At 38.0% G+C, this 144,179-nt stretch overlaps 1 protein-coding gene across 2 annotated transcripts; it reads right to left on the reverse strand.

The window, feature by feature from the left end:
• Positions 1-17,477: 17,477 nt before the first annotated feature.
• On the reverse strand, positions 17,478-88,500 carry lgr4 (leucine-rich repeat containing G protein-coupled receptor 4). Of its 2 annotated transcripts, XM_067399474.1 has the most exons (19): positions 83,734-83,965; positions 83,250-83,534; positions 59,724-59,795; positions 44,024-44,095; positions 42,994-43,065; positions 34,330-34,545; positions 32,458-32,529; positions 31,146-31,214; positions 30,578-30,649; positions 30,400-30,471; positions 29,090-29,158; positions 28,790-28,861; positions 28,014-28,079; positions 27,819-27,890; positions 24,492-24,563; positions 24,100-24,225; positions 23,734-23,831; positions 23,521-23,577; positions 17,478-23,141 (listed from the first exon to the last, which is right to left on the reverse strand). In XM_067399474.1, the coding sequence occupies exons 2-19, from the start codon at positions 83,441-83,443 to the stop codon at positions 21,769-21,771; spliced, it is 2,916 nt and encodes a 971-aa protein (XP_067255575.1). In that variant the 5' UTR covers positions 83,444-83,534; positions 83,734-83,965; the 3' UTR covers positions 17,478-21,768. The 2 variants fall into 2 exon arrangements, with proteins under 2 accessions (XP_067255575.1, XP_067255576.1); XM_067399475.1 differs by lacking the exons at positions 83,250-83,534; positions 83,734-83,965 and adding an exon at positions 88,416-88,500.
• Positions 88,501-144,179: the final 55,679 nt, after the last annotated feature.

The raw sequence follows: 144,179 nt of genomic DNA on the forward strand, positions 1-144,179 counted from the left end.
CTGTAAAGAGCCACTGAGTCACTTCAGCTGAACACCAACTCTTCAGCAAGCATACAAACGCACACATGACTCATCATTACCCAGCCAATATGTGGCATGACATCACAGTTGTCATACAGCCCTCCAAAGTGTGCTGAATAAATGTATCCACAGTTGTTTAGCTGAGAATAAACAACTCTTTGGGAGATCCATTTAAAATCATGGATTGATAACGATATTGTTTTAATTTTCATTAGCAGAGCTGTTGTGTTTCTGTTGATTATTGGAGTTTTCTCCTGTAGCTCAAACAGTAAAGCAAGGAACAATAGCAAATCCTGCATTTGATTCCAGGGAATGCGTGATAAAATGCTTGTTGTTTTGAATAAAAGCATCTACAAAATGCATCTTAAGGTGCTTTTAACACTACAATAGTATGCAATCGTGTCCACTGAAAGTGTAGAAAAACAATTGTGCACCATTAAAGGTGCCTGAATTAACAATTGAAGAGCAACTAAACTTGTACTCATTTTGAGTATGATACAATGTGTAAGACACTGTGAGGCAGATTGTATTTTCAGATGATTGACAATAATGATTTGAAGCTGACTGACTATATTCTTATCTGTTTATTTTCAGTTCAAAGGTTTGTGGATTTTAATGCAGGCTGCATTTTTTGAAATTGTTTTGAAAGTACAAATTAAAATAATTTGAATGTCATTTATATAAAAGTGAAATTTATTCCTGTGATGGCAAAGCTTAATTTTCAGTATCATTGCTCCAGTCTTCAATGTCACATGATTCTTCAGAAATCATTCTTATATGATGATTTATGGCTAGAGAAACATTTCTTATTATCAGTGCTGTCATTGGTGATGCTGTTTAATAGTTTTGTGGAATTTGATATTCTCTGTTGAACAGAAAGTTCAAAAGAACTGAAATAGCAATCTTTCGTAGCTTCGTCTTTTGTAACTGTCACTTAGAAAAATTGAATGCATCCTTGCTGAAAAAAATTATGAATTTATAAGTATTAATACAAAAAATCCTACTGAACCCAAACTATTTTTGTATGGTATTGTACATGTACCATATTTTCATTAAAGAGCACTAAAACTAATACAACCAGAGCAGTCTAAGATTAAGTCTGTTCATAGTAACACAATAAATTGCAGATCTTTATATATAATGATACAGACATACTCAGTATTTTTTCCTTTTTAAAAATATATAAAATAATGAAGAGTAGAATTGTAAATGAAAAAAATGATACAAATGAATTGTAGAAAAATATGTTTAAGGGGTACATAACACACACAGTTTCTGCCAATCTCATGTTAATCTTGAGTACCTATAGAGTAGCAGTGCATCCTTCATACCTCTGAAGAGTCTTTCATTTTATCTTTCTTTTATAAATCTGTTACGCTGTACCGAGTCTTTCCAGCTTTTGTGTAGCGATCGTCTGCAAGCTATCAATGGTCAGCTAAACAAATGTATTTAAACACACACAATACACCATCGCATTATCCATGGATAACTTTTGAATCAATATATAATGAATATAGCTTATATAGTGAATGATGAATAATGAATGCTATACTTATGAATTCACTATGTTCGTATTGTTTACATTATATGCACTTACAGATATTTGAAGCAGTTTTACTCACCACCTGCGGGTCTGACTCATGACCGGGATCATTATCGCTGTGACCGCTCCATCTTTCAGTTTCAAACAGTCTGTAAATCCAGCGTAGAACTGGGCCTTGTTTATGAAACCATTAGCACCGATCCTGAGGGCTCGAGCAGCCACGGAAAAACAAGAGATATTCTCCATTCATTTGAACCCATTGCAACTATCAGACACAACTTTATCCTTATTTTGATAGTTAATTTAAGGCAGTTTCTATGTTTATTTTAATGACAAATATTGAGAGCGCATCAATGTAATGCGTGAGCACAAATCTCTCAGCTCCACTTAACACTGGGTTCTTTGGGAAGCAAGGTTATCTTTCCCTCACAACCAAAAACACACTTCTTTGGTGACATTGTTGATTTCGTAGTCTAAAAACAAAGTGACAAATCTTTCTCGAGCAAGTCCTGCGCAGGGCTGCCGATGACTTCCATAAAGTCAAACGAAGCGCGTTGATGGGCGTACTCTTGCTCTCGCTCTAGTTAATGTGTGCCATGTGTTCCGGGAGAAGTGCCCGTACAAGGAATTCCGCCCTTTGTTACATAATAAAAAGCCATGCTCGAAAAAATACTGTCCAAAATCTGTGAGAAATCTGAAGAGTATTTTTGGCACAGAAATACTCTGTCATACATTCAACTCGTTTTTTGAAACTTTGGCCATGTTTAGCATGAAAATGCAGCTCTTTAACAGTGTAAATTAGTCAGAATGCATGAAAAAGCATTAGATCCCCCCCTTTAAAAAAAGCATACAGTAAAAGGTCAAAAGTACAATGTGGACATGGCAGATGTAGTTAATTTCTTTCGTATTCAAGAGGGGTCAAACGTGTCAGACAGACAGCTCTTACTGTGTAAGCAGATAAAAAGCTGCAATGTGGATTAGTTTTTTTGCCAAAGATCTGGCTAGACAAGACTATCCCACGTGTAACCTTACAATGACGCAAGTAAATATTTTTTGTATTAATACCTCTCTGTGGTGCTGAATAATTAGTTTGGCTCAGACTCATTTTTCTTCGGTTCCAATAAGGACCAGATGTGTTCTGCTTTTCCTTTGTAAATGTGTGGTGATGACTGAGGATCATGCTCGATTTCTAGGATTTAGTAAGGTGCAGAAACTCTGTAAATGTTTCCTGGCAGTTGGTTAGGCCCTGGCTAGTTTCCTAACTGCCATATCCTTTCTGGTTTCACCCAGCTTGTTTGTGTACAGTAAATGCCAAGAAATAAGGCCTGCATTCACAGAAAATTATGGGAAAATTACAATCTCTCTTTAGAGCAAAAGTCTCTTAGTCACATCCCAATAAATAGTATAAGACATTTGGCTAGTGTATGAAGTTTTGTATAATTGATGACAGTAATAATAAAACATTTTATTTATAAAAAAATAAATGGTGATGTATGATTTGATGTTTAGCTTCATAAATCAGCTTTGTTTTATTTTAAAATTATTTAAAAATATGATATAACAACTATACTTTTTTTTTTAAATATAAAATACGTCAGGCTGTCATTTTTAGTTGAGGTCAAAAAGTAGAGCTGCCAAGAACAACCTTCAAAGCTTTTGTAGACATCTAGACTTATTTTCAGGCTCACTTTCACTTGACTGAAGAAAGTAATCCTTGACTTAGAGAGATTTTAATGAATTTAGTCAATTATCAGCATTAATTCCAGTGATACATTCTGCTGATAAAAGGTTTAGAGCTGAAACTCTGTTGATTGAATCTCAGGTTGAATCTCGCTGCGGGTTCACTGACCGATCTAAGCTCATCATAATGGATGGAGTCTCTCTCGCATTCTATCATCCTTAATTCTTTCATTTCTGAAGTTTGGCTCTCTGGACCGCGTTGTCTCCCTCAACTACTTCACATGGCATAAGAGAGGCCCATTATGGGTTCTTGAAAGTCATGGAAATAATAGCATCAGGCTTTCCAAATCCAAAAGTTGTGTTTGAAAACAGCAGCCTGTTGTTTAGTTCACATAGTGGGCCCTTATGTCACCTGGCTGTAGGCCGGGAGGATACTGTGTGAGTTTTGACTCTTTGGTACGCTGTGGTAGTCTGTCATGTGTTGCCAAAAATAGATATAGCTTCCCTCAGTGGACTTAAAAAAAAAAAAAAAAAAAAAAAAATTAAGGCCTGGTGCAAATCCCTGAAGAGCTAGTGTTTTCTAGGAGAGGATAAAAGAGTCAGGGCAACCAGGGGCTCGACTCCATTCAGCAGAAGGGTTTCCCTCATAGATACATCACAAATGTGTTCTTCTGTGGGTATGCATCTAATATTAATATTCGTAATAATATAATATACATAATTTTGCAGTCAAACTGTTTTGAGACTGCTATGAAATTATGTGACATCAATGACAAGAAGAAAATGTTAAGAATGCATTTGGGCTGGTCTAATTGAAATGTCAATACTCTTTTTGGTCCTTAAGCACATTCTATCTTCTCATGCTGAACATTGTAAGACAGGGAATTCTGCATTTTTGTCATAGAATGTTAATTTGTCTGTATGAACAATATATAAACCTGTATCACTGCATCATAGAAAACTGGTATAGATTTGTAAATTGACCACCAGTTTTGGCTGAAAAAAATAAAAATATTGAATGTAATGTGGTATATTTTGTATTTCATGAATATAAAATATATGTTATTTTTATTATTACAATTTTGTAGCTATTCATTTCAAAGTCTATCTACACACATGGTATGAGGGATAGAAAAAGCATCTTTTTTTTTTCTTTTTTTTTTGAATGACCCATCAAATTTCAGTCTGTTTTTGTACATTTTATCTTTATTGTAAAAAAATGTAGTGGGTGTATATATATATATATATATATATATATATATATATATATATATATATATATATATATATATATAAATAATCTTTCTAAACAAGAACACCTGATTATCTGCAACAGGCAGTTTTGCTGTGCAGATGGAAACAGTTTAAAAATATCTTTTTCTTTCTTGTAGAAAAATGTGTACATTGTTCATCATTTAAATAGCCCAATCAGAATTTTCCCACACCCTTACAAGTGCTTCTGTTCTCCTTTCAAAGACTGACACACCCCCGGCCGAAACCGAGCAAATAATTTGTAAAAGAACTGAGTCATCAGAACAAGCTGTCAAGGGTGTGGAGGAAATAAAGAGAACAAGAGAATGGCTAGAGAAAGAGAGGAACAAATAAAAAGAAAGCTAAAAATACAAAAAAGATCCAAAACAAGAAACAAACAAACTCCTGCTCTGCGTCCATGCGTAAATCTCTGCATGATTATCTCAAAGTGACTCATTTTCCATACTCTGCATGCAGATGATGTCATTGGTATATTTAGGGGGACAAACAGAGACCGTAAGTGTGTTTGACATAATGGGGTCTGACAGAGTTGGTCACAAACCAGTCTGCCCTCATCTTCATCTGAATAGTGACAGCCACAATCTGCTGTAACACAAGAGAAAGGAAGGAATACTATGTCTTTTTCACCCACTGGTCACTACAGTGACGCTTCACAAACTATATTGGTCTTGACAAGTTATTGAAGATGCTTGAGCAAGACCTGGCCACGACTTCACCAACACTAAAATCGTACAAGCTTTGGCTTAAAAGCAAACTGAAAAAAGGATGTCCAAGCACTCCACGTTTTTATTAAATCCACTTTCTTCACTTCCATTTGCTTTTTCTTGAAAGTGAGATTCTGTGGCCTTTGACGTTAGTAGCATTTAAATTGGAATCCTTTGAAATGAAAAGAAGGCCTGGCAATCAACCAACAAGAAATCAGGCACATAAAGTACAGAAATTGGTTTAAACGAGAGCTGGAGACTCATTCTCATCCATTCCTTTCACTGATACTTCCAACACATCTCACTGTCACTGACTGTCAACCAGCTATAAGAAAATGATAAAAAAAAGTATGGAACTCTTCACAATTGCTTTTTTTTTTTTTTTTGCTGTAGATCTGGATATCATCAGAGTCCATGAACATTTAAGAAGTAATGATTATGAGTGATCTATGGCCCTGTTAGAACTGGGAGGAACAATCACGTGGAGACGTTTCAGTCCGAGAGAATCCGTTTGCTGTGAGATGTCCTGGAGGTAGATGATGCAACAGTGCAGGGAGAAGGATAGAGCTAGTCACGCGTTTGCTAGTCCACTCACTGTTTTCATCGGACGGGCTCTCCTGCAACAGGACAACAGTGTGTGTCACCACCACTGTCATAGCAGAACACTCAATCAGCAAGAGCTAACACTCAAAACCATGCACAAACACAAATATGTGCAGGCAATTACACACACAGTTGGTCGCGCAATATTCTCATATACAAAGACAAACATACAGAGTTTTACTCAAACAGTGGAAAAAGTCTGATATATTAGCAAATCTGATATATTACCAGACATATTAGCAAATTAGCCTTTTAAATGAGCACCAGTTACGCTCTGCGCTTAGGAGGGGCTTCACGGATGTCTGACAGACACTGCCATGATGCAAACCCTTGCAAGTCGGCAAATCACCCTCCGTCTGCAACCAAAGATATCGTAATGAGAGTTACTGAGCAGAGATACGGCAGACAAAAAAATTATGCTGGCTATTACATACACAACTGTGAGAAATGTCTTAAAACGGACATTGTGTAAGGCTGGAGGAATTATTGCACACATTTAGTTGTTTTATGTCAGCACATACTAAATCCCAGTGGCATGTTGTGGAATTCAGTGTATATTGCATTATATACAACAGTTTGGGATTTTTTAGTGTTTTTGAAAGAAATATCAATTAAAAATACAGTAAAAAATTAATTAATTAAATAAATAATAATTAATTAATACATTAATTAAAATAAATTAATTTTAAAATGTATTTTTTTCCCTGTGATGGCAAAACTGAAATTACAGCATCATTACTCCAGTCTTCAAGCGTCAAATGATTCTTCAGAAATCATTCTAATATGCTAATTTGGTGCTCAAGAAACATTTCTTATTCTTATCAAAGTTTAAAACAGTTGTGCTGCTTCATATTTTTGTGGAAAATTTTGATCAGTTCAATATGCATATTTTTGCTATATTATAATTGATAGTCATCTTTTCTATTTTATAAATCATCGTAATGAAGAGAATTTGGCAGGCTGTCTTTATCTCATTGATAACAATCCACTGATCACACTTTAAACACTCAAATCGTGCTTTAAACACGATTTGAGCTTATATTTTGTAATATTCATAACACTTATTTACTGTCATTTATTTTCTCTTTTTTTTTTAAGAGCTCCTGCCTCCCTTATCATCTACTGTATCCCTCCCTTATCCAATTAATTGGTTTGAGTAGGGTAAACTTAAATTAAACAAATTAGTTCAATCAAATTAACTTTTATGAGTATTAGGCACTTTCTTTTTCCTTCAAGTTCACAGAACTGATATATTTTAAGTAAATTGAACTGTTTCATTGTTTTAAGTTTTATGAACTCATTTCTTTTCATTTAGACAAACTTAAGTTTAACTTAAACTAGGCTGGGATTTCTGTTTCCCAGAATGCTTTGACCATGGCACTCGAAAGGGAGAGTAAATGTTAAAATTAATTGTGATATGTTTTTTTTTTTGTGCAAGATTAATTTTAAGTGAGAGATTTAGTAGTGATTAATGATTTGTTATGCTAATTTAGAAGGGTTTCTGTTAATGTGGGTTTTTCATGGTAGTCTCAGCCTCAGACGTCACGCCCACAGACCATTGGCTGAATGTCTGATGCATATGGCACACTTATCTGGAATCACTTCAGGAGTTTCAAAGTCTGGTTGGTTGAATTATACAGGATGTCCGGGAGACGTGTATGTTGTGTTCTTTAACGGTCCTCTTCGAAACAAATGCTAATACGCCAAACCCCCTCGTGAAAGAGGAACGCCGTCATGTTTACAACTGTGACAATGAGCACTGCCAGGATCAACTAAATGCTGGATTTTCAAAAGTTCGCAGCTCAATTTTTGCAGGAAACTTGCACAACATTCTTAAATGAGTAATTTATTAGATGCATGTCTGTTTGTTATTGTAGGGACGTCGACTTTGTATTTCATGCCCCTAAACATGACGTGGAACAAAATGAACTGTGACTGGTTGTGTTACATGTCAGTCAAACGTCCTCTTGAGCGGTCTTTGTTCAATGAAAGCTACGATACATTCCAGACCTTCTGCTGTTAATCTGAAGCTCTGGCTACATGAGACTACCATCATGGTGACAAGTGGTGCATGCAGCTTGGTTTGTTAAATATTATATTCAATGTTTTAAGTGTTATACCACCCTAACACTCAAAACAATTAATTGGTTTGAGTAGGGTAAACTTAAATTAAACAAATTAGTTCAATCAAATTAACTTTTATGAGTATTAGGCACTTTCTTTTTCCTTCAAGTTCACAGAACTGATATATTTTAAGTAAATTGAACTGTTTCATTGTTTTGAGTTTTATGAACTCATTTCTTTTCATTTAGACAAACTTAAGTTTAACTTAAACTAGGCTGGGTTTTCTATTTCCCAGAATGCTTTGACCATGGCACTCGAAAGGGAGAGTAAATGTTCAAATTAATTGTGATATAATGTTTTTTTTTTGTGCAAGATTAATTTTAAGTGAGAGATTTAGTAGCGATTAATGATTTGTTATGCTAATTTAGAAGGGTTTCTGTTAATGTGGGTTTTTGGAGAGTTACCATCATGGTAGTCTCAGCCTCAGACGTCACGCCCACAGACCATTGGCTGAATGACTGATGCATATGGCACACTTATCTGGAATCAAAACAAACTTTGATTGCGTTACATGTCAGTCAAATGTCCTCTTGAGCGGTCCTTGGTCAATGAAAGCTATGAAACATTCCAGGCCTTCTGCTCTTGGTTTGTTAAATATTATATTAAATGTTTTAAGTGTTATACCATATTGCTAACATGCTAGCAAATTAACTAAGTTAGCATTTTCTGAATTAGCTTGTTATTATATGTTATTAGCTGAATGACCTAAGTTTCCACTAATAAAAATGTTTATGTTGAGATCATGTGATCATTTTAAGTTAAATGTGTGAATTCGCTTACTCAAATATTTCAGTTTAATAACAATTAAAATGTATGAGCACAAAATAAAAATCTACCAGTTCTGCTTACTTAAACTTTGAATTTCTTAACTTAAACATTTTGATGTAACCAAATCAATTTTTTTTTTAATTTTGACAACTTATTCGGGTATATAGTGTCCTTTAAGTTTATGTAGAAGCTTGACTGTTTATAGATAACATTATGGTACTCGAGACAGATGCATTCATAAAATTTCATTGCTTTTGTTAAAAAAAAAAAAGACCTCAAATGGCTGTGAAAGGGCGCTGTGTGTTTGTTAGTGCCTGTATGAGAGAGCATGAGTGGAGCAACTGAACCTCTGATTGTGGTACCACTGTGCATCTGGCCTCCACATTACATCAGATATGTGTGACAGCTCCTTGAAGCCTTCAGGCTCTGAGATCCCCCCGCCTTAGTGCATCAGACCAAGTAAGATTGAGTGCCATGATTTAAAAAAGCCATGTATCTGTGCAATATTAGGCTAGTCATTCATGTGAGTCAAAGGTCAGCGGGAATCGTTTTTATATTTGTACAGGTTAGATAATGGCAAACAAATCTTAAAACACCATTGATAAAATCATGACAAAAAAATAAAAACATTCCATTTTCTACCCGGCATCCCTCAGCACGAAGCTAAAAAAACAGGAGCAACTCCCCTCGCTCTCTTTCTATCCGTCATACACACTTATATAACTCTAATAAAAGACACAGCTTGCGATGAGGATTTGATTTAGTGTGTCTTTGGAGTATTCAGAGCCATGTTGCAGCCCGTGGCCCAAGAGGAGAGGGAAGGAGAGGGAAGGGGGGTTGAGGACTGGAGACTGGACACACTCATGTGGAAAGGAGGATCTGGCCTGGAGGGGCTCAGCCGACCCTCACAGCCCCGTCTCGATGTGGTTATCGCACGAGCTTGGGTATGTGTGTGTGTGGCCACGTCAAGGAGGGGCAATGAGATTCAGAATGCAAAATATGTGGGTGAAGTTAGCCATGCATAACCATGTATAAACGTGTGGCTGAGCAAAATGTCATATTTCTACGCCTAGCTAGACATGCATGTCGTGTAAACATGGATGGGTTTGAATGCGTTTATTTAAGCGCTCATGTGATGTAGACATAATTACGTGTTCGTGACATGTTTACGTGCACGCCTCCCTTCCAGAATGCCGAGGATAGACACGGATCCATCCCAGGGTGACAAACACATGCCGATGTAAAAGTGTTTCAACACACACACCTTGCATGACAGTTCTTCGTCATGACAAATGGAAGCAGACGTGTTCTGCCCTGCCGGCCCTCTTGTCTCATCCCCCTGCAATGACACACAGCAGAGAGGGAGACAGCTCGGATTTATTCAAATAAAATAATATAAAAAGAAACAAACAACACATACTTAGCATTCATAATCTAAAAGACGTCAGCAGAGAACAAATATACACCGCAGCACTTTAATCTACCTCATATATCTGTTGTAAACAGTTGTATTCACTTGAGTCGGGGAGCTGTGAAAGTGCCCTGATGATCAGGTGATTGGGAATAAGGGACCGGCCAGTCAGTATATTTGGCTGGGTATCTCCTCTGCAGTGCACCTTTACTTTGACTTTGGAGCTTCTGTCTCAGTTGCATCATTACATTTTTTTTTTTTTTTTTTTTTTTTTTGTGGCTACTTGATATATGTTGTCCTTTCCATGAGCATTTGTCCATGAATAATCAATCAGGTATTCGGTTTATAGCCAGTAAAGTGTCTCTACATGTACTTGAGAAGCTGCAAAGAGGAAAACAAAATAAATGCTTTTCCTAAAAAAAAAAAAAAAAAGCCTCAAGTGATACCATGAAGGCAATGGATTCTCATGCTTGCAAAACTCTGCTTGTTAATGTAGCCAGACTTGAGTTGAATCAGCGGCCGGTGCCTGTTCTAGTGAAACTCTCCATCAAGTCATGTTTGATAATCCATGACCAATCTCATTTCTTTACAGATCTATTACTGTGCCCGAATTAATCCATGCAAGCACAATGTTTGAAGATTAATGTAAAATGTAGTTACATCATTTACTTACATAATGAGACAAAGTTAAGACAGTATTTCATGACACCTTTGATAACTTTGAAAAATGGTAGCACTTTAAAATAAGGTCCTCATAATTAACATGAACTAAAATGGTAACACTTGAGTTTAAGGTCCAATTCTTATTAACTAGTTGCTTATTAGCATGCATTTTACCAGGATATTGGCTGCTTATTAGTACTTATAAACTATAAGTACTAAGTTAAATTATGAATTTGTTCTCATAATTTAACACATTTCTTCTCATAATTTAACAAATTTGTTCTCATAATCTAACAACTTTTTTCTCATAATTTAATTACTTTATTCTCATAATTTAACGAACTTGTTCTCATAATCTAATGATTTTTTTCTCGTAATTTAACAACTTAATTCTCAACATTTTATGTCAACTATTTCTCGAAATTTAATGACTTTTTTTCTCATAATTAAAGGAATTTGTTCTCAAATGCTGCGTTCACATCACCTCGTATTTACCGGAATCTTGAGATATCAACACGTGACGTTATATTCGGAGCTGTTCACGTCCTTTTGGTCCTTGGACTGGGAATTATGCGTTTCCATGGCACCACTATCAACGCCTAAATGAATCTACAGCTGTCAGGTGGTACAGCGGCCACGTGGTACATGTGGTAGCTTTCAGAAACCTCCCAGCTTACAAGCTGTAATTACGAGCCCTACGAGGACGTGAACGCTTTTTACAAGCTAGAATCTCGTAACTACAGGAATTACGAGGCCGCGTGAACGCACCTATAATCGAACGACTTTTTTCTCGTAATTTAATGACTTTATTCTCAACATTTTAACAAGTTTTTTCTCGTAATTTAACGAGTTTATTCTCAACATTTTATCTCAACTTTTTTCTTGAAATTGAACGAGTTTTTTCTCGTAATTTAGTGAGTTTATTCTCAACATTTTATTTTGACTTTTTTCTCGAAATTTAACACGTTTTTTTCTCAAAATTTAACAACTTTAATCTCGAGATGGTTTTATTTTTTTATTATTGCTTGGCCCTAATCCTCTTCCGTAGTTTGGTTACAAACATTCTTCCAAATATCTTCCTTTATGTAAATCAGAACAAAGAAATGTATACAGGTTTGGAACAGGTTTGGTGAGTAAATGATGACAGAATTTTTATTTTGGGGTGAATTAGTTTATCTAAAAAAAAATAAATAAATAAATAAAATTGTTAGAAGAAAAGATATTGTTGAATAAAGTCTTTTTTTGTTTTGTTTGTGTGTGTGCACCAAAAGTATTCCAGTCGCTTCATAAAATTAAGGTTGAATCACTGCAGTCATGTCGACTGTTTTAACAATGTCTTTAGTACCTTTCTGGACCTTGAAAGTGTTGATTATATTGCTGTCTATGGAGGAGTCACATACCTCTAGGATTTCATCAAAAATATCCTAATTTGTGTTCCGAAGATGAACGAAGGTCTTACAGGTGTGGAACAATATGTGGGTAATTAATGACAGAAATGTCATTTGTGGGTGAAGTAACCCTTTAACTAATGTTAACAAAAGGAACCTTATTGTAAAGTTACCAAAATATCCAATAATAATAATAATAGTTATAAGACGTATTGCATCAGACAATGGAAGATCCTAGATAATAACACTGACACTCTCTAGAGCAACAATGAATATCATGTTTTTCCCCCTCCAGAGTCAAGAAGCGTGAAGCTAGTCTCCCTTCATTCCACTTCCTTCCTTCCTTCCCTCGTTCATATTCAACATCTCATTTATTTCCAGCCTCAGTTTGTTTCCAGCAGGGACAGCGGCTCGACAGCCTAAGATGGTGTAGCATTTGAAAACACACTACACGTTAGTAGAACATAAAGTACCATCAGGCTTAGACTTGTTCAATTATGATACACTGCAGCATTCAAACTATTGTTCTGCCTATCACAGCGGATGAATACTAAACACTGAGCCAGACGATAAAAGTGTGTCTAGAACAAGAGTTTAGAGTCATCAATGTTTCAGTAAGGCTGCGGTGTAATGTGTTTTACATCCTATTGCAACAGATGCCTAAATCAGTGGCAGGGAGAAGCAGTTGTTGAGAGATACAGCTGGAATGAAGAGGAAAAAGTGGCACTAAGGCCCAGCTAACCTTAAAACAACCACCTACTGCGAGGAACTCCACAGTGTCAGAGTGAATTAGAGTGGCCCTGTGGGATGGCATGGCTGATATGTGTGAATGGCAGAGTGAGGGGCTGTAATGGATTATCTGACACTCATTCTATGACATAACGACAAACCCACCTGCTCGCTCCATTATGAGATCATGGTGTGACTTTCCACTGGACCTAGAAAGACCATGACAAGTGTTGATTCATGCACTCTCATTTTATATATCATACAATTTACATACTAAGCAGCTGACTTTACATTATCCGATTTATTACACAGAGGTTAAATGTATGCTATAGCATGCTGAACAGTTAAAGAACAAGAAATATTTAATTTCACAATTTATAGTCTTGTATATTTACAATTATAAGTCATAAACAAATGTAAGATGACAAAACATATCCCAAGTGTGTGTGTTTCATAATCAGGCACTCAACAGAGCAAACATTAAAAGGCTTTTCAGACAATAGAATCTTTAGGTACCAGTTAACAAAAATATGTTCTAAGAATGTATTGCTGATGTTTTTAAGTTATAAAAATGTTCTTTCTGAATGTTCTCTGAATGTACAAAACCTTTTGTTTTGTGGTTATGCAATCGTTAAGGAAACATTCTATTTTCTCATTCTGCAAACATTTTGGGAATGTTACTTTTTAATGTTCTCTGAATATTCTGAATCAATTTATAACATTAAAAAATGTCCAACTAAATAATTTCAGGAAGGAAAAAAAAAGCATATTAATGATGCAGAAATAAGGTTTTGGCCAAATCTTTTGAGAAAATTAATAAAGACCAGAAAACTCAGAACAAAATGTTCTATTGATGTTACTGGAAGAGTGTGTGTTCATAACTTTGACAGAACCTTTTTCAGAATGTTTTGAGAACATTCCGTTACCTGGGGTGGACCAGTTGTTCACAACACTGGTTTTCAGTTACCGGTCTGATATACAGCTTTGCTGTGGCCAAGAGTGAATATTAAGAAACATCTGATTACTGGATGTTGGCGTCAACCAATCAGAATCAAGTATTCCAGTTGCGAGTTGCGTAATGAGCTCCCAATAGTTGTACATTTCTATGGGTAATATATCCACAAATATTACTCATGACAACTTCTAATGCACATTATCTAGTGAAATGATATGCATAACTTAACTTGAATTGGGAAAACACTACATCCCATCATTTAAAATAAGCTTTCCTCATCAACACAGGGGCTTAAAAATCAGCCTTGCCACAGTGCATCTGTGTGAGATGTTTGACAGCGAGAGATAAGCTTGCATAAGCAGGATGTGGCTAAGCTGAAGCTGTTTCCCAATGAGGCGGTGATCACCTTCAGCCGCTGAGAGAGGAAAGCCAGGGGGAGATGAAAACGGGCAACTCAGTGTGATTAGGTATGTGCTTTCTGTACAAACAATCAAGATGGCAGATGTGCCACTGTGAATTACCTTGTAATGTTAGCAAACGTTAATCCCTCAGCACATTCGTGCCCTTTGCTCCCTTTATCAAATAATGTCTACTGATATGAGCAGAGTGTGTTGTCAGAGATACCACAGACAAGGCCATGGGGAGAGGAACTGTGCTATTAGCAGCCTCTTGAGTGGATAGAAATCATGCTAACTTTTTATTGTTATAGGGGTGACATTAAAAATCAACTGGAACTAACTTGCCGTTTACATGCTGTCTGACTGTATTTATTCTAAACCAAGTAAATACACTTGGCTCCATTGAGCAAACAATCATAGTCTAATATGTTCTATTGGTGTGGTTACGTATTGACCTTGTTGGTGGAGACTGTCCTTTAAACTAATTCCAGCTCTGAATTATTTTAAGCATGTCAACATCCACTAGACTTTATTTGTGTAACTGCTTAAATTCTATGCAGCATATTTGACTAGTCGTTAAGTAAATGGTTATTTAAAAAAAAAATAATAATAATATAGACAAACAGATTGGAACATGGCATAGTTTGAAAATTAGAATTTGAGAAATTACACATTTAGAATGTTTAATTGGCTTTAATGTGTTTGTTTTAGACTAAGATGATGATACAATGACTAATTATGGATTATATGGATTATACTCAGTGTTGTTATCGTTAACTAAAAGTAAAACTAAAAGGATTAAAGATGTAAACAGAAATAAGATAAAGCAAATGTAAAAAACTTCACTGAAAATTAGAACTGAAATAAAATAAGTAGGACCTACTAAAATTACAAAACTAAAACAGAAATATAAATGTATTAAATCTAATAAAACACATGACAAAAGCACATGCAATTACTAAAACTAAAATGAAAACTGAAAATATAAAAATAAAAGCTAATTCACAATATTAAAATACTAAAATAGCATATATACAATACTAAAATAACACTGATTATTATATTACATTTGTATAGTGTTGGTGGGTTAAAGGTGGAACTATATTTGGCGTGTGAGATTTTCTACTGTGTACCACAGCTGACTGAATTTGTAGCCGACAGACTGATGGGGGTTATTTTTAACAGCTTAAGTTTCTTGACAAACTCAGCCTATGTTGTCTCTTCCGGGTCCAGATGGACAGCTCTACTGATACCCTTGCTTATTCATTTCATGCCAAAAAGAAATCGACATTCTGAATGCCATTAGGTTTTAGTTTTCTTCTTTTAGCTTATTTCTCTTTTATATGGTTCCGGTCCAGCGTCCTCCCTCCCAGTTTGTCCTTTATCCTGAAACTGCACTAGGAGAGATTTGTGGCTCAGCTGTTCCATTGGTACTGTGCTCTGAATGACTTTTATGTGCTAATGACTCCGTTTAATGAAACCTAGTAAAATTCTGCACATGGTGAAGGAAGCAGATTTCTAGCTCACTAAATTGCAGCACTGACGGCTCTGCTCTCCTTTCTCCATACTTAATGATTCAAGCTTTCCAGTGTGCGTGACAAGTAGGGATGGACATTTTTAGAAAAATAATAACAAAATAACACTGCTAGATTATCACTATTACATAATAACCAAACACATCCTATATGATATTAATCAGATAGCCTGCCCTAACATAAAAGTAATACTACAACTTACATTTGCGCAAAAGGACACAAATGCGCACATGAACTTGAATATGATGCTCTCTTCCCTTAACAACAACACTGAAACACCAGCAATTAAAGTACAAAGAATTTACAACATTCTATTCCAGTAGTGTTCTCATAATAATGTTATACATATGGCAGATTGGAACTGCACATCTTGCACTTGTATTTTCATGACCAAAGTGATTCCAGGCATCACGGCGCACTTTTAAAGGATTAGTTCACTTTCAAATGAAAATTACCCCAAGCTTTACTCACCCTCAAGCCATCCTAGGTGTATATGACTTTCTTCTTTAAAGAACACAATTGGAGATATATTAATAAATATCCTGATGCATCTGAGCTTTATAATGGCAGTGATAAGCTGAAGAATAAGCTCCATCCACATCCATCCATCATAAGCATATTCCACACGGCTCCGGGGGTTAATAAAGGCCTTCTCAAGCGAAGCGATGCGTTTGTGTAAAAAAAAATAAAAAATCCATATTTAAGTTATAAAGTAAAATATCTAGCTTCTGCCAGACCGCCGTCCCTATTCAACTTACGGAAAAAATTTAAAGGGTTAGTTCACCCAAAATGAAAATTCTGTAATTTATTACTTACCCTCATTCCATTCAACACCCGTAAGACCTTCGTTAATCTTCAGAACACAAATTAAGATATTTTTGTTGAAATCCGGATGGCTCAGTGAGGCCTCTATAGCCAGCAATGTAATTTCCTCTCTCAAGATCCATTAATGTACTAAAAACATATTTAAATCAGTTCATGTGAGTACAGTGGTTCAATAATAATATTATAAAGTGACGAGAATATTTTTGGTGTGCCAAAAAAACAAAATAACGACTTATATAGTGCTGGCGATTTCAAAACACTTAGCGTTATGATTCTTCTATATCGAATCATGATTCGGATTGCATGTCAAACCGCCAAAATGCTGAAATCACGCTCCGAACAGATGATTCGATACGCTGATTCATCTGTGCTCCGAAGCTTCCTGAAGCAGTGTTTTGAAATCGGCCATCACTAAATAAGTAGTTTTTTTTTTTTTTTTTTTTGGCACACCAAAAATATTCTCGTTGCTTTATAATATTAATATTGAACCACTGTACTCACATGAACTGATTTAAATATGTTTTTAGTACATTAATGGATCTTGAGAGAGGAAGTGTCATTGCTCCCTATGCAAGCCTCATGGAGCCATCGGATTTCAACAAAAATATCTTAATTTGCGTTCCGAAGATTAACGAAGGTCTTACGGGTGTGGAACGACATGAGGGTGAGTAATAATGAAGGGTCTCATTCTCGTGACCACTGTTCAATGCCATTATAAATCTAGGATGCGTCAGGATATTTATTAATATTTCTCCATTCTCCGACTGCGTTCATCAGAAAGAAGAAAGTCATATACACCTAAGGATGAGTAAAGCTTGGGGTATTTTTTATTTGAAAGTGAACTAATCCTTTAAATCCATAGTTTCACTTTATTTTACCGGTCTAGACGGCAGGCTATCCTAACCAATCAAACCTCAGGTAAAGTCAGTGATCATCGTTCTCATCGCTGTCATGTCCTAGTACTCAAGTAATAGTGCACATCCCTAATGGCAAGACAGATAGGCTATATCTGCTAAACAGATTATTTGCAAAACATTTAAAAATCCTCTATGGAAATATCTCAACTGAGATACCTATTTTGCATTTAATCTCACTCAAAATGAGTACGAACACTGAATCATTAAGTACAGTAAGTATAGCCTACTGTAATTTTTAAAGATGTCAACTGAAAATGGATCCAGGAAAACAGGCAAAGCTTAGCTTCTCCTATATTAGCTTGCTCATAGTTTTATCATAGCGACCCTCTTAATAAAATGGCAATATCATACATCTTTATATGGTAGATTGACTGCAGCAGTAGCCTACCAGATATCGAAAATAGTAAAATAATGGAGACGACAAAAATACACAAAAGGCCATACATCTGGATCATTCCATGACTCTTGAAGTTAGAGTCAGGCATACGCAGAGATGTAAGACATTCTGAGTTTTTAAATGTATAATTTTTGGGAAAACACTGAACAACATCAGCCTAACGTTAATAATAGTAGGCGCTTTATTTATTATCCTACCAGTCTAGCAGATAGTTTCTCTGCTAGTGTAGTGCTAAGCAGGCCCATATGAAGTGTACACTTACATATGAAGGTTACAGGAGGACATTTGGAAAAATCAGATGCTCTCAGCAGCTGGGGAAAATCTCCTGTTCAATGTAAAGCTGAAGTAACACGGAAAATGAGAAAGCGTCACTCAGTAAACCGGCTGAACAGCACTGCCATCTAGAGGCGCTCACAAGCCACAGCCGCCTGCTGGTGAGAATCGAAGCATGAGGCCTCCCTCTTGTCAGAATCACTAATTACATGTTGAATTGCCTGTCACAAGCCGTATATTTAGTACTGACGGTGATATTAGTCTTAGTAATGAGTCTTTTTCTCAGCCTGGATGGTTTTAGTCTATCACCAGGAACATTAAGGTAATAACAAATCCTGGCAGGCTACTTCTTCTCACCCCAGCCTAATCAAAGCTATTCATTCAACACATGCAGTGAGGTCTGCAAAGAAAACCATAGATCTCCTCAAACACCAAACCACAGCCCGTAAGCCAGGAAAAATCAGAATATTCAATCATGGACGTTTAGTGTGCAAAGATCTGTACTGAAAGTAGGCTATGTAGGTTTTGAGAAAGATGGCAGTTTATCAAGTGTTAACCAGCGTGACTGTAATAAGGTTTATTGCAGAAAGCTTTCACACTTAAGTGGTTGGTACAATTACAAGCACCTTAGGAAATATTCCCACTGAGATGTTTTAGCAACTCGACGATGAGCTCCAGGGGGTCTACTTCAGATTTTCTTATTCCGCCCCTCCAGTTAAGCATCGGGAGTCTGATAAGAGGAAAATTAGAAGGAGAAAAAAGAAGAAGAATCGGCTGCTCTTTATTAAGAATCCCTCCCTATCCCTTCTGGCAGTGTCTGGTGGTTCCACACTCCCCAACCCGGGCTGTTTGATTGGCGGAGCCATTTTCCACAGCACCGGCTGTGATGTTTTTTCCTTTATAGGGAACAGACAATTCCCATGGGCTTAACAGATTATTGTTTTGTAGACACTCTCCTCTCTTTATAAAAACGTAGTAATACTCCATTAATTGAATAACTAATCTTGTCAGGTATTTAAATGGCATGACAGGTTAAAGGATAATTAATACATTAAGCACATCAAACATTTTAATGTTGAGGATGGCTGCTGTTTTTGAAAGAAAAGTCTTGAAGAGCTAATGTTCATTGTTTTCTGACATGTAGGTGAAATTTTAGGAGCTGCAGTTTGTGGTAATATAAAAAGCCCATTTAGGATGACAGCCATAATATTGCAAGGTTAAAACTTTAGATATATCAATGAGTCTAATGCTACTACTTTGCTCACTACTTTGATTTTAGCACCATTGAAATAAAAAGAGCACGACACAACACGTGTAACTCATCAACTAAAAGAGGACTAAACTATCAAGAGGGAAACTTAATAACAAAGGACAAGCACTCTCGTCTTTAAAGCCAATCAGTTTATATAGTTTGGTTTACAAAAATGTCTGTATACAGTATGTCATTTTCTCCCAGTACAAACTAACGCATGACTCATTCAGTGAGAACATACAACTAGATGTATTTACAGCGCAAGCAATCATACCAACAAAATGCATGTGAAACGTAACCACATGTACTACTCACTACTGGCAGCCTCTACGGTTGAAGAGGTAGCTTCCACAGTTAGACAATGCATCCCATTTTTGATTAGATGTGTCCTACAAAAATAATTTACATCATTCTGACATCTCTAAATATCTCTCTCTCACACACACACACACACACACATTCAGACCTCACACACATGCATAGACACGTGATTTGGAATTCTGTCAGTTCTAGTAGCTACGACCTGCAAGAAGCCAGAATGCCAGAGCTTATATGACTGGCAAAATGGCATCCACTTTGCAAACATATTAGAAGACCAAAGGAAGGTGTTGACATTCTGTATCTAAGGCAAACAAACACACATTTCCTTTCACTTGAATTCCTGAACATACATGGACAAAGGTGTACAAGTAGAATCATGATGATGAAATGTTCTATATTCCTGAACACAAAGACACACATTGGTCCTATTGTCCATCTCACCTGACATAGCTTAATGGCAACTTCAACATCAATATATTATACAGCTGATCAACACGAATGCTACTGTACGGATGTAAGGTGTAGAATAACAAAGGGTTTTCATATATTAAAGACCTTGGTAGCTTTTGTTTAGGGATGCACAATATTCAGATCAAGATATTTTAATGTATACGATTTTTTCATTTACTGGGATTTAACAATATTGAATGTTTAATTTTGCCTGCTCATTTTTCATATTTTTTACACTTAGATTATGTTTGCAGTCATTTTAAATTAAAGTTAATCTTTAAAAACTAATAATTAAATAACTGTTGAATGTAATCCTTAGAAAATCTCAAACTGTTGTAATTTTTCATGTTATATTATAATGTTCTGATGCTCAAATTCAGTTGTAGAATGTAAAAAAAAAAAGATTTATTTTTAATTTATTTAGAGCTAATAGTATAATTATTAATATATTTATATTTAAATCAACCATAACATGACTCTAACATGAAACCCATTTTTTTCACTACCAGTGTACAAAATACATAAATCACAATGATCTAGTGACTTAATAGCAGAATAATAATAAAAAAAGTGTAGTTTGCCATTCATTCATCAAAGCATTTCCATGTCTTAAAATAAATTAAAAACGTACTAGTGATTAAGGAAGCGCTCTGGTCAAGACATCCAAATGTCATTGTATAACATATATTAAAGATGATTTCTTTTCATAAACAGTTAATAGAGTACTGGCATGACTGGATCACTCTGTTAGCTGGAGAGGACTGTGATTTTAGGATCACTTTCAGAATAAACAAGCAAGAAATGAATGCTTTTCAACATAATGGCCAACATGAACCTACTTGAGAGGGAAATGAGAGGGAACAAGACAGCATGAACATTACATTCTCATCGGCAAACTGGAACTCCAGTATTAGGAGAAACTTTGCTACATAGAACGGGATCCCCCGCCACAGTCAGGCTTTATGATGACAACAAAGAATAAAAGAAAAAGACAAATAGACAATAGCACATATTATCCCTGCTTTAAATCAAAAAGACAAACGTTTAAAAGGATAAAATGGAAAATATATTTTTCTTTTCTAAAAAATGCCCCAAGAAAATAAACAGACAAGTTCTACTCTCTTGCAAACTGAAAGGCAGGCACTGGGAGATAAGATCACTGTGTCCATCAACTGTCAATCGGCCCTGGGTACCAATGCAACTGAATTTGGCTGAGGGGGACAGGAAACAGAAAACAAGACATGTTGTTTGCTGACAACATTTGGCTCAGAGAGTCTCTCTATATTGTCAGATTCCCTTTTCATGGATTTGGTCTATATTCACTCAAACACACACACACACACGCGCGCACACACACACACACACACACACACACAGTGTGAAAAGAGAGAAAAGTGCTTCAGGTCTGTTTGTGTCTCCATTGGCTCTGTAGCCATGTGTCCAGCCCCTCCCTGTTCTCTGTCCTTGCGGAGCAGGGACACTCCACACCATGGAGGACTCTGTGAGGAATTGAGTGTGTGAGTGCTCGGGGATGTGAGCTCAGTCTGTCATGCGGGGGATGTTATAAGAGTAATGTACTAAAGGGAGGCCACGGCTCTGACAGAAACAAGCTCGGCCGCAAGCCTGAACCTGCTCCGAACTGTCCGACACAAACGAATCGCCCTCATCTCCATATTCCGACTGGGCGGAAAGCGTCCCGGTGTCGGGCCAGTACCCCTCTGAGCTCAGGCACTGAGGTGCGTTTGCCATCAGGGCAGGGCAGCTGTGGGACTTCACTAAATGTCTGCAGGCTGAGGAAGAGGAGGAAGCGGACGAGGAAGATGTCCTGATGTGGAGGGCGCCGTCACAGTGTTTGCACATTCCCCGAGTGTCACCGTGCAGCTTTGTGTACATTCCGCAGTCGCTAGACAAGCCTTCGCCATCGTCAGATACCGCCGAACCTCCTGCTACTGTCCCTTTAGTAGCTGCTTTTCCGGCCAGCCCGCCGCAACCTCCGGCCCTCCCCCGTCCTCTAAGCCGAAGCCAGTCATATCTGAAGGAAGGACTGAAGCAGACGTACAGCACGGGGTTCAAGCAGGCAGAGAGGGGAAAGAATATGAGCGTCACGGATTTGGCCATCTCCGGTCCGCCCACTGCATTATTGGTCCCGGCCAGCAGGGGAGCGAAAGAAAAAGCCGCCACCGGGCAGAAGAAGATGCAGTTGGTGAAGATGAGCCAGGCGATGTGCCTCACAGACCCGGCCTGCTCAGGGTCAGCCAACTGGGCACGACCCAGCCTGCAGTATAACCGCGTATAGACAACCGCGCTCAGCAGGTACGCTAGTGTGTTCAATAGCACCAGGGCCACTGTGAACCCCAGACCTGGTCCAGGACCTCCAGAGAAGGGCAGGCAGAGAGGAGAGCCCATGGCTGATTCGTGATACAGACTGAGGCAAGCCGCCGCGACAGATACCAATCCCAACAGGAGTGCGGCGATACCGAACCTCCTTCGTCTTTCCCTCCTTTCGCTACTGGACCTCAGAGCTCCTGCCTTCCCCATCAGAGCCCTCACAGCAAAGCAACGCTCCACAGCAGCTAACGCCAGCAGCAGGACAGCCCACTCGGAGGAAAACACAGCGAGGAAGCCCACCACCTGACATCCGGCACCCGTTTCCCACCACACGCCATACTCGGCAAATGAGCCCCAGGTGACAGAGTCCAGGATTGTCAGTGCCGCCACGTAGACCCCTGTCAGCAGGTTAGCGGAGGCTAGGAGAGCCACCAGGAGGCGAGCCGGGGAGAGAGGAGAGGTGCGCGGGGAGAACGTGGCTGCAAGGACCAGGCAGTTGAAGAGAAGCGCCACCAGGCAGATGAACCACACGGTCAACCGGATCATCCAGCTTCCCAACAAGTGTTCACAAGGTTTAAATGCCCCTGAAAGATGGAAAGAGGTGTTTAAGAGGCTAATTCAATATTTCATGTTAAAATAGATAAACTGAGAAAAAATGATTGTGGAAAAGGAGTAAAAAACCCAAACAACTTGCACTACCATTTACAAGTTAATTAATTTATTTCAAATACAACTTTACTTAAACCTTTGAATGGTAGTGTACATAATAGGGATATACAGATGTAAAAATAGTAAAAATTATTATACTAATAATAATATATCAATATTATATTAAAAATAATTTAATATATTATATTAAAAATAAAACAAAATGGCCAATATGGTGAATATCTTGTAACATTACATCACCCAGAGTTCTCTGGCTGTAGCAAAAGGAGAGAAAAGAGAATTTTTTGTATTTACCCGGTGAGGGTGAGCAGTGCATGACTAGAGGAATCCTTTCCATCTCCTCCTCACCACCTAGCAAATATATTTATATGCATGTCAACTATGAGAAACATAATATCACACACAAACACGGCCAGACCACCTCATTCAATCACATGTGGCCACATACACCAGAAGCAGCAAGCTCCTGAGCTTAACAGCATTATACTGTATAACAAAAAGACATACCAAATGCATTTCTCCGCTCGTCTTCCTCAGCTGGGTTAACTGCACTGTCACAAGCCACAAAAGCACAACACTGGTAGGCATAGGGAACCGTAATGGACCTGTGGGGACAAAAACAGAGACGGAGTAAGCGAGCGAGAGAGACAAATTGTTTAGGAAGACCTGAAGAGTTACTTAATTATCTGGGTTTTGATCAAAGAAAGGCTCAAGGTCTCTGATTTCTTGAGTACACTGTGAGTGTGATTACAGAGTACGGGTGAAGGTGGGGACATCACATCATTATTCATACAAACTAAACTGGGACACAGGAGCAACCTTAATGAACTGTAATCAGTCACAGCTCTTGAGTAAGGCTGTGAAGAGCTCTACCTGAGTTTGGGCAGACTTTTAGACATTAGGCCATTCCTCAGTTCCACATTTCCAGTCAGTTTAAGCTGGTTCAGTGCACTCAGTCCTGCGGTAGGAACACTGGCTAGGGAGTTCAGACTGAGATCCCTAATGGCATGATGGAAAAACGGCAATTATATTCATGTACACACAGAGAAACACACACACAAAAAAGCCCTTTATGGCTTTGTTGTTTAATCAGAGGCACTCTGGTTGAGAAACTGCATAAAAGTACTTTATCTTAAAGCAATTAAAGAGCAATGTATGATAAAATAAATAATGACAATTATATGTACAATTCCCCAGCAGTTTTTCCAATGAAATACAATGAATGTGAATAATTATGAGAGCAGACTCCTTGACTAAACACTCACAGGTTGGTGAGAGCGCTGAGAGAAAGGAAAGCATCTCTGTGGATGAACTTGATCCGGTTTCTGCTTAGGTCTCTGTAGAGCAGTAAGAAAACAAACAGATACACAGGCTAAACAAATACAGATGGCTCTGGGTAAAGATTCAGATTTCAAGACGAGCCTTGTGTGAGTTCATTGTGAGGAGAACAGTCAGAGTGTGATTAGTGAACTGCTATTCATCTGATTGAAATAAGTTGTTATAAGTCATAAACTGGTCATTTTACACTCATGGTTTTTCCATGGTTGAGGGGTGTTACTAGGTGTGCCTTGAAGCTCTCTTAGTCTTAACCAAAAATGAATGTAATTTATGGGCTCTTTGGGCTCTAAGTTTGGGGTTAATAAGGGTTTTTTTCTCTACTTTTTTAAATACTTGAGCAAGGTTGCATGAACTTTATCAAACGTGACAAAGAGATATTTGCCCCCGGTTTCACAGACAAGGCTTAAGCTAGTCCTAGACTAAAATGCATGTTTGAGTTGTTTTAACTGAAAGAAACTTGTACTGAAACATCCTAAAATAAGTCCGTGCCATTGTTTTGTCACAAGATGCACACCAGTAATGTTTTTTTTTTTCTAGGGCACGTTCATAAAAGCTACTTAATGGTGCCCTTGAATGAAAAATTGAATTTATCTTGGCATAGTCAAATAACAAGAGTTCAGTACATGGAAATGAAATACAGTGAGTCTCAAACTCCATTGTTTCCTCCTTCTTATATAAATCTCATTTGTTTAAAAGACCTCCGAAGAACAGGCGAATCTCAACATAACACAGACTGTTACATAACAGTCAGGATCATTAATATGTACGCCCCCAATATTTGCATATGCCAGCCCATGTTCCCAACATTATGAAAGGCATTAGACAAGGGCAGCCAGTAACATCTGGATCTGTGCACAGCTGAATCATCAGACTAGGTAATCAAGCAAGGACAACAGCGAAAAATGGCAGATGGAGCAATAATAACTGACACGATCCATGATATCATGATATTTTTAGTGATATTTGTAAATTGTCTTTCTAAATGTTTCGTTAGCATGTTGCTAATGTACTGTTGAATGTGGTTAAAGTTACCATAATTTCTTACTGTATTCACTGAGATAAGACGTTGTTATTTTCATTTTTTAAACACTTGCAGTCTGTATAATGCATAAACACAACTTCATTCTTTATAAATCTCTCCAACAGTGTAGCATTAGCCATTAGCCACGGAGAACAGCCTCAAATTAACTCAGAATCAAATGTCAACAATATAACAGTATACAGCACTCGCATAATCTGACGCATGCATGCCGCATGCATGACGAACACTTTGTAAAGATCCATTTGAGGGTTATATTAGCTGTGTAAACTTTGTTTATGCACTGTTCAAGGCAAGCGCGAGCTCCATGGGCGTGGAGCACGAGAATTAAAGGGCCAGTAGCCCTGAATCGGCTCATTTATAATGATGCCCCAAAAATGAAAAAAAAAAAAGAATAAAAAAAAAAATCTATGGGGTATTTTGAGCTGAGACTTCACAGACACATTCAGGGGACACCTTAGATTTATATTACATCTTTTTAAAAAAAAGTTCTAGGGCACCTTTAAATGTCCTAATTGAACTAAGGCCTAATCCTGGCTTAATCTAAGCCTTGTCTGTGAAACCGGGACATAATGTTACAAAAGATTTTGATTTTTAAAATAAAATCTTTCTATTCAATGAATTAAGGTCCTCCTGTATTCAATAATTTTATCCCTTTGAATTAATCTTTGATCACTAAAATGACATATTTCTTTATGCCTTAAAATAGATTGAATGTAACGGTACACCCTTGCTGTGAATTGAGTGAATTATACAGGCTCGTCTACAAGCTGATGTATCAAAATGGTAATGAGTTTTATGTATCGCTCTTTATAACATTGGAAATTAATATGATTAGCCTTTTGCTTGACTATGTTATCAAATGGCTAATAATGTGTTGCTAATGTTACACAAACCATGTTCCTGTTCGCCATCTCAGTCTGCCTTCTAAATATCAGTATATTTCCTTAGAAACGCTATGAACAACTTTGAACGTCAATGGAGAAAGGCATATAGTTCATCATAATATTGTAATATACATCATAAACATAATTCACCCACTATATTGCTTCATGTATCCGATTTTTCATATCAAAAGAAAAATATACCAGGATAACCTGGCTTCTCCTAAGACCCCCCTGCTTCGCAGAATAGTTAATGATATGCTAAAGCCCACCCGCATGCTGACGGGATTGGTTACAACATATATGTGACAAAGAGAACAAGAGTGATTTCAAACCGCATTTTTGAGACTGCCTTTGGTTTACGGCAGTTTTAAGAAGAAAATACTCAGCAATGGTGTTGACTGATGAATTTGCACATGGTTTGTTTTAACTTGATTTCCACCACAGCAACACAACTGTTTTCTACATTGATAATAATAATGTTTCTTGAGCACTAAATCTGCATATTAGAATGATTTCTAAAGGATCATGTGACAGACTGGAGACTGGAGTAATGATGCTGAAAATTCAGCTTTTACCATCACAGGAATAAATGACTTATATATTACAAAAAACAAAACAAAAAAAAAAAAAATTGATAATTTAAATTGTAATTATATTTCACAATATTTTATTGTATTTTTGATCAAATGCCTTGGTGAGCATAAGATACTTTCAAAAATAAATAAATAAATAAATAAAATAATATTTAAAAAATCTTACTGACCCATCAATATTATCAATATTGAATTTAATACATTTAGGATGTGATTATTAGTATTGTTTGTTATACAATATATTTATAATAATAATAATGATAATAATAATTATTATTATTATCTTTGTCATCAAAATATACAATACATCAAGTAATAACGTTTATTAGACTCCATACAGAACCCATTAATAAGACTCTATTGAACACTATTCTAACTGGTTAATTTCGGTAATCTATGGCCATCTGTTTTTATATAATGAGCGTTTAATTGCATAATTGACAAACTGCAAATAATTTCCTATACAACTGTGCTACTTTCAGGTCTCTCTGTTGTATCACACTCTTTCTCTTTCTTCTCACATAATGAAATCTTTCAGTGAATTCAAATCAATATTTCATGTCCATTTATTTATTTATGTGGTAAGTAGCTGTATAATACATGGAATAATGTAGGATCATCTAATACAAAACTGGTCACCCTATCTGGGATTGTTTTGTGATAATGACCTACTAATTATACATTATCATTTGCATATACACACATTTATGGATCACAGTAACCGTTATTACTTACAGCACTCTTAGGCTAGTCATGCCCTGGAAAGTTCCTCTGTCTATCCGCTGGATTTGGTTATGCTGTAGACTTCTGTTGAACACATAATAAAAAAAATAATAAAAAAAAGTCAATGCCTATTCATAAACCTAACTCAAATGTCAGTACTTAACAAGTCTAAGCAGTAGAAAAATGTAGCACGATCACAAAACTTACATGTCCTGCAGTCTAACACAGCCCTGAAAGGACGGCAGGTCTTCAATCTCATTATAGGAAAGATCTCTGTCAGAATATACACACAAATGTTGAGACACTGAGCTTGTGAGGAATGGAAATGTTTTGATGATTTTAGACAGGAACTAAAGGATGTGTGATGTGTTACAGCAGTCAGGCTGGGAGCAGGCCTGCTTCTGGCTCGCTCTCCTCCGGGAGGTCATTAGACATCACTTTAAAACGTCCCCCTGCAGCTGTGCCTCTGACAGGCCACTGCGCACAGGCCTGTGAGGTGGATGATGCTTGACTGACGCACACTGCGCTTGTTTGCGATGGAGTGTGTCTGTGTGTGTTTGAAGCTGAAGCGGAAAGGGGAGTGTACTGTTATGACTGACATGCCAAGCATATGTTAGTATCTTGAATGACAGCACCGGCTTGAAGGCTTTTCCATGACTGTGTGTGAGTGTTTTGAGTGACAGCTAACCTTTGTGTGTTAAGGGGCCTGTGACTGATGATTAATTACTGAGCGCTTATGGCTGTAACTGGCACATCACTGGGCGCTTATGGACATCTGACTGACATGTGTTACGAACTGTTTATGAGGGGTATGTCACTGCTTAAAAACATGCTTATGTGTGTGGTGGCATATTAGTTTATGGATACAAAGTGGCATTTAGTGCTAATATCCTTGTGTGTGTCTCTGATGTGTTATGCTGTTGTGTCAGCAGTATGAGTGGAACTGAATTATGACCCCTGTTTATGCATCAAGTATGACTTACAGTGTTCGGAGCACAGTCAGATCCTCACACAGGTCTGCTGGGATGTTTTTGATTTTAGTTCCTGTTAAAGTCCTGGACAGCACAAGAGACACTAAATGTGAATTGTGTTTTTGTTTAATTTATACTGCAGTTTAAACTTTATTAAATGACTAGCCTTTAACCTTTGTAATTAATAGTCACTTCAGGCTGTGCTGTATGACATTTCCATATTAGGAAATCTTACATAAATGGTTTGCTGTTGATTTTATTGTAACTGACACTGTTCTTTGTGTATGTTTATGCCGTTTAAAATAAACTCACAGGCTTTCTAGATTTATTGTTCCAGTCAAGCTGGGGAAATCCTGCATCATACTGGCACCACGCAGCATTCTGAAATACATCATTTTAAGAAATTAAAACTCTGTGATCATCAGATAGTTAGAAAAGCTATATTCTATTAAAGCTCCAAATTTGAAGAAATAAAAAAAAATATGTTTCACAATAAAAGTATCACATATACACTACCGTTCAGAAGTTTGGGATCGGTAAGATATGAGTAATATTGTAATAATATAAGTAATAATGTAATAATATAAGTAATCGGTAAGATATAAGTAATATCACAAGTAATATTGTGAAATATTATTACAGTTTAAAATAGCCGTTTTCTATTTGAATATATTTTACAAAGTAATTTATTCCTGTGATGTAAAGCTGAACTTTCAGCACCATTAGTCCATTCTTCAGTGTCACATGATCCTTCAGAAATCATTCTAATATGATGATTTGAAACATTTCTTAGTATTATCAATGTTGAAAACAGTTGTATACTTTTTTTCAGGATTCTTTGATGAATTCTTAGGATTCTTATTTTTTCATTTTTAAGAAATTAAAGAAATGAATACTTTTATTCAGCAAGAATGCATTAAATCGATCAAAAGTTACAGTTAAGACATTTATAATGTTACAAAAGATTATATGTCAAATAAACACTGTTCTTTTGAACTTTCTATTCATCAAAGAATCCTGAAAAAAAAATATTGTACACAAATATTTTGTACAATAAATGTTTCTTGAGCAGCAAATCAGCATATTAGAATGATTTCTGAAGGGTCATATCATATGACACTGAAGACTGGAGTAATGATGCTGAAAATTCAGCTTTGCCATCACAGGAATAAATCACAATTTACAATATTTTCAAATAGAAAACAGTTATTTTAAATTGTAATAATATTTCACAATATTACTGTTTTTACTGTATTTTTTAATTAAATAAATGCAGCCTTGGTGAGCATAAAAAACTTCTTTTAAAAACATCAAAAATCTTACCGATCCCAAACTTTTGAACAGTAGTGTATGACATTATATAGAAAAGTGCATTACGGAAAACAGCAACTCCTAAACATCATCTTTTGTGTTTCATGGAAGATAGACAGTACTATACTGGTTTGGAACAACATTTTCATTTTTGGGGTGAATAATTCCTATAAAGTTGAATAAATAAAAAACATAAAAGCAAGTAAACACTGTAGTATGGTCAGTCATTCAAACGCCTGCATGCTCATATGTTAATTGTGAGTGTCATTAATTTAGTTCCAGAACAATGATTGAATAATGATTCTGCTTACAGAGAGTGCAGGTCTGACAGGTTCTGGAAAGCAGTGGTTCCCACGAAGGAAAGAGGGTTGTCAAACAGATGGCTGAAGACATAATGGATGTTTATAGCCAAATAAATAAATAAATCACAACAATATTTCAGTTAGACTGTGTGTGTGCTCCATGACAGTGGGATCAGCATTTGCTTACATTGTGCGTAGCAGGGGATTCCTACAGAAGGCTCCCTCGGGGATGGATGCGATGTTATTGCTATGAAATCCTCTGGCAAACAGGGAAAAATTAAAATCATTATGAAATCATTAAGCTAAAAATGTTTAAGAAGCTCTGTGAGATGAGCACTCAGAGACATTCTCCCTCAGGATTCGTAACTGCTACATCATTGATCACAGCTCAATATTATGAAGCATTTCTAATTCTCAACACTAGATGGCAGCTTGACACAAGCAACGTTTTTAAAGCTCTCTGGATTTCAAAACACAATGGTGATGAGGTTAACAGACAGACACCTGTTTGGGACCCATGATTTAAAGTGCATTTTTAAACGATTCTAATATTCCTTGCTTTTAAAAGAACTCCCAAGGTGTTTCTTTTTATAACAATATAAAAATGCTGAAAGCAGCACCTGGAACTTCACAACAATTTGATTCTTTTTCCTCTCTGACAAAGATTTTCAGAAATCCCCATTTTCTAACAACAATGTTATAACACCAACCATGACTGTAAATGAGTTTGAATGTGTGTGTTTGGAGATACGCACAGTTCTTTCAGCTTGGGCAGTGTCTGAATGGCCTCTGGGAAGGTCTTCAGATTGTTGAAGTTTAGATCCCTAAAAGGAGACAGGGCAGATTAAAGTTATTCATATTAGAAAAAAACCTCCCTTGTGTGAATGGAACACTTGAGCAAAACTATTACCTCCACTAATATAGGAAACTCTTTTTGCTCTTTATATTATTGCTGTACATTTAATAAAGCAGTATAATAGGGATTTCTTCTCTGTTTTTCCATCTCTGTTTTAAAGACAGCCATAACTGAAGATCATTTTGGGCCAAACAACAGAAAAGGAGCAATCCGAAAGAAGGAGAAAACAAAAAATCTGTTGAGAGAAATCAACTCTGCTGTTTACAGAGGCCAGTCAGGACAACCGGTCTGCTGATTTCTTCAGTGTGTTATTGTTTGTCTCAGCTGCCACACGATACAACCTGGCATGATACTTCCTCTCTACCCCCTAATGCCCCCTGTCCGGTGTCCCACTCTCCTCCCCAGGGGCACAGGACGTTGGCGTGTCCTCATCCTGTCCTAATTATGGTCAGAATAAGTAAATAAAGCAGAGTCAGTGATGGCTATCTGCCTTCCCCTTCCCCTCGCCTCTTCCTCCCTGACGCGGTGGATGCTTGCTAAACGAACTGTGGTAAGTGGAGAGAGGCAATAAGGTAAAGCCGAAGGTCCTAAAAGACTCCTTTGTCCTTTATCGGTATACTGTAAATCCTGAATAACTCTATTCAGGTGCAGAAGACAGCAGACTTTCTGCATCAGCATCTTTTTAAAGTGAACTATTGAATTTTAATCTCTAAAAACTTTCAGAATAACAACTGGCACATTTTAAGGGACTGTGCTCCTCTAAAGCCATAAACCTCTGCAAATACAAATTTTATTTAGACACTTGTCATATATAACATGCTTTTTATTCAAAGTGAAAAACATTACGCAACATTTCAGGTTTAAGGTTCAATGGATTACTCAACCTTTGTCTCTGCTCACATACCGATGAAGTACCAGTCTAGTGTGTTCTTTACTACACTGCAAACCTGTATTAAAATAAATGTCAGCTCAGGCATCCTTACAGAGAGCTCCCAATGTTCTCTGCAACCCTCAGTCTAGCAGAAGAGGGCGCTAGAGTAGCAGATATATATCATGCCAAAGACAGCACGGAGTAACTATACTTGTACCCACATACAATCTCTTGTAAAAATATGTAGTATGATGCTATTGATGACAGACCCACTCCAGCAGATTACAATCTCTTTAATGACAGGAAGTGTGATTACATGTCTAAGTGAAGGGGAACTCACAATGTCTCCAGGTTGTCCAGCCCATTAAAGCAGTTTTTTCCAATCTCCTGAATCCGATTATTGTGTAGATGCCTGAACGACACGGACAAACAAGATTTTAGAAGCAATATTTATTTAGAAACATTAATTTACACACAATCATTTTAAGTTGGGATTCTAGCTGAACCAATAGGATTATAATTTTTTTTTAATTTATAAAGTTCAATAAAGTTATGTCGAATTTTGCCTAAATAAAAGAAAACTAAATTATTTTAAATGCCAAAAGTGAATTTAGGTATAATAATGTAGAGTATGAAAAATGGATATTCCCTTTGACTGTTGCTAATTATTACATTTAACAGCATGAATGTTTTTAAAGATTAACTTTGTGAAAAATATATGACCGCAAAGGTGATCTAAATATAAAAATAAGGGATATGAGTACATACTATTAAATATCCAATACCAACCAATATAATACATTAAAAAAATTTCTAATATCATTGATATTAAAGAAGGTACCCAATATAACACAAATCACTAATTTTAAGATGTACATTTTCTAGTGCACTTTTTTGATACTCCATTTAAAAATGAATATCATGCATTTATAATTTTAAAATTTACTTCAACACTGTGCTTTATTAGTTATATACAGAGTTCTGTGTGAAAACAAATACAGAAGGTGCTTAAAGGGTTAGTTCACCCAAAATTGCAAATTCTGTCATTTATTACTCAGATGAATCAGTGTGTCGAATCATGATTCAGATCGCGTGTCAAACTGCCAACGGCCGAAATCACGTGGCATTGCCGCTCCGAACAGCAGATTCGATACACTGATTCATCTGTGCTCCGATGCTTCATGAAGCAGTATTTTGAAATCGGCCATCACTAGTCGCTCTAAAAATATTCTCATCACTTTATAATATTAATATTGAACCACTGTACTCACATGAACCGATTTAAATATGTTTTTAGTACATTAATGGATCTTGAGAGAGAGAGTGTCATTGCTCCCGATGGAGGCCTCACGGAGCTATCGGATTTCAACTAAAATATCTTAATTTGTGTTCTGAAGATTAATGAAGGTCTTACGGGTGTGGAACGGCATGAGGGTGAGTAATAAATGACAGAATTTTCATTTATGGGTGAACTAACCCTTTAAAAGGGCCAGGATGCAATACAATGATAGATTATAGATGAATATAACCTGAGAGGTAAAAGAATACATCTTATGTAATCTATGCAGAATTAATGGATCCATTTATAAATGTTCACATGACTACGGATGACTAAGGGATGTCTATTTTGCTTGAATTTTCCAGTCATTAAAAAGATGCACTTCTCAGCAGAACATTAACATAAACATTTTCTCTGAACGGATAACTCCTCAGTCGTTTTGCTTAGCACTTCACCACACAGGTCTGTGTGTTTGTTCAGTCTACTTAACGGATTAATTGGCCTCCACTCCTAAGACAAATATTTTCCAGCAGCTGGAATGTAATTGGAAAATCAGACCCACAGAGAAGCTTCCAGAAGTGAGGCACAGAGAGAGAGAGAGAGAGAGAGAGTGAGAGTGAGAGAGAGAGAGAAGGGGGGGGGGGGGTCTATAGCATCTGTTTGACTTTGCAAGACACAAGGGTCCATTTTGCTTTCCTGTTTTCTCTCTCTAAATTCGCCCATCCACACTGCTGTTTACCTGCCTGTGTACTTAACCATGTGCAAGTGTTTTTGTATGAGTGTTTTATGAGCCGCCTAGGACTACAGTTAGTGTAGCGCATTGATGGATTTAACTGACGTGTGGTAAAAGGCAACAGGGGAAGGTAAATTTATCAGTGTTAAAAGCAGGATGAATTCCTCTAGTGTATACGGCCGAAAGTGCACAGTACTCACAATACAACCAGGCTGGAGAGGTTGGCGAAGGCATTGTCTGGGATGTGTGTGATCCGGTTGAGGGCCAACGTCAGGGCCTGCAGGTTACTCTGGTGCTGTAGGGGGCCAACAGGAACCTCAGTCAGGCTGTTGTCATCCAACCAGAGGTGCCTGAGCTGCTGCAGTCCCTCAAAACTGTCCTCAGGCACTGAAATGATGTGGTTAGCATCCAACCGCCTGCACAGAAATAGGAAAAGATTCAAAAAACCTGATGTGGATAGAGCATAAAAGAGCTGAAAACGCTTTTACATATCGAAACAGCCACTTCTACAAATACACCACTGGGAGAGCGTGCATACTGGGAATAACAGTGTGCTGTCACATAGGTGCTAAAACATCAGTTAGCACTCAGTTTTGCACACTGTGCTGTTAAAGAAACACAAGACGTTTCCATGATCTCACTACACTGGCCTTCCTTTTCACACAGCCCAGGTGGGAGCCCTGGCCCCACTCAGGGGCCCCTTCAATGGCTTTATGAGAAAAAGGAACCACACCTTTCAGGCCTCAGGGCTTGTGACCGAAATAAACAGTACTGTGGCAAATACTGTAGATGCTTAAAAGATCTGACTCAGTATGTATATACTTAAGAAGTGTGTGTTGCGTATGACTTCAGGAGACTATGAATATAGCGCAGAAGTCATGTAGAGAATTTTCTATTTCTATTTTCTAAGTTAGGGCACTGAGAAAAGGAATGGGAGCCAATCACTAGGAGGAAGGGGTTGATGGGTAATAACGGTGGGGTGGTGACTTCCTGTTTATATATGGCTGACACTGACTAAGCTATACTCTCCCTGCCCTGTGATTATACAATTACAACACAAAAGACTAGGGTATGCGTAGGTGGAGATCTTAGTTAGAACAAGAAAAAAGCCTTATTACCTTGCCACTGAAACAGGACAAAGCACAAAAACTAAGTGGAAACGCACACTCACTCACAAACGCTCTCTTACCAGACCTTGCTGAACTGCCTACCTAGACATCCTAACTCAAATAGAACCTCATAAATGACGAAACTGACCTCACAACAGCGATTACTTAACCGTGCCCACTGCTTTTTAAAGGTGCCATCGAACGTTTTTTTACAAAATGTAATATAAGTCTAAGGTGTCCCCTGAATGTGTCTGTGAAGTTTCAGCTCAAAATACCCCATAGATTTTTTTTAATTCATTTTTTTACTGCCTATTTTGGGGCATCATTAGAAATGCACCGATTCAGGTTGCGGCCCCTTTAAATGCTCACGCTCCCCGCCCACAAAGCTTGTGCTTTCCTTAAACAGTGCATAAACAAAGTTTACACTGCTTGTTACGACCCCTGAAAAGGTCTAGGGGGTACAGGGGCATAACATATAAAATTGACATTAAAAAGCACATTAAAAAAACACATATAAGCAATGTATGGGACAAAGAACCACAAAGCCGTAAGAACAATGCAATTATTTATTAAGTGTGAACACAAGGTGTAAAGGTGTGTTGGTAAGTGTAAATAGACAAGAGTATTGGAATATATATATATATATAGATATATACAGTATTTAGAGGAACAAATAACATACAAGAGACAGGGAGGAAGGGAAGAAAATAACAAAACCAAAACAGTCTAGCTTATAAATATCCCCAAGACTAACTAACAAAGAAAAATGTGGAAAAGAAAAGTCTTTAGCGTCCGAGACGCCCTAACTATTCTACGCTGCCTAGTCAAAAACCAAAAGTACATGGGGTGGCAATCGCCCCTAACCTAATGTACTATACAAAAAGCTTGTATGTGTTGCAATGTATGTCACGTGACGTCCTTACCTATAATCCTCAAAATGGATCTTTACAAAGTGTTCGTCATGCATACTGCATGCATGCGTCGGATTATGTGAGTATTGTATTTATTTGGATGTTTACATTTGATTCTGAATGAATTTGAGGCTGTGATCTGTGGCTAACGGCTAATGCTACACTGTTGGAGAGATTTATAAAGAATGAAGTTGTGTTTATGAATTATACAGACTGCAAGTGTTTAATAATGAAAATAGTGACGGGTCTTGTCTCTGTGAATACAATAAGAAACAATGGTAACTTTAACCACATTTAACAGTACATTAGCAACATGCTAACAAAACATTTAGAAAGACAGTTTACAAATATCACTAAAAATATCATGTTATCATGGATCATGTCAGTATTGCCATTTTTCGCTATTGTTCTTGCTTGCTTACCTAGTCTGATGATTCAGCTGTGCACATCCAGACGTCCTGCCCTTGTCTAATGCTTGAACATGAGCTGGCATATGCAAATATTGGGGGTGTGCATATTAATGATCCCTACAGTTACATAACAGTCGGTGTTATGTTGAGATTCGCCTGTTCTTTGGAGGTCTTTTAAACAAATGAGATTTATATAAGAAGGAGGAAACAATGGAGTTTGAGACTCACTGTATGTCATTTCCATGTACTGAACTCTTGTTATTCAACTATGCCAAGATAAACTCAATTTTTAATTCTAGGGCACCTTTAAAGGCGGTACCAAACAATATGATGTCAAGTTGGATCGCTTGCTGATCTGCCTGATAATTTTGGAATAAATTACTTCAAATTTATCATGCAAAAAACAGCACATGCATTTTTATGAGGCTGTTATGTTGAAACACTAAATATAACAGTAGAAGATGAGAAAACACCCAAATATTGAGTAAAAAAAAAAAAAAGTCTATTCTTAATTAGACTGAGCTATTTCTTTTGGCACTTTTCAGTCTTAAAGGGTTAGTTCACCCAAAAATGAAAATTATGTCATTAATGACTCACCCTCATGTCGTTCCAAACCCGTAAGACCTCCGTTCATCTTCGGAACACAGTTTAAGATATTTTAGATTTAGTCCGAGAGCTTCTTCATTGAAAATGTATGTACGGTATACTGTCCATGTCCAGGAAGGTAATAAAAACATCATCAAACTATAAAATATATAAAATCTAAAATATCTTAAACTGTGTTCCGAAGATGAACGGAGGTCTTACGGGTTTGGAACGACATGAGGGTGAGTCATTAATGACATAATTTTCATTTTTGGGTGTACTAACCCTTTAAGTCATTATTATATTTATATTGCTGTGTCTGCCATCTTGGATAGACTTTTTTTTATTTCTTTTCACTGCGCTTGTCTCAGTTGCATTCTATGCAAAAGATACAGTTCACAACATGAAGGTGCATAAGATGCCTTAAAATTCTGCATAGTCAGCTCTTTATTTGGGAACAGAAACACACAGTTAGACAAATGGTGTGGAGCTCTCTGTGTAATGGAAATATATTACAGAGGTCCTGTGGATTTACCAAATGAAAATATAAACAGCTCATAATTGTTCACAATAGTCCTGCCTGGAATAGTGTGTGTATAGTGTACTGTAAGCGTAGTCTCGCTTGTTAAATAAAATTTTTTGTGTTCTCTCAGGCCATTCTGGGAAAGGAGGACTAAAGATCGCACATGTTCTACTAATGAACCAATAGCAAGTGAAACCAGTTTTCTTGCATATACTTTTCCCCTTTTTTAATCTAAGTGCAATGCTTTAGAAAAATTTTCAGGACTTCGAGGCATTTGTGAACTAGAGTGACAGATCTTCAAAACTGACGTGTGCTTTGGATATGAACTCTGGCTCACTTTCGGCTTTGGCACGTTTAAGAATGTTTAGTTCTCTGCTCTACACAGACATGAAACTCACACAATGGGCATAATGTGGGGCTGGTGAGTGATAAGTAAACTGAAATCACTTCATGAATGACACAATTATACAGTCCCTAAAACGGATGGTTAATTTGCGAATTAAACCGAATCAATATTCAGGAGTCGAGAGATGGATCTTATCTATGGAGATACGGATCTGTCAGCTGCAGCTGAAGTCTGTGCATGCTGCTTGTTTTGAACGTGCAGATCTGGGCATGTCCACATCAGCCACTGCCAAAGCCGAGCGTGCACACACTGACAAACACATGTAGTACGAGATTCACAGCGAGTCAAAAGGGTTGGGTGGCATAGATGACAGAGAGGGTATTATTCAAGATGTATATCTACAAGGTAACATTTGGCCACAAGAACTGTTGTAATGTAACACATTAGCAGCTCAGCTTTTGTTAAGATTTATTACTTTATAAGCTATTTCTAAAACACACCAGGTCGTAGCTTTAACACTCAAGGAGACTGAAGGATAATTATTTGTGATAATGAATTGCTCTCTGGTCTGTTAACTGGCAAACCACAGAATTGACTTTTGAGGTTAGAAGGCAGCGACCTTTACCAGATCACTGCAAACTGTGGCATAGACGGCCACTTGAAATTATAGATGGATGTAAGATTATAATTGTGGTTTTGGAAACTGTTTGAGTGAGGAGAGGCAGTCGTATTTCTAGAGTATATCCATAAAGTCAACTGCTATAACAAGGGATGCAAAGAAATTTTACCCACCTGAAATGTTTTATTGTTCTATTTTAGAGAAAAAATGAAATGGAAACAGTTACTTTAACATTAAATAACAGAATCACTGGCATGAACAAAAAAAGCAGTGTAAACTTGAAATTATCCAGATTGAATGAGATTTAATGTAAACACATGGCTGTTAATAGGTGATGTATTGAGAGAAAAGAGGTTGTGTTTTATAGCGGAGACGTTTTTTTTTTTTCTTCAAGAAATTAATACTTTTCTTCAGCAGGATGCATTAAATTGGTCAAAAGTGACAGTAAAAGCATTTATGTAACAAAATAATTATATTTTAAATTAATGCTTTTTCTTTTGAACTTTCTTTTGATCAAAGAATTCTGAAAAAAATTATCATGGCAGCAAAATTAGAATGATCTCTGGAGGATCATGTGAAGACTTTATTGTATTTTTGATCAAATCATTGAAGCCTTAGTAAGCAGACTTTTCAAAAAAAAATAAAAAATAAAAAATTTAAATGGAAGTGTATAAGTGCAATCATTCGACATAAACCCATTGTAATACATGTAACATCCACACCACCTGCCTTTAATATCAGGGCTCAACTCTAAAGATTTTTTCCTGGCCCAGGCAGGCCGGTTCAGATTTTTACCTGCCCTGCTAAAATGTACAAAAAAGTAATTGTCTTATTTTATTTTATTATTATTATTATTATTATTTTTGCTTTAAGATTTTCAGGTAGACCTAACAGGTAAATATATAGAAATGGAATAATTTCTTAAATAATTTCTGTATCTGTAGAGTTATTAAACACTGCAGTCTTCACCACATAAATTACAAAGTGACTATAGATTAATCCTTATTAAAGATACAAAAGTGATTCAGTCAAGAAAAGTGAGTGATTTTCTCTTTCTCTTTTGTTCTTTGATTAACATTAATGACAGACAGCAGCCGGTTTATTAAGTTGCTGTCACTTTAAGACCAGCACACATCCTATTTTCACAACTCACAACTCTAATTCGTTCATTTAACAGTTTTCGCCCTGTCTGTGAAACCAGGCCTTTAACTCTTTTAAGACTGCTTATGAGGATACTCACCAATAATGGGCATTTCGACATCATTTTGTGTGTTTCGTTCAACTGCAAAAGAGAACTCAACGCGGGGCTGGCACGCTGTCTGAAGCAGCATTGTGCACGTGTTTGTTCACAGAGAGCCACATCAAAGACAGCATGCCAGTATAATTTACTCACCCTCAAGTTGTCCCAAACCTGTTTGAATTCCTTTCCTCTTCTGAATACAAAAAAAGATATTTTGAAGAATGTCGGTAACCAAATAGTTGATAAGCCCCATTGACTTCCAAAGTGTAATATATATATATATATATATATATATATATATATATATATATATATATATATATATTTTTTTTTTTCTTCTTCTTTTTCTTCTTCTTCTTACCCCATACTGTGGAAGTCAATGGGGCCCATCAACTGTTTGGTTACCCATATTCTTTAAAATATCTTCTTTTGTGTTCTGAAGAATAAAGAAATTCATACAGATTTGGAACAGATTTGAGGGTGACAATGATGACAATTTCCATTTTTGTGTATAAAATTAATAAAGAGCACATTTATTTTAAACAAAGGCTATTTTAAAATGAGGATTTCCAGTTTTTGGTATAAGCTTTCAGCCAGAATATTTAGTATAGGCAAAGAATTTTCAGTGCATCACTAGCTACAACCAAAAAATTTATTCACCAAAAGGCTATCAAACAATTGTAATAAAGCAGAATTGGTAAAACAAATGGTTTTTCCCTGGTGTTTTCTACAGGCTTTGTCTCTGCCTTGCTTCCCACAGCAATGTCACTGTAATTAGGAAGTGTTTTTGGTAGCCTGATTAGCGCAGCTGAAGAACCTGTGCAGAGAAAGCCTGCAGGGTGAACATAATCCCAAAGGACTGCACCCTTCCCTCTCTCTCATGTGTCCCTGATCTTTGGCCTCTGCACTGACTACAACCTACTCTTTCCCTCATCAACCCTGCTGAGGGGCAGAAGGCACGTTGATTGGCAGGTCATTCTCCTTATCCAAAAGCAGGTGGACTGTGCCAAAACACATTACTTTAGCACCACAGGGAAAAAGAGAGGAAAAACACACAACATGAGGGGGTGAGATAGAGAGAGAAAGAGAGATCTGGAGAGTTGATAATGGTTAAAACCTGATTTTTTAAACATACATTGTCCCACAGCAGAAACAGCAGTTGGACTATAACTCACTGTGACAAAGTTAGAGGACAGACACAAAAACAAAACAACGCATAGTTACAGGAACTCTAATGCATCTAAGACATTGCCATGAAAACATTGCTTGATGAACCCCTAAGCATTACTTCCATTAGAATTAAATTAATTACATTTTATTTATTGAAACATTATACAGGCAACTGAGAAAATGAACAGGACACAAACTATTTTTAAACAATGTGCAAATCATATGTATCAGCCAATAAATTTGATCATCTCGATAATCCATCCATCCATCCATCCATCCATCCATCCATCCATCCATCCATCCATCCATCCATCCATCCATCCATCCATCCATCCATCCATCCATCCATCCATCCAACCAACCAACCAACCAACCAACCAACCAACCAACAAATAAATACACACATATACAGCAATGCAAAAACATCAAACTTAATATTAAATATGGTGCTCTTTGTTTTAGTGTTAGAATTGGAACCTTTATGAGCGCAGGAAGATAGTACAGTATGAGTAGACAAGATAATATTTCTTAATTATCTAGATATCAACCAGTCTTTAATTTCATATTAAGAACTTGTTTATAAAGAATACAGTTTCATTCAATGTTGGTTAATTGTTAGTGTTTTAAAACAAGGACTAAGAAAAAAACGTACTAAACCATCTGTATTGACACGCTGTTCTAAGTTACCTTTTGGAATTTTCATTAATATATAAGGGAAAATATACATTTTAGGTAACTGGTCACAAAAAAAAAAAAAAAAAAAAAAAAAAAAAGTTCACCTTTGTAATCACCCTTTTGCCGTCACAAGTAAACTACTTCTCAAAAGTTTGTGGTCGGTAAGATATTTTAATGTTTTTGAAAGAAGTCTCTTATGCTCACCAAGGCTGCCTTTATTTGATCAAATATTTGAAAATGTAATGTCTTCCTGTGATGGCAAAGCTGAATTTTTACCAGGCATACTGAAAATTTTCTAATATGCTGACTTGGCGCTCAAAAAAATAAATAAATAAATAAAATAAACAAATAAAAAAAATAAAAATAAATAATAATAATAATAATAATTGGGGGGTGGGGGGTAACTTTGCATTTATTACTTGGCCCACTTTAACTACTCTGATACCACAGCAGAAACTACTTGCCTAACTAATACATCATTAAAGGTGCCCTAGAACGTTCTTTCACAATATGTAATATAAGTCTAAGGTGTCCCCTGAATGTGTCTGTGAAGTTTCAGCTCAAAATACCCCATTTTTTTAATTAATTTTTTTAACTGTCTATTTCGGGGCATCATTAACTATGCACCGATTCAGGCTGTGGCCCCTTTAAATTGTGCGCTCCCTGCTTTAACTTTAAGAGTAAGACCCCATACACGCACACATTTGATAGATACACATCCAAATGTGTCAGGGAAAAAAAAGGGTTTGGTTTCATTTAAGTTTTATTTATTTTTTTCTTTCTGCGACTAACCAACTAACAATTTTTGGTCAACTAAGCCTCTTCTAGTCGATTAACGATTAGTCAACTATTAAAGGTACTACAGAGGATCTTTTCGTCGACTGAGAAACTAAAGACTGTTAGTGAGTTTTTGAAATGAGCGCATGCGTAAGAACAACCCCCCTCCTTCACAGCTCATTATGAGGGAACTCCTCCCAGAACTCGTGCACGAGTATTGGAACACGAGTGTTTACCACCGGCATTCGCTGTGTCGTATTAGTGGATTCATTAAAAAAAATATATATATATATTTGATTAACAGGAAAATAATTTATTTGAAATATATATTTTTTAACAGTGTAACAAGTAACATGTTTTTACTGTCACTTTTGATCAATGCATCCTTAAAAGTGCACATTTAAAAAAAAAAAATTGTATATATCGTTTGAACAGTAGTGTAAATTGAAATATATTTGTTCTAGAAGGAGAGAGAAAGAAAGCAGATGGAGATGCTTACAAAGACTGCAGGGCATGGAGATTCTTGAGAGCTGCACTGGGGACAGTCTTCAACTGATTGTTCTGAAGCATCCTGAAAAATACACAACACTATAATTATTTACTGTATTCACCTCTATGACACATCTGTCTGATATCACAGCACAACACAATACATATACACTTCTCTACAACATTTCTTCACTCATGAGCCCAGATAACCACAATATGAGCACTAGTGCTGATGTAGTATGTTTTTATGTGTGTGTGTGTCTTGTTCTGAGCTAATCACAGTGCATATCTTGCTTCCTCTCCACTATCAGCTCTCTGGCGTCACTCAAATGGCATAGGCCACGAGGACAGCTTTTCCCATTTAGTGCCAGGCCACAGCACACACACACAACTACACACTAACACACATATATTGTCACATATACACACAGCCAAGCCAAGGGGCATTCATAAACGCATGACCACAGTAAATAAAAACTGGTCCCAAATCATCTCCAACATCTACAGCTCCAAAGCCCTTGGCTTTTGGTCCACTATCAGTTTCCCTAACTCATTCCCAATTTCCCACAACAATGTCTGGATGAGCCTGTAACAGCACTGTGGGGCAGGAAGAGGAAAAATGAGCTTTATGTAAAGCATGGCTGAGGGGACCAGGCAGCTGATAAGGTGCATTTGAATTGGCTCACAAACACCTGAAGGACAAAATATGAGTTAGAGCAAAGAGAAAGAGAGGAAGAATGCATCACGATGAAAGGTACTCCATCAGACACTGACAGACTTGCTGATCCAGTAGCAATGAAATTCCTGTTAGTTACACAACACCATTTAACAACTCAACAAAACACACAGCAGGATCTACTTCTCTCTCACTGCGCTGTACAAGATCGTCTCTCTGGGTGAATGAGTAAGCCTGAATCAAATAGAGGTGTGTGAGTGTGTGTGTGTGTGTGAGTGTGTGTGTGTGTGTGTGTGTGTGTGTGTGTGTGTGTGTGTGTGTGTGTGTGTGTGTGTGTGTGTGTGTGTGTGTGTGAAATACTTACAGGACTTTAAGCTGATGGAGGCCAGACAGAGCCTCTGGGTGGATTAAAGCAAGGTCATTACCAGCCAAACGTCTACGGAGAGAGAAAGATACTTTATTTCAGCTAGACTGTAATAAATGTCATTCTGATGGAAAGCTGGAGAAAGGGTGTCAAAGGGAGTGAATGCAAGGTTGTGAATGGGAAGGAGCACAGAAAAAAGCGATAAAAAAAAAGAAAAGCTACAACTCTAAACTAGGCTGGATGAGCTATTGTAAAATGCTGTTAAACTCACACTTGCAATACATTTTGCATTCATTTTTTAGTTGACCCTTCCCCTAAGCCCCGCCTTAAATTAAACTGACCAATCCTATAGCTTGGTAACAAGCTTTTGCTTTTTTCTAATGTAAGCCTATGAGAGTTAGTTTAATTGGTAGCTAATAGTTTTAATAAAATTAAATAGGTTTAAGAAAACGTTCCCCACAATTCAGAACAACGTTGTTGCTTTGTCACTCATAATTAATAAATTGTTTCTTGAGCACCAAATCAGCATATTGATTTCAAGTATCATGCGACACTTAAACCTGGAGTAATGGCTGCTGAAAATTCAGCTTTGCCATGGCAGGAATAAATTACATTGTAAAATATATGATTTTATTTTATTTACAGGGCTCCAGACTGTGTCTAAAACGGTCGCATTTGCGACTAAAAATATTAATTTGCCAGTCATGTTTTTGCTGAGGTTGCCATTGGCGATCATACAAATTCACACATTATGACCGTAAAATTTGCATGTTTTACAGATGGCGCTGTTGCACGTTCTTCAGGCTCTCGCTACAGCGCTTCAGATCAGCTCGCAATCAATGATTAGCGCACATTAGTCAACCGTTTGCTTAAGAACTAATGCTGATCAATAATGACAATATATTATTCATATTGTATTGTGTTATAAAGGGGGTCGCACACCGGACGCTAAGCTCGGTGCCGCGCCGCGTCTCAGGTATCTCACACCGGACGCGCACATTCTATACGCGCGAGCTCAATTTTGAATCGGCTTCTGACAGAAGAGCTGCACGATGAAAGCTTACTTTATTTATTTTTTATTTGTATTGAATAATAGCTGACTTTTGAAGGTTCATTAATGAAAATCACATTATGTCTGTTATTGTTTTGTTGTATCGGTTGTCTAGGCAACTATGTTACATTGTAGCAATATTATTTAACTAACGTTAACTAGCTAGTCCAAGTAAAAACGTTAGCAAAACAAGTTATTTCGGTAACACTTTACAATAAAGTTTCATTTGTTATCATAGTTAATGTATTAGGTTAACTAACATGAACTATGAGCATTTGTTACAGTATTTATTAAGCTTTGTTAACTTAATGTTAGTTAAAAAACAGTTGTTCTTTGTCCATGTTAGTTCAGTGTAACTAATGTTAAATACAACTTTGATTTTAATAATGTATTAGTAAATGTTGTAATTAACTTAAACAAAGATTGATAAAGGATGTATAAGTGCAGTTCATTATTAGTTCATGATAACTAATGTATAATAATATATAATATATTTAATATTTCGTATTTTGTGGGGATTTCACAGTATTAATGAATATTAACTTCTAAATTATGCAGTATTCAACAGATATAGTCTACATTGGATAAATATATAATATAATGTAATTATGAAGGTTTTTGAATGCCCTGTTTTTATGTCCTCCTCAAAAAGATCAATATTGACGAACAAAAAAAAAAAAAAAAAAAAAAAAAAAAAACTGCTGCACTGCTACTTTTACGTCGAAGACTGAAAAATAGAGGCAATCGAATTTGCCTGTGCTTTGTTATTTCGCATCACTGAGGTTAGTGTATGGAAAAATAATATATTACAAAGGGCTACGTTTATTATACATTTTTCCCCAAATATGTTTAGACCTTACTCAAGCTGTTGAACTCAGAATGTAAAACAAGTGTATCTTGTAGCACAGGGTGAAATCAGTATGTACATTGACGATTTTAGGGAAATATAATATAAATTTAATATAAAACCTTGAAATGGCGCTCTGTGGCGCGGCAGGATTTTGAACAACTTCCCGAGTCGTAGCTGGGCGCCGCGGACAGGCGCCGAATGTCGCCGCCGGTGTGCGTACTCTCATTCGAATTTTAAAGACGTGTCGCTACGCGTCCGCTGTGCGACCCCCTTAACGCTTGTAACAACGTAGTTTTTTTTTAATCTCTCATCTGAACTTGAATGAGCAGCAAAAGCAAAGCACAAGCATTTCAAAATAAGAGTCCCGCTGTATTTTGGCCTGTTCATTAATCAAAGTCGTATGTATCAATTTCCTTTGTTTGTTATTTGGTTACACAAACCAAATTTAATATATTTATATATTTTTTCCATTTATTTATATTTATTTTCATTTGATTCAAAGTAAACTGTTGTAGCTTCAGGAAGGAAAGACTAACAACATTATTTGACATATTATCCAATATAAAGATTACTGTTAACTAAAACCATTAAAAACATTTTTTCATTGCTTGAAATAAATGTTAACACTGAAATAAAAAATGTATAAAAACTAAACAGTCATGTTTAAAAAACAACCAAAAATAAAACTAAAAAAAAAAAAAAAAAAAAATATATATATATATATATATATATATATATATATATATATATATATATATATATATATATATATATATATATATATATTAAAACTTAAACGAAAAATGAAAGCAGAAAATATAAAAATCTAAATCGGATTCAAAATATTAACAAAAACTATAGTAATATTAAGTGAAAATAGTGACATTCATTTCCCAGAAAAATCACAAGATAAAAATGCTGAAACTAAAGGGGAGATGATTTTTTTTAAACCATTTTTAATTGTAATAATGTTTAACAATATTTACGTTTATACATTCAAATAAATGCAGCATAAGAGACCTCACACATATACATTAGTATCACGTTATTGCAAAATTTAACAATGTTACTAATAATAGGAATTATACCAAAACAAATATCACTTTCTGAGCACATTTTACTGAAAATAATGCAGTTTACAGAAATCTCCAGTTTACCTATGAGATATTCTGTAAAGCTTGTCTAGATAAGCTACAGTAACTAAGCGGGGTATGCTTAGCAATGGGTCAACTGCTATGTCACTTGGCAACCATAAACAGGCTACAACAGGCTTAGTGCGGGAGTACAATATATACAGCAGCTGATATCTGTAGTGCTGAAAGTAGTGTGTGTGATAAGCGTTGCTCTCTCCTGAAGTGCTAACTTGTTCTCTGTTGGCAAAAACCTCTACAGACTTTCTGTCTGATTGGGCAGCACAAATACCTAAGACGTGTCAGAATGTGATGGTTGGAATGAATGTGATGTGAAGCTGATGACTTCTGACTGTACAGATGTGTTTTGGGCTGGACAACACACACTCTGACACATTGGATGTCTTGGATATCTAACAAGTGGATATCTTGAGTCTGAATTTCAGATGGTGTGTGGAAGCATGTAAACAGGATAAGCTGTACAACACACAGTATATATGGGTTTGTCAATGCTGCATGTGCCATTACTGGTGTGTGAGAGTGCTTGTGTGTGGTAAGGCAGGCAGAGGGTCCACATAACTTCACCAAATCAGGCCCGAGAGATTAACACCAGATTTATCACCCACTGAAACTGGAGTCAGAAAACTCTCTCACACTCTTCTAACTCTCTTATCATCTCTCTCTCTCTCTGTGTGTGTCTCAGGAGCAGAAATAGGCCACAGTGTTTCAGAAAGAACAGAAAGCCTTCCATTTGCCCCTCTCATTACAGGAAGTGCTGGACTGCACACATTAATCTAGATGTTTACAGCATCAGGATGTGTTAACTGCCCCTTGGTGGCCCTTAGATGCATGTCTGAAATAAATCACATCTAAAATAGGGCTGCACAATATTGGCATTGTGATATTTTGTTCTTCTGCAATATATATATTTATATATTGTTTTCACCAGATTACTTGAACATCTCTATTTGGAATGAATTAATCATTCTAGAATGATTCAGCACAGAAATTAATAAACAGTCAGCACTGATAGCCTCGTGCAACTGACATATAGTGCAACTGCTAAAACTAGTGGTTTAAAAAAAATATATACTATGGAAGTCAATGGAGCCCATCAACTGTTTGGTTATCCACATTCTTCAAAATATCTTATTTTGTGTTCAGCAGAAGAAATAAATCCATACAGGATTTGAAACAACTTGAAGGTGAGTAAATGATGACAGAATTTTTATTTTTGGGTGAGCTATCCATTTAAGGGTGCAGTAAGTGCTTTTTGCATTTTCCTGCAAAGAATAGTTCCAACCTCAATCAAACACACTTGAACAAGCTAATTAAGGTCTTCAGGACTACGAGAAAACTACAAGAAGGTGAGTTTGATCAGGATTGAAGCTAAACTCTGCAGGAAAGTGGATCTTTAGGGCCAGAGTTATCCATCCCTGATCAAAAGCATCTTTCTCCATTGACAAATTTAAAAACTTCAACATTTTGCAAGCAAAACATACAGTAGGGATGTAACGATGCATCCAAAACCGGTTGAAAATCGATTAAAACGTAAAAGTCGGTTGAGATGCTTAATACATTGTGATACATTTTGGGGCGGGGGTTTATATGAATTTATATTTAAGGAGAGCTGACTGGGTTCAGAAAAGTTTAGATGGTATTTTCTTTTCATCTTACTTCCGTACAATGCATTTTAAAGTACTTTTAGCACACAATTTACTGCTGTCAAGACAGTGTATTTGCATGCTCATGCAGCCCATCTGCTGTTATGAAGTTCCCATTCAGTCGGTCACGTTCGACGTACGTCGGACAGACCGACGAATAGGAATCTCGCTAGAGAGGCCAATCTACTTCGAGTGTAACTAAAACGAGCCAATGCACATTGGCATGCAATCATATGCATCAGCTGCTCGCAGCGCGGGTATATAATGAGCAGCAGGTGCGTTGCATCTTCAGCTTTTCGCTTCGGAGCCGAACGGTGTTTGTTCCTGTTCTCTGAAAGCGAGTATCTGCTAGAAGACGACTCAAGCTTTTTGGTTGAACTTCTCTTTTTTTCCGAGTGCGGGCGAACAGCACAGCGGTCGAAGTCCTCTCTTTTTCTGTTTTTGTTTCGTTTGCCATTTTTGAGCAAATAGCTGTTTGACAGCATCAGAAGGCTGTTCTCACGGCCGGTACGGTGCGCTTTTGTGCGCTGAAAAGCCATTTTTACGGCTGGTAAAAGTGAGCGCTTTTAAAGAGAGAGAGAGAGAGAGAGAGAGAGCACACGACAGGCTGCACACAATCCCTGTCTGTGTTGCGGCGGACGTTCCCCTGCGTGCTTCAGCACTTTTAAAAGAGTAAAGTCCCTGAAAGAGCTTACACAAGTAGATTCGCATCTTTTTAAAGATGACATCCTACTTGCGTTTCTGGATGCAGTCGTTCCTGTCCTCACTGACGGCCAAGATCACTGTTTCACATGTCTGGGCGTGTGCTGAAACAATGTTCGTGGGTGTTTCATGTTTTCATATGAGAACATGATCACGTCGACACGCCGGTCGTGACTCTTCTTTCTCCGGGAAGCTTGAGTCCTCTCTGTTGATGGCCAGCTGCCGCTTGTGTGTAAAAAGCACAGCCGCGGGTCTGCCCGACACTCTGGGAGACCATGGAGATCAACGAGAGCAAACCTCTCGCTCCTCTGCGTGTCGTGTGCCGTCGAGCTGCAGCGCAGGTTGTCACGGCAACCCAGCGCTCGCTCTGCGCTCTAGATGCGCGGTTCCCTTGCATAATCTCCATTGTAGCGCCCTCTCTGGTGCACCAGAAGAGGTCTACTTTGCTGATATGGCTTGGGTGACATGAGGTTGAGGGGTTCCTTCGGGGAACCAACCCCCTAGGGCCCCTCCCTCTCTAGCGCATTGCAAGCTGTGCAGTTTCTGGATTGGATTGCTGGTCCTTCTCATAGGGGAACCTAGCATTTCATTCAGAGCTCCAGCTGAGGGACAGACATCGATTGCAGAATCGGAGAGAGTGCTGTTATGCTCTGAAAATGAGGGTGACGCTGCCCACTGTAATGGTGTGTGCTTATGCTGACTCAGATTCTGAGTTTACAGCCATGCTTTCCTGGGTCTTCCAGATGTGCATGGAAAACTTGGCAGTATGGGGGTATATTGGTGTCATAAATATGGAATGCCAAAAGTGCCAAAATCTGCAAAAGTTTTTCCTCTCTCACTACCCTCTTGGATGGGGTGGCTGTACACAGAACACACCCACCCTGCATGTGAGGCCAAGGCACTCTTTTTGCATGAGGGTAGTTCTGTGCTGGGGTTGAGCTGCGGTTGTTGACTAACCGTGATCAAAGTCACGGCGCAGGCCCTCAGCCAGACAATGTCCACCTCAGTGGTCCAGAAGTGCCCCCTGGCTTACCTTGTGAGGTGCGAGAGGTTGTCAAGCTAAATGCTTTCTCAATGCTCCCATCTTACGAGGTGGCCTTTTCGGTGACACTGTTGAGGACTGAGCCCAGCGGTTCTCCTCAGTTAGTAGCGGATCGGGGAGCTTCCCATGACAAACCATTGAGTTCCTCTTGGGCCACCCCTCAGTCTGCTCGTCGCCAAGGGTGTCATCCCCTGCAAGAAACTCCGGCCCAGCAGGCTCTGCTGTGTCCATTGCAGGGAGATGACGCCTCCCGTCTCTGCAGCTGTTTAAGTGGTTGGTGAGAATCACCCCTGAGACGGGCGACCCAGAGATGGGTGGGGCTGCTCTTCCACCCCTGGAGGAGGGCCGGGTGTTTTTTTTTTCTGTTTTTCAAAATGCTCACGCAGAAACGCATTTTCGAGTGCATCCGTCCCCGAGATTGGTTTGCAGCGATCGACCTGAAGGAACTGCCTGAATACGTTCAATGGCAGGACAGCGGTCCCACTGAAATTCTTTCAGAGGCTCCTGGGGCATATGGCGGCCGCGGCGGCAGTAACCCCACTCGGTCTGCTTCATATGAAACTGCTTCAACACTGGCTTAACGGCCGAGTCCCGAGATGGGCGTGGGAACGCGGCACGTTCCGGGTGCCAATCACTCAGGAGTGCCGCCAAGCCTTCAGTCCGTGGTCAGACCCTTTGTTTCTCTGGGCAGGAGTGCCCCTAGAACAAGTGTCCCGGCATGCGGTGGTATTCACAGATGCTTCTGCCACCGGCTGGGGTGCCACGTACAACGGGCATGCAGTGTCAGGGGTTTGGACGGGACCCCATCTGCATTGGCACATCAATTGCCTCGAGTTGCTAGCAGTACGTCTTGCACTGAGCCGCCTCAAAGGGCCGCTACGGGGCAAGCATGTACTGGTCCGTACGGACAACACTGCGACCGTTGAGTACATCAACCGTCAAGGTGGTCTACGCTCCCGTCGCATGTCGCAACTCACCCGCCATCTCCTCCTCTGGAGTCAGAAGTGTCTGAGGTCGCTTTGTGCCATTCTTGTCCCTGGTGTGCTCAGCCATGTGGCCGACGAGTTATCACGAGCTGAGCTGCCAGGAGAGTGGGACTCCACCCCCAGGTGGTCCAGCTTATCTGGAGAGAGTTCGGAGAGGCTCAGGTAGACCTGTTTGCCTCACCGGAAACCTCCCACTGCCAGTTGTTTTACCCCCTGTCCGAGGGAACACTCGGGACAGACGCACTGGCACTCAGCTGGCCCCGGGGTCTTCGCAAATATGCGTTTCCCCCAGTGAGCGTACTTGCACAGACCCTGTGCAAAGTCAGGGAGGACGAAGAGCAGGTCCTCTTAGTTGCGCCCTATTGGTCCAACCAGACCTGGTTCCCAGAACTTTCACTCCTTGCGACAGCCCTCCCTGGCCCATTCCTCTGAGGAAGGAACTTCTTCTCAGAGACGGGGCACTCTTTGGCGCCTCAAAGTGGAACCTGTTCGTCGAGTGGTGCTCTTCTCGCCAAGAAGACCCCCGAAGATGCTCGATCGGAGTCGTGCTTTCCTTCTTGCAGCAAGGGTTGGAACATAGGCTGTCCCCCTCCACCCTCAAAGTCCATACTGCTGCTATCTCCGCTTACCACGACCACATAGATGGCAAATCTGTTGGTCAGCACGACCTTGTCGTCAGGTTCCTTAGGGGGGCGAGATGGTTAAATCCTCCTCGTCCCCCCTCCATACCCTCTTCGGACCTCGTTGGTGCTAAGAGCACTTCAGATTGCTTTGAGCCTTAGCAATCGGCAGACTTAAAGATTCTGTCTATGAAGACTTTGCTGCTGGTTGCATTGGCCTCCATCAAGAGGGTAGGGGACCTGCAGTCATTTTCGGTCTGTGAATCGTGCCTGGAGTTCGGGCCGGGTGATAGCCACGTGGTATTAAGTCCCCGGCCTGGCTATGTGCCCAAGGTTCCTACCACTCCCTTCAGGGACCAGGTGGTGAGCCTGCAAGCACTGCCCTCGGAGGAGGCAGACCCAGCCCTGGCTTTACTCTGTCCAGTTCGCGCTTTGCGACTGTACATAGACAGAACCCAAAGCCTCAGGACCTCAGACCAGCTCTTTGTCTGTTATGGAGGCCAGCAGAAGGGAAAGGCTGTCTCCAAGCAGAGGATGGCCCACTGGATAGTGGATGCCATCGCCCTGGCTTACCAAGCTCAGGGCGTGCCCTGCCCGCTCAGGTTTCATGCTCACTACACGAGAGGTGTCGCATCCTCCTGGGCGCTGGCTCGTGGCGCCTCGCTGACAGACATTTGTAGAGCTGCGGGCTGGGCGACACCTAACACGTTCGCTAGATACTATAGCCTTCGTGTCGAGCCGGTCTCCTCCCGTGTTCTCGCCACAGGTCAGAGGCACGGAGAGGCCCCGGTTTAGTGTTGGCTTGCTGCGCTACATGCGCTTATTTTCTCCAGAGTCCCTACAAGGCAGACCCTGTCGAGTCCTCTGATATCCCTTCGGCAGCCGACATGGCGGAGCGTCTGCCGCCAGGCCTATACTCCGTTGTATCCTTGAGAACCGGTTTAGGCTGGGTTCCATATGTGTGACCCTACGGGGATCCCATATGGTTGGTTCCACGGTTGCTCCTAAACGAAGCCCGTGTCTTTCCCTCTGGGAGAACCTACCCTTCATCGGGTTGGAGTCACCCCAGCTCTTCCATATGTAGCACAGCCCTACAGGGTTAGTCCATATGTACTTCTCCACATAACTGCTTCGGGGAAGGATGTGGCTTCCGCAGCGTTCCTTTCCCAGCGAAAGGGTACGCTTTCCCAGCGTTATCCAATAGTCTCACTGAATGGGTTTTGGGGAACAGCAGTGATCGACTCTCTCTGTGTTAGCCCTGTCCCACCATCCTCAGGCAAGGGGGTTCAGGTGGCTTACAACAGAGCGCTGGAAGGGGGCAGCTCCTGTGGCGCTTTGGTAGGGATTCCTATTCGTCGGTCTGTCTGACGTACGTCGAACGTGACCGACTGAATGGGAACGACTAGGTTACAAAGATAACCCTCGTTTCCTGAAGGAGGGAATGGAGACGTACGTCCCGTCGCCACAGTCGCTGTACCCCGCTGATGCTGCCGCCTATCCCGTTCGGCTCCTCAGCGAAAACCTGAAGATGCAACGCACCTGCTGCTCATTATATACCCGCGCTGCGAGGCGAGCAGCTGATGCATATGACTGCATGCCAATGTGCTTTGGCTTGTTTTAGTTACACTCGAAGTAGATTGGCCTCTCTAGCGAGATTCCTATTCTTCGGTCTGTCCGACGTACGTCTCCGTTCCCTCCTTCAGGGAACGAGGGTTACCTTTGTAACCGAGACGTTTTATGTAGCTAAAGTTTGAACTTTCTGTTTTTGCTTCAAATGTTAAAAAGTATGCAAGCTAATTTAAATTAAAAACTGCTCATGCTGCATGTATGCAGCATCTTTGTTGGGATCGTGATTAAAATGCAGTGGTTACCTCTAATTTTAAATGGCTACAGATAGTTCAGCCTATAACAGAGCAAATAAACATCTTGTTCATGTACTCATATGAAGATATTTCTTTTATTTGTATTATTTGATTTGATTTATTTGATCTGTTTTAAAAAGATATTTAAATTTTACAAAGAAATGTGCAGCATTTTGTCTGAAAAATAATAAAAAAATAAACTTTCTCATTTTGTAAAAAAAAAAAAAAAAAAATTGTGAGAAAATCATGAGAAAATCAATTTGTGAAACCAGTATCGTAAATCGCATCGAATCGTGAGTTGAGTGAATCGTTACATCCCTAACGTACAGTAAATTGTAGTAAATTGCTCTGTCAGTGGCCATTTTTGGCGGACTTAATAGCATGAAATGTTATATTCATTCCTGCTTTCTGGACACAAAACAAAAACAAAACCAAAACCTGTATGTGAACATGAGCACTGGCTAATTTTTAAATCATGTAATTCCATGAGGTCATTTGCCAGCTGAACAACTGCCACTGAGATGAATGAAGGTCTTTGTGGAAAAGGTGATGATGCACCTTTTAAGGTAAAAATCTCCCTCTTTTTACCGTCATCCTTTTCTCTGCCACACCCTTACATTCTCCATAATACCAAAGTATATATGTAACCGTGTGGGTAATTATCATAAAGCACAGTGTCTCCATTATTCACCTGCAGACCTGGAGACAGGGAGACAGAAAGAGGAAAAGGGAGAGGAAAAACAACAAGAGACACTGGATAATACATCTGCAATTATGACGGCGAGGACATGACTGGAGTGGCTTATCAGTCCGCATGGATCATAGGGGTTCGGCTTCTAAGTGTTGAAACATTACCACACACAAAGAAATGAAAGGAGAGAGAAACTGACTGCTGGGATACCAAAACGTTAAAATGATGAACCATCATGCAGCAATTGACAGAATATCTGTTTATCTCCAACCACGACACAAACCCCAAATTAAACAATCAAATGCAGTCCAACTGCGTTTTTGTTTATATCAACACATTTGTTGTGGCACACCAATGTGGTTGGGTTAGCCTGCGGGACTGCGGGGAAAAAAGAGACGTTCTCTCCCTCCATGTCTTTCTTTCTACATCGTTCTGGTTTGGCAGTCTCTCAAAGCCACCAGCTCTGGCCAGGCTTCCATGGGTGGATTCTTATACACACACTCAGTGTCACTAGTCAGCAGTCTGATGCATCGAGCGGGGAGATGTCACCCCTGGTCTTTATTTGTCTGGAACTAATCTAAGTCTCATTCTGTGGTCAGTGTATTGCCAGAGCTGTGTAGCGCTACTCTGGAGTGTTGCTTTAGTAACCACTTCAGTGAGCACGGCAAATGTCATGTGACCTTGTGATGGGTTCAGCCAGCATTTCCAAAACAGAAGTACCTATATAAAACAAATTACAAATTAATTAATAAGGCAGTGCAATGCCATATGGGATATATTGCAAAGTCAAATTTTCCTACGGTGTTGTTACGGACACGTCCAGTGAGGCTAGATTCAGACTGCTCTAAATGACATCATTTGGAAACCACAGATTCTGAATGGTAGATTTTTTCCCTGGTCAAGAGCTTTAATGATTCACTTTTATATACATTTAAAGACACTTAGTCTTTGTTCAAACTATTGTAGTCTTTGCACTTCATTTCTCCCCTCTAGATACTCACTGTGCTGGACTCTAATGAAAAAGGCCAGTGGGCTTCCAAAGCCCTATAAGGCTGTGCACCCTGAGACGGCCAACGAAACCTGAACAACAAATCTCTTGGAACTAAGCACTAACTGAGCCCTATGGCTACTACTTTTAGTTAGACCAAATATTAGCGTAACAAAACACATTCTCCAATTTTCCTGGCCAAAGTGCCCTAGTTACAATAATGTAGAATAAGAGGTCTGCCACTAGCAACCATTATACAGTGCTGCAATCTTGTAATGTCTGAGCTATAGCTAAACATGAGAAACTTAAGTATAGAAACACAGTACAAAACCGAATTAATATTGCACTTGACTATATGACTTAATACTAACACCTAGTGACATGAATGCAGCAACACCAAAAAGTTTTGTTACCAATGACATTGGAGTAATGCCTTATTCAGAGTCAGCCATATTTTTTTTAAATTCCATTAGCAAAAGTGACCAATAACAGGGGGGATATTGAGATAAAGAGAGTAGTACTTATCATATGATCTCATATGTCATCAAAAAACCAACTTCATGAATTTGTGTAAAATCATTGTAATTAAAAAAACAACAAAAAAAAAACAATCATACACAATCTCTGCCATACTCACACGTACAATACTTAACAAGCTAGAGACACAAATCTAGAGAGGATTAATATTTGACAGCTCTATATCGGTTAGTGGGGGTGGATATGTTTGAAGAGAGAGAGAGGTGAGAGTGTGTGTGGTTATGACAGAAGACTGCATGACTCTGAGGCAGAGAATGTTCCTCTTGGCTTTCAGCAGTGCTGCCTAACAGCACCCGCAGGTCAAACACACACACAGAAGCACATCACTGCTGCTGCACTGCAAGAGTAAGTGCATTCTGTAAATAGGTGTGCTGCTCATGGTAATCTTTTATGCCTTCACCTGTACTAGAGAGCTATCACTACTTTTGAAAGGCAACATTTGCCACTTTAATCAACTAGCTTTTTTATATATTCTGGACACCCACACTTCAGTTTTACAGAGCATGTTCTTTAAGGAAAGAATACCTTAACGGAATGCAGATTATATTATATATATATATATATATATATATATATATATATATATATATATATATATATATATATATATATATATAAATAAATTATATATATATATATATATATATATATATATATATATATATATATATATATATATATATATATATTATATATATATATATATATATATCAACATTCCTGTCTAAAAAAAAAAAAAAAAACTGGCCTAACCCAATCCCTACCCCTATCCCTAAACCTACCTATAACTTATCCCTAAAATCAGAGGGAGATGATGTACAAAGATGTACAATGATGAACAATACAGCAAGAGTGTTTTTTTGTTTTTTTTTTCTCGTCATATTGTTTTAACAGTAGGCCTGTGTTTTAATTAAAATCGTTTGTCGCCATGGCTTGGAAAACAAGCAGGGATGTCTAGAATCACTTGATGAAGTTGATGAAAATAAGTTAAAGTTCAGTGCAAGATGTGCAGCACCAATCTGCCACACATGTGCACACTCAAGAATGTTGTGAACCTTTTGTGCTTCAGTTGCCCATGTTCCAGTGCGTTGTTACGGGAAAAGCGCATCCACAACAGGACTAACACATTTTGGTTGGAATGTAACTAAATGTAAGTTCACTTAAATTTGCTTACACTAAGTTCACTTACATTTGCATCCTTTTGTGCAGATATCAGCTGTAATATTAAATTTATGCTGTGTATCTATATCTGATAATTTTAATATGTGTCATATAGAATGGTTTTTAGTTTACTGGTGTTCATTTACACTCTTCAGTTTTACCTATTAACCTTATTCCTTTAAAATATTTATTTTTCGAAAACATTGATGCATTTGATAATCTAGCAGTGTTATTTTTCTAGTCAAATTTTTATATTTTGATAAACATTTTCATGCCATATTTTTATGTCAAGTTGACATTAATTTTCATAACAGTGTTTTAATTAAAATATTTTAATTATCGCCATGGCGCACACAGCCTGCCCCCGAATACTCCTTTTTGAGAACTATCAGTATTTGAAATGAAAATGAAATGAAAGTAATGTTATGTTATTACAATTTAAAATAAATGTTATTTATCATTGTGGCAAAGCTGAATTTTCAACAGCTATAACTCTAGTCTTCAGTGTTATACGATGCTTCAGAAATCATTCTTATATCATTCTAATATGTTACTGACCCCAAGCTTTTGAACGGTATCATATTTTTACGGCCAGTTGAACATCTTGCAATTTGGCTTTTGAGGGGTTACAACAGTCCACGATTGTTTAAAAATAAATGTAAGCCCAGAAAGTGAACTCCTGACCCTCTGATTAACCACACCCATTGTGTCCACTGAACCATGAGCAACCTGACAAAGAGCATCTGGCACAATACAGTGCTGTACAGGTCCCAGAGACCTCCCGCACCCCCCACCCCATTCCCAGATAGCACACGCTTCTGAAAACTCCAGTTGTCACGGAAACCATTGTTTTGCCCTCCTTCTTCCTGCCATGCATTCCTTCTCACAAAGCGTTGAAAAGCAAATTGGCCTTTGACAAAGCACTGGAGGACTGTTTGGGAACGAGAGCTGAGGAGATTGGAGTGGATGAAAGACACACGAGGGTAAGAAAACACACTCCAATCAAACGAATAAAAAAAGAAAAAAAGCGGAAAAGAGTGAACAACAAGGGGGAGCCGACTTTGAGAGCTGGTCATTTCAGCAGTCTGGAAGCGCTGGTACCTGATATCACTTAGACAGATGTTATCTGCCCTTCCCGCAGATGGGCAGACGCGGGATGAGTGAAGGAGTAGAGAAAAGACAAACAAATGAAAAAGACACCCAATGAGAATTCAGAACTTATTTCAGAGATACTGATACAGACACTCCAGATCAGTCTAAAACATCATGTGTCTGTTTCTTAAATGCCATTAACAGACTATGAACAAGTTAAACGTAGCTTCAAAAGCTAATTTGGTGACATCTGACACCCGCAGCATTCTGAGATGCTCTGACTAACAATACTTTGTAAGCTATGAGCCTGTTCCAGATGTGCTACACCACGCTGATGGTGCTGTGGGTGGCCAAATCTGTTCCCCGCTTATTCTCTGCAGTAGATATTTGCATTTTATTTATTTATTTTTTTATTTTTTTACAAAACTCTCAAGGTCTAATACACAGTGTGTAGCTTGTTCATCTGTAAATCCATTAACATTATTTTGTTTAAGTATTGTATATGTTTTGCATGAAAAATAACAAAAAGCCATATCTTACGTGCAATAGTGTTGCTGTACTGAATATTCACACATGGGTGAATTTTCTGTGCCACTAAGCCTGAATCCTCAAATAAGGGTACAGTCATATTAGCAAATTTTGGGGGGGAAAAAACGGTCCATTGTCTAATACTAGAGTAGCGATGTTTGAAGCACAGCTCACACAGAAGAAGTCACTTTCAAACCAAGCAGCTTTCTGTTGGTCAACATGGCAAATTTGCATGACCAACTGCAACACAATACAAATGTATGTTTCTGTATGGGGAAATCTCATGTGGATTCCTATTGAAAAGACTGGATTTTGTCTGTGAAAATTTGCTGAACAACGGTAAATGTGACTGCATCTAAATAGCAGTTGTGCATTAACAGTGACTGCAGCCTCAAAGCATCTGGAAGCCACACATTTCCAATGATAGTTGCAGATCTGAGGTGATATAATACAGCAACGACTGATGCATAAAAGTTGATCAATGTTTAATTTATGTAAATGGACAGCGACACAATGTGGTGACTACCAAAAAAAAAAAAAAGACAATGGAGCTCACATAATCCAACAAGCTGACACTGAAACCAGCAGTGATTTAATAGATGCAATGTGCATTTAATTGAAAAACATTTCAAAATCTCAATATAGACAAAATATTACAAAATGGGGCCATACTCAAGAATGAATACCGAGCAAAGGATTGTTTCAAATCATCATAGAGGTAGTAGTAGTAGTAGAAAACAGAGTGAAAGAAAATAGTGAAAGAGAAGAAGAAAAAAAAAACAGATATCATCCTCACAGTTCTTCTAGATAGGGCAGGTTTCTGAAGACATTAGCAGGCAGCTCAGTGATGTTGTTCATACTGATGTCCCTATGGAAACAAAAGAACAATTGCTCATTGTTAGTGGTTGAGCAGTACTATTTCTATAGGCTAACATAAACATTTCTGTTTGGATATACAATTTTATGGTTGGTTTCTTCACTATTTTTTATGGAAGAAGAGGAGGCTTGTGCTGTGATTCCGCTCACTTGCCAACATAACTAAAACTGACCGTGTGCAGACACCCATTTCAACCAGAACTTGAAGAGATTTCATGGTCATATCATGATTGTTTTAAAGGTGCTCCCTCCTTGATCTCCCCCCCCCCCTATTTATTAAACATAAACTATAAAAAAGTCATATGAAAATAGCAGAAAACAGGCATGTGGTATTTGTAAACTTGACAAAAACTAAAATGAGTTGAGTATATTTGTAATTGTAAATGCATAAATGTAAAATATATAATAAGTTGGCAATATATGGAAAACAAAAAGAGTAAAATGACCCCTTTAACACAATTCAAAATAGAACTCAAAAAGCCTGTCATGAGGCAACATACATTATTTCAATTTGATAAATTACTTTGAGTGGCCCCTCCCACACATGCTTTACAAGTTTAAACAGAGATATGTATGTCTGTGACGACTGATAAGACCTGAATCCAGATCAGACAGTGAGATCAAGCATCATGCAACAATAATTGAAGAAAGCAAAGTGTATTTGATGTCATCAACACTGCACTATGATGTTTTACCTCTACTGTCTTGCAAGTAGACATCAGAGGCTTACAAGTTTTTGCTTGGGAGATGATAGTTTGAAAAGCTATAAATGTGTGTATTTTTTCACAATATACATATTCACACACAGTCTTTATTTCCCATCATCCTCTGTAATCTCTCCTGCTTTGTGCATATATACATTGTGCAAATATTATGATGATCCCAGCATTTTAGCTGTGGCTCTATACAGAAGATAAAGTGATTTCTGAGTTACACATGGAGTATTCCCCTTAATAATGTCCATAAAAAAAGTTTTTGTTAGGAAGGACTATTACTATTAGAAACTTGATCATCATGAAATCTAATTTACATCCAATGAGGCGATCAAATTTAATGGTATAGTAATTTATTTACACAGAAACAAAGTGCACAATGTATGCCTAAATTATCTGAATTCGGTCAGATTTGTGAACAAAGTGCTGTTTGTATGTCTGTCACTGTGCATACATGCGCATGAAGCCTGAAAGACTTCTTTTCAAACATTAAGTAGTACACTCCAATATCACGTTGCATCATAAAAGCTGATGTATACAGCAAAAGACGGGTTGATAAATAGGTTCATAAAGCATTTTTTAAAAATTAAATGTTCTATTCCATCCGATGAAAGTTCATTGTACAGAAAAGAGTAACATCAATTTTCTGCTAAACTGCAACAGAAAAATAAATAATTCAGGTAAATGATGCTGGTGAACTATTCCTTTAATGAATTGAAATCCTCCAGTTTTTCCTTCTCTTATTTTCTATAAAACTATCTCTGTCCCTCCTTCTCTCCCTACGGCTCTGACGCTCTGAGCATAGAGAGAGCGGAGGCTGTCAAGGAGACGGAGAGATAGCATGTAGCAGCATGACAAAAATGCAGGCAGTACACAAAGTGTTTTTCTCTCTCCTTTTCTCTTTTCCATTTGGGCTGAAAGGTGAAGTGTGTGGGCAGCTAGAAAAGCAAATGGTAGATCCGCAGCGAGAGAGGTCAGAACACTGACCTTAAAACACCCACCGTCAGAGATGCCACAACACAAACTCACAGAAAGGAAATGAGAACCAGTGCATGTAGATCATAATAAGTGTGTTTTTATGTGGCATTTTACTCGTTATACATCACAGTCCTCTTGTTTATTTATCCTGCTGTATTCCAGCCAGAATTGAGTGTGTGTTTCTGTCTTTGTTCTGGAGGAGATGCACTGAAGCCCGGCAGGTTTTTCAGCTGGGGCCGAAATCTTGATTAGGAATCCATTATGTGTGGCTTCAAAAGCTGAGCCGCACACAGTAGACGTGGAGACGGGGTCTGACGGAGTCCAACAGACATGCTACAATAGCTAATGAGGCACATCCCTTTCCCTAAATGTAGAGAAAACAAGGGGAAAAGAGACTCCACCATCTTGAATTTCACTGCAAGGGCTTCTTGAGTCTTGAAAGCATATATGAGCATGAGGGCCTCTGGCCACACTGTGTATCAGATTACCCCCCGTCACACACAGCGAAAGGGGCCTCCCTATCCCCCCTGCAGCTATGACCTTCCATCGCTCCGCTATCTTTTTTTTTTTTTTTGATCCGCAGGTTACCTGCCCTATCCAATTACCCTTCAGGCTGCTTTCAATGGACCATGTACCACTAGAACACTCCCCTTTCTCCTCTCATTCCTTATCACTCACTCTTGGTGGTGTCCTTGGGCCCCTATATGTGCAGCAGTCCAGGTGGTCCTCAGGATACATTATGTATTACTGACAGTCCTGTTCCTCCAGTATTCACACACACACACACACACGCACACACACACACACACACACACACACACACACACACACACACACACACACACACACACACACACACACACACACACACACACACACACACACACACACACACACACACACACACACACACACACACACTCCTCCAAGCCCACAGCCTTTCGCCCTACTGCAAACTCTCTCAGTCTTTTGGCTGAGGTGCCTGGGAGCAGGATGAGAGAGAAAGAAGACTATGTGTATGTGTGTTTGGGTCTGTGAATGTGATCTCTATCCCTGAGTAGCAGGTTTCCTCATTAGGGGCCAGGGGCCGCACTGCAGTGACAAAGACAGGGACGGAGACGGAGACAGAGGCCTACTGGAGCAGTTACAGGAGGGAACTCTATCCTATGAGATTGATAATGTGTGCTCTAAAAGAGGATGTGCATTTGTGACTGTGTGAGACCAGTTCTACTGAATTTATGTTTAAATAAAGCATAATTATTAACCTTGAGCATTTGGACCTGAAAGGTGATGTGTCTCGTTTATATGTCACCAAACTGAATTGCAAAAATATGAACAACTTCTACACTGAAAAAAAAAAATTGGTGTAGAAGCAATTTTCACTCAGAAATTGCTAGTACATTTAACACACAATTACAAAGAAATGGCAAGTAACATTGGTGTATTTTCTTTAAACGTACACATCACAACCTCAAAATTAAAACTTGCATGATCAAATGTCTAGTTCTTACATTTATGGGTATTTTACCCAAAAATGACAATTCTGTCTTTATTTACTCACCCTCAAATATATGGAATACAAAATAAGACATTGTGAAATGTTATTTGGAATTATTTGGGTTATTTAGAATTCTTCAAAATATTTTATTTTGTGTTCTTCAAATGAAAGAAAGGAAAGTCATGACAGAATTTTAATTTTTAGGTAAACTATTGCTTTAAGGAACTTTTTCTACTTGACCAGATTTGCTGATATTTTTCAACTAATTTTGGCAATTTTCATTCATGAAAAAAAAAAAAAATCCAACCACTCCTTTTTTTTTAATCTCCATAAATCATAAGCATTGTCTCAAAACAAGCCGCTTCCAGATCCCTGGCAGTGTGACGTCACATTAGCCACAGGCCCGCCCACGAATGTTGACAGACACTGCCATTTTAACATAGAACCGCCCTGAGTGAGTGCACAGTGAGTTTACACAGTCTTCAATTACTGCACTGACAAGAACGTCTCCCAAGTGTTTTATGTGTTCTGTAGTTGGATGGATTAATCCACAGAGCTCTCTCCATTTACTCCTGAAATCTGAGCCGCTGAAGATGAGGTGGATTTATTTTGTTTTAGAAGAAAATGCTCCCTTAACTCTACCGAAATTCATTTATGTCTGCACAAATCATTTCACACCGGACTGCTTTATGAATGAATGTCAATACAAAGGGACAATACAAAACAGAGGTTGTGCTAAAAAGTTGTTACTCAAGGATAGATCAGTAAACTGTTCATGATCCAGCTTACAGTCTCCAGAGTGATACTGGATACGGCAGTAATGAAGGTGAGAGCACTTTATTACAGTTCATCAGAGTTGATTTACGGATATAAAGTTTACCAGTTTATTAAGCACCACCCGAAAGGTCTTTATATATATAAAGGTCTTTATATATTTGTTTACTGTTAATTGTAATGAGTGTTTCTGTGTAATTTGCTGTGTATGTTGATGATAATGCAAGGGAGAGAGAGAGTTTATGGACAATATTTTAATGCACACTTGCATTGTTTTATTAAGCTTTTACAGTGATTTTCTAGAGTGAAAACGGACGCTTTATCTTTTATGTGAAGTACAATAAACATCATAAAACTCATCTGTAAAGTTAAACGGGGTCCAGTACAACAGGCTTGTACTAATATAGTGGATAAAAACAAGAAGACAATATAAGTTATAACTGTAACTGAACTAAACTATACTTGTTCTATCTCCACGCAGCATATTTTCATAGTTTCTGATATTATTGTGCGTCCTAACCGACTCCTGACACCGGAGAATCAGCTCTTGAAGATCCGCCCTCTTAGAGCAAGCGCAGCAGCTCGTTTGCATTTAAAGGGCACACACTGAAATGGCATGTTTTTGCTCAACCCCAAAAAGTGGCAATTTTAACATGCTTTAAAAAATGATCTGTGGGGTATTTTGAGCTAAAACTTCACATACACACTCTGGGAACATCAGAGACTTATTTTACACTTTGTAAAATGGGGCATAATAGGTCCCCTTTAAATCAAATCAGACTCATGATTTTAAGACATTAATTACGGTTTTATTTACTCAGAAACAGAAATAATGTTATTTATTTTACTTTTTAATTTATTAGTCTAACAACAAAATACAAAACCCCTCTTAACAAATAAAACTTACACTAGGACCTGGAGAAGGAAGCTGCTGTGGCAGAGGTTACTGTATGTGAATCATTTTTTCTCTGATTCACAAGTACATGCAAAAGATCACTTCAAGAATGACCACACTGCTGACATGATCTTATTGCTAGCACTCCTTGCACACATAGGAGTTATAGTAGGCGCATAATCAACATGTAATCTTATCTGCATGGCATATTGGCATTTTTTTTTTTTTCATATCAGGCCAATGCTAATGATATTTTAAGCCTTTATCAACCAATTTCTATGACATTCCAATAATATTATGCATCCCTAGTAATATAGTCAGATTGGTTATTATATTCATCATTTTTTGAAGTACACTCTACCATGTAATAGTAATACATTTCTGTTATAACTTCAAGTTAAACAAAACTTTTTTTGATGAGTTGTTGTGACTTGTGAAGACCTCTGAGTTTCTAGTTTTATCAAATGAAATGGTGAAATGCTGGTGAAGTGACTCCTAGAGCAATTCTGGAGATGAAGTTCATGTGTTCATGTCCACATATAATGAGACAACAGACACTGAAAATACCAGAAGCGTCTTGAGTGCTTCAGTGTGTGTAGTAGACAAAACTGCACCATTCATTCACACAGAGACACGCAGAAAATGCAGACTTAAAGGGGACCTATTAAGTAAAATTCACTTTTATACAGATGTGTGTCCACAGCGTGTGCAAATAGCCAGCATATAATGGTAAACATTCACCCACTCTTTTTTTATAATTCCCATCAATCATAAACAATCTCTCCAAACAAGCAGTTCCAAATTTCCCCCTACTCAAGCCCCGCCCATGACTAGTGACGACCTGAGCGAGCCACAGCAGTCCGCCATTTCCGTTTCCTCACTGTAGCAGCTAGAGATATACAATGTCTGTGACCCCAAAAACAAACAAACAAATAAAAAAATAAAATTACAAATGTTCTGTTATTGGTTGTAGCATCGAAAATAGACTCCCTGCAGACACCATGGTTGAAATTTATTTATGAATGAAATGATGATGGTACATGCTAGTCAATAAATAGTTGAATCAACTTAACTGCACAACAACTACATAAATTTATCCACTAACCGTTCAGAAACATCCAGTTGCATTCTAAGTTGCAACTTCTTCCTGAGTCTCTCCATCAGTGTCCACTTAGAACAATGTAAGGCTGAACACCGCTACTGACAATTTCTGACATTTTGGCAGTGTGAGATTCTCCAGTTAAAATATTTTCTCTCTTCTACCATGCACTCTGTTCTCTGCGGTGTCTCCTCCTAGCAGCAACAATTGCAGCAATGTTGCAAAATGGGTTAAGACATGCTTTTTTGGGGCATTAAATAATGGTGCAAATACCAGATAATTGACTAGCGCAAACATTAGTAAATCACCTTGCATGATTAATTTAAATACTCTCCTCCCATAAATTTTGCGTCTAAAAGGGAAACTCTTACAAATGCACAAGCAATAAAGTCAGCCGCAAAAACAACTCAGTCTACTCCTTTTCAGCGCTAATTTTGCACTGCGTGTCTTTAGTAAATCCTGACAGTAGTTTTTTAACACCAAAAGAGGATTTGGGCTGGCGCAAGCTGTTTGTAAATCTGGCCCCCTGGCCTCTTCTGGAAAGGGGGCGGGGAGCAGCAGCTTATTTGCATTTAAAGGGACACACAAAAACAGTGTGCTTTTGCTCACATGCAAATGGGGCAAATTTGGCAAGCTATAATAATTGATCTGTGGGGTATTTTAAGCTGACACTTCACAGACACATTCTGGGGACACCAGAGACTTTATTACATTATTACATTACTTTATTACATTATTATATTACATCTAGTGAAATAGGGCATAAGTCCCTTTTAAGATATCAGTAACAGTCTTTTTTGAGCTTTAATATTCACAGACATAAGTCCATTTCACAATTTGATCCATTGTACAGTCCTACTTTTAATTTATTCATCCAAAAGTGGACAAATTCTGTGATTTTTCACTTTATTCAGTAAGTTCCATTGGTGACTAGACACCATGATTTTGTCTGTGTTTTTTTGCATCTCAAAAATCATAGGGCTCTACATGGTATTTGCCATGTTAAAGAGAGTTAGTTGTGTGGATTAATTATTTTTGTGTTATAAAGTTAGAACCATTGGAAAGAAGTGCAGAAATGGAGTTAATAGTTGTCCCCTCAATACACTCTACATAGCACTCTTCGTGGCCATTGAGTAGATGCAGCAATTGTTTCAGCTATGCAACGGTATGGCAGTATTTGAAAAATCCATTATGTACGTAAAATTGAAAATGGTATACCGGAACAACACTGAGCCAAGACATATTTGAGCTTGTTGAAAAGGTAAAAAAAAAATCTTGTTTTAAACATCAGTGACAAAAAGATAATGTAATACCTGCTGGGTATTGTGAAGGTGAAATCCTGCAACATGCTCAAACAGTTGAAGATTTCAGTTTGCAAAGGCAGATACAATTTGGTATTGTCATTAAATTACTAACTCTAGCAATACAAATAAGGACCACCCTAAGCGCTACAGATGAAGCGTGACTGAATGGAAAATACATACTACAAACATGGAAGGAAGAAGAAAAGCCTTGTGTTAGGAGAGCTCAGGAACATGTCATGTCTCAACAGAGCACTGCAGATTTTCTGCCTGTCAGTAATAGTAACAGAAATAGAGCAGGAAAGAGACAGAAGCCTAGTTAAACTCATGCCATAGGACAGAGAACACTGATTTATGAATGATAGCCTTATTTTCTAAGAGGATAGCGTCATTCGCTTTTTCTAAAACAACATCTATTCTTTTAGAGCTTAATTCAAGATGCTCTCTAAATCACTCTGAAAGAAGCCCAACAAGCCTGTTTGTCCTGGACTGAACACTCAGGGGCAAATTCACTAAACTTAAAATTGTCCATAACATCTTAGCACAAAAACCTGTGCATATTCACTAACAACATGCAGAACTACGTACAGTCTAATTCATTTTTTCAAAAAAAAATAAAAATAAAAATTTAGAAAAGCATAGGAGAATATAGGAGCATTATAGTCAGACATATATACTATTGTATCCAATACTCTTCAGTTAAATAATATAACAAAAAGCAATGCTGTTATTATTCTATACTTGATGACACTTATCAGTAGATAAGAAAATATATTAAAATGATAAACAAAAAAAACAAAAAAAAAAAAAAAAAAAAAATAGACACAGGAGAATCGTTGTCATTTAGGAATCACGTGGGCGTCAAAAATATTCAGTAAAAATGATCATCGAATCATTTCAATTAGCGATTTCTCCTCAGAAATAACCTGAAAGATCCAGAATTGAGCTGGTCAAATTGCATTCAACATAGATTGTGTGGGTGTGTTTACAGTGTTCAGACAGTAAAACAATGCAGAAAGTGTGTCCATTAACGTTTGCAGAAATCCAATCAATAGCAGCTGCTCTCTGCAGGCTCCTAAACTTCTTCGCTCAGACTCTAAGGGTTAACTTTTACATTTCCACTGCATCATTGAAACATGGGAGCATCCGCGTGTCGGCAAACCACACCAGCACCGCAGCAGGCCTTTCGGTGGCCGCAGCTGCCCACAGAGCCCCACATCACAGCTGGGCCAGCCCGCTCACATCCCTGCCAAGCCCTGAAAGAGCCCAGCCACAGCCTGTCCCATGATAAGGCCCGTAGATGTGGTGTGAGCATTAGGGCGTGGGTGGGTCTTGTCCACCGGCTTGCTTCTTTGCCAAAAAGGGTGATGCATTTCTGTGACAACTCCATTTTGATTGACAGCCCTGCAAATGATGTATTTTATGGAACAAACCTAAAAATGGTGTGCTCCTTAAAAAAGGACTTGTGCTCATGAAATAAAGAGGCTTTCTCCAATTTTATAAATGTTTGTGTATCTCACATAGACCTACATCTAATTATTCAGAACTATTCAGAAAATTTGTGTGCTCTTTAGTCAGTTGTGTATAATATAATAGTAATGTATTTTGTGCAATAATTTCCAAACTTTTGAAAGTGCAACTTGTGGGATTGATTAAAATGGTGCATAATACCTACAATCCCACAATCCTGAGTTTCAGGGCCTTAGTAGGGCTCAGGGTTTGTTGTTTCAAGCAGGACCTCCACCCTGAATTTGAAGCACATTAGTCTCTTCTCACAAGCAGAAAGCCTGATGGTTTGTTTTTCCTTCAGCATTACATACAGAAGAAGTTGAGCACTAAACACTGGAAGCCTATCAGTGGGTTGGATGATGTCATGCCTGACAAATTCCTCTCCTTCTCTACAAAAGAGAAAATTGAGTCATATTGGCCAGCATACTGTCTGCCATTCAGAAGACAAATGTATGGTTTGAACTACAAAATTAGAAAAAGCAGAAAGATAAGTAAACAGATTACCTTCTAGTCAACACGCTCAGTGTAAGACACCTTTCCTAAAGAAAGATAGGCTTGATGGCCCTCGAAGATAGGGCATAAGCTTTGCATTCGAATTCAAACACAGTACTTGGTTCTTTAAATGTTTGGGAAGACAGCACTTAAATGTTTTTCTTAAAATGTTTGGGAAAAGAGTGAAGTCTGACGCAAAGCATGGGATTTAAACACTGAGAGTAATGAATTCCAGTCTAAACCCTCTTTAAACTAAACTACCTGAGAAAAAAAAAAAAAAAAATCTACAGACTTACCCAACACTTAAAGAAGAGAAGACGATCACACACATAATTTATACCCTATGAAAAAAGTATGAAAAATAAAAATATATTCACCAAGTCACACCAACACACTAGCAGCTTTATGTCCAGTCAAAGAAGGGCTATGGTTCTGGAGTCACAGAGCAAGAAGAAAATTCCCTCATGTGAGCTCTAACACAAACATTCAGCCTTGAGAGCAAACATGCCAACCCCCCCCCAAAAAAAATTCAGATTGAGAGAAAGCAAAGGATTTGCAAAAAGAGAAAGACAGCAGGAATGCGAGAAAGGAAGTGTATTAAGCCGCTAATTCCACAGGAACACCATGCCTGTAAGCACACAGTGTTATTGGGCTGTGCTGATAGCCTATCTGTAATGAGATATGGACAAGGCTGAACACACCACCGATCTACACAAACAACATACACTGGAGTTAGACTGCACAAGTGTCAAGAGCAAACCATTCATCCTTATCCTCCTTCATTTTCTCAAACATGAACTTTATTATGTAAAATGTGATAGCAAAACTGTGCTTGAATCCACTGAATTTTCCAAATGAAATTAACCAAACACTTAAAGGGACAGTTTACCAAAAATCACGTCAATCCAAACCCAGCTGATTTTCTTTACTATAAATAACACAATTTATTGTTTAGCAGAATGCCCAAGTAAAAAGCACAATTAAAGTGATAATTCACCCAAAAATGAAATTTATCCCATGATTTACTCACCCTCAAGCCATCCTAGGTGTATATGATTATCTTCTTTCAGACGAATACAATCAGAGATATATTTAAAAATCAGTACAAATCTATCCTCCAAGCTTTATAATGGTTGTGGAGGTGGGGGGAGGGTCACATTTTGAAGCCAAAAAAAAAAAAAAAGGCATCCATCCATAATAAAAGTAATCCATACGGTTTCAGGGGGTTAATAACAGCCTTCTGAAGCGAAGCAATGCGCTTTTGGAAGAAAAATATCCATATTTAAAACTATAAATTCAAACAAATAGCTTCCAGTTGACGACTGTATGCGCCAAATGAGTAAGCCCTAAAGCGATGTATGATGCAGGATGTATCATACATACATGTATCGTAAGCTTAAACGCCTCTGGAGGTTCAAACAAATAGGGCTGGGCAACAAACTCAAGCTCCTTTTCTCTTATATCAAAATCCTCTGTCATTTCTCTTTAAAAATTATCGTTTTAGACTTCTAATTCATGACTGGTGTTTTGTTTTGCTCTATCCTCTGCGCTTCCGCGTTTGTCATTGCGTCGGGCGTCGGGTCAGAGGATACTCTTCCGCCGCAAATCGATGTGTACAGCCATCCGCCAAAAGCTAGTCATTAGTAAATAAAGTTTTCAACAATGACATTTTTTTTCACAACCATTATAAAGCTTGAACAAGCAATGATATTTTTAAATACATCTCAGTTTGTGTTCATTTGAAAGAAGATAGTCATATACACCTAGGATGGCTTGAGGGTAAGTAAATCATGGGATAATTTTCATTTTTGGGTGAACTAACCCTTTAAAAACAAATAAAACTAATTAACATAGATCCAAGCCCTTTGAAGTTATACAGCAGAACAAGCTTATTGACTTATTGACCTCCCCCTCTGCTCTCAATCATGCTTATTTATTGTAAACACCAATAAATCAGTGATAATCAACAATAAATCAGTGATGATAAACATCTCCTTTTTTGTGTCCATTTCTTTAATGTGGTGTCCAAAACTAAATTAGGAACTCCTCTATCTAAAAAAAAAAAAAAAAATTTAAGTAAAAAAAAAGTTAAGTAAACATCTAAATAAAGTACTTTTAACTAGATTAGATCTTATGTTTACACAAGACTGTAAATCCTGCAATTTTCCAATTATTTCATTAAAATATAATCTTCCTTAATTATTTCAGTTACATTAACATTGCATGTGCTATCAAAATGCTTATTAACAAGTCAGCCTGCTACAACTGTTATCAAATATGGCAGTGAGAAGGAAACATAAAGAAGGATAAGTTATGAAGATATCAGCCAATACCTGACATTTATCAAGCGATACCTTGACAGTTTAAAATAACAGTTATTTCAACACAATATCATCAAACTCAATGTTTTTTTCTTTTGTTTTTTTTTCAAAAGGGACCATGTACGGTAGCTCTGCACCGCTATACCTTAACTCACTACTTCAGACTTACGCGCCCTCCAGAAACCTGCGTTCTGCAAGTGAACGGCGCCTTGTGGTGCCATCACATAGGGGCACAAAATCACTCTCACGGACCTTCTCCGGGACTGTTCCTGGCTGGTGGAATGACCTACCACGCTCTATCCGAGCAGCCGAGTCTCTAGCCATTTTCAAAAAAATGCTAAAGACGTATCTTTTTCGTCAGCACTTGACCCAGTAGTAGTAGCACTTACCTTGACTAATATTCTTCTCCTATCTGCGTATTTATTTATTAAAAAAAAAAAAAAAACATTTCGCTATGAGCACTTTACTGACATAACTGTGACTTCACTCAGCACTTACATACTGTTGTTCTCATGTTGATTTAATTGATTCTACTACTCTCATTTGTAAGTCGCTTTGGATAAAAGCGTCTGCTAAATGACTAAATGTAAATGTAAATGTTAACATAAATGTTTCCATTTCATGCATTGCACGGGATTTAGCTGAGGGCTAATTTTCATCCGCAGTCCCATCCACATGTTTACTAATGTTTGGCAGTGAGTGCTATCCAGATGTCTTTGACAGAATCACCTAAATGTAAGTTGCATCCCATAAGGGTTTGATACGGACACGTCTTATGGCCAACGAGTGCTTTTCCATAGTACTCCATCTCAAATTGGTCCATGTGTTCCATCTCCTTCTCTCTGGAGAGGTGAGCTGAGCTGGACAGAAGCTTGATAGGAACAAAACCCAAATAAAACCAGTTTTCTGGGAAGCCATTTCACATTCCAGTGAGACCAGAGAGGCTTCCCACCTTCCAGTAAGAGTGTGTGTACAGACCTGTCTGTGGCTGCACCTATTTGCGTGTCTGTGTGTGTTGTGACACTAAGAGACAGAATGTGTGTGCGTGTGGCTCAGCGCTTTCCCAGTTCATCTCAGTCAGTATACCCCCTCTGTTTATCGTTCAGCTCATCTCTCTCCCTCTGTTTCTCTCTCCATCCTTCCCCTTCATTCCTTTCCACTGATCTCAGAGCCTCATCCTGTCATTTGTCTGGTGTCCATTAGAAAAAGAAGATGTGATGGGAGACAGGCGTTTCTAACGCAACAGATGGCCTTCTTCAAGACTCCATCAGGAAGCTCACATTAAACAAACCCATTAACTGCCAAGGCAACCTGCCTGCGTCCCAACAACACCAATGACCATGAACGATCTCTAAATAATCACATGGCCATCTCTATGAGCATTCACAACCCTCCGTTTCTGGAGGACAGAGATGAACTTGAGCGTGTGAATGGAGTGAGTCGGAGGGAGTATCCGGCTGTCCACACGACTCTCTCAGCTGGTTTAGACCAAACACAGTGAATCAGACTGGCTTTGACTAGAAATCAACACTCTAATAAATTACAGAGGGGCCTCTTTACTATCTCAGTACCTCACACTCTGTCCTGCCTTCTCTCACAGTGCCATACACAAACTCTCTCACAATTCTAAAGGCATTAAATGGAGTGTGAAAATATTAACTTAATATTAATGAGACATGCTTTCATCACAAAACATTAGTTAAAATACATTCAAATAATTATGAATGTTGTGAAAATTTGATTCATATATTTGAATTTTCATAACCTACTGATCTGCTGAACACTACATAATGTTGATAATGACTAATGAAATTATGAAATTAAGCAATTCGATTAATCAGCATTTATGATATTAATTTTATTACCTAAATATATACTGGGGGGAGGAGGAGTTCATCAGAAAATAGTTTAAATTTCAGGGCTGAGAAAGAATATTATATGTAACATTGCTGACATTATTCTACATTACAGAGGAATACTAAACTATTATTATATTATTATTAGTATAGTGGACATGCCTATAGAGAGAAATGGATGTTTCATACAGATTACGTAATCAGAGAATATTTGTTTTTCAATTAGAATTGCTTTATTTAAAAGTAGACCTTTCAATATAGACAGACATATTTCTCATGTCTGTGAGGCAAGTATACGCTGAGTTTACGGAGAACAAGTCAGCAGAAAGCGCACCTTGTATGTTTTCTTTATTTTACACAAGCACAAAGTTGTATTGTTATTTTGAGTGTTCAAAACTTAAAACCTTTTACCCCGTTTCCATGTTAGTCTGAACGAACACTAATAAACAATAATTGTGCACATTTATCCAGGTTAACATTACAACAAGTGGCCATGTAAAGTGGCAAACGTTAGGCTACTAAATACATTTTTTCAAATGATAAGCCATAGTTAGGTCGATGAAAGGATTTCCTGCCTGACATACTGTAATGACCCCATAGACCAGCCATGTTACGATCTGTCCGTCACGGACTCTGTGACTTTGCCATTTCATGTGTTTTTTTTTTTGTTTTGTTTTTTTCCTCCAATTAACCAACTAATTAAAATTTAGTCAACTAAGCCTCTTCTCGTCAACTAAAGTTTGGTCAACTATTAGGGGGCAGCCCTAGAAAGTTTCACAAAACATTTTTGAAAGAAATTAATACTTTTATAGCAAGAATGCATTACATTTATCAAACGTGACAGTAAAGACATTTACAATGCTACAAAAGATCTATTTCAAATAAATCTCTAATCATCATGAATGCTGTTCTTTTAAACTTTCTACTCAAAGAATCCTGAAAAAATGTATCACAGTTTCCACAAAAATATTAAGCAGCACAACTGTTTTCAACATTGAAAATTTTGAAATATTTCAGGAAGATCATGTGACACTGAATGGCTTGTAAAAAAATCAGCTTTGCTATCACAGGAAGAAATTACATTTTAAAATATATTAAAGGTCCCGTTCTTCGTGATCCCATGTTTCAAACTTTAGTTAGTGTTTAATGTTGTTGTTAGAGTATAAATAAAATCAGTAAAATTTTAAAGCTCAAAGTTCAATGCCAAGCGAGATATTTTATTTAACAGAAGTCGCCTACATCGAACGGCCAGTTTGGACTACATCCCTCTACTTCCTTCTTTAATGACGTCACTAAAACAGTTTTTTGACTAACCTCCGCCCACAGGAATACACAAGAGTTGCGTTTGTAGAGTGTGTTTGTCGCCATGTCGTTGAAACTCTGTTATTTTCATCCCGCAGTCCAATCACCGGGTCTGATTCCGGCTCAAATTGATATGGTAAAATTAAAGACATGTTTACAATAACACTGAGCGCGTGCATCTCCACGTTATGGTAAGAGGCGTGACCTTTCCGGGCAAGATCCGCTCTCTCTATGGCTCTGGGTGCGCTCAGAGCTGTTGAATCACAACACAGGAACCGCTGGCACAATCAGAACTCGTTACGTATTTCTGAAGGAGGGACTTCATAGAACAAGGAAGTCATCGGCCCGTTTTTATGACAGTGGAAACAGCGGTATACAGATAAGTAAATTATGTGAAAAATACTGTGTTTTTTTAAACGCGAAACATGAACACATGTTATATTGCACACTATAAACACAATCAAAGCTTCAAAAAACCATGAAAAACGGGACCTTTAAAATAGAGTTGTTGTTGTTGTTTGTTTTGTTTTTTTAATCAAATAAATGCAGCCTTGGTGAGAAAGAAAAAAACATTGTACTGACCCTAAACCTTTTAACCGTAGTACTTATTTTATTTTTCTGCTCATCTCATAAGGTAATCAGTAAATCAACTGTGCCCATAGTTTCTCACTTGAATGCAGTCCAATTAAACCCTTGTCTTTGAGTGAAGGAAGATCTTTTCTGTGTGTAATTATCATAGATTTTTACAGTAATATACACCTCTTTCCTAACCTAGCTCATATCTCCTTCCATGTGGTTGTGTGCCATTACATTGTCACCTTAAATCTAATACAAAATAATGGTTGTTTTGTCACTGTAAATCGTTTTCAATGTGAACGTACCTCATGTTTTAAACTTTCAGTCCTGATGTGACTCACTCTGTCTCTCTCTCTCTCTCTGTCTCTCACACACACACACACACACACACACAAAATATTGCAAACTCTTAAAAATAGCAATGCAAAATGAAGCATGACTGGCTTAAATATGACATGCCAACCAGACGAGGAGACAGCAGAGGTTTCCGAAATGAGGAAGAAAATGATGAACTGGTAATAACTGTTTATTTTACTGGCCTCTAGACATAATGTATCATCAGCTCAGTTTAAATAAATTCAACACGTTCTGCTTTTCTGTCTCTCTCACACTCATAAACACACACAAACTGTTGGCAGGGCAGCGTGTGGACAGATGCGGGGGACCCAGGGGGGTCATCTCCAGGTCAGGAAGTGTGCGGCTGTGGAGTGATGACGGACCCTGCGACTCGAGGTCACCAGGGGTCGCACACACGGGCAGGGAGGAAATGCCAGCCAAGTGGCACTGTGTAGGACCACACAAGTACAAACGTTCAGCTAGAAGGAGAGGTGCCATGTTAAACACTCCTTACTGGAAGAGCTGGACAGAGAAGACATCCGCACTTCTTCAGCTGCTGGACACTTCTCAAGGAGCCTAACCACGAGAGAACACAACACACGCAAACCTTGGATTAGAGCTCATCTCCGGTCGGACTCCTACTGGGGACTACTTGTCAGTCCACTAATCCGGTCCTCACAGTTCCTTCACAGCAGAACGGACATTTGGTAGATATTTTCTCCACATGGGACGAAGTCCACAGGACAAGGGCATGGCCAACAAGGCTTGATTCAAGGTCTGAAAGCTGCATACATAAACACTTGCAATGCTTTAAGAAGTTCTGGCAGCCTAACAGTCTCCCTCTTTGTCCCACAACCATCATTTCTGAGTGAGAGAAAAGCTCTTACGTGTCTCTCTAATCATCATGAGCGTTCGTTTATGCTCATCAAAAATAGAAAAAGTACAAAGAGGGAGAGAAAGTAAACAAGGAACCTTAAAAGGAAAGATAAAAAAGTGATTTTTATTAGGGATGCGAATCAAATTCCTGTTAAAGGTTTAGGTTCAAAGTAAAGTTTTGTTTATTTTTTGGGGAAAATAAAAATGATTCTATTTACAAATTATGAGATATTCAAGGATAACATTTCTAAAAACAGTATTTTACAAACTTACAACAAGTCTTGTAAAAGGTGTCATCTTTTTAATGACTTTGAGGCAGATTTAATTTAATCCAATATTTGGCCAACAGTACCAAACAAAAATGTCATTAAAGTCCCCCTGTGGTGAAAATCAAGTTTTCAATGTTGTTGATATGTCTATCTGGTGTTTTTAACATGCTTTAAGACAAACCATGTGCTGCAAATTCATAAGGCAACACCATTGCTGAGTATTTTCTCTTTAAAACTGCAGTAAATCAAAGACAGTCTCAAAGTTTGAAATTGCTGGTATTTCTGACGTCACAAACTACCTTGTAACCAATCACGTCAACGTGCCGGCAGGCTTTAGCTTATCATTAACTCACCGTGCAAGGGAGTCTCAAAAGATGGCGGGTGTATGATGCATATTACGATGTTATGATGAACTATATGCCTTTCTCCACTGATGTTCTGAGCTGTTTAAAGCGTTTCTAAGGATACTTACTGTTAGAAGGCAGCTGTCTAACTCGTGAATGTGAACATGGTTTGTGTAACATTAGCAACACATCATTAGCTGTTTGATAATGTAGTCAAGCAAAACACTAATCATATTAATTAGCGTTATGTGTCTGACGTTGTAAAAAGCGCTACCATTGTTCAGCGTTTACCTCAGTAAGTTCACCGAGTGGATCTCGTCTGAGATCATGTGAGTGAGTGGAGGCGGGGCTAATTATCATATTCATAGAACCATGTATATTAAATAAGGCAAGGGTGTAGAGTTACATTCAAGCTATTTTAAGGCATTAAGGCTTTTTTTTTTTTTTCACAAGACAAAACGTTTAAATATGTAATTTGGTGATCAAAGATGAGTTTTAAGGGATACAATTATTGACTATGGGGGACTTAAATATTTATAAAACTCTACTGACAAACTTCATAATGTGCATCTTTAACTACACAATGTCATATGAGGAACCAGACAGTAACTAAACTGATTTAAGTCGCATTGTAAGTTCAAGTTGTAAGCTGTATGTGTTTGTTTCACTAAAAAGAACCAATTCGTTAGAGTGATTTGCTCAGGAATCAGACTATATGGTTGCGCTGTATGATTTTGATTCACTAAAAAGAGCTTGTTAATAAGAGTAATTTATTCTATAATATGAATACATTATTCATGCTGCAGATTCAAGAGCGGTGTTGTGGTGCCTATTAACATGTAGCACATGAAACTCTGTCATAGTATTTTAGTATGTTTGACAACCATAAATGGTTCTGTATTACTTAAAAGAGGCTATTTGTAAGAATTCATGTATTAATTCCTTTTTAATTTTTAATTAACGTGTGAACAGCTTGTACCGAAAATTAAAAAAACTAAACCTTCCCCGACTTCCTAGGTCATCCATTAAAAGGCTGTAGACTCAAAATCAAAAGGATGTGATGTTTATGCACGCTCTTCTTCCATTCTGACACATGAAATTAATGCTTAAACAATGCACTGCCAAAAGAGCTATTCTGTACTGTAATGTCAATTTTTTTAATTCAGACTATAGTCTCAAATTGTCAGATATAGTCAATAGTCTCAAATATACTTTATATTCAAACTATCATAACTGTCGACATGATGCTGGTGAACTGCAGAGCTTGAGCAAACATATCCACATCGCTATGATCAGATGCTTTCTTAACTGCTGCTTTCTAACTGCAGTCATTTTTCTTATGTGTTTATTTTGTTACAGAGAGGAAAGCATGCAGCACCTATTTACATATTCATCTAAACGTTGCTCTAACTTAATTTAACCCTAAGCAAAGAACTTTGCTGTGAGTTCAGCATATCGGGGCATTATGTTACATGTGTAGAGTGCGAGCTTGAGCAGTAAGTTGCTGGCTGCAGCTCACTTAACAGCCACTAGTGTCACTAATAATACAGGTTTCTGAATTCTCCGTATAGCCCTTTAGAAAAAAAAAGTTCTGAATTAAAAAAAAAACAAAAAAAAAAAAACCCTTTGTTTCCAACCATAGATTTTTTTTTTGTATTACCTTCAGTGTTTGGGACTCAAAGTTGTTCTTGAAAAAATGCGGTCACAGACATTCATGAGGCTTCACCTTTAACGGCTGAGAGAGTCTTTGCCAGAACGCTGAACACAGAGGGCCCTCTTCTCCTCCAGAGCTCTTCTCATGACCTGTGTGTGTTTGTGTGTGTGTGTGTGTGTGTGTGTGTGCGCAGGTATGACTGAAGGCTGCCTGTGCTCATGTACATAAAACAACCTTTATCCTGAACCATCCCAATTCACCTCATAACATCAGTTAAAGCTGTAAATCATTTGTGCAGCACTGAGGCGTACAAACCATCTTCAGGTGAAACGTTGAAACTCAAAAGTTCAGCTAATCCACAGTTTTCACCCTAGTCATTTTATCTGACAGACTAAAAAGTGTGTGCCCCTCCCTGGTGGCCTGCTCAAAAAATCTGACAAAGCAATGACAAACTTTCACTCCTCTAATTCACTCTCAAACACCATTAAAAGTGCATTACCCAACCTGTCATTTTCTGCCACGTACCACCTGACTGCACAGAAACGGTATTGTCTTCAGACGTGAATGTGAACGTGAACGCTAATCGCTCTATACATTCAGTCAGGGAAAGGTGTGGAAAAATGGTGCTGCCGGTTCCATCTGACTGAGCTTGTAGACGTGCAACCCTTCCCACAGCCTTTAAGATGGAAAAGAACATGGCGTCTCTGTTTTGTTAATGGGACACAAAGGCACATTCCAGCTCCTCAATGCTGAAGGGCTTTACTGAGGCTGAGACAAGAGTGGGCTAATGGCGTGTGGACAGACGGTTAAGGGGGGATATCCCCACTGCACTAAGCCAGCGCACACACACATATATACACAAGGGAAATTCTTGCAGCCAGTGAGGGGACACCAAAAAAAGAGGCAATGTAGATTGAAAAGTAGCATGGGTCAAAAATAAAGGAGTCACACACTTGACTATGAAGGACATACAATTGAATTGTAACAAAAAAAGACATTTGTTAAACTTACTAGATAAGAACAAGACAAGTAGGTTAGAAAAAAAGAATTTGCCATGTGAGAAGAAAGGCTGTCTTCACTGCTATAAAGTGTATAACAAAAATAAAACAATTAACAAAAAAGGTCCCACTTTATATTAGGTGGCCTTAACTACTATGTATCAAAAATAAGTACAATGTACTTATTGGGTTCATATTGAATTGCAAAACACTTTTGCTACTATTGAGGTGGGATACGGGTAAGGTTAGGGACAGGTTTGGTGGTATGGGTAGGTTTAAGGGTAGGGGTAAGGTGTAAGGAAGGGGTCAACAGTGTAATTATAAATGTAATTACAGAAATTAATTACAGATGTAATTACATGCAGGTGTTTTTTAAAATATAAGTGCATTGTATGTACACAATAAGTGCACTGTATCAAATGATTAATTTAAATGTAAGTATATAGTAGTTAAGGCCACTAATATAAAGTGGGACCACAAAAAAAAAAAAAAAAAACTATGTAAGACATTTGAAATTGAAACAAGAAAAAAAATTCTAAAATACTTATATGAGTTAAGCATATCACCCCACAAAGCCCCCAGCAAAAAAGCACTTATCAATACAACAAAACAGACAAATTTTTTTACTGTTAAAACACTATCAAGGCCAAATCACACTGTAATATGCTATGAACCACTTGGCATTTGGAGTTAAGTATATAGTTACATCCGTCTATACAGCTCAGTCAAGGTCAAAGTTTCCCTGATGTGGAGCGATACTACAGTGTATATTTGTTTCTTAAGCCGGTGCTAAGTCTCTCACTCACCCTGCTCCGATACTCCGCCTAAACAGAGTATGATTAACCTGGAGTATTGCGCAACCACCTGTTGAAGTAGGCAAACTATATTAACCCCACAAGACCGAGGGCTGCTATCTAGACTAGGGAATAATGTTCAACCAGATTGTGCCCACTCTCTCTCACACATTTAAACTTGTTTCCCTCCCTTTTTTTTTTTCGGACCCTCCGAATCCTGACATACTCCAACATATTTTTCTTTGTCACTTTACCAGTTTTCAACTTCAACTCCCTCCCTCTATTGTCCTTCCTCTAACTAATTCTCCAGTTCTGTTCTTCTCTGCGGGGAGAGACAGTGTGGCGACAGCTGAAGGCAACCCAGAGTACGGGTAGAGAGAACTGCCCTACTATTATCAATTACATAAATAAATACCAGAAATGCAGTAAAGCGTGCAGCAGACCGCCACAGCCGGATGCAGCAATGCGGCTGGAGCGGTGGCAGCGCATTTCACAGCTTATGACTATTACCACACAGACTGAATGATAGATGTCCCATCATCTGCTCATCATCACTTGCGGATTGATTTTGATCCTATCAAAAACTGGACCATGCTAAAAAACAAACTGTTTAAATATAGACACTTTTCACACACATTATACTTATAGTCTTTAAAATCATAATGAAGTGGAAGTAGCAACAGATCTTTTCTTCCGTATTGTGACTTATATCCAAATGTGACGGATTGTTGAAAAAGAAAAAATATAGAACAGAGACTAGGATCTATCCAACGGTTGCTAAATGGATGTTGAAATGTGGTCGCTGCACTCAAAAGTAAAGGTGAGCTTCTACATGTTTGTGAAAAGATGGTGTTTAAATGGACTAAATATTTAGAGAAGTCTGGCATTCGTCAGATTTTTAAAGATAATTATTCATTTTAATATAATTTTGAAAGTGAAACATGTACATGGATAAATAGTTTGCAGAAATGTATAACATGCACTTATAAAATAGATAGGGAGAATATTAATTCCAGGCTGAATTATATATATTATATATATATATATATATATATATATATATATATATATATATACAGCTATGGAAAAAATTAAGACACCACTTAACATTGATTTCTGAACTTGGAGTGGTCTCTTAATTTTTTCCATAGCTGTATATATATATATATAAAAATGAGTCTTCTCAATTGCGAAAAGTGTCCCAATTTAGCCTACCTGAGTTCCCCCTAGTTCAACAATATAATTTGACTTGTTGGTAAATTGGTTCATATTGTTAAAGAAACATCGAAACATGCTGTTGTTTATAATAAGACTGCCTAACCAGATGTCCAATCAGGGGAGTTAGCATCCCCCCCCCCATTTGCATATAATTCACTGATATCTAAGATGGCCACTGACGCAGCTAGCGTTAACTCTATGGCTTTATTTCTGGCTTTATCGCTTCTCCAGACTGGACTTAGCTTGGCGTTGGGTTACACGCTGCAGCTTGGCAGAGATATTTCGAGAACCTGGTCAAGCTGTTTTCAAAATGTATGGGCTCCAAGAGAGCAGCAGAATAAACATTCGCCTCCAGATGTGCTTCTAAACAATTTGGCAGAAATGTAACACACTTAATTACAACAGAGTGAAAGCACAATAAATGCTGGTAAAGTCTAATGAGGTGAGGGACGTGATTTGCACGTGCCACAGACAGTGGGCTCTGGCTCAGCCCAGCAATAAACCAGTATTTTTGTATTAACAGACAGAAAAACAGAAAAAGTTCTCAAAGTCAACCGGTTATGAACAATAAATTCATTGAGAGCCAATCAGAATCCAAACAACTTTAAAGAGCTTGAACATTCAAAGCGACATAATAAAGACAGCATAAATGAAGATTGCGCTTATAATAAAAAGAATGCTATCGTGCGTTGGTGTGGACACTAATATAGTTCTCTCTAGTTATAGCTCTTGGTGTGAACGGGCCTTTAGTCAGTAATGGTAAATGTTACTGTTTGACAGTATAGCTACTTATTCTTTAATTACTTGCGTCTTTTAATGTGGGAGGGCTCCTAGATTATCAGTGACTCAACATACAATTCAAATATGAAGAAAATGTAACTGTTAAAAAAAAATAAATACTACTCTCTGTTATGCCCTGCAATAAAATCAGCAGTACTTCGAAAGACATTTGTGGAAAGTCCTATTCATAGAAAAGCACCCCAACTCACCTCAATGTATAAATAACTGGCTCAAAATCTACCTTTTTATGCTGCATGGGTTTAAAAGCAGGCTGGTAAGGTTTTAAAAGCTGTCTGCATTCAATAATGGATGAGCAGCCCTCTCTATATTACCCGCATGGGTCATATGGCATTTAGTTTGCTACACTCACACAAAGTACCCAAAAGTGGCCCAAGATGGACTTTGAGCTACAAAGCTAAAAATCTCTCCAGTGAATTTCAATCTGAAAACAGACTTACATTTACGTTATGCAGAAGAAATTTAGCTAAATGTAATAATACTTACTGCCAGTCATGTCCATCAAAACTACTTAATTTGGATTTTTCCATCCTTAATCTTGAATATTGGTACTGCTAACTACTATGCTGTGAATAAAAGTGAGTGTGTACAGGTGTGTTTCTGAGTCACAGGATAGGTTATCATGGTTTGATACTACATGATCAATGATCTTACCCACTTGACGTCTGAAAACAATTTTAGACTTGTTTTAGACATGTTACGGTTAATTTACGTAACTGCATGGAATACAGTAACGTGCAATATAGACTTTTTAGATGGGGGCCAAACACGTCTAGCTCTACACATACAGTATACACTTGTTCCCAGCATGCACTTGATTGTTAAACGTTACTGTAGTGACTTACAGGTAATATGTGAAAGCGCTGAGGCCGGTGGGAACGGTGGTCAGTCCTCGTCCAGAGCAGTCCGCTCCTCCGTCCTCATCGCAGCGGCACAGCGGAGAGCATGTGGCCGGAGTGGACTGTCCCTCTCCTGCAGTGGCTGACTGCCCCCCTATCCACAAGCCCAGCACAAGCATTCGAGCTGCCAGCAATGCCATTATTCTCTTCCTTTGGAACCAAAAGACCCTCGAAGGCAAATGCGTTGTGTTTGTTTCGCCAGCAAACGGAGGTAGTGATAGTTCCTTCAACCTAAGAACAAGTACAATATCAAGCTCTCGGACGTCTTTAGGTTGAATTCGCTTGGTTTAATCAGATTTAGACATTATGTGGGCGAGTTAACGGACTAAAATTAAGCTAGAACACGTCTTATTGTTTGTGAGTGCCCAAAAGAAACGTTATGCTACCTGCTTTTCTTTTAGCCATGATCGGTGTAAATAAGTGATCTTACCTAATGCCCGCGAACGATAAGCAGATCGGGCCAGTCAACGGTCATTCTGCGCGAAGTCTCGAGCCTCACGCCTCCAAAAACACAAAATAAACACCTTTAGCTTAGATTCCCGGGTCTAAACAAACGGGTCTCCAGATTGGCGTGATTCGCTAAGCGACCGCTTCCAGGAAAACACTCACAAAACCGCGACGAAACACAGCGGTTACAACAGCATTTTCACTCACTCTCTCACACTCTCTCTCTCTGATTTGTTTCCTGTAGAAAACACGGTCAGCTCTCAGTCAAGCCTCTCTCTCTCTCTCTCTCTCTCTTTTGCTCTCTTGCTCTCTGCAGGACAGCCAGTTAGGTGCTGAATATGTTAATACAAACCTACATATTAATGATTTCTCGACGTCAGTTGTATAGTGTGAAGCCAAAAGACTATTCAAAAGCTTTATTTACATTAGCAATAAACAGGTTTAATAACATTACTACTAACAATAATAAAAATAATAATAATTTTTAAAATATGAAAATAAAACGTAAAACTACAAAAATGTGGTGTTTAAGTACCTATAGGCCAAGCATTCACACCCTGTTTTGCAAAATCGCATATGAAAAATATTGGCATACACACTGGACACAATTAGTCTTGCAGTTGTCCTCTGTGAATCAATAAAGCAACTCGTATCATTTTCTAGATAAAACCTTAACAATTAAAAGCCTTTTATTTACCTATAAAAATACTTTCCAAATTCATTATTCAGGAAAAGAGAAACCACTGAATATTCCTCTTCTCAAGCATGTACACAGTTGAGCTGAGAACAAATACATTTACATTTATTTATTTGGCAGATGACTTTATCCAAAGTTACACTGCATTCAGTATACACATTTGATCAGTTCTTGCTTTCCCTGGGAATCAAACCCATGACCTTGGCGTTTGCTAGTGCCCTGCTCTACTGTTTGAGCTACATAAAGAAAAGATGCACCATACTGAGAGCACTGCATAAAACTGGCCTCTACAGAGTGTTCCCAAAAAAGCCATTTCTCAAAAAGAACCATGTGAATAGACAGCCAAGATAGATAGAAAGCCAGAATTTAAAGTCTTATGTGTAAAACCTCTAGTAAATAGTTCAAAACCTGCTCTTTATTCAGTTAAAAGATTTTATAAATATTAGAAATTATCAAGATGACTGATGAGTAAACAAGAACACTTTTATCCAAAGCAAATTACAAGTCATCAATTACATACATTTACAACACATTCATAAAGCAGTAAATTAGCGTACAAAAACTGCAGCATGTGAATATGTGGAAAAAATAGAGGGGAAAACGAAAGCTAAAAATATAGAATAAGGATCCAAAGTTTTATGTGTAGCACAAATCTACTGCCAGAACATTTAAAGAAAATTATTTGCTTTGAAAGAGCTTTAAAATATCACAGGGAATAGATGTGGAATCTCTAATTTAGTGAAATGAGAATACTTTTGCAAAGTATTGTATATTTAAAGCATTATTTGCAGATATTTACAGTAATATTTCTCCTTTTGGACTCTCCAAAGTTTAGACTTAATTCATATTTGAAAAGGCCAAGAGAACACATATACACTCTAGCCATTCTTGCTGCATATTAGCACAAACTGTCTGTGATAACATGAGAGAAAGACTGTCATTGTCCGCCAATGCTCCTGTTCTCAGCTTTATAAGCCATAATAAAGTTTTCATAAATGTCTGCACAGCTACACATTGCTGCACCACCCATGGGATTACATGGCACTGACTCATAAACTAAGAGGGTAAAAGGAGAGAGACAGAGAAAAAAATAGTTTAATGCTTTGGCCAGAGTGCGTGCTTTGTAAGTTCTTCCATGTTACCTCCTCGATACAAGCTCACTGACGTCAGGTTTATCTGAAATCACTAAAGCTTGCTTTTATAGGGAGATATTTGTCCAGACTGTAGCTCTTTATCTTATCTGCCAAATGCTGCGCCTCGCACCATTATCATTCTATTGCATTTGACTATGTTATTTTGCAGTGTTTTATCACAATTTCTGTTATGCCCAGATGCCTACAGGGACACATTTTTCCATGGAGTTTCATTTAACCTTGCAATGACCAAAAGTAAATAGTGAATGGTCTCAAGTGAAGTGGCACTCCTCTCGGGATGAAATTAAATCTTCCCATACTGTTAACATTGTCAAACTAATGACGGTGCCCTGGTAAATGAATGTTTTGTTTTTAGTATATTGTTTTGATGTTCATTTTGATTTAGTCACTAATAGAGGTACGTCTGCTTTGGGTATGTGAATAATTATAAGGTCTGCTGAATTCATATGCTCTGTATATCAGCCTCCCTCAAGTTTGCATGTTTAGGAAACAGAAGAGAATTGGAGCTCCTCCAACTCCTGTGTTAAAAATCTGTCATCACTTTCTTTAATTGATTGTGTGGGTATGGAAATATGACATACATAAAGTAACTGATGACCTAGCGGTTACACAAGATCAATTCATAGAGGCTGTAATATTGTAATTTTGACGCAAGGGTTCAATCTGATTGTCGATACGTGCAGCAGCAGCGGCCTCAGTTCCCAAGGGCAGGAAGGGCCCACGAGGCAAAGAGTTTTCATGCAAATGCAATTTGCATTAGCAACAGTGGCAAGTGACCAGTGAAAAGGCACTTGTGCAACTTGTTGTGATAGATGGCCCAAAGAGGAAATGACATGGGTGAGAGCACATTTGAATGGCACGTATCAAGATCCCACAGCAAATAGACAGTAACTATCAAAACAGGGTTATCAAAGCTGTGAAATGGGGAAAGGAAGATATAGACACAAAATACAATAAGTTCAGCTATTGTTATATCTACATTAATTGATCAGACCTGATTTATAAAGAAGAACACAGATAATGTGGGGGGAAAGAGAAAGACAGAATCTGATATAATGACAGACAGAGGTAGGTGAGAATAAAACACCCCTTGTTCAAAGTTATATGTGACCCTGGATCACAAATCCAGTAAGGGTCTTTTTTTTTTTTTTTTAATTGAGATTTACACATTATCTGAAAGCTGAATATATAAGCTTTCCATTGATGTATGGTTTGTTAGGATATAATATTTGGTCGAGATAAAACTATTTGTAATCTGAGGGTGAAAAAAAATCAAAATATTGAGAAAATGGCCTTTGAAGTTGTCCAAATGAAGTCCTTAGCAATGCATATCCACTCATAAAAATAAATGTTTAATATATTTACAGTGGGAAATGTACAAAATATCTTCATGGAACATGATTTTTACTTAATATCCTAAGGATTTTTGGCATAAATAAAAAATGATCATTTTGACTCATATAATGTATTGTTGGCTATTGTTACAAATATAGCTGTGCGACTTATGACTGGTTTTGTAGTCCAGGGTCACATATAAGAAAATTTTAGATAAATGTAATGATAGTTTTTGACCTTTATTTTTGTCAAACTTTTCAGAGCTTGAAGATTTTCTTTTTAAATTATTAAAAAAATACATTAAAGTTGGCATGAAACTAAAGTTGTGATAGTCTTTTCTTCTCTACTGTGGCATATATCTGAGTGGAACAGCTTTTCGAACAAGAAAAAATGTATGGCGGGACCTGATTTGGTCCATGGGGAATTGATTGGATGGTTGTGCTATTACTGTGATTTCATGTGAATGACAGATTGTCCCGCCCTCGTGCCCGTAAAAATTTCATCAGAGAAGAGATGTCATTACAAGAGGGAGGGGAAGTTATTTTGATTAAAGATTATGAAGGTATATGAATTAAAAAACAACAATGATGTGTACAAATAAAACATTTATAATGAATACTGAAATATCCCATAAAATCTTCCAAAAAACAAAAAACAAAAAACAAGAATTGTCCATTTTGATTTCATGGTGATTTTAAAACAAATTATGTGTTTGTGGGAAGAAACCCTACAGATAGTGTAGTTCTCTGGTGTTGAAAGATGGTGACACCAATAATTACCAAAGATCAGGCTATACAAAAATCACAGTTTCGCCAAAAAGAGAAAGTTTCGCCATACCGCACACAATCCTAAGGAACTATCTTGTAACCACATACTTTTATAAGTATACCCACATACTTTTATAATCAACATTTATATTTGTTAATTTAGCAGACACTTATATCCAATGCAAATTACAAATGAGGAAAATAACATACATTCACAAATCCACAAAGCAGTAGCCTATCACAATACTACATTTTAGGAGCAAACCAGAAAACAAAAACTAGAGCATAAGTGTTCATGTGTAAAAATCGAGGGGAAAAAAAGAGAAAAATATAAGACAGCTCTGAACAAACAATTTCATGACTTGTTGAAAATAAAATGTTTATAAAATGTGGAATCGCCCTGACATGGTTTGCAATAGTTAATGTAGAAAGGAAGGACCATATTCATAATACAGCCTGGCTAAAAGTAACGATTGGATTTCTATGATCATACTTTCTCAAAGAGAAAACGCGAGATCAGGTTATAAAGTGATCATTTACTGCCATCTGTTGGCTAAATTCGAAACCACATGACTACACACGTTTCATACAACATTCAAATGTAGCAGAAGTGGAAACACTGACACTCAGTGGTATCTGTAAGACAGGACTTTTCAAACTTTTTAAAGGGTTAGTTCACCCAAAAATGAAAATTATGTCATTTATTACTTACCCTCATGTCGTTTCACACCCGTAAGACCTTCGTTAATCTTCGGAATACAAATTAAGATATTTTAGTTGAAATCCGATGGCTCCGTGAGGCCTCCATGGGAGCAATGTCACTTCCTCTGTCAAGATCCATAAAGGTACTAAAAACATATTTAAATCAGTTCATGTGAGTGCAGTGGCTCAATATTAATATTATAAAGCGACGAGAATACCTTTGGTTCGGCAAAAAACAAAATAACAACTTATTTAGTGATGGCCGATTTCAAAACACCGTGTGATCGTACGCGTCAAAGGGATAAATAAAGTAATAAAGTAAAATATTGAAAAATAATTATATAATAACGAAAAATTAAAATACACCCCCCACCCCCGACGATATCATCGTCCATCTCCTTTTTGAGTTTTTGTGTGGTGGTTTATGGCTCATGTTTTTATGCAGCACCAAAACAGATTGGTCAAATCGGCCCGTATTCTGTACGATATTAATTCATAAAGTGTTTTATGCTTGACTATGTACCGAAAACAATATCGACATGCCATTCTGATACAGTTCCCTGCTGCTAATTACCATTTAGCCTACTGTTCAAAAATAGTATTGGTTCAATGTATGATTTAGACAGACTTGTAAACGTGAATAAAGAGTTGAACGTGCTGTCTTTGGTATATTCTGTCAACAGATGCTGTCTGTGGGGTCATCATTGTGCCATCAGACACAATGAGAAGCTCATCAGAAAATGGAATATAATGTATAATAGGTATTTGTGTATAGAGGGTCACCATGGTCCAATATTTTTTTTTTTTCTTTAATGAAAAACATGGTAAGTTTTGCTGAATCTAAGTTTAAATAAAAACTATTGGATTTGTCAATAAAATATGTTTCTTCATTAGTGATGTTGTTACATTTTATTTATCTTAATGGCCTTGAAAACAAATGCATTCAACTTTGGGAAAATGTGTTAAACTGTATTTAAATAGTAGCACAACTGTATTTTGTGAGATTATGTAATTCAAAGTACAGTAGTCAACATTTGAAGTGGATCAAAAAAGTTAGGACAACTTTGATTAAAGGTTTTGATCCGCTTCAAATGTTGACTGTATTATACAAAGTATAAGTAATAACAAAGTGTATTGTTATTGACTACAAAGTGTGTAATGTTTAATATTTGGAATAAGCCAAATGTACTGAGCATACAGTATATACTATTACCTGTAAAATAATATATTCAGTGAATATTGCTTGTGTTTTCTGAAGACACTCGTAATTATTTTGTAATGTACTTAAATCACAAATATGGTGTACTTATAACACAAAGTGTACTCATAACAGAAATAAAGTATACTTATAACACAAATTAAGTACACTTTAATATCACTAATCAAGCATGTAATTAGTCCCTACACAGACATATACTTAAAGTGTACTAAGTATACTTGAAGTTGTTTCAATTTAGCACACATAAGTATACTAAATATACTTAAAGTTGTATTTTAATACTACTTAATTTCAACTTAAATATACTTAGTACAAAACTATTTGTTTCAAAATAGCACACTTTAAATGAGCTAATCATTAACACACTTGAAATATACTAATAATTAGTCTTGCTGCAAGTATACTTAGTATACTCCATCTTAGAATTGATCAATAAATGGGTGAGTTCTCAACATACCATATTTTGGCTCAGTACTTATACACATACTGTTGTATGTGCAAAGTCAAATACAGTAATACACCACAACCACAGCTCAAATCCTAACAACTAAATAATTTGTCTGAAATCCAGGTCCTCAAAAACAGCCACCCCATCACAATCTTCTGGCAAACTGTCTGGACAGTAACCATACCAAACCACAAACCACTACATGTTCTGCCCGTCAGGGCAACTACAAATTATGATGAATTAGTGATTAGTTCAAAGTGCTGCCATGTGCTGCTGATCACAAACAGTGTATCGCCCATTATGAGAGTCAACCGCAAGACACTACATGTCATTGAGACACAAACCCACACCCAGCATCCACATCAGTGAGGCTAGTGACAAGAACACTAGATGTCAGCATCACTGTTATCTAGTACTGAAAGCACATTGTCCCTCATCATTGCACTGCACTGACAAGCATAACTATTATTTTAACATTCCTGGGAAATTTATATGACATTGTTACGTATCTGTACACTTTTAACGTATTTTCATTTTAGAGATATTTTACTTGATCACAATACATTCCAAAACAAATGATCACACGTTTTATCCCACTACATTTTATAAAAAAACATATTGAGACCCACTCCGTAAGGCGATAGCGATGTCTAATACATGAATAAACCATTCTTTATTGGGATTTTTAAAAAAAAAATTAATCTGGTTTTGATGAACCAGTTGAATCGGTTCACTAATCACACTGACCGATTCACTGCTAAACTGAACTGATCTGATTAGGGCTGAATCAGAATATGTATAATTCTCTAGTACAATAGTAGACAAAAACTGTATGTGAAAACACTAGTATTTACAAATTTTCTGTATTCATTAAACAAAAAGTAGGCAAAAAAATACCAGGATGACCTACATTGACCATTAAGATTCTGAAGTGCACATCAATGGACACTTTACAATCCACTATGAAGTGATGGTCATGGTGTGGGGGATATTTTCTTGCCACACTTTTGGCTCCTATCAGTTGAGCATTGTTTAAACACCACAGCCTACTGAGTATTGTTGCTGACCATGTCCATCCCTTTATGACCACAGTGTGCCCATCTTCTGATGGCTACTTCCAGCAGGACAACGCACCATGTCGTAGAGCTTAAATCATCTCAAACTGGTTTCTTGAACTTGACAATGAGTTCACTAAACTCAAATGGCCTCCAAAGTCACCAGCTCTCAATCCAATAGAGCATCTTTGGGATGTGGTGGAATGGGAGATTGGCATCATGGATGTGCAGCAGAAAAATCTGCAGCAAATGTGTGATGCTATCATGTCAATATGTGCCAGAATCTCTAAGGAACATTTCCAGCACCTTGTTGAATCTATGCCATGAAGATGTAAGGCAGTTCTGAAGGCAAGGAGGTCAAACTCGGTACTAGCAAAGTGTACATAATAAAGTGGCTGGTGAGTAAGTATTTATTAAAAAAAAAAAAAGAAAAGAAAAAAATAGAGTAGGTGATTTTGGATGCAGCCGAGCTGTTCTCGCATCACTCACTGATTCAATGATCCGATCCAATTCTAATTAAGGTCTTGGTCTGACTCAAAATAAGCCAAGAACCGGAAGTGAGTGTATAGAGGAATTGATTGTGAAAAGTATAGTGACTAATGCCAAATTGTAGTATTTCAGTTTTGTTTTGTTTTTCAAATTAAAGTCATATTGTGACAAGCAGGGCGGGCGAGAGCCGTGAGGGAATGGCGCGAGGTCTGGGTCTGGTCTGGAATCTCTCACGGAGGAGCTCTGGAAACATAAAAGTGGAGCGGCGACAGTGAAGGACGATGTGTTTTATTATGTTTGTTTGGCTGGCAGTCGTCTGCGAGGGACTGCCGGCATTACTTTCGTTTTGGTTGTGTTTATTTTAAAGTTTGTTTGAACGTTCGCCGGTTCCCGCCTCCTTCTTCCCCTATCTATGAACTGTGTTACACATATATTGAGGTTATACATAACTGTAAGCTGTTAGGGAATTAAATCTGCTGTAAAATTATGGGGTGTTTGCAAACACAATATGAAATCCTACAATGTTGATGACTAGTTGACGATTTATAATAATTCATAATATCAAGCTTTTTAATCTTTATCCTTTCTGTGTCTATAGGCCATTAGCCCCTCTCTCATTTTGAAGAATTAGATGAATTAGATCATTTTGAATAAAATAAGTCATCAGTAAAATAATCAGTCAGTACTTCTAATACTTATAGGCTACTTATATTTTTGCTGGAGTATTCTTTCATCCAAATATATGTATATTTTATCTCAAATACATGATCTGTGTACTTAGCATACATTAACTTACACAGATGAGTGTGAGATTTGTATGCATGTCTGGTCTTGCAGAACCTCATGCCACTCTCATTCTCATTTCATCTGTCTCTCACTCTTTTTTCTCTCTTTTTGCACAGTCTCTCTGGGCCTGATCAACTGTAAGCAGTTGAGTAATCAGAAATAAACTGCTCAGCATGTCAACATTCTTCACGTCAGATAAATCCATCTCCTCTGTTCCCCACATTTAATCCCCATCATCCTGCTTCATTCTTCCCTCCTCCAGTTCCATCCATCCTGAATGTCTCAAAACACCTGCAATGTCTATAAACGTGACTGGCAAACTAAACTGTTTATACTGTAAGTAGGCCTACTACAAATGAAGGGAATTATTAACTAAAAAACAGGCATATGTTTATGATCAAAACTTTTGTTTTGAAAAAGCAGCAAAATTCTGGGCACCCTTTCCTAGATGGCGCTCATTCACTTTTTAAACACAATCACCCTTGAAGCAGCACAACATGTTTGACAGATATATTGGACAGACAGTCAGGCCGTGTCATATCCTCACAGAGCTTTCATTGTCCCCAGCCTGTGATGGGGAATTTGAGGACATATCAGAGCAGAGCAGGGCAGAAATGAACAATCACATGTCAGACTTAAGCGCCTTTCAAATTGCTCAATTAATAATTTCAAAAGAAGAAGAGTGCCCACAAAAGTAAAAAAAAAAAAAGCTGACCACAGAACACTTGTCACATTGCTCAGCAGACATTATGCAAATATACTTCATCGAGCATTGTGGTTGTGTTGGTTCCCTCTCTCTCTCTTCTGCTCTCCTCTAAGACACAGAGAATGAGGCCATTGAAGAAACTTCTTTTGGCTGAATGACAAAGAGATGTCGTGCACATTTATATGTCTCAGTCACCAATTATATCATCCTTAAGACCATTACTAAATTTTAATACCCTAGATTCAGTTGCCACGGGAACAAAACACTGATTGAAAAATGGTCAGAGAACTTTGTGAAGTCTATTAGCTTTGGATAAATTGCTAAAATTGTCACATTTATAACTAAAAGATGATTTAAAAAAATAAAAAATAACTTGGTCATGGGACTGTCAGTTATGTCATGCAGTTATGAGATAAAGCAACCCTTCATTGCCTCTCTTCAAAGCATGACTGCTAAGCCTTCAAAAGTTGTAAACAAGCATCTGGAACACTTGGAGTGGGTTTTTTGGGTGTGACTTCAGCGCCCTTGCACTGTCTGTTAGATGGCTAGTATAAGGCACTTATAAGCAAAGACATAAATTAAGATTAAAATGTGTCACCTAATGCTTGTTATGATTGAAGCATCAGGGTCATAAATTAATCTCATAAATGAACTTATTTCTACCCTTTGCACTTATATTCACATGCATTTCTATGTAATTCTGTATACAGTTTTATTCTCTGTCTGATAACCTTGGACATATCCTTGTATGCTTCCTGAAGACTTACTGTAGAAGTTGAAGGTTATTACTTCATCTTAATGGCATTTTTCAAAGTAATGGAATGATTGTAAATATTATTGTGTAGCACATAAATGTTCTTCAATTAATGAGAGCTAAGGATCTAAGTCTATTATTTTAAAAAGATCTTTTCTTTGCTCATATCATCAGAGTAATGGGAATAGGAATTATAGGATATAGGAATTATATTAATGCATAAATAAAAAGTGTTGATTAAAAAAAGTTGTACTTACACAGAACTCTGGAACACTTAGTTTTAACTGGCCAACCACGGCATAAGTAGTCAAATATTTCTGATATCAGGACCATTTTCTATGACAACACTGTATTATACATATACAAGTAAACTAACAAAATATTTAAATTAATTGAATAATTAAAGTTCATATTCTTTTATTTATTTATTAAAACACAAAGAAAGCATGCTTTTATTTTAATTTATTTTATTAATATTTATTTATTTATCCACTGAATAAATATTCATTACATAAATAAAAAATAAAATAAATTAAAATAAAATAAACAAAATATAAATACTTTTTTAAAGTATCTGTACTTTACTCGAGTATTTTTATTTTGAGCAACTTTTACTTTTACTTCACTACATTCCAGTCCATAAGATCATACTTTTTACTACATTTCATAAAACATGTTACTCATTATTTTAAAATGAAGAACCCGTCACATGCTCAGAGAAGCAAAAGTGGTGTCCAATTTCATCCTGTTAAATTGGTTCGAATATAATATAATATAATATAATATAATATAATATAATATAATATAATATAATATAATATAATATAATATAATATAATATAATATAATATAATATAATATAATATAATATCGAGAAACTGAACAGTATTTATATATTTTTTTTTTACCTCTAAAGCACCACTATGTCCAACTGCGTTCAGCATTCGCTTAGTGAGGTCTGATCGCGCTTTGACAATGGCAGTGATGTCTCGCACTCATTGAAGCAAAGCGCGAGACATTACTTCCATTGTCAGAACGTGATCAGACCTCACTAACCGAATGCTGAATGCAGTTGGACATAGTGGTGCTTTAGAGGTAAAAAATCATACAAATACTGTTCGATTTCTCGCACAAACCTATCGTTTCGTGTCTTAGGACATCAGTGTGCCGTCATGAGCCGCAGGGTTTAATTTGGATTTGTCTATGCATGTTTTTTTGACTCTTATAAATTGTGTTACCATTGACGCGCATTATACGGCTGACAGACGACAACGTTAAATTCAGAGTTAAATTCTACTGAAGAAACAAAGTCACCTACATCTTAGATGCCCTGGGGGTAAGCAGATAAACATCACATTTTTTTGGGTGAACTATCCCTTTAATAAAGAGCAAATTGCTTTGAGAAACAGTCTCAAGACTGTTAAGATGACCTTAAGATTGTGATTTGCATTGTTATCTGGAAAAGCTGTTGCAAATGATCAGGTTTGCATTCTCTCAAGAGTGTCTGCTTATATCTTTCATTTTAAATGCAGTTTCTAACAATCACTTTTTGTGTTTTCTTGCTCTGATATTTGTGTTCTTAAATACTTAATTGCACATAAAGTAAATTATTATTATTATTATTATTTTTTTTTTACAAATTTATAAAGATGAGAACTCAATTTAGAAATACCCTTTTCCTTTAACTATGAGAAACTATTATGCTATGACATAACTGCTTCATTGCATAAATCTCCCCAAACAAGCCAAAGGCTTTCTGAGTTTGAAAACAGCCCATCTATTCATAGAAATGTGTTAAAAACTGCTTATTACGACAATAGTATTTTACAGGTGCTTGCGGACAACACCACATCTGTTCAAGTCTAAGCTAGCAGCATGCATGTGAAGCACTATGTTTGGTATGAGGGAAGAGGAATAGAGAAATAAAGGGTATTAGAGTGGTGTGGTGACAGTGGGCCTTAGGCACTACTGTGTCTTTCAAGTTGAGGAGGGCATATCTGGGCAAGTTGGTTGATGGGGACCTCCTTGAGTACATTCTGGACTGAGTCCCAAGGTTGCATCTTATAGGGTCTTGGCAAGAATCCACATGGCCTGTTTGTGCAGGTGCATCATAAATGTCCTGGGGGCCCATCTCATATCAGATGAGCCAGGTGTGCAATAAGGAGCACTGCATATCCACATGTGAGCCCTGTGTGGATGGCTCTGATCATTGCAGGGGTGTGTCACTTCAGGGCAACGGTGGTTAGACTTTATGCAGATGCTCTGCCTCTCCTCATATTCTCTTTTCTCAGCTTCTGGTCATGTTTCAGGCATCTAATATCACAAAACGAAGTCAGACAACTTCCCAGTGGAGTCCTTTAGAAGAAGCACCTGCACTGACCTGACGTTCTTTATTGGGAAATGTATGGCTGCTTTTATGTCTTTGTAAGTGACATGAGCTTGTCTGGCAGGTAAGGGTCCTTATTATGATTACATTCATCTTCGTTTTGGCTATCTGCACATATTGGATCTCTCAGAGACTCTCTAAACTCTGTGATGTGGTCTGGCTCTTCTTCCAAAGCTGTTGAACTTCATCTCTTAGGAGCTAAGTGGACCTGTTGACAGTTTCCATGCAGCTGGTCTTTATGACTTTTTTTTTTTTGCATAAAAGTCTTTTCTAATCAAGGCAAGCCTCCCTCTATGCCAACACTGTACTACCACATACACAAATACTTTTAAAAAATACTGTTGTTGCAACCTGCATGCAAATATTTAAGAGGTGGTGAAAACAATGTTGCTTAATCTGCTTAAAACTGCTTTAAAGAAATAGGATTTTGTGTCACTACCTTCTATCTTGTTCTATCCATGTCGTCTATATTTTTTGGTATTGTATTGTATTGCAGGGCAGGGGTTTTCAAAGTCTCTAAAAGACTGCAAAGACAATTCTTGGGAGTTTGCGGGAAATATGATAGAAGGAAAGATTTACAAATTGTATATTTGCAGCTGTCAAAGTTATTAAACGTTGTTTATTTAAATGAAGCTATTAACTGAATTTGTTTAACACAATAATTTGATATTATTACTGCTTCATTCTACTTTCTAAAAACTACCTCGAAAGCCAGTTGTTTTGCAACTGACATCTGATCTTAACACAGTTAAGTCTGGTTTACACTGTATGCAATTTGGTTTCAGAGTAAATTATTCTGCTGAAACAGCTACTTTACATTTAATAGAGCAAATAAAATCTAAAGTTGACAAAGGAGGATTAGTTGGTGCTATATTTTTAGATTTGTGTAAAGCAGGGATGGACAACTCCAGTCCTGGAGGGCCAGTATCCAGCAGAGTTTAGCACCAACCCTAATCAAACACACCTGAACCAGCTAATCAAGGTCTTTAGGATTAGTAGAAAGTTATAGGCAAGTGAGTTTTTATCAGGGATGGAGATAAACTCTGCAGGACACTGGCCCTCCAGGACCTGAGTTGTCCATCCCTGGTGTAAAGCCTTTGATACAGTTAACCATGAAGTTCTCCTTTCTAAATTGTCTAACTTTCAGTTCTCATCTGACCCTCTAGCATGGATATCCTCATATTTATCAAATAGAGAACAATGTGTAAAAATTAAAGGGGTTAAGTCCTGTAACTTACATTATACAATGGGTGTACCCCAAGGATCAGTGTTAGGTCCCTTATTATTTAGTCTTTATGTTAATGATCTCCCACAACACTGTGAAGGGCTACAAGTGCAAATGTATGCTGATGATATTGTCATTTTTACGCATGCAAAAACAGCAGAGTTAGCAGCTGAAAAGCTACATGCTGCTATGGAAAGGATTACACAGTGGCTGGAGCAAACGTGTCTTAGCTTGAATATTGGTAAAACAAAAGGAATTTTTGTCTAAAAAACAAAGGTTGAATCTCCTAATGTTGATATTTTTATAAATGGTGAAAAGATAGAAATAGTTTATGAGTTCAATTATCTTGGTGTAATATTGGACTCAAATCTTAGTTTTAAAAAACATGTTATGAAAATGGTGAGGAATATTAAATATAACTTAGCGAATTTTAGACAAATTAGACAATGTCTTTCTGTCGATGTAGCGAATACCTTTATGCAGGCTACAATTCTTTCTCATATTTCATACTGTCTTACATGTTGGGGTCAAGCTGGTGAAATTGTGGTTAAGCCTTTAAAATCCCTATATAAACAGACTTTAAAAACTTTAGATAAAAAAACAAACCATTTTCACCACTGTAGGATCTTGTAGAAACATAAATTTTTGAGTTTTGACAATTATCTGCTTTTTTCAAATTTGTGTATGGTTTATAAAATTTTAAAATGGCCTGGCTCCTTCTGTACTTTGTGACTTTGTTAGTTTTAATCCTAATAATTCTGTGAGATCTACCAGATCATCATCAAGAAGTAATTGTGTTGTTCCATTTAGCCATTCTGCTTTTGGACTATATATCGTCTTTTGCTGTGAAACCTACTACCCACTGGAATGCTTTGCCAGAGGATATAAAAGGGTATAAATCTATTGGTCTTTTTAAACTGAAGTTAAAATGTTTTTTAAAATCGAATCAACTTTGTAGACATTGACATGGTTGCTGTTTAATTGATTATTATTATTATTATTTTTTTTGGTCCTGATAGTATGTGTATGTTTTATGTATTTTGTGTACTACTTTATTGTTTATGTCGACCTGCCAGGGGACTGCGGGTGAAAATGAGCTTTTAGCTAAATCCAATACAATGCATGGAATGGAAACATTTATGTTAAAATTGTACATGGTCCCTTCATAAATAAATAAAGTAAAGTAAAAAAAAAAAAAAAAAAAAAAAAATTAATCATTATTTTATTCTATTCACAGCATTTCATTGTAAGAAATAAAAACAAGCTGCTTTATGTTTAAGGTTTATACATCAAATTACTCTGATAGCACATTTTCCAGATAATTAAAAAAATAAAATAAAAATAAAGCATGTAAGCTGGTTTAGAAATCTCATACTTAAAGGGGACATCAAAAAATGAAAATTCTGCCATCATGTACTCACCCTCACATCATTCCAAACCTGCGTGAATTTCTTTCCTATGTGGAACATAAAGATATTTTGAGAAATGTCTCAGTGTTTCTTGACAATACTATACTATAGGTCAATGGTCATCAAAACAGCCTGGTTACCAACATTCTTTAAAATATCTTCTTTAATGTTCTACAGATAAAAAAGAAAGTCACACAGGTTTTGAGTGACATTAGGGTCAGTAAATGATGACAGAATTTTAATTTTTGGGTGAAATATTCAATTCAGTAAAAAGTGGTCTTTATATCTGAAAAAAATGTTGTGATATGTGAAAATATATGATATTATATTTCAGTAAGGGGGTCCCTTACAATCATCATGGATCATCATGTTTGGGGGTCCTGGGCATTAAAACCCCTGAAACATTCTGTTCTGCTTCAGATCCCTCAGTTCATATCTCAGTAGGATTTCTTGACATGCTGGTGTCTGCTCTCTCATTCTTCCTTTTCTTCTTTATGGGCACACACAGTGTTCTGCGTCAGAACCTTAATGGTGGATAGAGAAGACACAGGCTAACAAGACCATGTGAAGCACCTAATTGGTAGTTCTGTCATGTAACTACCTGCATCTAAGTCAATGGCGACAGAAAGCTATGAGTTCCTCATTTTAACAGGTTTAAGTAGTGGGTGTTCACTGGAGACTCAGCATATCACCAATCAAAAGAAAATGTCCTTTATGTCACATGTATGGTCTGTAATAGTCATAACTCATGCACTGATAAAGAAAGGGCACTAGCATAACATCTATAATGGTTCTTTATCTTCTGAATATATTTAATCTCCATTAGATTACTTTATACTATATTGCAGTGCCATAAATTGCTTTGTGAGTGAGTGTTGTGCATTTGTTACTTCCACATATGGTTCAGTAATCATTGTGACTAACTGGCGGAAGGGTGAGATTGTTAGGGCTTAGGCCAAATCCTGCTCATTAATGCACAGAGACAGCCAACCTCCCCACAGGACCGACCGAAACAGAATAAATCTGGACTGACCTCCCCAGTCACATCACAGCTAATAGAGCACAAGAGTACAGGAGTATCCAACGTTTAAAATGCATATGTCAAGTTAGAAATAAACACTTTGTATTCATGATGGTTTCATATGTTTATGGAAAAAAAATCTATACCAAGTTTCAGAAGTTTAATGACTTTAAAAAATGTCATATGGTCTAACCACCAAGTAAAAAGAAAATTATTTATAATTAAATGTATATATTTTAATACTATAATTTTTTTTAATAAATATTATTGTCACATAGAGGCCATAGTAATCGCACAATGACAAAGAATTAAACAAAACCAGTTTACAGCTTTAAACAAAACCCTCTTTATTAATAAATCCAACAGGGAACATGCAGAAGATCACAAGGAATCGAACACAGAACACAACCACATAAACTAAAGACAACACTGAACAAAGAACACAAGGAACTAAAGGCTTAAATACACACAGATATTAATCAACATAATGTGGAACTGGTGCGTAACTCAAATCAGAAACCATAGCAACTGACAAGGACTGATAACACAGGGAACAGGGTAAACAAAACCACAATGAAAATAAGATAACCCTGACATAACAAGGATTGTCAGAAGGAGTGTCCTTGCACAATCAACAAAGTCCAAAACAGGAGGGAGGGTGGGGGCTCTTTAGGTGGGCATATAGCTGGAGACAAATGAGAATTAGCAGAGGGGAACATCATGACGGAGTTGATGGAGGGAGAAGCCAGGAAGGAGATGATGGAGGAAGGAGCCAGATACAGACCCAAAGCACAGCCAGAACAAGGACCCCTCAGTGGAACCAATGGACGGAGGAGCCACGGTGGAGTCAGGAGAGTTGGAGACCCGGGCGGAACCGAGGAGACAAAGAGGACGGGTGACACTGAAGGACCTAACTGAAGTCCAAAGTCTGTGACATAGGCAGAGTGACGACAGACCAAGGCGGAGCTGGAGGGGCGAGGGAGCCCGGTGGATCCGTAAGGACGATGGTCCCAGGTGGAGCCGAGTCGGTGAGAAGCCAAGCCGGAGCTGGAGACTGGAAGGCCCGAGGTGGATCCAAGCAGCAGAGCGGCGCTAGCAAAAGAGGGGCCAAGGGACTGAAGGGAGGCAGCAAAGGCAGGACTGAAGAACTGGATGGCTTAGGCAGAAGAGGCGGCAGAGGGAGGCTGGGCAAAACCATCAACGACTAATGAGACTTGGAGCTGGACGCAACCATAGGCAACAAGAGATTTTGCGGACAAAAATAATAATGTAGAAACCTGGCACAGCTCACCCTCAGCAGCAGGAGTATGGGTAGGGCTCTCATTTATGCCCTTGTACATCATGAGGACACCCAATGGGATGGACAGTGTTGCCGGCTCATGCACTCTTTGTGGGGCTCGGTCTCGAGGACAAAGATGGCTTCAGTATTCAGCTACAGTGCTGTCTTTGTGGCGGGCTCGGTCTCCCAATCTACGGTGGGCTCAGGCTCATGGTCCATGATGAGGTCCGTCTGGCTGGGCTCTGGGTCCAGAGTGAGGCTGGTGTTGACATCATTTGCGAGGCTGATGGTGAACAGGGATTCGCAGTTAGCCATAACCCTGACATTTATAATATTAAATATATTTATTTCGATTTTATAATTTGGGGAGTCATAGCACTACATTTTACCAGAACAAACCTTTTCTTGTCATAAAAAAGTAAAAGTATCTATTTTTAGTAAAAGACTTTAACCTAGACAAGAGGAGATATCATTGATGATAATAAAAGTTTAACTACTTAAGTACTCAACCTAACACTTCCTAACAAGGTGCTATTTTCAAGAATTTGGTTCTTTTAATGAGGTTTTTTTCCCCTTCGTTTTGATATCAGGACAATATCACCCTGACATTTTTTTAATATGTGCCCATAAAAAAAGGAAAAAAAAGAAGAACATGAATTCTGCTCATCATATAAGAGATGTATGTGAGATCATTGTATGTAAAACTTACACTTTTAAAGGTGCTAAAGAGGATGTTTTGTTTTATACATTTTTGCAATATTACTTGAAACTGTCTTTAATAACTGATAAAAGACTATTTATTAGGTGCACTGAAAGGAATAATATTAATATACATCATCTGTGCATGAGGTAGGGCCTTAAAAACAAGCCTCTGGCTTGTCAATCACTGTCATGACGTTCCTTGTGCAAGACGAGCGCGGCTGCGCGCTCCAGTAACTTTCCACACTCCACAGGCGCCGCATGCAATGTTTTTGTCAGGAGACAGGAGTAACAACTGCAGATTATGAGTTACCTGCTGTGAGTCCGACATAATGAATCCACTAACACGACACAGCGAATGCCGGTGGTAAACACTCGTGTTCCAATACTCGTGCACAAGTTTTGAGAGGTGTTCCCTCGAAAGGAGGGGGGGTTGTTCTTACGCATGCGCTCATTTCAAAAACTCAGTAACGGTCTTTGGTTTCTCAGTCGACGAAAAGATCCTCTTTAGCACCTTTAATGCATTTTTGAACAGACACATGAATGTGATTTTAATGCAATCAATCAACGAGTTTCTCAGGCCACGTAGGATACAGTAAATGTGTTATCATAAATTAATATTTTCATTTGGTCCCGCTTAAACTATGTACCCAAACTGAACCCAGCAATAACAGCAGATGCACAATGCAATTGAGTGTGTGTGAATCTGAACGTGTATCCAATGAAAGGAAAGCAACATCTTAATCTGAACCCAACACGTTATCACTTAGAGGTGTGAAGCTTTAAGAACCGTCAGGGACCCTTTAAGATTAGTCAGGGACCCTGAATGTTATTTTCATTGCCACAGCTGATTCTAGAATATAGTCTGCATGCCATTCTCACCCACCATGCTGCACTCATATAAGGCTATCGAGTTTGAGTATGACTCACCTTCCAAATGCTTTATTTCATTCTCTCTCTCTCTCTCTCTCTCTCTCTCTCCATCACGCTCACTCTGCTACCATTCACAACACACACTGTGGCAATATAATGAAAATGCAAAGGGGAAAAAGACACAGAATACAAAGATCAGTTCTATACATTATGTTCAGCCACACACATTCCAAGCTGGAATGAGATTTTGGGGCTTTGGGAAAAGTGTCTTATATATCTGATTGAAAGGATACACAAAAGCTAACAGAACATAAATCAGATTTGCGGCTTTTGGTGTGAAGCAGCAGCAAAATGTATGAATATTATTGAAACTGTAACCTTTAATAGCTGCTGTGAGACTGTAATTCTCAGTTCATTCTGCTTACTTTTCTCGAATACTGCCTTGTTGTATGTTCTCTCTGCACTGCATTTGAAGTTTGTTGTGTCATTTCCAGCAGAGCCACTTTAAGCTCCAAGGGTTCACTGGGGCAGACTCCTCAGTTACCACTGTGTTATCATAAATTAATATTTTCATTTGGTCCCGATATGCTATAGGAGACAATAACAGACAACATGTTTCAGGCTTGACCTGAACCTCTTAACCACTGTAAAATTAAATATTTGAAAATACTTGTATAACTGACATTCATAAGCCTGTTTGCATCATTCCTAAATATTAAGTATTTGGTAACACTTTAGAATACTGATCCTTATTAATGAATAACTACACAGGAACAAATTAATAATGCATTATTAACACTCTAGTAACTACTATTAACTAACAATAAACTCTGATTAATGAATTAGTAAGTAATAGTGCTCAGTTGTAGGTGATAGTTCACTATTAACTAATCAGTAACTACTGTTTTTTCATACCTCCCAGAGAACTACTAAGAACTACCATATACAGGTTCATAATTAACATGAATGATGCATAATGTATAATTAATTCTAAAGTAAAGGCCTTGGTAACACAGTAGTTACTGATTAACTTTAATAGTGAACTACTACCTTCAACTGAGTACTATTACTTACTAATTCATTCAGTTTATTGTTAGTTAATAGTAGTTACTAGAGTGGTAATAATGCAGCACTCATTTGTTCCTGTGTAGTTATTCATTAATGAAGGATCAGTATTCTAAAGTGTTACCAAGTATTTTCATGTGCCCACACTCTAAAATATGCTAGGTTAAAAACAACCCAAGCTGGGTTGAAAATGGACAACGTGTTGTTTGCAAAAAATTAGCTGTTTTTAAAAATTAACTGTTTCAAACTGTTTAAAAATTACTATATGGCGGGTTTAAAATGAACCCAAAATCAGACAGTTAATTAAACAATTAACATTTATTAATTAATAATTAAACTTATTAATAAATGTTCATTTATTAAACATATTAACAAATGTAAATTTCCAACATATTTTGGGTTCATTTTAAGCAAACAATACATTATTTTTTAAACAATAGTTTAGTTAAATGAAACTTCCCAGCAGGTTGGGCAAATATTTAACCCAAACGCTGTTAAAACAACCCAATTGCTGGGTTTGTCCATTTCCAACCCAACTTGGGATGTTTTTAACCCAGCATTTTTTAGAGTGCATCACACATGTCATGCACATTTGGGAAAATATATTTTTAGCATTATTTGATAAAAAAAAAAAAAAAAAAAAAAAAAAAAAATGAAATCATAGTATTATTTAACATTCTATTATAGTATTTATTAATATTTATTTTCAGTCTTCATTTTAATTTTAGTTTAAGGCTTAATTTTAGTTTTAGTTTTTTAATTTTAGTTTAACTGTATTAAATATAAATTTATAGCTAAATTTATGCAATATTTAAATTATATTTTTAATAATTTTAGTATTTTAAAATGTATTTCAGTTAGTTTCCAAGACAACATTTTAATTTTTCATCTAATATTTATATTTTATTTTAGTTCAGCTTCATTTCAATTAATGAAAATTATTCTTTTTTTTTTTTTTTTTGGTTTTAGTTAACAAAAAGCAGTTTGAAATATGATATTAAAACCATTTGTTGACAAACAATAAAAAAGTTTTTCCACATTTAAGCAGATACATGCTGTACTTGTACATAGAAAAATAGCAGCCCATAAGGTGTTACCAAAATGGTCATTTGTGAAATGACTCGCCTTAAAGGAACTTTGATGGAGTGCACATAAATGCCACTTGAAATTCATAAATATTTGTTTTGAGCATTAGCCAAGGCTCAGCTCCTGTGACTGGTGTAAAATCAAAGATGAAATGACTGTTCAGAAGCCATTCCTGTATTTAAAAATATATTGAAAAACATAAGTATCTGCAGTGTGTCAAAATCTACTGGGAATAAGAGAAAGAGCTCAACGCGTGTTTCTTTCAAATGAGAGTGTGTGTGTAGGTGTGTGAGGACTTGCTGACACTCTTATTTCTGCAGTGAGACCCTGCCAAAGCACCAGCTAGGCTGACGTGCATCTGAAATCTTATTTTCATTTAGTGTGCTAGTAAAGGGCTGGAGAGTTATGAGATATTATGAATTTGTTATGATTACGCACCTTTGTGTGGGCTCCAAATGACGTTGGCTAGACTATTGACTGTGAACTGAGCATTTCAGAGTCATTCAAAATGATGAACTCTCCAGTGAGCATGTCTCAGTAAAATTTATTCCACTATCTATTCCACATGATTTTTTTTCCCAGCGACAACGTCAGCTTGATTAAATTTCATATTCCCATCATTTTTATTTAAATTTCTCTTTTTGCAATTACCTGACTTCTATTTCTGAATGTTTTTATTCATTATAAACTATTTTTATTCAATTATAAACTTTGTGGTCTTAATTATATCAGTGCTTGTGCATTATTTAAAAAAAAAAAAAAAAAAAAAAAAGTGAGGGAGTGAAATGGCAAAAGTGAGGGTGAAAGAGAAATTGGCCCTTTATTACAGCATCCTATTTTTGAACCCTTTCATAAAAAGAATGATAACAATAAAGATAACTACTGTATAGTGATAATAACTATATTAGCATCCACACAAACAGATGATAATCTGTAATAAAGATTATCATAGGTAAGTGTGTGCTGCAGTTATGTTATCTGTGGCTTTAAATGCTTGAGCTCTTTAAAGCTGCAAGGGTGGATTCTGTCAATGATTTTATCGTTGAACAGTTGTTGAAAAAAAATTATTAATAATATTAACAATAGCGTTCCTCTGTGTCATTATCACTATAGCTGTGGTGTTGACTTCACTATGATTATTAAAACTTTAGCATTAAAATGATCATTTTTTGTGTGAATGGGTCTTTAGGCTGGTTATATATTGCTCATCTTTTTCTCCTCCGCTTTCCCTTGTGTCCCGTTTCTCTCTATGTAACATCTACCTCTCACTTTGTCTAGCTGACTCTCTTTCTGTCTCCCTCACTTTCTACAGCCTCCCTCTGTGTCTGTGCAGGTTTGGTGACTCATCTATTGACAGATAGGAGCATTGTGAATGCTGGGGGAGGGGATTGTTTTCAGACTTTCAGAGTTTCAAATGAACAGATAAAGATCCAGAGACTAATTCACTGAAAACAAAGAGTTTGCCTTGGTGTTGTCCATTATGACAGGACAAAAGAGGAAGGGATAAAGCACAAAACAAGTACAGGTTGTGCTTAGAGAAAGCATGCTAAACAGACTTGAGTGAGGCGGATCATGAGAGATTAAATGGCATATAAATAGAAGCAGAGATATAGACAGCCCTTAGAGACTGTGAATTGAAATTTCACCTTTTTTTGATAATTACTGACAATCAGACTCCAGAGAATCTTGCTGTGTTGGTTTGATTGCAAATGAGCCAAAAACCTAGGACTAGCTCACAAAAGTAGGTTTAAAAAAAATTAAAATACCAAAAAATTTCGCAGATCAATCGAATCGAAGGCATGCATTTTGTCTGTTTGAGCCAAGGATTCCAACAATATAAGACACGGTTTAGGAGTTCTGGGCGACATACTTTTCACCGCTGCAGTGCCCCTGTTAGGCCGACTGGGGTGAGCCTTGGTTACGGTGTAGATGGTGAGAATACAACCAGCCTCTGTAAGAATGATGCCGGACTCCCTTGACCAAGAAAGGGCTACTCTTTGAGAAAACAAAGGAAATTAACATTCGAACTGTCTCTTGCAAAATTAGCATCCCCATCCGAGACGCAGTCACACTGAGTCAATCACACCTCAGCATTGCCTTAATCTACATTTCCTTTCCTTCATCCGCTCTTCCCCCATCTCTTCTCTCTACATGCAGAGAAATTAACCCACAATCTATATGGTTTAATGGGAACAGTTATCATACAACATTATACATGTTTTGTATCATTTGAAACATCTCAGTGCGACTGGTACAAAGGTCTCATTCCCATAGAAGTAAACCAGACGGTAATAAAGGTTTAAAGATTTTAGAGATATTTTGCTCTAATGGGTGTGTCCACCTTCACAGGGTCTTTCATGCAAATAGCCTTCTGTCCCCAAAAGGTGTAAACTACTCAGTCTAGGACCCTGATTAATGCAAATTCCCATTGTGAACTCATGTTTCCATTTGAAAGAAGTTTCTGTCTTGGTCTGGGTATTTAAAGAGATGTTGCAGGAGGCTCAGGGCACGATCCTGTAATCAAATCAGCCCATATTGCTGAGTGTCCAGGACGCATTTTATTAAATGTCAGGTATGCATCTTTTTACTCTTTTTCTGAGCATTTGATGTTTTGTATTGATCATCTTTGAATTGATTATGTAATTGGCTACATTTGATACATTTACCTGACTAATAAATTGTTACATTTGGTAGATTATGATGTATCCGTTGTTACTGCAAATCTACGACCAGGGTTAAGTACATACTAGATCTCGGATTGTATGCAGCATGGGGCACATCTGCATTCAATTGCATTCACTATATGCTATTTGCATTCACTATATGGGGCTAGACAAAGGTGTACTGTTCATAACCTCTGGTCATTGCCTCTGCTTTAATTAAGTTTTTATATAGTTATATTATTAACTATATGGGGCCAGATAAATTACTATCGAGGGGCAACATTACCTCATAGTACTGGTCATAACCCCTGATTATTGTCAGAGCTTTAACTAAGTTGTTATATAGGCGATTGTATGGGGCTACATGGGTCCCTTTTAACAATAGCAAGCAGAGGTTAACCAGAGGTTATTGCTTTAGCAATCATTGTGATCGTGGGCCCGCATAACAGCTGGTGCGAGGACCCTGTGCAACTCTGAGAAATGAATGAACGAGTAAAAAGTTAAAAAGAAAAATAAATTATTGTAACGAAGCGGGACTCAACGTAAGATCCAAATGCAGCTTTATTAAAAGGTGAGCGTGGTCGTACAGGCAGGGTCAATCAGGAGCAAAGAGGAACATCGAAGGACAGGCAGAGTCGTAGTCAGGAAGCAGGCAAAGATCAGGACAGGCAGATATCACTCACAGGACGGTATACAAAGCACAGGTCAGGACAGGCAGCAACGGGTCAATAACTAGTGATGGCCGATTTCGAAACACTGCTTCATGAAGCTCCGAAGCTTCATGAATCTTTTTGTTTCGAATCAGTGATTCGGAGCGTGTATCAATCTGCCAAAGTCACGTGATTTTAGTAAACGAGGCTTCATCACGTCATCACTGTTTCGAAACAGTTCGAAATTTCAATGGTTCACCGGTAGAGGGCGATGATAAAGTGAGCCCATGAATCATGCAGATTCACTGAGAACTATTGCACAAGTGTCTAGGGCTTTACCCTATGGTTTTACCTGATCTCCGATCAGTTTTATACAGTTGTACATGTTTTAATTATACATTAGAATAATTAAAATGAATAATGGTAGTTATTAATCTCTTATTGGCCTGTTTAGCTTGAGCCATGGAACAGAGAAACAAGCCTTTAAAATTGATAAAAGAACACAAATTATACAGACACTCTATATTTAATCTTATTAGATGATTAGTTAATTCCATTTAATTGATTTTACTTTAAATAAAACTTTTGCAATACATTTGTTAAAGTGTATTTTTAATGCATGTTTGGCCTGAGTTTTGTTGCATTTGCACTGCTCTGACCACTAGGGGTCACCGTGGAGACGGGTTTCAGATTGTTTCGAAGCCTCGAATCATTACGGCACATTTGATTCAACTGCTTCAGTGTTTCATGAAGCCTCGATCTGCCCATCACTATCAATAACGGGTAACAGGCAGGAACAATAACAACAAACAGACAGGATATAAATGCTCAGAATTGTAACGGGAGTTAGCAAGACCTCGCGGTGAAGTGGTGTGTGTATGAGTCCTTTATAGTCCAGGTAATGTGTGGCAGCTGGGTGTGGTGATTAGTGTGGAGTGATTGTGAAGTGAGTGCAGGTGATAAGCAATGGAGGATCATGGGAAATGTAGTCCGGGATGTGACAGGAACAGACGTGATCGTGACAATTATCATATAAATTGTCAATAATCAATTGGCATTCTAACCTAAATAAGAGGTCATAATAAAATGGAGTCAGATAAACATTTAATTGGAATTAAACTACTTCACCACACTGAAAAGACAGAATGCGCAAGAAACCTTCCCCGTCCTGTGGGAAACCGCTGTTGGGCCGATTTGGTGTCTCTACGTCTCTACATCTTACGGTTTGGTCTTCCCGATCACTTTTAGGGGAGAATGCTGATCCTTGGAAATTTTAACAATTACAATAGGGTTTCCGCACTATGCGCTTGAACCCCTAATAATTATCTGTTAAAAGTACCATAGCCCAACCATAAGCATTACTATCCAGATGGAATTTGATTTCTCAGTGGACGCCAGTTAGGTACAGTATAGTAATTTTGGAAATTTGCTCCATTATTTTATATTAAGGTTATCTGAGTAAACATATAGGTTTCATGTCAAATTTTGGCACAATTACATTTTCATAACTGTTATAACACAAATAATGTCACAGTCGTGTTTTGTTTAGTTTAATTGCAATGTTCTGTTTCATTTTCCCTGTTACCTGTTTTGCCTTTGTTCTAATTCAATAAGAGGGTCGCACACTGGACAAGAAGCGCAGTGCCAAAGACTTTAGATATACAAAGCCTTTGCACATGTATTACTATGAATGAGATAAAGTGCTATGCACAATATGGCAGAATAAGTCCTGACTTCTAAATAAAAGAGCCAATCGCCAAATGGTAAAGTGGTAAATGTGTCACTGCAGCTGCCGTTAGAAGCTTTGGTTGCTATATGTGGCTTTCAACACCCCTAACCATTTACAGGTATATAGTTGGGCTACCAAACTACTAAAAATAATATCTAGATGCACTGTAGGCCAATACAGGAATTACTCTGTATTCTAATTAAAGGACAAAGGTGGGAACTGGTGTAAAGAAAATGATATTTGGTTACTATCGTAACCTCGGTTCCCTGAGATAACAGGAACGAGTATTGTGTCAAAGGCGCTAACTCCTTTTTCTCTGATTTTGAGGCCTATGTAAAATTGCACAAGCCAGAAGCCGAGCCAGAAGTCGAGCAGGGCTCTGTGTGAGCTGATTGGATGGTGAGCTATAACTGAACGAGCCTATGGCGATGCAGCATAAGTGCACGAACCAATGGGTGCACTTCCCGGCATGGCGGGCATGGTGCCCGCCAGAATGGGTGGGGCATCTGCCTTTATAAGTGGCTCGTTTCACCATAGGAATCAGGTTTAGTTGACTGAAGCGACGATCGCCCAGTCATGTCAAGAAATCAACTATCTTACAGTGTGTAAGTCTCCTCGCATTCCAATGTCAGTTGAGCTCGCTCCTGTTGCGTGTCTTCAGACTGGCAACCCGCTAGAGCATCGAGTCTGAGGGGGAGGGGGCGGGGCAAACAATATTTTGAATTCGGACTGCAGTACCCATTTCAACTACTAGTTGTCATTCTTACATAGAGCACCTTTAACCGCAAAATCTGCTAGCGATCTATTGCTGGTGATATTTGCTAACATGCAGTCTGAATTTGTCTGAATTTGTTATGCATTCTGCTGTACAAAATCTATGATCGCTGTAGCTTTGTTTGATATGCGAATACAAAGCGAAAAGCCTCTTTCCTTTTATAGAGTTCAGCAAAACTCGTCTCTAAATAAAAGCAAATCTCATATTGGCTAGCTTCTTATAGGCTATGCTTAGTAAATCACTCTGAGTATTAAAACAGACTGTTCGCTGACACATGAATTAAACCTCATGTATTGTTACTTCATAATGAACTGACAAAGCAGACGACATGAAAACGAAAGACATAGCATAAAAAGAGAATCATTTATCTTGATTGATTGCAAGCAGCGTGCAGTGGAAGCAGCCAAGCAAGCAGAGAGACGGAAGCTGCGTTTAAGTAATGCGCCTAGGGTGACCACCATCAAACAAATAAAATGTGGGACGATTACTAAATTTGTGTGGGACAATGTGGGATTAAGTTATTATTAACTTAATAACATTTGTATTCTGCCTTTCAGCTGATAAAAATACTTTGTTCTTTAGTCCTTTCCAGAAAACACCATTACATCACAATGTAACATCACAATGTATTTTACATGTAATTTAAATTAAAAATCACTGACCCTAAAGGCAGCAGGCATCATGTAGATAACTATTTTTAATTAGGTTACCAGATTTCTGAAATGGAAACTGGGGACATTTCCTATTCGAGTGGTCAAAATATCACCAAAATCTGTTATAATCTATTTAAAAAACAGGGACAATACATTTTTGAATGTTTTTGTTTTTAACTGTTGTGTTATAGCCTATTATTACATTAATAATTATTATTTAGTTTTATTATTAGAATTTTTGCTCTGGCTTAAATACAATTCACCCAAAAAAAAAAAAAAAAACTTTTACACGATTAATAGTAACCACTATAAAAGCAGTTCAAAAGAATGCCTGTTATAACATTAGTGTGACTTTACAAAAATAAAACAACATAACATTTTCACAAGCTGTTTTTAGCTGTATAATTACACCTGTTTTAACTTTTAACGATTTTGAACTATTATTCTGCATTTTAGACTCATTTTAAGCACAAAGTATGTGTATTGTTTTATTTTATATTTATTCATATCTGAGTGTACCTTCACCACGTAGCTAAGTTAGTTAAGACGTGTGTGTGTGTGTGTGTGTGGAATTTGCTGCGTTGTGACGGAACTTATGTGGACGTTTAAAATTGTGCAAAACAATCTCGCACCCTGTTGAGACCCTGTTATAAAACATACAAACAGTAAGTTAGTATGTTACTAACCTTGAAACTGCTAACGATTTTTATTTTGATATTTGACGATAATGGCCCTTTGCTCTGGTCCAGATCCAGATTACGTTACTCATGAAGTAGCGGCGCGCGCGCGACCAAGTGTAGCTGCACAGCCCCCTCTGTTGGTTAACATCAAAGACTATAGAATAACACAAGACGTGTCACTTGTATTGTTTTGAATGGGAGAAAGTGTAACGCGCAATATGGCGGAATAAGTCCCGCCTTCTAAAGCCAAGAGCCAATCGCCGACTGGTAAAGTCATAGCGTCACTTCAGCGGCCGTTAGAATCATAGACATATAATAAACATTATATTATATAGTTTATTATATGTCTATGGTTAGAATCACCGGTTTCTATAGAAACAGTCAGACGCGCACCTCCGAAGAGACGCGAATTTAGGTCTGCGCATGCGCTTTAGCTTGATCCAGCCTGAAAAAAATATAGTTTTTTTGTCATGATTCGAGCGTTTAGAAACTAAATTTATGAGTCGGTTGTTGTTAGATTTCATTGGTGATTTCAAATATCAAATTTAATCGTAAGGTTGACGAACAGTTTTGGAGAATCTGATGTTTCCCCATTCAAAGAGATAGGAGCTGCATGATGCCCAGGATGCCCGAGAGGTGTTTCAAAGATGGCCGCCGAGTGAAATGACTTGTCTTAAAGGGACTTTGGTTAACATGATCACTACAGAATTTCTCCAGCAGGCTGCTGTATGCTCGTCTGGCTTTTTGCAATGTATATGCAGAAAACGGGGACATTTCAGGGGACAGAACACCAAAAACCGGTCTGGTGGTCACCCTATTTTTGAAACAGTTCTGACCAAGTCCAACTCCGCTCCACATTTGGATTGACACAACCTACTGACAGTGTTTACTCCTTTCTTTTCAACCATTGGATAAAATTTAAAAAACGGCTGCTGGCATGTTACTTCTTTCGAAGCGCTGGTAGGTGAAAAACTACGCTGTAAAAATAATAAATGTAATGCTTCCTTAAAAATTTCTAAATAACGCATGCACGTTTTCTTAATATTATAATTAAAAACCAACAGACTGATAAAAATGTGGGACATTTTCTCAGTATGCGACGTGCGGGACAAGGAGTCAAACTGCTGTGCGGTACAACGCAAAGCGGGACGGGTGGTCACCCTAAATGCGCCTTATTTGAGAGTTGCCAATTGAGTCCATAGAAACTACGAGACCTGCCTGAACTAACGCAGAATGCTTGATTTGTCAAGTGTGTTTTCATGCATAACTATGTTATATGATAATACAATACAATACAATACAATCAGGGACGGAGTGGAACTAAAAAACAGCCCTGGACTTTGACTAAGCCCGGCCCAAAGCAATCGGCGCACGGAAACTCGACAACAACAACAATAACGCCTGGCATGAGTGTCACAAGACTTTAATTGTGGCTCATGATACTATACCATCCAAATTATAGCAATAGCACTGATGTTGACTAATAGTGGGGGAAAAAAACAGGTGATGACTGCGTGCATGGCGGATGGTGGGCCGGCCCACCGGCTGTCACCGGCTGTCCTGTGTGATCTCCAGCCCCTGAATACAATACAATACAATACAATACAATACAATTAAATTAAGCTTGTTTTACTAAAATATATAATTTTCAGTAAGAAAATATGTAATATAATTAAATTTTGGTCAGCATTTATCATTATTATTGTGTGTAAGTAGTGTTGGGGTTAGTGAGCAATGCAATTCATTCTGGGGGAATCTTAATTTTTAAGTAGTGATACTTACATTTTTCGAGTATAAAATAAATAGTCTTCTCAAAGGCGAGATCTTCGAGCAACTGCCCAACATCTCCTTTGTTCAGACATTTAAAAATATTGCAAATGCTGAGGAAAACCATAGTTTAGGTAGGGTTGTCAAGTTACTGATGCAATCAGGTGTTAGTGCACCTGTTACGTCGTAGGTCACATGATAATGTCAACATGGCGGATGATGTCTGGATCTCATTCAGGCTACATGCATTCCGGCTATATAGTACGTACTCTTTTAGCGCTTGCTAAGTAAGTACTTATGCCTACTCAGTGAGTATGCGGTTAAAGGGTTAGTTGACCCAAAACTGAAAATTCTTTCATTAATTACTCATGTCATTCCAAGACTGATCAATGTTTATAATCCAGCCCAGCCCCACGTGGTCAAATATTGTGATTCACTTTATGAAGTATATTAAATCGAGATCTCCGAGACCTGTTTTGTGACCTAATCTTTTGAACTGATTATCATAAATCAACTGGTTCACAAATAACATTAAACAATTCAATTGTGAATTCAACTTTTCTAGAAGATTAAACTTGCAGTAGCTAACAACTGATTCAGTAATACAGACATAGCGAGTAACAAAAACACCTGAATTTGTCTCAGATTCTCAGATTAAGTGTGCTGTAGACTGAGCTCAACCTGTTTAAGCTCTGTTTTATTTGTGTGGCATTAGACACCTCTCTTTTACTGGAGTAATATGTTATTAGTGTTTTTGTACGCTGTCCACCACGAATAACTAATGTAGGCTAATTTTGTTTTCTCTGTGTGTTATAGTGATGACTTGTACTGCACTGCCTTTAGTTATAGGTCTGTAACTGCATTGATGACATTTGCTCATCAATCCATGCACTACTCTGACCTTCACCAACTCCAAATACATTTTCTATCAAGCATGCCTATGAAAGCCAATCAGAGTAAATGTGTCAGGTTTGGTGGGTGGTGGAAGGAGCGAGGACTCAATTGCAGGAAACGAAGGGCTTAATTAATAATAAAAATAAAAACAAAAAACACAACAAAAACAACCCCGAGGGGGAAAACAGACTATAACTAAACTTGACTTGACTGACTTGACAGGGACTTGACTTGACGACACACAAGGAGAAATACAACAGAATAAACGACAACGAACCAGCCCAGGACTGCAAACACAAGGAGAATAAATAGGAGAGCAAATGAGGCAGGTAATGAGGGAGGACAGGTGGGGCAAATCAACCAATAATGAGGTAACAAGGTGGGCGGGGTCAAGACAATAGACATGAGAGCACATGGCACAAAGAAACATGACAAGCCATGAGCTCACACCAAACAAAACAAAGACACAAGCACATGGCCAATGAAGACAAATCACAAGCCATGTGCTTACACAAGACGAGACACAAACACGTGACTATGAAAACTCATAAGCCACGTGTTCACACAAAACAAGACAACATGAGAGCACGCAGCCCGTGAAACACAGACTGCGTGCTGCACAAGACAACACAACATGAAAGCACGCGGCAGGTGGAAATAACCGCGTGCTACACAAAACATGAGACGAGAGCGCACGGCAAGTGAAAGTACACACAAACCGTGCGCTCACAATAAAGACAGGACTGGGAGCGCGAGTGTCCAAATCCCGACACGAAACCGAAACCAAACTAGACACGAATGCCGGGATCCGAACGCCACGCTCCCAACATGAAACAAGGCACGCAGACAAGAGAGCGCACAGCCCCGAGAACAGTCGAGACCGTACGCTCACACAAAAACACGACAAGAACGGGAGTGTCAGAGCTCTGTCACAAAACCAAGAAAAAAACAAGACTGAAGTGACAGAACCCTGACACTACCCCCCCTCTAAAGGGACGCCACCAGGCGGCGGCAGGGCAAGGCGCTCGGGTGGCGCCGGCAGGGCAGACCGCTGGGGTGGCGCCGGCAGGGCAGACCGCTGGGGTGGCGCCGGCAGGGCAAGGCGCTCGGGTGGCGCCGGCAGGGCAAGGCGCTTGAGTGGCACAAGAATGACCTCTGGGGTTGGAGCGGGCTCACGGGTTGGACCGGGCTCTGGAGCGGACTCACGGGCTGGAGCGGGCTCTGGAGTGGCCTCCGGGCCATGAGGGACGGAGGAAGCCTTCCTCCTCCTCTTCCTCCTCTTGTGAGGGTGAGGCAGTGGCACTGTGCCTCCCTCCTCTGTGGGTGCTGCAGCTCTTTTGGTCGGCTCTGGGGTGGCCTCCGGGCCTGAAGCGGGCTCTGGGATCACCAGACTTGCCGGGTCGGAGGAAGCCTTCCTTCTCCTCCTCCGCTTATGTCGGTGAGGCACTGGTATGGAGATAGCTGCCTCTGAGGAAACAGCAGCATTAACAATCGCCTCTGGGGAGACTGCAGCATTCTTTCCTGGGCAAACAAGAAAGTCCACAAAAGCCTCAAAGTTCAGGTGGTCCAGCCCTCTCATTCTCCACCAGTTGAGGGGCTCATCAAGGGCATAATTAAATAGGTCCTTGAGAGCTGGATCATTGAACCCCAGTCCTTCTGCAGCACCGCTGAACTTGATAGCAAACTCCCTCAAGTCAATCCCCTGTTGACGGAGGGAGCTCAAGTATTTAAACTGGAGAATGCGATCATAGAGAGGGCTGGAGAGAGTGGAGGCTGGTGGATGGCAGAAGCTCTTCTTCCGCTGAGTCCTCATAATGGCTGGTTTGTTCTGTCAGGTTTGGTGGGTGGTGGAAGGAGCGAGGACTCAATTGCAGGAAACGAAGGGCTTTATTAATAATAAAAATAAAAACAAAAACACAACAAAAGCAACCCCGAGGGGGAAAACAGACTATAACTAAACTTGACTTGACTGACTTGACAGGGACTTGACTTGACTAGACTTGACGACACACAAGGAGAAATACAACAGAATAAACGACAACGAACCAGCCCAGGACTGCAAACACAAGGAGAATAAATAGGAGAGCAAATGAGGCAGGTAATGAGGGAGGACAGGTGGGGCAAATCAACCAATAATGAGGTAACAAGGTGGGCGGGGTCAAGACAATAGACATGAGAGCACATGGCACAAAGAAACACATGACAAGCCATGAGCTCACACCAAACAAAACAAAGACACAAGCACATGGCCAATGAACACAAATCACAAGCCATGTGCTTACACAAGACGAGACATGAACACGTGACTATGAAAACTCATAAGCCACATGTTCACACAAAACAAGACAACATGAGAGCACGCAGCCCGTGATACACAGACTGCGTGCTGCACAAGACAACACAACATGAAAGCACGCGGCAGGTGGAAATAACCGCGTGCTACACAAAACATGAGACGAGAGCGCACGGCAAGTGAAAGTACACACAAACCGTGCGCTCACAATAAAGACAGGACTGGGAGCGCGAGTGTCTGAATCCCGACATGAAACCGAAACCAAACTAGACACGAGTGCCGGGATCCGAACGCCACGCTCCCAACATGAAACAAGGCACGCAGACAAGAGAGCGCACAGCCCCGAGAACCGTCGAGACTGTACGCTCACACAAAAACACGACAAGAACGGGAGTGTCAGAGCTCTGTCACAAAACCAAGAAATAAACAAGACTGAAGTGACAGAACCCTGACAAAATGTCCTTGCATTTTTGTATGTTTTTTTGGTATTCGTCATCGTAAAAATTTGTCACGCACAGAAACCGATGCATATTAATTAATCCATCCATTAATCCAATATTCGCAAAACAAGGCCGAGAATTGGTGTATGGTTTTGCAGATTCAGTGTGTAGTTCTGGTGTCAGGTTTCAGAAATTGTGTGACAAGTAAGGATTTTGTGTGTAAGCAGTTTAAAAAAACCGTGATTAATCTGTTGCAAAAAAAAAAAAAAAAAAAACAATATAAAAGTCTTCAAGCGATGAGGATGATTTTGTTGTCCTCTCTCTTCTTAAAAAGAGAAAAAGAAAGAGGAAATACTTTGCAAGCGATACTGGAGCCACATATTAAAAAGAACATTCTAGATTTTGATGTTCGCTTGTACGGTGGCTCTGAATTATCAACACCTCTCAAAATGCTTGCTACATATGCGAAAAAAGCAGAAAATTGAACATGATCTGAATTTTTTTTTTTTATGACAAATGGATATTTCAGAGGCAGTGTGTAAATATGTGTTTGACACAACGTGAGATCGTATTTATTTTTTAACGAGCGAAAATTTTAGACGAGAATTTCAGACTCAGTGTTCAAGGACCTTAAAGGGATAAAAATGAAAAATTCTGTCATCATTTTCTCCCCCTAAAGTTGTTCCAAACCCGTATACATTTATTTATTCTACACAAAGGAAGATATTTGGAAGAATGTTTTTAACCAAGCAGATCTCGCCCCCATTGACACCATGGTAAGAAAAAAAATGCTATTGTAGTCATTATTAAAAATAAGTCACATTAATTGGGCTGGTGAAGAGACTATTATTTTTGGTGCATTTTTCAGAAAACCTATGAGAGCGGCTGTATGTGTCAACGATATTTGCACAGATTTACAAGGAGTTAAAAAGCACGTCTTGCGTGATTGGCTTGTTACATGTTGTATTGAGTGCTACCATGCTAGTTGCGAGATGATTCATCCAGTCAAGATTACAAAAAAATGTTTTAGTGTGAAATATAGAATTAGTTTCACTGTACATTTGTAAAACTATACAAATGTATAGTGTGAATTCTCGAAACTTGGCTACCCATGATTCATTTTATAACCCAAGGTAATGAGCATGCATGGAACAAGGTGAACTTAAGTCATATTTCTTAATTTTTTCAGTAACTGAGTAATCCTATTTATTTGCTTTTATATCAATTGTGGCAGTTTTATGTATTTCAACCAGGCTAGCTCCCTCTCCTTGTCTACCCCTCCTCCATCTGTTTCATATCCAGTTCCTGAAGGACACATACGCACGGATAGAAGGAAATGATGTGCATATGAAATCACCAAACCATTCAGACAATATTCACATACAGCTAGATGTGTACAAATATAAGATGTGTGTGTTTATTTGCATGTGTGCTGCATGTTCAAGTTCAAGATATGTATATCATATGTACCAAGTACAATGAAATTCTTATTTTGAGAATATAAAAGTAATTAAAAGTCATTAAAAGTCAAAGGCTGATCCCACTCTCTCTTTGTCTTTTCTTTGTCTGTCTCTCTAGCTCTTTCTGTCTTTCTTTTCCCACACCTGTGGCTTGTGCGTCATCCTACTAATTCCAGTTTCAAGGTCAGCGTTGTGCAGCTCTGAGCTGATCCCATTGGCTCTGTGAGTCCACACTGTGACGCCACCAGATTCATTAAAACAGCACATCCGTCTGTAGTTTTTCCACTCACACACAACACACAGCCCTCTTTTCCCCTTCCATTCGCACAAAGAATAACTTGACACCTAATTCTATTTCCAGCCACAGCTACGTGAGTCTACTTTCAACACGTAACATTTTATCATATCTTGTCATCTACTTTCATCTCTTTTTGTTATTTATTGTTATTTGTTTTCTCTATATGTTTGTTTATCATTCCTCATGTTGCATATATATTTAAATCGTGTCTAAGTTTAAACGAATTTTCCCATTTGTCATGTCTGCTATTCAATAAGCCTTATTAATTATCTAACGGTTCACCACACGGGAGGCCATTACCAAATTAACCGTACCCTAGCAACATGTTTTTTTGCTGCACTGTTACTGCAGAGATGGAAAGAGGGAAAGAGAGAGAGAAAAACAGAATAGCACATAGTTAAAACAGAAAAAGAGAGACTCATTTTTATCTCATTTACAAATGGTTTATTGTTTTTCTTGATTGCTAACACACAATTGATACAATTCAATTTTCTCACAACTATAAACACAATCTCAGAACTACAAACCAACTTGTACAAACCTCAAACTATCACGGCAGAATCAAATATTTTTGTCAAAAACTAATTGTCTTTTGAAAGAATCAAACTTTGGCCTCAGATGACACACAAAACCTAACAAAGTCCAGTATCGTTTGCACAAAGTGGACTACTTACCTGTTCAGTTTTACTCCAGCAATTATCTCCTATTATTGTGCTCCAGCTTCTCACTTCCCCCTTCCCCTTGTGTCTCCTGTGTTCTTCAGTCTACTTCTGCGGAAACAATTAACTCCATACTCAACACAAACATTGAGGTGTGTGCATCCTTCATCCTCCCATTCTGTCATCCACAATCTCATGCTGCCCTGCACCTGTAAGAAAGAAGGAAAGTTCTGTTATAAAGCCATACTCACTCTCCAAAGTATATTTGAACTGTTTTCTCACCTGTATACGTCATTCTGCTCAATGCTGTCAATAAAGCTCTCAGTTAACAACATTTTTATGTCTGAGTCTGCTTTCTGTAACAGTTCTATAGTTTATAATAAATCATAAGGAATTGTATCTAATACATTATGATTGTGAAGATCAGAGTATAATGAAAGAAAGGCCCAAAAGAAGTAAGATATTTGCAGAATGAAAAGAAAATCAAGAAAGAAGACCCCAGTGTTCTGAAATGAAATGTTTTACATGCTGTGCTTACATAATAGGAAGGGACTTATTAAGGGAGAGCACTTATTAAAATTCTTGGTATTTCCCTTTGAAATAAGTAAAGTCAATCATGTCAAAAATATTCTTTCTAAGAATCAGCTCTGGCCTATTGGTACTACATTCTGCAAAGCTAAACATTGTGGTTTCAACACTCTTGAAGCAGAAAGAGCAAAATAAGCATTTTCATCATGTCTAGACCTCTGCAGATACAGTAAGATACAACAATGAGCTTAAAGAAAAGTCTATTTACATTACACTACTTTAAATGATCTTACAACAGATGAAAAACACTTGAAAATAAAAGTTCAAGTATCAAAAAAATTGAATATGAACTCAGTATGCAACACAATGTAGTATGCTGTCAATTTGTTGTAGTAGTAGTGGTACTTTATTGTTCCCGTATAGGGAAAGTTTTTGTCAGTTTCTTAACATGGGCATTTTTTAACACATATTTAAAATACAAAACCTTTACAACACACATATACCCCCCAAAAATAAAAAAATAATAATTAAAAAAAAAATTGCCATGATTTTTACACAAAACTGGCATCCTAAACCTATGACCCCATGGTAGCAGAGTGGCTGCATATTATCTAAAATAAACCAATATAAAATATTATATTTATTAAATAAACATGTTTTTTAAGTAAAAATTATCTTCGAGGCCCCTTTTTACTACAATTTTTCATAATTGCTGAGACACATTTCTTGAAACCTTCACCCATTTTTTTTAACAACATTAAACACAAAAACAAATCAAGTATATAGCAACTAAGGTGAATATATTGTATACTAAATGTACTGCAAGTATAGTATTGTACTGAATATTGTATACTACTGAATGTCTGTTGTGGCAAGCAGAACGAGAATGGTGGTGCAAGTGTTAATGAGAGTCACCTACATGCCTCAAGTTTCTCATGAAGGAGCTTCAGGAGCATAAAAGCGGTGACAGTAAATGACGAAGAAGGACCAGGCCTGTATTTTACATTGGGTTTTGTTTATGTTTGTGCGGCAGTCGTCCATGAGGGGCTGCCGCTTTACTTTCATTTTGTGTTTATTTTAATATTAAAGTGATTGAACATACACTGGTTCCCGCCTCCTTCTTCCGTGAACAACTAACCTTGATACATTGGTGCCAAAATCTGGGAGGAAGGAGGAACATGCTGTCAAAGAGCCCTCACCGTTTTGGGAAATCTGCGGTGCCACTGAGCTGAACAGACTCAGTTGCCACTGTAGTGATCAGCAGGCAGACATGAGGGCAGACTCCCCTCATCACCTCATCTGCCATGATGAAAAGCACAGAACTCACTCAAAATTCACACTTCCAAGAGAAGCTCCACAAACAAGGAAATAGATGGGCTAAGAGATAAGCCTGCAAACACAATCACCCTGACCATTTGTGCAGGGGAAGAATGATGTCATTAGCATGTCATTGAGCAGACTAATCCTATCACCATTTTCCCCATTGTTCACCCAAGTCCCTCAGTCCTAAGACCTGAGGTGTGAACTGTCTCACCAGACAGGTTTTCTGTCTGCTTTGGAATGTGAATTATGCATAGGAAAAACCATTTCCCTCCTTCTCGGGACAGATTAAAAGGCTTGTCTCTGAGACAAAGAATTGCTCCAGTTCCTGGGTCGCTGCAGTTTCCCGTTCTTGTTCCAGGCTCCGGTTCCGCTCCCAGGTTCCGGTCACAAGATGTGCTAAGTTACAGTATTTCACAATTGCTAAAACACATTTCTTGAAACCATCACTCATTTTCTCAAAACATTAAACACAAATCCAATCTTCAAACTAATTTCACAAAACTTCTGACTCTTATGGCAAAATCAAACAAAGCTTTCAGATCATACACACATTAAGCAAAATATTAACACATACAGATCATTCATTAGACACTACATTAAAAAAATGGAAAACACAACATCCAGAACATGAGGTTACAGAAAAAAAAGTATATTGTAACACAGTAAACACATTTTGCCATTACATAAAATGTATAGAAATCACAAGTAATGTGAATTTAAAGTATACTGTATGTACTGCAAGTACAGTATTATATTCAATATAGTATTGAATGTATGTATATAGAGTACTTACATACTGCAAACATACAGCAGTCTAAATGCAAATGACTAAAAGGTCAAAGAAAACTCTAAATGAAAAGCATGATACAGTACACACACACACACACACACACACACACACCTACACACCTACACACACACACACACACACACACACACGCACACACACACACACACACACAAAAGTTCAGAGTCAGTGAGAGATTCATTCTGCTTCAGCATCACATCTTCATGTTGGGTCCGGCCTTAATCAAGTCAAGTCACCTTTATTTCAATTGCATTTATACTACACAGATACTAGTCTAGTCTAGTCTAGTATAGTATACTATAGTATAGTCAAAGCAGCTTTACAGTGATAACAGGTACATGATGATCAGTAATGCAAAGAGGGTTCATTTTGGCTGTACAGCTCTAAAAAAAAAATAGTGTCATTATTCAGCTGAAGTCAGTTCAGTGTTGATTCACTTACATTGTAAAGACCATCAATTATTATGTAAATTACTGTAATTATTTTCCTCTATAAAGCAGTTCTGCAGAAAACAGTGATGTCATCATCTAGGCTAGCTTAGTTCAGTTCTCATCCTATAATGTCCGTACTATCAGATCAATAATACTGTTGAATATTATTGAATATTGTTGTGGACATTTTTCACATCACAGGCAATGTCGTCTCTTGCCAGGCAAAGGGAAAAACCTGTGCTGGATCCAGCCTTGACAGCCTTGTCTCCATACCCCTTGCTCTTTCTCCTCATCATCCTCTTACACATACTCTTCCTCCTCTACTTCTCAGATTGTTTCCATCTATTGTTGGTATCATCATTCAGCACCTGTGTCACCTGTGCACTCTGAACTAACATATATTTTATACAGTTGATTTGATCACATCATTAGAAATAAGTGTGAATAATTTTGAGTCATTGTGTTTAAAGGATGACAGCTGTGTTGTAGTTGTGTTTAACTTTTGCCACATGTATTTACCATTTTGCAACACAGTGCAAAATGTGTTTTAGTGAGTAAGAATGTGTTTAGAGTTTTGCAAAAAGAGTGGATGAGATTTGCAAACAGTGTCTTAACTACCTGAACTTGTTTAAGGTTTTGCCTACAAAGTGACTGATTCGACAAATGGGTTCAGGCCACTAAGCATTGGGTTCAGAGAATGGGGTTTGGTGTTTTAGCAATTGTGAAATACTGTAAGTCCAACTCTATTGAGTTGTGAAGTTGCTCTCTCAAGACTCTGAAGCTCTAAAGAGAGAAACAAGGAAGTTATGCAAGAAGTGAATTTGTGAGTTTGAAAACTGCAACAGAGACAACAACAACAACAAGCTTAGCCCACATCTTCAAAATATCTTCTGCACCAACTTCAAAATCTTTTCATCAGAGATCCTCCAGATCTGCGTGTTCCAGACGGCCCGGATCTGACCTGACTTCAGAATCTAAAGATCCTTCCATCTGCGTATTCCAGAAAATAAGGATCAGAACCTTCAACTTCATGGCTTCTTCTTCTGTGTGTTCCAGGAAAAAGACCTTCTCTGTGCTTCAGGGGTTCAACGTTCAAGTACTTTGTATTCAAGGCTGTGAAACGGATTCCGACTTCTTTCTTCCCACTGCAACGCTGCCCAGCTCAACAAGTGGAAGACGTCACCCTCGGATTCAGCATGACCAGGCAGACATAAATATTTTGGCATGAGTGTAATTTGCATTAGATTTTACCTAGCTGATATCAGTTGATAACAAATAATCTCTTGATTTATTTGTTGAATTCAGAATAAGGTTTATTTCTTCTAGAGAAACTACAGTTTATTTTTCCATTTTTCTTGAAACCCTCCCGAACAACTTGTGGGGATGTAGGTGCTGTTTGATCATTTTTTTTTTTAGGTTTTCTGAGACTCAAAACTCAACTAATCTCTGTAATTCTCCTGCTGTGATCCTTGAAGAGTCTTTGGCCACTCAAACTTTCCTCCACACTTCACATTAGGACGATTTAGACACACGTCCTCTTCCAGCCATTTGTAACATCTTTAGTTGATTGGAACTTTTTAATTATTGCCCTGATATTGAAAATGGGGATTTTCAATGCTTTAGCAGTTTTCTTACAGCCACTTTCTATTTCGTGAAGCTCAACAATCTTTTGCTGCACATTAGAACTATATTCTTTGGTTTTACTCATGTGAAGAATGATTTAGGGAATTTGGCCTTTGTGTTTCCTCATGTTTATACTCCTGTGGAACAGGAAGTCATGGCTGGACAATTTCATGCTCCTAGTCACCCTGGTGTGCTAAAAAATATATAATAAGTATGAATATGAATAAGAATATACTTCAGCGATATTTTACTCATAAGAATGTCTAGGGGTGCCAATAATTGTGGCCAGCTTGTATTTGGAGAAAAACATTTATTTCACAATGTGAAATTTTTGTGCAGAAATTCTTTGGTTATGCAAACCGATTGTTGCAGCAGCTGTCTGGGTGGCTGGTCTCAAACGATCTTGGAGGTGAAGATGCTGGATGTGGAGGTCCTGGGCTGGTGTGGTTACACGTGGTCTGTGGTTGTGAGGCCGGTTGGATGTACTGTCAAATTCTCTGAAACGCTTTTGGAGATGGCTTATGGTAGAGAAATGAACATTCAATTCACGGGCAACAGCTCTGGTGGACATTCCTGCAGTCAGCATGCCAGTTGCACGCTCCCTCAAAACTTGTGACATCTGTGGCATTGTACTGTGTGATAAAACTGTACATTTTAGAGTGGCCTTTTATTGTGGCCAGCCTAAGGCACACCTGTGAGGTGGATGGATTATCTCGGCAAAGGAGAAGTGCTCACTAACAGATTTAGACAGATTTGTGAACAATATTTGAGAGTAATTGGCCTTTTGTGTTCATAGAAAAAAAAATTTGATCTTTGCGTTCAGCTCATGAAAAATGGGGGCAAAAAAAAAGTGTTGCGTTTATAATTTTATTCAGTGTGTATATAAGAATTTTATGTATATAAGAATGTTAAAACATGACGGGTACGTTTAGGGATAGGTTCCTGTAACAGGTAGGTTTAGGTATAGTGTAGGGAAGGATGATAGTAAATTAGGTCAACATTTAGTCCAATTAAAAGGACCCCACAAAGTCAAACATTCTGTATCTTTCATACTTTGTGGGGTCTTCTGGATACAAGTTCACACACACACACACACACACACACACACACACACACACACACACACACACACACACACACACACACACACACACACACACACACACACACACACACACACACACACACACACACACACACACACACACACACACACACACACACACTTGTTTTTGTGAAATGTGGGGACATTCCATAGGCGTAATGGTTTTTATACTGTACAAACCATATTTTCTATCCCCCTACACTACCCCTACCCCTAAACCTAACCCTCACAGGAAACTGTGCACACTTTTACTTTGTCACAAAAACTCATTCTGTGTGATTTATAAGCCTTTTGAAAAGTGGGGACATGCTGAATGTCCTCATATTTCACCTCTTTTTGTAATACCTATGTCATACCCATGTCATTATACACATTTGTGTCCTGATATTTCACAAAAACAAGTACACACACACACACACAACATAGTGGTTATCATCTAAAATAAATCACTTATGAAAAAAGAATTCATTACATTTGGTTATCCATATCGGAAATTGCTAGTTCTATAGAAACTATGTTTATTGAATCAATATCTATAGAAATCTATAGGTGTACCAAATGATTAACTGATTAACCAGTTGGATTATAGTTTTTTAAAAATTAAAAAAAAAAAAAAAAAAAATGGCCCTATTTATCAAAATTTTACACACAAAACCACAAAACATACACACAACATGCAAAATGTCACTCATCTTGCAATAGCAAACACTTAATTCAAAACTATTTTACAGTTTTTTTTCAATTGCTTACACACTAAAATTAAAACTTCCCCACAATTAGCAAAACCTTACACTCAAGGAGCAAAACACCGACCTAGATTTGCACAACTGTAAGCACATTGTCAGCTTCACACTTTTTGCAAAACATTACACACAGTGATTTGCAAAACACTAAACACACTTATATGCATTTGACACAGAAATTTATCATGATGTCATTTCCTTGCAATTTCAAAGAAAAGGCTTTCAAATGAACACACCCCATGAACCAATTGGTTAAACACAGCCACCAGGTCTGCACACACACACTGGTGCTTAATTGTAGACACACCAATCAGGTTTAAGCACTATTAAAAGGCAACAGGTAAGTTCACCTGTCTTCAACAAAAATGGACGGTGTCAGAGGAAGAGGAAGAGAGCGGATGAGAGGAGGAATCCCGATGAGGGGGGGAATCCAGAGAGAACAAGGTGAAGGAAGAGGGAGAGGGAGAGGAAGACCTGGAGGGGTAGGACATGCACAAAGAAGAAGACAACCAAATCTGTGTAACGAATTTCGTTTTTATAGTGCTTAAACCTGATTGGTGTGTCTACAATTAAGCACCAGTGTGTGTGTGCAGACCTGGTGGCTGTGTTTAACCAATTGGTTCATGGGGTGTGTTCATTTGAAAGCCTTTTCTTTGAAATTGCAAGGAAATGACATCATGATAAATTTCTGTGTCAAATGCATATAAGTGTGTTTAGTGTTTTGCAAATCACTGTGTGTAATGTTTTGCAAAAAGTGTGAAGCTGAAAATGTGCTTACAATTGTGAACCATGTAATAAACCACGGACTAACAATGAGGGAGGTGTCTCTGTCAACAATAGCCCGAATCCTTAAAAAACATCAAGTTCTGATGAAACAACTGTATAAAGTGCCATTTGAAAGAAATTCTGACAGGGTGAAAGTCCTGCGGTGTGAATATGTGGTGGTACGTTTTGTTCACTGACTGTATTATTGTGTACTGCACACATATCTTTTTTACTGTACATGTATTTTTACTGTATAGCAGACCTACAGTATATTGATCTACACAATGTGATATTTTTTGCTGTATTTCAGAGAGTTTTGCAAATGGATGCAGAGGGAGTACAGCATGAGTTCATATACATTGATGAGGCTGGATTTAACCTGACAACAGTGAGAAGAAGGGGAAGAAACATCATTGGCCACAGGGCTATTGTCAATGTACCAGGGCAACGTGGGAGTAACATTACCCTTTGTGCTGCCATTACACAGAATGGGGTCCTCCACCACCATGCCAAATTGGGTCCTTACAACACTGACCTCATTCTTATATTTTTAGACAGATTACAGATTATCACAGCAGCAAACCAAATGAACCAGATGCAAAACATTGTCGTCTGGGACAATGTAGCTTTCCATCGTTCTACTCTGGTCCAAAACTGGTTTCATCAACACCCACAATTTACAGTTCAATACCTTCCACCATACTCCCCCTTCCTAAACCCCATCGAGGAGTTCTTCTCAGCATGGCGGTGGAAGGTTTATGATCTTCAGCCCTATGTCCAGATGGCCCTCATTCAAGCTATGGAGGAAGCATGTGATCAAATTGAAGCAGCATCCATACAAGGGTGGATTCGTCACTCCAAAGGATTCTTCCCACGTTGCCTTGCAAATGAAAATATATCCAGTGATGTTGACGAGGCCCTGTGGCCAGATCCAGCTAGGCGAAGAGATGTTTTTTTTTTTTTAATTCAGTACTGAACTGGATATGTATATTGTTACAGTATTACTGTAATCTTACAGTAGAATGGTACATTCAGTAATGTTCTGTATGAAAACTGGAAAATGTTTTGTTGTGAATGTTTTGTTCAAATGTTCAGTATTGACTGACTTGAGGACATGAATAGAAATAAATATTTTCATTAGGCTGCACAATTGGTGTCATGGTGTTGGTGAATTTATTTTTACACTTTCTCAGTGTAAATGCTAAAAGTGTTTTAGGTTGAGCACAGGAGTGTAACCGATTCAAACAGAATCGGACCATATGATGGTTGGGTTTATGTTATGACAACAAAATAAGGTTTTTATAAGACATTGTATAGTTTTGACAAGTGTTCCATTTTGCAAATTATTTGAGGTGTTGTACTACTTTGGTGTAGTGTTGTGCTAATTGTGTGAAGGGATTTAAAAAAACGGGCCCGGTTTTCAAAATTGTGCTTAAGCAATTGAAAAAAAACTAACTCTTTAATGTGTTCTGAAGATTAACAAAGGTCTGACGGGTGTGGAACGGCATGAGGGTAAGTAATAAATTACATTCATTTCATTTTTGGGTGAACTAACCCTTTAACAGTTAACATGCCAAAAAAATTAAAAAAAATATTAGTTCACCCAAAAAAGAAAACGGTCATAATTTACCCTTCCTCATGTCGTTCCAAAACCATAAGACTTTTGCTAATCTTTGAAGTACAAATGAAGATATTTTTAATATTCTTTCAATTGTTTGTCCATCCATTGAAAGTCTGGGAGTCCAACATTTTTGAATTTTCTGAACAGACATGATTGCTTTACATGATATGAACAGATATAATTTAGAATGAATTGTATTCACATATAAATATTGGTATGGACTACTACAATAACTTTGGATTTCTGAAGCTTAAAAATACTGATTATCTAGACTAAATGGATAAAAATAAATAAAAAAAGATGAGAATATAAAAAGTATCTTCATTTGTGTTCCATAGATGGACAAAAGTCTTATGGGTTTGGAAAGACATGAGGTTGGGTAAATGGTGACAATTTTTATTTTTGTGTGCACTATTCCTTTAAGAAAGGAAGACCAAGGAGAAGGGCTCCTCTCCACAGTTGGTTTGAGTTCTGCAATGAACATCACGGACATCAATTATTTTAAAAAATGTCAAGAAGTCATACTGTTGTTGCATAAACACTTTAATTAACGTTAAACAGGCAGTAGACAACAGAAACATTCATTTTCTAACAAACTCACATAAACTCAAAAGAATGGAGCACTCCTAGGTCTCTGGCTTGATCTACAAAATCAAACATTGTTTTATCAAAAAACAACTGATAATGACATGGAATTTTAAATTACTTACCATAAATCGTCTTTCCCTCCCTCCTGTACGTTAGCCGAGGAGATCGCGCAGCAGTCGCCTGTCGGTTACTCCTGGTGCGGTCCAAATGAACACACAAAGCGCAACAAGTCAGAAATATTACATGCAAAACATTCATTTGAACAATTATCGCTTCAATATCAAAATAAACAAACCTTTATCACATATAGTAGTTTAATTTCCTTAAGGAAAACTAAGGTTAGGTCATTACATTCGGGTTAACCGTGAAGCTTAAAGTTAAACAATGAATTAAAACGTGAATCTGTTGATAACCTTCCATTAACAAACGTTAAGAAACTTTAAATGTAAATATGACACAAGACCACTATATTTAAAAACGTCTCTTTGATTGAATGAGGCCGTTAAGACATGAGGCGAATGACGTGAGGTCTTCACCCACTTTGGACACTTTTAAATCTAGCTTAAAGACTCATTTATTTTCTGTAGCCTATGATGTCGCCTGAATTATATAAGGCTTATTGAGTGGTTTATGGCCTACCCTGCATGTTGTTATGTGTTATCTTATGTATTAATTTTATTATCTTATATCATGTGTAATACTGTACAGCACTTTGGTACAACACAAGTTGTTTTTAAATGTGCTTCATAAATAAACGTGAACTTGAACTTGAATGAGGCAAAAACCGCAAAAAAAATTCCATCCAATTTCTTTTCTGACTTTTTTCGCCTTCAAATACATCTCTAAATACTTTTGGACAGAAATAAGTGAAAATATCTTTATCTATCTTTACTTAGGCTACCATAAACCCTCTTTCACTCGATTCTATCCGAAGACGCGGAGAAAATGGCGGCTTTGTTAACGTGACGTGCATGCTCTCATTCACGTCCGTGTTCCCAACCCAGCACTGCTGGGTTAAGAATAAAAGGGATCTCCAACCCAAAATTGGGTTGAATTAACCCAGTGTCCTTACCCAGCAGTCTCAACCCAGCGGTTGGGTTGAAAAAACAACCCAGCATTTTTTAGAGTGTAGGGTGAGAGATGGTGGGATGAAATGACTGAGACAGCTAAGCTTGCTCCGCTAGTAGAGGCATCCTTACGTTAGGAGGGAAGGCGTTCACCAAGAGGGGCAGGCATTGTTGGATGGTGTGCGGCGCCGGTGAAAGCCGCGGTGTGTGGCCAAGCGGAGGGAGGAGGAAAGTGGGGAATCTGGGGCACGACCAGTGCCCAAGGAAGTCGACCGGAAGTTGAAGTTGGCCGCGTGCTGCCATCTTGTAGCAGAACTTCACTTGCATTAGCATCCCCATTGACTCCCATTCATTTTGGCGTCACTTTGACAGTGAATAACTTTACATCTGAGGCGTTTAAAGACTTTTTGTCCATTATTTATTTCCAAAGATACACGACAATGTATAAAGGGCTCCATTACCTTCTATGTTACATTATGGCCCCGTAGAAACAGTTTTTGTAAAAACTACTTGACTCTGTCGCACAGTAGAGAAATTACCGTACAGACAGGAGGAGAAGCTCGCAGACAATCGGGGAGATTATCTTAATATGGCCTACTGGCGTTACATTTTAAAATACTATACAAACTAATTAATCAGAATACTTACTCCTGCTCACTCACGCCAAAGAAATCCCCGCTCAAGCTCACCGTCTCTGCAAGATTAACGATGGCAGTTTGCACGCACAGCTACTAGAAGATGTACATCTGTCAGACAGATTGCGGACGTCATCAAGCTTAGTGTGAGTCTGCGCGTCAGAAACGGAAGTGCTAAAAATGGGCTTCACTTGACTCAATTGAGTTCCAATGGGGTCGCTGTGTCCATTTCTTTTACTGTCTATGGGCACGACCCAGGCTTGCTGCTGCTGTGGCCTGACGCTTGTTTCTAGCACATGAATTGAAGATACAAGAGTGAGGATGTAAGATGAAGGACTGGCCTTGTGGAATTACTCGCATAATAGTTTAAGTAGCTGCGCAAAGATAGTAATTAGGACAGTTTGGACTGTTTAGGAAGGTGGAAGCGAACGAATGTCCTATTGATTCCTTGTGCCTGGAAATTAACTGTATTCGGGTTAAATCCCAGAAATTCAATGGACGTGGCTGTACCCATTGTTTATCCGGGGTGATTGGAAACCTGAGCTCAGCGAAACAGTGCAGGGCTGAGAGATCATTAAACTTTGTACATATTCTTGTTTTCTCAGAAGCAGCCTGAAATCCTTTAAACCTGCATATATTCACCTCTGACACAATGGTTTGATACTGTAAATGACAGTACTGTTTGTACTATCATTGCTGTTTGATGATCATTCAACATCAAACAAAGTACAATATGATTTGGATGATCCTTGTTCTTTTAACGGTTGCTGGTTTGAGTCACAAGCGCATTTAGTTAAGCTCAAAAGGGACTCATTTGTAAAAGCTTTGCATAATAAAAATGTGCACCTTGAATTTATTTAATTGTTTTCAACAATCACTAACATTTAACCATGGACATGCTGCTTGTTTAATATTGTTTATTTATATTTATTATATTTTCCATCCAGACCTGGAAATTACTCAATTCCATACTTTTCCAAACTGTAATGTAATTAGTTTATTCATTGGTTACCTGTCTATGGTTAAGTTACTTACAGATTTCTGCTCGTTATAAAACAGATACAGACGAAGGGAACGGTAAGATTTATTTAAATGCATCAAAATGAGATTTGAAAAGAATTTGTCCTACCAGTCTCTACGTCTCCAATAGTGAAGCTGTGGTTATACTTCGAAACAGAAAAACATTATGACTAAGGTTCTAAGAGATTTGTTGATGAATCGCAGGACAGCGATGACAATAAGTTCTGAGTTTCAATGAATCTATGCGACTGTGCGTGCAATCTGAACGTCATAGGCTACGAGCATATAGAGCTGATTGAGTGTTTAAACCACAAGCGGCACGTTAATTAGAACGGCAAACTTTACAGAAACAGAAACGTGAATTCCCCCGATCAGCATTGATACAGATGTCATAATGTGGAAAATAATTCAGGGACGGAAAACGAGAAGGATTTTAACTGTGCTTTTACGGGGTTGAGCCGATGGGGAGGAAAATGTCCGAGCTGGGGAGGAAAGTCCGAGCTGGTTGGGATTGAATCTGCGCTGCAGCGCGGCTCTGGCTTGCTGAAGGCCTGCTGCGGCGGCCTGATGCTGGAACAAGGCCCGTTCCTTCGCGGGAAGAGGCGGCATTGCCAGAGACTCGAGCTTGGTGCTCGACTGCCTTGTTGTCCATTTCTTTATGGCAGGAACGATAGAATGGGCAGGACTAGGAAATACACGGAAGGAGAGCGCGGATGTTTCGACCGCAGTGACGAGAGTCGGCCTCGGCGTCTTGGCATGCGAGGACCCGTTTGTTTGGGCTGATGCCCCCCCGAGATGAATCGGCGGCGGTGTAATTGCTCCTAGTAAGGCTAGAGGATTGTGGTAGAGATTCCTAGAGAACGAAAGATTCTTCAAAGGACACAAAGAAATTCATTTCGGACATGGTGAGAACTTGGGGCGGGTCAGATGCTGTCAAACCGTCGAGGAATATAGGCGAGTCGACAGTGTCTTATGCTTTCACTGGTGCTGATTGGGTAGATATGTTGATTACGGATTGCTGACAGCTGGCCGAGATGACGTGATGATTAGTCAGAACGTTGCTCCTCCCGAATTTTGTTGTCGTGCCAAAGCAAGGATAAATAATCCAGTTTAGCTCACATAGACTGATGCTGTGTTCACTGTGTGAAGTGTTTTGAAAAGAGACCCAAGTATTGAGAAATGTGTCCTAGTGATTATATAAAAAAAGTCAAATTACATAATATATGTAAAAAAAAAAATTGTTTCACTTAAACATTTATATAAAAACAGATCTGTCATCTGTCTTTTTATTTATTTTTCCCTGACTTTAAACAGAAAAACATACATTCATTACAATTAAGAGTGCCTTGTGTTTGTTTCCAGATATTGCTCCACATGCAATCCTCTGCTGGGGAACAGAAACTTTTTTTCAGTCTTTTTTTTTTTTTTTGTATGTGTGTGTGCAATCATTTGTCAATCATAACACTGAATGCTTGTGACTCCTCTGAAGATTAAAGTTGCATCAGTTTTTGCATATTTTTTGGCACTGTGAAGCTGAACAACCTGCCCTCCATGTGACTCAGGCAATGCTGCTTTCACTTGAAGGTCTTGAAAATTCATTGTCTCGCAGTTGCTGTGATACCGCTGTCTTGAAAGTTTGTCAAAATGTCGGTGGTAAAACAGTCAATAACTAATCAGCCATCAGATTCTGGTTTACCTATATGCCTGTAGGACCACACAAACACCAAATCATTTTATGTAAGGTGCAGAGTCTAAAAATGGCCTCTTATTGTTCAAATAGTGTTTAGGTTACCTGTAGCAATATTGAGACTAGATGCAAGTCTCTTTAAGACTTTAAGGGTGCGTTCACACTTTTCATGTTTGGTTCGATTAAAACGAACCCTGGTACGGTTGCTCGGTTAGTGCGGTTCATTTCAACATGTGAACGCTGCCATCCGAACCCTGGTGCGCACCAAACAAGCGGACCGAGACCATTGAAAAGATGGGTTTGGTCCACTTCCAAACGAACTCTGGTGCGGTTCGAATGATATATGAACGCAACACGGACCAAAGACATGTAGCTGAACCAAAAACAGGAAGACGAGACCCTAAAAAGGACAGAATCTTCACGCATGTCGGTTTTCTCTCGTCATAGTCACGAGTTTGCCCATCACAGCCATCAGACGCGCGTCTCCACGCAGCAGATCGTTTGTGTGTGTGACGGATGGATTTTTGACTACTTTACACATTTTATAAGCTCTTCACGAGTTCCCAGCTGGCCAAAATACCATCACATGCAGGCTACACACACACAACGAGCGCATTTACCTCAGCAAACTGCATTGTTTCGGATGTTCGGTAAGTTCCGTTTCAAAATAGGCAATACGTCATAAAATCCGACCAATTAGGTTGTGAATGTATCCCTATGCCTTAAGGTTCAGTATCTTTTGGTTCGGTGATAAAATTGTCAATGTGAACGATAAACGGACCAGGACTAAGGGTGCGTTCACACTAGGGCTGTAACGATATGCAATATGAAACCGAAATCGCGATACGCAGGTCTACGAACCTGTATCGCGATGTGAGAAGGCAGAATCGCGACACACCCCTTCCAACTCCCAGAGTTATCCTTCCTGTCCAGATCCAATGCTACCACATTTTTAAATTACTATATTAGGGATGTAACGATTTATCGTAGACGGTGTGTCTCAATCAGCTCTCTAGTTCAGTAAGTGTTTCGGGCACACATTGAATCTTGCAAGTTTAAACGTTTCTCATGTCAGTCTCTTGCATGGTCGCGTGAGAAAAATCGTGGCTTTCTTTCACCGCAGTGCACAGCAACAGCTGTGCTCACAGAAAAGCAAAAGACGCTTGCGATGCTTTGCTTTAAGAAGTTCTGTGGGGCCGTTCACATATTGCGTCTTTTCCGCGTGCAAGTCAGTTATTATTTTCAAATGTAGCCGCGCGGCAGGCGCGCTCATAATGGGATCGACGCGCATGCAATTCTCAACTTCTCAGAATGCCGCAAGCGCACCGCAGGTCGTGTGACAAGAATCAATCGATCAGCTATGGCCTTTCCCTAACAAAACATCAAAAGCTCAGCCGAACAGCTGATCATAGCTGTACATGGTGGTAGGCATGTGACGGTATCAAATTTTCATGTTGCGATTAATTGATGAAGCTTTTATCACGGTATACGGTATTATCACGATATTAAAATAAGTTGCAAAACCATTTTTGTCATAGTTTAACAGGTTTAAGAACTCTTTTTGTAATAAAACAAAACAACTCTGACTGAAATTTTCAAACAGATTAAAATGCAAAAGAATTAGGCTATAAAGAACAACAGATGACACTTTATTTAAGCATTAACTAAAATTGAGCAATAGCTACATTTGTTACAGAAAGTGTTATTTTTTGTTAATGTTAGTTTAGAAACACAACTGATCATTGTTAGTTTTATCTCAGGTCCATTAAATAAGTTATTTTGATTTTAGTAATGTTATTAAATAGTAACTAAGAAATTAACATTAATTAATAATAATAATAAGTATTTTTATTGTCAGTTTAGTGATAATGAATTAACATGTTAACTAATGAAGCTGTATATTTTCAAAGTTTTACTGAACAATAATAAAATAATCAGAACATTTCTAATCATTAAGGCATGTTGTAGTCCAGATTAAAATATAAAAATGTTTAGGTTTGAAAATAAATATCCTTTCAAGTCTTTTTTAAGTATTCAGTATTTATTTAAATGAATGGCTGTTTGAAGCATTTTAAAAACTTCACTAGCGTAGTTACTTTGTTTGCACGGTTTCCGTGGTAACAGCTGCACGCTGCTGTTCCATCAGCGCCCTCTGCTGTCAGAGAGTGAACGCGCACTTTCATTCAGCTCGTCTCCTTCACTGGTTCCGCCATGTGCTTCTCGTGCACATTGGGATTGTTTACATCTGAACGCGTGTCCTTTTGACGCAGGATACAGCGGTGTTGTGCATTTTATACGATTGATGGGTAAAGTATTCTTAATTGCCTTATAAAAAATTAATAATTGGAAATAAATTATTATTTACGGTATTCTGAAGTGCCGACGATTACAATACCGTGCATATTCATTATCGCGATTTATCGCATTACCGAATATCGGCACAAGTCTACATGGTGGTTTTTATATCTTATCTCCATCTCGTAGTAAAACTAATGCAAGGGCTAGAAATCATTTATCCTTTGCAGAAACAACCTGATCCTCTTGTAGAGCTCAGTTCATGGTTGCATAGCAACGACCGACGCCACGGGAGCGCAACACTTTGGAAAGAAGGAGAAGCGGTGCGGTCGCGTCTTCCACGCGTTTTTAGACGCGATATGTGAACGGCCCCTATTCATAATTCTAAGTTCATGTTAAATGTAACATTTTTTTTCAGTGACAGACAGCCCCATTCAACTGTTAATTTGAATACAGAAGGTTTTTATTAACATTTTAAATCTATTTATTTTATTGAAATGTGATCTTGTATGTACAACAAGGAAAATTATTGAAATTTGTTCATGTTTTTTTAATAAATCTTGTTTGAATTTGTTTAATTTTGTTCAAAATATCGTGATACGTATCGTATCGTGAACTCCGTATTGAGATACGTACCGTATCGTGACCTGAGCGTATTGTTACACCCCTAGTTCGGTTCGTTTGGTTCATTTGGTCCGGACCAAAGAAGAAAAAAAAACATTTAGTCCTGGTCCGGTTAGCGTTCACATTGGCAATTTTATCACCAAACCAAAAGATACCGAACCTTAAGGCATAGGGATACATTCACAACCTGATTGGTCAGATTGTATGACGTATTGCCTATTTTGAGACGGAACTTACCGAACATCCAAAACAGTGCTGTTTGCTGAGGTAAATGCGCTCGTTGTGTGTGCGTAGCCTGCATGTGATGGTATTTTGGCCAGCTGGGAACTCGTGAAGAGCTTATAAAATGTGTAAAGTAGTCAAAACACCGGCGGGAATCCATCCGTCACACACACAAATGATCTGCTGCATGGAGACGCGCGTCTGATGCCTGTGATGAGCAAACTTGCATCTATGACGAGAAAAAACGACATGCGTGAGGATTCTGACCTTTTTAGTGTCTCGTCTTCCTGTTTTTGGTTCGGTTACATGTCTTTGGTCCGTGTTGCGTTCATATATCATTCGAACCGCACCAGAGTTCGTTTGGAAGCGGACCGAGACCCATCTTTTCAGCGGTCTCGGTACGCTTGTTTGGTGCGCACCAGGGTTCGGATGGCAGCGTTCACATATGTTCAAATGAACCGCACTAACCGAGCAACCGCACCAGGGTTCATTTTAATCGAACCAAACATGACAAGTGTGAACGCACCCTAAATGTTTTTTTTTCTTCTTTGGTCCGGACCAAATGAACCAAACGAACCAAACTACAAGTGTGAACGCACCCTAAGACTCTTGAAGACTATCAGCGCACCCGCAGCTAGAATGAGCCAACTCTGTGCGCGAGGGTTTGCGACAGAATGCTTGATATCGTCAGAGATTGTAATTACAATGTGCTCAATGTTGTTTTTAAAAAGAGCTGAGAAAAAATTTGCTTATTATGGCTTTTTTTTTTTTTGTGATTGTTTGGTGACTGATGCTGTTGAAGAGAGTCATAAAGTCATACAGAATTAAATAGCAATTTGAGCATTACTATCTGATTATTATTGTAAAGCTAATGTCAGGAAGTTAGTTATTTGTTATTTATTGTGTGCAACATCTAGGTATAACAATATTATCTGCTAATACCATAACATTAAATCTGATTAGTTTGCATTGGTTACGTCACATGCAAATTATATGCGTCCCGTGAGACTTGCACTTGGACCATTGTGCGGCCCACTGGTGTAAGCTGACCCGATAAAAAAAAACAACAACAAAAAAAAAACAAGTCTGTCTGGGTACTTAGCTGCTCACAAAGGATTTCTTGTTAAAAAACATACAGCCAAAAGAAAGGAAAAACAAAATCCAGAATGTTTAATTACCAGTGCTCTGCAACAGAAAAACATTTGCCTTTGTCTATCTTTACAGAGTATTCATAAATCTCCCTGAGGCAGGATATTGATAAGAAGACAATACAGTTGAAATAATTCAAATTGCATCTGAGTTTTTCCACTTAAATCGACTTTTTTATTGCTTTTTTCCTTGTCTTATTGCTGTGGCATGCTTTTGTAAAACTTCTGATATGCTAAGACTTACAATTGAAGAGTTCAGATGCAAAACCCTCTTCCATCAGACATCTTTTCTTTTAAATGAGCATTTTTTACAAAGCTTTTACAATCAAGTTCAGGAGTTTCATTTTAAAGGTAATGATTAGGTTATGAGCTAGTGAATAAAATAGCTTTTTTTCAAAAATGTCACTCTAGACAATTTATTGTTTTTTAACGAGTTAGATTTTCTTTTGCGACAAAACCAGCTAAATCCACTTGTGCTTATTTTGCAAAAACCTAGAAATCCACCTATTTGTGGCAAGACATAGTAAATAGTTGAAAAAACACTAAAGATACAACTAGAAACCCTGAAAAGATGATAGCACAATCAGTTCAAAACTAAACAGTAGACAAACCTCTTTACACAGGGATCTAACACGTCTCTTCTATTCAGCCTCCACTTTTTGCCTCCTCCGTTTATATGGCACAGCTTCCATATGAGACAGACGAATAGCATCTTGTTTGACTTTATCTTTGGCGAAATAGAGCTGTTGTTTGATGTATAATAAATCTGATTCCTTCAAAGTAACGGCACTGCACGAAGAACTGTTATGAGTGCATGATACAATTGCGACCAAGCCATTTCCACTGTAGGCTATTTTGCCTTACGACAGGCAGAGTTTTGAGGTAAATAACGTTTTCTTCTGCCATTCAATATTAGTAGGACAGGCTGATCCATTTCATCATACTCCATCTTTTATTTTAAAAAACTCAATCTGAATCTAAAAAAATCTCCTCAGCGCGCCGCTATATTGAAACCATATGATTCGATTCGCGCCTTCTGATTGGTTCTCGGAATATAGCGGCTTTTGCTGCCAAAGGGAAGTGGCGTCTAGAGGTTTTTGCCAACAAACCGATATTTCTGAATGGGCTGACGTTGTGATTTAGAGGAATTGAAGCACGTGATTTGTTGAACGTGTACTACGTGCCGTAAGCATTCGTTCAATGTCATTATCTCATTTTTGACAGAGATGGCGTTTAGCGGCTTTTGCATCTGAACTCTTCAATTGCACTTATTGCATACATGCTAATGCAACTGTTTTGCTTGTATCTTGAAAAAAATCAGCATCTACATTCCCCCCCTTTTTTCTTCTAGAAAAGCAAACTAAATATGAAATTTTTTTTATTTTTTTTGAAAAGTCAATATTTCTAACCCTAGCGAGTGTCTCCTTTCCCAGCCTGTGCTCATTGAATCCCTCTTGAAACCCTGCCCTCTGTTCCTCTTGACCTTTGTTCTCATGTATGAGCAATTGCTCAAACTTTTTTTTGTAATTCATTAATTCATTTATTTTTGCTCAACATGTGAAGGAGGAGTAATGGGAACAAAAATTACTTTCATGAAAATTCTGCTTTTAATGAGATTATAGTATTTATTAATTAAAATAATATAATTAATTTCATCATAATATGTTAATGGTTTTATCATTGATGGTGCATTTATGACTCATTGACTAACTTACTAACAGCGTATCCTTGATCATAACACATTCAGTAAACAGCTGGTAAACTCTCAACTCAAATGTCATTCTTAACTCACAGACTTAACAGACTGTGCAACACACAAAACATTAAATGCACATTCTCAAGTGAGAGAGAGAGAGAGATGAGGATAATGTTTATTTGAGACACTTGTATTTATCAAGAAATGGAAGGCGAGACTACACAAACTAAGGGCCCTGCTTGAACAATCTAAGCGCATCTGAAGCGCATGGCGCAGATTCACTTAGGGCATGTCCGAATCCTCTTTTGCTAGTTTAACAATGGAAAAAAAATGTTGCGTGAGGCGCTTGGTCCGAAAGGGTTGTACCTAGTCTCTTAATGAGTTATGGGTGTGTTTTGGGCGTAACGTGCAATAAACAAATTAGAGTCTCATCTCCATTCCCTTTAAAAGCCAGTTGTGCTTGCACCATGGCAGATTGCTATTTACATGGCAGAATTTGCAAGGGGAAAGACTGAACGCTTCTCCAGAGATGAATCCTTTTATTTTTAATATTTAAAAATGTTTGTGTGCTGCTGTGCTCTGTGTGTGTAACAAGCAGAGTGTACGTGCGCTGTGCACCTGCCGTAGGTACATATTACTAACGTGCCCTTTAAGTAACACTACTAAGTAAAAAATACTGTGCCATTGACTTTAAACCAGGTTTTTGGTGGTCAATGGCGCAGTTGTTTTCAGTGCGCCAGCAATGTGCCTGAACACACCTCGTTTTCAGACCAGCATGCCCATGGGTGAACAGATGGGCGTGAGTGCATTTTTTTTTGTTATTTAAACAACATGGCGCTGGACGTGAAAATGACAACTGCATCAAGCTGAAACTAGCAAACACGTGTCACGCCTGGCGTCGCATTGTGTCGGATTTATGACAGGGCCCAAAAAGCTGCTAAAAATTAGCTAATGCGAGATCACAGTTTATGAATATTTTGACACAACTCAATTTAACTGTGTGCAATCAACTTACATTTTGGTGAAGAGTAGAACTTGTGTTTAGGTTGAGACTGGCTACTGTAAAGAAGCATGTTAGTGTTTGATGTTGTTAGCTAGAACCGAATAAGACAAGAATTTGATGCTTCTCATTTTACTCTCTTACATACTCGCACACATATGGACATTGTATAAAGGTTCTAGCATAAAGCTCTGTACTGGAGATCAAGCAAATGAACTAATGTCAGTTAAAGTAATGATGAGTCAACCTGTTACAAGACGCACTGCATTTAGTTTGAATTAAGGCAATGATTCAGACTCTGAATGGAAACCTTTATTTGCTTCAAACAGAAATAGAAAAACAAGTACACATATGACAAACAAGCAAACACAATGAACAAACAGCATAACACTAACTAAAGCATTGTAAGCCCAGCCAAGCTGCTGTCACCAGCTGTCTCTGTACTCACTGTTGCAATTAATTATGGAAGCAGTACTCTCCCTCCTAAGAACGTCCATATTAACGGTGTCATTTATTCAGGGTGTAATTATTCAGTGCATATTTGTTTAATTTTTTCATGCTTCACCATAACAAATGAGGGTGTAAATTGCAATGAATTGCAGTTTCACTCCTGTCAAAAAGGAACTGTTTCTCTTGTTTAGTCATTCTGTGGATAACTCTCTATCTCTCTCTCTCTGTAAAGGTTTAGCTATAATTTTGACAGCCAAATCTTTGAAAATATCCCCACAAATATAGTGAAATCTGTCAAAATCTGACTTGTGAGAGCATTTGAAGTTCTCCTCACTATTTAAAAGTTTTGCTGAAATTTGACTGATATACAGGTTTGTGTTAAAGTTGGGTCATAATTTGGCTATTTACCTAGGGTTTTTCTGAACACAGGTTTCAATACATCTTTGACCTCAGGCTGAAACTACTGGACTGCAATCTCACAGCCTACCACTAGTTGGCACTGAAGACTAACATTTAAAGACTGTTGGTGAGCATGTATGGATGTGCTTGAGTAAATGTGAGAGCATTCATTTGGATGTACGTGCATGTAAGAGTATGTATGAGTTTGAGTGCATATTATGTGTGCTTGTCATGTGTGTAATATTGTGTTTGTGTATGGTTGTCTTTATGCTGTTATGAAGTAAACGTCCATGCAGACGTTTTCGACCATTATGAGTGTACAAAGCTATCTGTAGGACTAACATCAGAGACACATAATCAATAGATATTAGACAAAACCCACACCCCCACCTCAACCAATCAACAAACTGGCCAGTATTGTCTGAGAACCTTAACCCATGTTAGCCTCATTACTGCATTAACAAGATAAGATTAAGCCACTTGGAGAGATATTGATTGGCTCAAATTAAAGGCAAAGATAGTCCCTGACCCTAAACAAGGAAATTATGCTTGTTAGCTGGCAAGTGCAAATGACCCGTGTATGTTCATGTTCACGCTCGTGTGCGCGTAAAAGAGAGACAAAATCGTTCTATGGCACTCAGAGATAAGGGAACCTTTACATAAAACAATTAGCAAAGGACAATACAAACTACAGCGCTAGGAGAAAGCCCAGTGATAAGATCAGAACCATATCGACCTGCTCTGAGATCGCTTACACCGATTATTCACTGAGACACAAGACCGTTTTCTGATACTTTGACTAGTCTTTCAAAGAGCTGTCTGGGTTCCTTGTATAGCACATCTGATATGCTAATAGTAGGGAATTGTTTTGATTGCTAAACAGATGTTGCCTTGTCATGCCACAGTTCAGTAAAATGTCAAGGTTTCATGATGATGAGGTCAAGAGGGTTATTTCCATTTTCAAAACATCACCTGCAGTCTAAGATGCATCATGCAGCACTTCCTAGCAACATCTGGTAACTATGGCAGCAAAGCCAAAGGCACTTAAGTTGATTCCATTCTAGGAGCACTTTGGAGGCTCCAAATGGATTCCCAGTTCTGTCAGAGTACTTTAAAACAGCTCAGCATCAAAGAGCCAATGATAAAGCCAATAATACAGCAGCGTCGGCACCAGAACATCTGTGAATTTGTAATAATCTGGTTTGTAAGGTCACTCAGGCCACAGAATTACCGTTACACTCTAATTAATGTGGAATGGGAGGGAACCAGATGACAAGATGCCTCACCCTTGATTGAATTCAGACCTAATGCAGACCATTTTCTGATTGACAGAATTTATTTCTCTCCGTATTATTATATCTGCCTTCTGCAGTGTCTGCCAGGATCCAAATGTAAAAGTGAGGAATATTTCCCTAGACGCAGCTTTTCAGCAGCTGCCAATCATCCTTCATGCCCTTCTCTAAAAGACACAGACATGGAAAGTCAAATTCGGAAACAGAGATGATGGCTGATTTTTGGAAAGCTGTGAGAAGAGATTTCAACCTTAGCTGGTCTGTATGTCTGCTATATGATCAATCAGATGCACACAGTAAGATTATATTGAGTTTAATGTGAATATGTGTATTGTGAATTTATTTATAACAAATCAAACTAAATGGCTGCTGTCTTGTTCAGATAACAACTACTAGTCTTAAAATGTTTGTATTATTAGCTACATATTTATGTATTTTATTATAAGCATAGATTGCCATGATTTTAAAAGATTTTAACAGTAATTTCTTACATTAAAATATTCATAATTTTACTGTGAAAACAGTGTAGGTCATGATATTTTCAGTACTTATGTAGAAAATGACTATAAAAAACATTATTTTATACCATATTGTGCCACATTGTGGAATAATATTATTTCAGACAGGACCACTTTGGCAAGTTACTTTCAGTTTATTGAAACACAAGTTATCTTTGGTGGCATGGTTCCTTATGGGGTACTCTGTGTTTGGGCCAAATACAGAGCTCGGAGCCCTCTCCCTGGACAGCACGCCAAATATGTATACCACTTATTTTATCTGACTTATTTGTAAGTGTGAACTTGTGAAGTGGCAGTGGGACGTCTGACTGTAGCTTGGTTATGAGGATGAGTGTCTCAGTGTCTCATGGACCTCTCAGCAGAGAGGTCCATGCCAGCTAGGACTTGAAAGCCTTGGTAATCTGAAACAAAAGAAGACAAAAATCAGAGGGTGCACAGTAATATGCTCATGCTTATAATGAGGAGGGAGGTTTGTGAGCAGTTTGAGCATACTTACCGAGCAGTAATGCCACATATATATGTCCCTGGTCTAATAGGAGAATGGTAGTGATTGGAGCGATTTAACAGCTGACTGCGTCAACTGGTCGCGGCACTATGCCTACGTAGCCTGACTGAAATCACGCTTGATAAATCTTTTTGTCTCTTTGTCTTTTTGTATATCTGAGGGGGTCAGGTTGTATTTTCATTATTGATATAATTTTATAGTATTTCTTTACACACTGTAC

The sequence above is a fragment of the Chanodichthys erythropterus genome, chromosome 11 (assembly GCF_024489055.1).
Source record: "Chanodichthys erythropterus isolate Z2021 chromosome 11, ASM2448905v1, whole genome shotgun sequence".
NCBI classification, from domain to species: domain Eukaryota; kingdom Metazoa; phylum Chordata; class Actinopteri; order Cypriniformes; family Xenocyprididae; genus Chanodichthys; species Chanodichthys erythropterus.

Excerpts from the sequence above, each read along its gene's own strand:
- lgr4 (XM_067399474.1), bottom strand. The coding sequence starts at position 83,443 with ATGGCATTGCTGGCAGCTCGAATGCTTGTGCTGGGCTTGTGGATAGGG. Across the intron at positions 43,066-44,023 it reads CTCCATCAGCTTAAAGTCCT|GATGCTTCAGAACAATCAGT; the intron begins GTAAGTATTTCA and ends TGTATTTTTCAG. Across the intron at positions 23,832-24,099 it reads AAAAGTCTGCCCAAACTCAG|GTCCATTACGGTTCCCTATG; the intron begins GTAGAGCTCTTC and ends TTGTCCCCACAG.